This window comes from Phascolarctos cinereus, unplaced genomic scaffold (genome assembly GCF_003287225.1).
Source record: "Phascolarctos cinereus isolate Bilbo 61053 unplaced genomic scaffold, phaCin_HiC Scaffold_9;HRSCAF=440, whole genome shotgun sequence".
Lineage (NCBI taxonomy): Eukaryota > Metazoa > Chordata > Mammalia > Diprotodontia > Phascolarctidae > Phascolarctos > Phascolarctos cinereus.
This window is the reverse complement of record NW_027556402.1, coordinates 100438186-100582364: the sequence shown is the minus strand read 5'-3', so window position 1 is coordinate 100582364 and position 144179 is coordinate 100438186. Positions and strand designations below refer to the sequence as shown.

Here is a 144179-nt window from a genome sequence, read left to right as displayed (position 1 = left end):
ATTTGCATTTCTCTCATCAATAGTGATTTAAAGTATTTTTATATGACTATAGTTAACTTTGATTACTTTTTCTGAAAGCTGCCTGTTCATATCCTTTGATCTTTTATCAATTGAGGAATGTCTCTTATTTCTATAAATTTAACTCAGTTTTCTATATGTTTGAGAAATGAAGTCTTTATCAGCAAAACTCATTGTAAAACATTTTTTTCACAGTAATTGTCATCAACCATATATTTCCTTCCATCCTATTTTTCCCATTTATACTACTTTCTCTCTCTCTCTCTCTCTCTCTCTCTCTCTCTCTCTCTCTCTCTCTCTCTCTCTCTCTCTCTCTCTCTCTCTCTCAATACTCCTTCCCCCCTTCTCTTATCCCCTCCCCTTCCTACTTTCCTGTATGGTAGGAAAAATTCCTACACCCAACTGTGTGTATATTATTCCTTCTTTGAGCCAATTCTGATGATATTAAAATTCTTATGCTCCCCACCCAACTTCTTCCATTTTCCCCTCAACTATAAATTTCTTTAAGGCCTCTCTTATGTCAGATAATTTAATCTCATTCTACCTCTCCCTTTCTTCTTTTCCCAGTGCATTCTTCTTTCTCATCCCTTAATTTAATTTATTTTAGATAATCATGCCATCCCATTCTACTCACATCCCTGCTTTCTGTCTATATATACTACTTCTAACTGCCCTAATAATGAAAATGTTTTATAAATAAAAATGAGTTATAAATATCATTTTCCTATATAGGAATATAAACAGCTTAACCTTATTTAAACCCTTATGATTTCTCTTTCCTGTTTACCTTTTAATGTTTCTTTCACATCTTGTATTTGAAAGTCAAATTTTCTATTCAGCTCTGATCTTTTCATCAGGAATGCTTGAAAATCCTCTATTTCATTGAATATCCAGTTTTTCCCAAGAAGGATTATACTCAATTTTTCTGGGTAGGAGATTCTAGTTGTAATCCTAGGTCTTTTGACTTTATTCCAAGCCCTCCAATCCTTTAAGGTAGAAGCTGCTAAATCTTGTGTCATTCTGACTGTGACTCCATGATATTTGAATTGTTTTGTGGTTTGGTTTTTTTTTTTTGGATGCTTGCAGCATTTTCTCCTTGATTTGGGAGATCTGGAATTTGGCTATAATATTCCTGAGAGTTTTCATTCTGGGATCTCTTTCAGGAACTAGTCAGTGGATTTTTTCAATTTCTATTTTACCTCTGGTTTTAGAATATCAAGGCAGTTTTACTTTATGATTTCTTGAAAAATGATATCTCACATCTTTTTTGATCATGATATTCAGGTAGTCCAATAATTCTTAAATTATCTCTCCTTGATCTATTTTTCAGATCAGTTGTTTTTTCAGTGAGATATTTTACATTTTCTTCTATTTTTCATTCTTTTGATTTTGTTTGTTTGTTTCTTGATGTCTCATAAAGCCATTAGCTTCCATTTGCCTGAATTCTACTTTTTAAAGAGTTCTTCTCTTCAGTGAATTTTTTGTATATCTTTTTCAATTTGGCCAATTCTGCATTTTAAGACATTCTTCTCTTCGTTGGATTTTTGTGCCTGTTTTACCTTTTGATGTATTCTGGTTTTTTAAGTATTATTTTCTTCAGTATTTTGTGCTTCTTTTACAGAACTGTTGACTTTTTTTCATGATTTTCTTGCATCACTTTCATTTCTCTTCCCCATTTTTCCTCTACCTCTCTTACTTGATTTTTAAAATCCTTTTTGAATTCTTCCATGGCTTGAGACCAATTCATATTTTTCTTGGAGGCTTTGGATACAGGAATTTTGACTTTGCTGTCTTCTTCTGACTATGTGTTTTGATCTTTCTTGTCACCATAGTAACTTTCAATAATCAGAATTTTTTCTGTTGTTTGCTCGTTTTCCAGCCTATCTCTTAAATTTTAACTCTATGCTAAAGTAGGGCTCTGCTTTCCAAGTGGAGGGGGCACTGTTAACATGATGTGACTTGGGAATTAAGGAACCATATGATTGCAATAATTCAAGAGTGGGGGCTTTTCAGGGCAAAGTTGGCAATCTTTTAAGGGAGCACGGGACTTGAGGATCTGTGAAAATTCAAAACATTCCTTCTTCATTCTCCACCAACCATTTTTACAGACATATCAATATAACCCCTCAGGAATAGGCACCATGTTTCAGTTACATGAGGTTTCATTTTAAGAAGAGTAGAATGTCTTAAAGTGAAACTCATTGAAATTTTAATTTTATTACATCAATTTCAGCTGCTTATTTTTTCTCCATTTATTCTCATTGTTTGTAAATCCCTAAGAAAATGTTCCTTCTAACATACATTGATATGGACTCATTCTTTTGGGTTCTTTGCCTCTTAATGAAATGTATTTTCTTCCTTTTTTCCCTTCTGGATGCTTCAAAAATATACTAATTGCATTGGCAAACTACACCATTTATCCCTTAAGAACATTCAGATGCGTATTGATCCATTCTGTATTTCCAACCTTGTACCTTGACTTGGAAAAATGTTTTAATGTCTGGGAATGTATATTTGTTAAGAAAAATTAGTTAACAATTAATAGGTGTTCTTTTTTAAATATTCCATATGTTAGACAAAATTTTGTCTTTTTTTTTTTTTTTTGCAAATCAAGTCTCCAAATCTTAGTCCATTTCTTAGCATGTGTCTAGTCCAGTACACTTTCATCAGAGTATTATGCAGTTCTTCAGGTGTATGAAAAATCAGTCCTTACTATAGTGGCACCATGGAAGCCAGGGAAAGCTGCTAAGGTGCTGGGTCTTAGGAGGATGATATTGGCAGCTGTGATTAATAAGTAATAATCATGAATAATATGTTTAGTACTTAGTTTTGCAAATCACTTTACACATATTAACTCATTCAATGTGAAGGACAGAGTACCTCAGTTTCCTTATCTGTAAATGAGAGGGATAGACTGGATGACCTCTGAGGTCTCTTACAGCCCTAAACCTATGATCCCATAATCCTATGATTTTAAGATAACCAAGAAAAATTCCCTCAACATACAGATTTGATGGAAATAGAAATGCTACTTTTAGGAAGGGCCTAAAGATCCTTTGATATTTGTGGCACAACTATTACAAAACCACCAGTTTGCTCTGGGCAAATTACTTAATCTCTCAGTGCACTAGAAAATTCTCTAAACTTGTAAATTGAAGAACAAGTGCTACTATCCATTGGTGGCACAAGTCTTTGTTTCCTTTATATAAAATATTGGTATCTATATATGAATATGTCTCCCTTGATAAGATGTAAGTTTTGCACAAAAAAAATTCTATTACCCCAACTGCCTCTTTGCAAAAAAAAAAATTCAATAAAATGTAAGTTTCTTGAGGCAAAAGTCTGTTTCATTTTTGTCTTGTATCTCTAGCACCAAGTATACTACTAGGTATGGTCTACACTTAAAAAAACTTGTTGATTGATTTTATGACACTTCCTCTCAAGAAATAGCAATATCTAACCAGCTCCTCTACTCCCATATTACTCTGACTTAAGAGATATATCACACAAAGTTGGAGGAAGCTAATTCAAATACATTGACACATGTATTGTTCTATTCTGATATCTCATTTTCATTCCAGCAAAAGGAAGAGGGCCAGGGTAGGGAAATTCTGACTTATTCTTTCTGTTGTCATAATCCCCTGTCCCTTCAAGTCAGTTGCCTACCACTGATAATGGATTTGTTGTGACAGTTTTATAAAGGAGAAAATTGGATTTCAGATTTACATACGCATAACCGAATTTCATTTTTATAATCAAAAGGTCAACATTGCAGAAATATTTTCCTAATACTTATGTGCTATGGAGATCCACTCCCCACTTCTTGACCTGTTTTTAGTCTAGACTTTATATTATAAAGAAAAATGTATGTGTAAAATTGATTTTGAAAAGGTTATCTTTGGCAGAGTCCTTATATGTCTACTTCACTAATCTCTCCCATATCTCAGCTTCAAAATGGAGCATTCAAACTAGATTTTCTATTCATCGGGCATCCTGCCTACACTCTCAGGAATCCAAGGAAAAATATTGGGTTTTTTTTAAGAATAAAAGCTACAGTAAAATCTTTAGTACATTCTTTTTTTCTTCTTCACTGTTCTATACATAGATTACTTTTGGCAGTAAAAGACATGAACAAAAATGTTATCATAAAAACAGAAGAGAACAAAAGGCTCATAAGTCCCAAGTAATTTTTAATGAATTTTCTGAGACTTGGGAAATTTATCTTACAACAAAGGAAGTAAGGTGTTTCCTTTCTTCTAATTCCCAAGCAAGTTATTATTGTTGGTATATACTGCTTATAAAAGGAATACAGGCGCTTAAATTCAAAGTTAAGAAAATGTGCACCTCCTTATGATCTGATCCTGCTTTGCAAGACAGAAGGGTATGTTAACCATCTTCCTCCCAATGATGGTAGCCTGGCTACAGCGAAGGTATCTTGGTGACATTCGAGTCAGGAGAAATCTGGCTTCTAACTCTGTTCTCTGACACTAACTGTGTGATTATAGAGAAGTCCCATCACTCTTTAAGACTCAGCTTTGTCATCTCTAAAAGGAAGATGACACCTGCAGTACCTATGCTAAAAAGTTATTGTGAAGTTAGTGTTAAATAGCGTGAATCTGAAGTTGGCACACTTGTAAAGAATAAAACAACACAGCCTAACTTTGATGGAACCTTAGTCAGAGGAATATTATGACAGCCTGGCTGAATGAGGGAAGGGGAAAGATTCCATCAAGAAAACAATTTTGCAGATCCATTTCATTTTCTCTGATTTAACCCACTTCAATCTTATCCAAGCATCTTTAAAAATTCAAGGCCACTTCCTTCCTTACCTTCTCTCCCTCCTTTCTCTCTTTTCCCTTTCCTCCCTCCTTTCTACCATGCAATCTATTAATTTACTTATATTAAAAAATGAGGAACAACTATTGGGTAACTTTCTCATAAGTAAGACTTGATGTATGAAATAGCAAAGTCAGTGCAGTAAAAGTCATGATGGAGATAAATTCATTCCAGCTCCACCATCTTCTCCTCTCAGAAAACAAGAATTAGAAAACTTAAGGTGCTCTGTCCTCTCCTATAGTACTTATGTTGCTCTAGCCTTGAGTGACAACCTCATGGCTCTGAATCATGCAGACAAACTACTTTAACAGCCTAAGTTCTCAGGATCCTTAAGTTTTGGGGCCATTTATATGCAGCAGAAGCCCTGATCGTTCTTGACAGAATCTCTGATGCCATTGTGCATTTGAACTCTAAAAAGTCACTGATGTGTCTTTGGGGATCTTCAGTGCTACCCAAGCTCTGTCACTTCTGTCCAAGCAATGATGCTGTTTAATTTCAGCAGTGCCTACTGTTTGAGCAGTGAATATGAAAAGGCTTGCAAGTGTCTCCACCAGGACGCTTCCACAATACATCCTAAGGAAAAGCTACACAAGGCCATCCTGTTGGCTGCCTACCTCAAACTACAGAATGGTAACACTCAGCTGGCCTGGCAGATCATCAAAAGAAACCAGCTTCTGTCTTCACTGAAGACACTGTCTGAAATTTGGAAGAAGCTGGCATTCCCATCTGCCCCACCCATCCAGCCCATCCAGATGCCAGCTTTCCCCCCAAGACAGAGAGAAAGTGACCCAGGGCCCACAGTGTTGTGTAATGGCCAATAAAAGACATTGGTTTGTGGGAAAAAAATTCAAGGCCAATCCCATTCTTAGAAATGCATAGGGGGGCAGCTAGGTGACACAGTGCATAGAGCACTGGCCCTGGATTTGGGAGGACCTGAGTTCAAATCCAGCCTCAGACACATAACATTTACTAGCTGTGTGATCTTGGGCAAGTCACTTAACCCCATTGCCTAGCCAAAAAAGAAATGCATAGGGGGGACACGCCATGTGACCTACCCACCTCACAAATAGATATTGGATCACCACACATTATATGTTCTCAAATGACAAATGGTGTAGCTTTCCAATGCAATTGGTTATTGCTGTTAGGAAAACATTTTATATACAACTAGTAAAGATTTTATGAATATGAATGGTGATGAATAAGAATGTGGATGAGGATAATGTTATGTAAACCTTTGGTTTTGAAGAAATTAAGAAATTGGGCTGTACATCTCTCACAATATCTTCATTTCATCTCTGGAATCCAAGGTAAAATTTGTTCAGAGAGAGGGAAAGAAATGATAAATGTAATAGAGGAAGATGGAACAGAGGAAGGAGGGAAGAAAGGAAGTGAGTTAAGAAGGGAAGGAAAAGAGACAAGATGCACTTTGGGTACACAATGAACAGTTTTTGCCTCCAGGTCTGTTACAGTACTTGCAAGTCTACTTGCTCTTGGAGATCTCTAGAATACCTCTCTGTACTTTCTGTCACCCAGTACCCCAGTTTAACCTAGTTTAATCTCCTCTTTACCTTATTCACTCATATCCAGGTCATTTAGGGGAATTGCCCCTGTGCTAAACCCATACAAATCTGACCCATTTTACACAGATAGTATTGATATCATCTAAACTCTATTTTGGCCCAGGTCCCTAACTGAGGTCTCTGAAGATAATAGGCATCTAATAATTGTTCAAGTAGATAGATGATATATAAATTAATGCAGGAGAAAAAAGGGAGAATAGAGGAACAGATGAATAAAGATTAGAGAGAGGTACAGCTGAACATATAGATGGAAAATTCAGAAAACTCATTACGTGTGCCCTGCCTGGCAAATATGTTGAAGGCACGAAAAGCAAAAATGGAGGAACAGCACGTACACACTGCTGCAGTAAGGGCCTGATGTCTGAATAGAGAGTGATTTATTCATTGCTAAAAAGAATGTCAGATACTGTACCATTAGTCTAGGATTTTCAGCATTGTGAAACTTTTTCATGGTGACATACATTATAAAAATCTCTAGGGGAACCAAACCACAGGTAAAATGTTACCTGAAGTTTTGTGGAACGCCAATCCAAGGAGTACATTCTACTTCCCTTTGGGGATATTTGTATATAATTCCTATTAGCTACAGTGAGAGCTGAATATGTTCCATTTACTAGTAGTGTTAGTAAAAACTACCCACGATGATTTGCCAGCATTGTTATGAAATAGTATCTGTGCTTTCCTAAGCATGGACAGGTGCGTGATTAGAACAAGGGCTGCTGCTGCCACTCTCAGGTGCTTGAAATGTTCATTACTTGCTCCTGACAAAACCGCATTATTACAATTTCAACAGGGTCTCTTTGACATGGCAAAATACACTTTCAGATAGCAAACAAAAACTTTGCCCCAAGATCTCTCCAAGGTACTATCCAATTAGTACATTAAAATGCCTATTGCACCAAGTAATCAATTTCCCATAAAAGATCACAATGGCACAGAAAGAAGTCATTAAGCTTGGTTTATTTATCAAGTTAAAGGTAAAGAGAATGACTCTCTCTCTCTCTCTCTCTCTCTCTCTCTCTCTATATATATATATATATATATATATATATATGTATATATATATATATACATATATATATACATATATATATGTATATATATATACATGTATCCATATATATGTACACATACATACATACATACATATTTGCTTATCATTAATTCCAGACTAGAATAATTTTCTCCTCTGAGCTGACAGTTAATTTCATATTCATGATTCAAAACTTTGCTTTATGTTGAAAGGTTCTTATAAGAGCCCTTCCTGTAAAATGCTCAGAGAGCTTTTTTTCTCCATATCCATAATTATTTTTTGTGTCTTCGTGAGTGATTTTTTCAAAACTAGTCCACCTCTGACACAATCCTGTGTCCTTTTCTACCCATGTGACCTTGGGCAATGAGAGTGTTAGATCTTATTTTTTCCTGTTTGCTGCTTAATTAGCTTCACTTCTTTCCTTGTTACCCAGCATCAGCTGACCTTCCTGAGCTTCATTTTTCTCATGAATGAATGAAAGGGATGGGCTAGATGGTCTCTTAGAGATCTTCCAGTTCTTGATCCACGATGACATGATCCTATGAAATTCAATGCCATTCATTGCATTCACAAACCAGCAGGGTTTCCAAGGTATTTTTTGAAAATCAGCTAATGCTCTAAATTCATTGCCTCTTTAAGGAGAAGATCTATTTTACAGCAAAATTGTCCTTTTGTCAAAATTCTTCTTTTGGTTGATCTTAGCTTGCCTACTTCTCCTATGTCAGGTAGACTCAATTTCACCCTAATACCAATGTGCTCACATTATTTTCTATGTCTCATTTCCAATAGACAAGGGGAAAAGGAAGATAGCAAGCATTTATTAATGTGCTCTGTGCTTTACAAATATTATCTCTTTTGATCTTCACAACAACCTTGGGAGGTTGATGCTTATTATTATTATTACCATTTTATAGTTGAGGAAAATGTGGTACACAGAGGTTAAATTATTTGCGCAGAATCACACAATAAGTAAGTGTCTAAGGCCAGATTTAAACTCAAATCCAAATCAAAACTTTAAACTCTAGACCCAATGCTCTAACCATTGCACTACCTACCTCCAAAAATGTGAAAATTGCCTTGTCTCACTCTTCTCACTGCCTCCCTTGACATAATATCTAGACTTACTGGGTCCCTGACCCTGACACCAGGCTGATCCCGTACTTTGCTTCACTCAGCTATTAAACTACTGCTCTTTTGGCTTTCTATGGTGCTATCATCTCTTGTTCTCTTGTGCTTTTGGAATGTGACAATGAAATAACATTTAGCAAGTGTCTATGGAGGCACACAAAAGAGAAAAGACAAGAAATATTTTGAAAGAGCAAATTTTTTATGGTAAGAAAAATGCATTCTTCCTAGACAGTTTCCAAGAATCTATTTTATGTTTAATTTAATTCTTACTTGTTTACATGTCACCTAATATGTGTTTCAAATAATCCCACAGCAATCAATAACTGTATACTAAACACTTGCTGTGTGCCAGGTACTTTGCCTGCATACAAAAACAAAAGGAAAAAAAGCAGTCCTTATGCTCAGCAGCTCATATTTTTAATGCTCATGTATAGAGATATTAAAAGCCATACAAAGATAATGTATATATAGATATGTAATATAATAGGTTTATATAATCTGTAAGCAGGCTAGAATGACAAGCCTGGATTCAGGAAAACCTGAGTCCATATCTGGCATCAGATGCTAACTGTATGACCCTGGGCAAGTCACTTAACTCCATTTGCCTCAGTTTCTTCATTTGTAAAATGAGCTGGAGAAAGAAGTGGTATACCATTCCAGTATCTTTGTCAAGGTAACCCCAAATGGGGTCACAAAGAGTTGGACACAACTGAGAGTGACTAAACAACAACAATGTAGCCTTTAACATTTGCAAAGTGTTGTACAAATATTATCTCATTTTATCCTCACAATAACCAAGGAGGTAGGTGCTATTATTATACCCATTTTAGAAATGAGGAAACTGAGGCAGGCAAAAGTTAAGTGATTTGCCTGGGTCACACAGCTAGGAAACGTCTGAGGCTGGATTTGAACTCAAATTTTCCCAATTCCATTTCCAGTGGCACATAGCCATCTACAAGGTCACCTAGAGGAAGACGAAACAAGCAGCTGTGGGAAGCCCAGAAAAGATTTCATGTAGAAGATAGCTTATAAAATGAATCTTCAAGGAAATCAAGTATTCCAACGAGCTGGTATGAACACTTGAAAATATGTCCTATTATTATAAACACGTCTACTATTTCTAGTTGTCCCTCACCCCATTACTCAGAAACTAAAATAGTGTTATGCACAAACTGACTTCAAATGATCTTTCTCAAACTATTCTTTTTTGTGTTACCTACTTTGGTGCTTTCCAGACAAACTGGACCACTTTTCCCTCTTCATGGTAGTTCATCTCCCACCTCTGTGCCTTTACATAGTCTGCCCCCACATGCACACAAACACACAAACATACACACTCATGCCTTCATTGCTCTCCTTTTTCATTTCCGTCCCTTGGAATCTCTATACTGCTTCAGGACTCCGTTCAAGTACCAATTCCTATATGAGACTTTACCTGATGACCCCATTTGCCAGTGCTTCCCTCCAAAAACTTCCTTAATTTGCATATGCTCTGTATTTATTTATCTGTGTGCATGTTCTAACCCTCCAATAGGATACCAGCACCTTGAGTTCAGGGTCTGTTTTCATTCATTCCCTTGCATTGTTAGCCTAGTTATTGAGTTACACTGTTGTATTGGACTGAATGGCATTGAATTGCCCAGCACAAAATCTAAGTAAATTATGTTTGCTGACTGATTTGTTTTACTGGCTCCCAATAATAATCTAAATCATTAATTATAAGGAGTTTATGGCCATAAAATATCCTTTTTAAATAGTCTATATGTTGCAATTTCATGATGTGTTGTGGCAGGACCATCTCAAAGAATTTAGAGTCAGACCACCTCTAATCCAAATATAGGCATTTATTGAGGATTGATGCCTCTCATGAAGAGAGCTGAGTTCCAAGAGGAACCAGCAACTTAGTAAGACAACACAGGGAAATTTGTAGTGTAATAATGCTGATTACACAACAGAAATTATGAATATTAAAAAAGCAGAAGGGGTTTATTAAAGGATTAGGTAATAGAGGAGGGGTCTCTTCTATGGCTCAGTGGTCAAATACCCTTGTCCTGCTGCTTTCTGATTGTAGTCCTGTCTGGTCATGATGGGTAGTTAGGGATTGAGACTTCATCTTGGGCTAATTGGATGATGTGATTGTGGTTGAGTACAAGGATATACCTGTTCAGATATGTGAACTGGATCTGGGGGCAGAGGCTGTGTTGAGTCTAGGAGCCTGAGGTGTGGTTAAAGCTGGATTGCATGATTAAATCGAGATATGCCTGCTGTTCAGTGGGGCCCATAAGGAAGTTACAATGTTGGAGCTGGGGGCAGCTTTATTAGGATTCCATCACATACATCTGGTTAGTTGAGCCTACATATCAAGTCACGAAGTGACCTAAACAATAGTGTAGCCAAAAGATGGAAGCCCAAGCTCGGACCTTCCATGATAGTGCTCTTTCCTGGTTTTTCTTGTTGTCTTACTTTTGCTTCATCTCAGAATCTGTCCTGTGCTGTTTCTTCCTCTTTCTTACTACATTTTCTATCCTGATGATCACATCTGCTCCTATAGGTCTAATTATCACCTCTGAGCAGATGGCTTCCAAATATGACCAGACATGACTCCTTGATCTCTCTCTTAAATTCTAATCTCATATGATTAACTGTGTGCTGGGTGTCAGATATCTTGTCATTATTTCACATTCAACATGTCCAAGATCTTCCTCCCTAAACATACTCTTCCCCCAGACTTCTGTTGAGAGTGTACTGCCCATCATCTTCCTGGTCAGTCAGGTTTATGACACCAAAATCATGTTTCACTCTTCCTTGTCCTTCAACCCTCTATGATTAATCAGTTGCCAAAAAATTCTACTTGCAAAACACATCTGAAATCTGTCCTCCTCTCCAAGCATATAATCACCCACCATGATTCAAGCCCCCATAATCTCTCCTCTGGATTATGTAATAGCCTGCAAGAAGATTCGCTTGCTTCTAACCACTCCTCTAACCAATTCCTTTTCTGAAAAGCTTCCAAAGTAATCTTCCCAAGCCACGTGACTGACCATGATCTATTTAAAAAAACTTTAATGGTTCCTTATTGCTATAGGATTAATTGCAAACTTTCCATTGACATACAAACCCCTCTACAACCTGGCTTCAGTTATCTTTGCCTCTGTATTACAGATTATTTCCATCAGAAATTTTGTCTTCCTGCTCCACTGAAATTCAGTTTTTCTCTGAACTTCAAGTGTCGTCTCTTGTGACTGTGTGTGTAGATGGGCTGTCCTTCTTTCCTTGAATTCACTCCCTCCTCATCTTCCCTGCTTAGAAGCATCTTCCTTCAGAGTCTAGATTATGGGATCATAGATTCAGAGATGCTAGAGACTTTTGAAGTCATCTAGTCCATCCCTTTACTTTACAGTTGAGGATATGGAAGCTCGGAGAGGTTAAGTCACTTTTCCAAGGTCACACAAGTGGCAAGTGGCCGAAGCAGGATTTGAACCTGCTGACTCCAAATCCAGCACTCTTTATATGGACATGCTACCTCTGTAAAGTCTTATCAGAAGTCCCAGGTTTTAGTTCTGTGTCTCTCTCTGTCTTTCTCTGTCTCCCTGTCTCTGTCTGTCTGTCTCTCTCTCAGCATAGATTTACTTACCTATGAACCTGTTACACATCCTTCTCCCCCAGCATAATACAAACCTTGAGGACAGAGATTGTTTAGCTTTCCTTTGTTTTCTTGTCTTTGAATCCCCTGACTTCTAGTAGAGTATCTTAGACATAACAAGTGCTTAATAAATGTTTGAGGAATTGAATTAAATGGATCCTTAAAATACATTGGCTTTTTCCCCCTTCAGCATCACTCTGTTGGGTCATATTGAACCTGTGGCCACCTCAATCCCCCAGATATGTTTTGCATACTGCCAAGCAGTTCTTTCTTATCCTGTGGCTGTATAATTAATCTTTTGAACCTGAATGCAAGACTGAACATTTATCATTGTCAAATTTCATCTTGGACCAGATCCAGCATTCCAGTACATTAAAGGCTTTTCAAAAACTTCTAGATTGTTTCACCCATGGCATTATATCTCCCTACCCCTAGCTTTGTGTCATTTGCCAATTTGATAAGCTCTTCCTTTTAACTTGAACATTAATAAGAGCACTGAACAGACAATAGCTAGGGACAGAGACTTGTGGAAATGATGAGTTCAGGGTGCACCCCTAGAACGTTGGGGTGACACCTGAAATGATAAGGAATAGACATGTGGATTCTATTGTCCTGAAAGAATACACTCCAAGTTAAAGAAAGGCATTTAGTGGGGTAATACACCCAAGCGGGCCTGCTCCTCATGAGACAGAGCCCCAATGGTCTGTATTCAATGTGGGAGGCAGAGCATTGGTGGCTGGCTTGCAGCCCTGCCTCCTACAGGAGGCAAAGGCAGTTATTGGAGTTAGGTATCTGGTTCAAATACAATTTTATGGAATGGGGCAAAGGAGATAAGAGAATAGGAGGAGCGAGAATAACTCCAAAATGCCTGAAATATTCAGGTAGTCTGGAGATGCCTTTATCATATAGATAAGCAAAGAGAATAGGAGAGAAGTGAAGAGTTGTTCTGGAATTGGAGATGTATTGTGAAAGCACACAGGTAATTCCACAGTGGGGGGCTTCAATGCTGTAGGCTTCTCTGATCACTTTTCTTACCAGTCATACTCTGCATCTTATCTCATATCTCACATCCTGCATCCTGCTTGCTCCATCTGCCTAGAGAACTCTTTTCTACCTCATCAGTACTTTGAGAAAACAGAACATTTTGGTAGTTCTGCTTGTTCTCTGCCTATTCCTTTCTTGTTCTTGCTCTGAACATAGATTGTGTAGCACTAGACTGCCCACAGTTTCTCCACAGAACTTTAGAACATATTACTACTGCCCTGGTTCAGTTCTGGGTCTTCATCTCTTCAAAACCATGACCTAAGTCCCAACGAATGCCTTTCATAGTCACATGATACAGAAGATACCAAATAGAGTGTAAACTATTGATGTCTTTGTAGCCCCATTGCCTAGCACAATCCTTGATACATGTTAGGTTCTCAACAAATCCCTGTTGATCATTTTATTGAATCTTAGAATGCAAGACAATTAGTTAAAGAAGAATAGGAAAGTAAATAAGAAATTGAATCATTCTTTGTACCCAATCACAAAAATTTTGTCATTTCTTTTACCTCCAGGGGAATGAAATTCCAATTTCCAATCAATCCCTCTATTTTCCACCATTATTACTCTCCCTTCTGCCTTATTATAGGAAGAACTCATAATTATTTCAGACTAAGAACATTGACTGTGAAATTTAGTGTCCAAAATTATCTGGCTTTTGAGGTTTGTTTTTAGCCCCTTCCAATCTCTGCAGGGAAAGTTTTTAAAAATCTGAGTTGGAGAAATGCTGAAGCTTTTACATTACATGGCCAAAGCACACTTCAACACTACTGTGTTTCCTGCTACACTTCTGGTTTCTCCTGTCCATTCACATGCATTACTCTCAGCTTCTCTGTTTTGGTTCTTTAGCATCCATGCCTGTGACTGTTGCTCTGCACAGCTGCTCTGTCCTGCTTCCAAATTCACACAACCTGTTCTCTCCCTATGTGGCTGTGGACAAATAGAATTTGTTTTAGAAAGTTGGAACAGAGTCATTCTTCACCCATATCATGCTTCTCAAAGCCTTGTTATTGTCTCCATTTTTTTAAAACTCTCTGTTCTTACAGGTTTATGCTATTCTTTTGCATTTGTCCTTGGTTATTATTGGTCCCTAATACCTGGGAAGCATTTGTATATTGCATTCAAAAGCTTTGACTTCCAACACAGTATAAATTGATTAATGCAATCCATTTTATTTGTAATTTAGCTCATAAAATGCCAATAGAAAACTTTTGAACCAATTAATTTAGTTGAAAGGAAGTATGGTATAGTAAGGAGAAAATTAGAGTTATAGGCAAGGAACTTTGGTTGTAGTCCCAGATCTTCAACTAAATCTCCATTGACTTTGGACAAGCCAATTAACCTTACTCTTTGGGGTCAGTTTCCTTATTGTTAAAATAGTAGTGGTAAGAGAGGAAATGAATTGAACTAAATGATTTCTAAGGTCCCTTCTAGCTCTACAACTCCTATGATTCTAGTAATGAAGCAGTGGTGAAATGATGTGATGACCAAAGTTATGCAACAATTCTTGTTTTATGTCTTTCATTCTCCTACTTACTTATTGTCCAGATGGGTTTCCTAGTATAAATACTCCTCCTCTACTTTGGTAAATTATGTAAAAAAAAAATTTGTAATTCTTTATTTTTTTAATCTCTGAATGCCAAGCTATAGACAGGACTATGGCAAAACGTCTGTATTTCTCTCTGCTTCCACCCCTACCACAATTAATTTTTATTACCAGTAGGTACCAAGACCAACAAAGGACAATAGTTAAACACTATTTAAGAGGACAGAGTAAATATGCAAAACAGAGAAATGTAAACAGATTTTCCCAAGCCCAGGAAGAAAGGCTTCAGGCTTCCACAAGCACTTTACCAATGTTACTCCATTTTACTCTCACAACCACCCTGAATATTAGGTGCTTTTATTATTCTTATTTTATAAATGAGAAAAGTAAGATGGACAAAGATTTCATCCTCCTATTTTCCTTCTAGTATCAGCAGGGCATTTAAAAAAATTCTGAAACAAATGTTGAAGGTCAGGTCTTCCTGACTCCAGGTCTTACACTTTATCAGCTGCACCACCTGCCTGATTCTAGGGGTCTTAAGGTCTGTAGTTGGAAAAGCTGAGTTCCAAAACACAGCTTCTGTCCTGATTCCTGACTCTCTTCACACTTGATCTTGCTCCTAGAATCTTGCATCCTTTCTTAGTGGCAGCTTTGTCTATTTGTATGTCTGCTCTCTCAGCTCTACACAATTTCTCATAGTCTCCCGTTCTGGATCATCATCTCATCAAGATGCTGTATCTGGTTCTTGTCTTCGACTGCTTAGATCTTATATCTAACAACTCAGATTTTCAAAAATCCTCAGAGGAATGGCTAATTTTCTGCCTTGTCCAGTAACCAGACTTCCTTTAATTCTATCAAAGGAGAGTGTTCACATTTCATAAAGGGTCCACCTTTAATAATAGTCAGTACCTAATGGTGCCCATGTTTTTAATTGCCTCTTTGTTCTCTATTTTTCTATGAATAGGTACGAGGTCTTCAATACCACTCACTCCCTTAGAAGTTGGATCCATGTAAATCTAGAGAATTTTGCTTTAGAAGAGGGGTTCTTAACCTGGGGCTTGTGGACTTTGTAAAAAAAAAAAGGATAACACTATTTCAACATAGTTTCCTATGTAATCGCATGTATTTTTTTTTATTTTAAAACAGTCTTCTGAGAAGGAGCTTTTAGGTTTCACCAGACTGCCAGAGGTCCATGATGCACAAAAGGCTAAGAAATGCTGTACTAGTTTGTTTAGGTTACTAGTGTAACATTTGGGGACTTTCAAAAGGATCATATGATGAACTGTGTCTGTACTCTGACGCTTTCAGGCTTCAGGTGCCTTCTCCCCCCTAGAAGTTACATTCCAGAAGTTTTAAACTAAGACATTAAGACTGATATACAATTATGTATTCACTAAACTTCGCCATGACCCATGATGATAACTGGTCTATATTAAAATTCTATGTAGCAGCATGCCAAACAGCTTGTTTGGCTTACCCTTATTGGAAGAGTAATGACATTGGTGTACCTTTGATGTCTTCCCCACTAACCCTTCTGTTTGAAAATGGACACTGGGAAATTAACCCTTATTTCTATTTTGAGAAACAATATGTATTGTTGATTTTCTCTCCTACTGAGTATCAATTCTCTGTTCTTTGAGAAGGAAAGTAAACTGAGTTGGTCCTTCTAATTCCAAAATTTCCACTACTGACTGCATTTTCCTTCTCTTTGTAGTAATAATTTATTTTGTATTATCAGCCAGGAGGTACTGTTTTTACTTATATAGACACATTTCAGTAGGAGAATTGTGACATTTTTTCTAATAGCAAATTTTTGAGCCCTATTTTACCTTAGTTCTTCACAAGAGTTTACAAAGAAAAATAGATTAGTCAAAGTTCAATCAAAAGGTTTTAAAAGTCTGTCTGGACAAACTGGAAAGGGTTTCCCATAACTTGAACACTAAGACCAATATAATCATTCCATCATAGCTATATATCCAAGGTGTGTTAAAGAATCTGGGATGCTAAGATGAAAGTTATAACAGGTGAATTTCATCCTAAGAAAAGAAACAAATTATCTGTCTGAATAACATGCCAAGGTATGGGGAACATTTTAAAATTCATATTCTCAGGAAAAACTCAGAATTCACTGATGAAATTAGTCAATTATTGCAGCTAGTTTGGGTGTGTTGTAGCAAAGTAAAAGAAGCCCTGACTCCTTATTTTAGGAAATAAGATTCCAATCCCAGTCCTGCTACTTTTGCAAAACATTTTTCTGGGCCTTAGTTTCCTTATCCATTAAATGGTGGGACTGAGCCAGATTATCTATATGATCTCTTTTAGTTCTAAGTCAATAATCATAATGGCTACATGCTTGTAACATATGCTTTTGGATGACCAAGACAAATATTTGTCATAGTAAAATTAATAAAGGAGAGTGAAGGATGGGGAAGATACCCTTGAAACAGAAACCCACGTTTGTGAGATTTTCTCATCCTTTTTACAATAGAAATTTTTATCAAAATAGCAATGTAAGAAGCTGCTGATAAAATTTGAAATGTTAGTCTCCTATAAGTGCCAAAGAGCAACTAAGCACCCTTGAAAAGATTACCATTTAGATTGGAACAATATTCTTTGTAGTTAGTTTTTCTTTGATAAATTCAAAGATAATAACCTTATTATTTAATCCCTGCTCTGAGACATACCTTTTTTCCCTACAAAAAAACGGCAAAAATGCATTGCTATGTAGAGATCCCACTGGTTGGATAAGGGAGTTTGCCAGTCATCTAAATTTAGTCATGCTTTTTAAAGTTAAAAGATTCTTAGAGTACGTCTTCTACTTTTCCTGAAATGCATACCTAAGGAAATTGCTTATTTTGAGAACATATAAAAATGAACTCTTCTTGCAGAATGTAATTCCAACCTAAGACTGGAAATCACACAAAATAATATTACTTTAATGATTACTTTAATTAATTAGTTACATTAATTACTTTAATTAATGAAACATCATTTTGTGCCTTACTCTGTGTATTCAGTGACTGCTTTCTCCTTTGAAAGGGGAAAGGAATTTTCTTTTCAACATACTTCTTGTTGAAGCAGCTTTTTGACTCACATTTTCTATTCAAGTGTTGTTAACCCATTTCATTACCCCCCACCCCCCAGTTTGCTTAAGGCTCATTAATTCCTTTAAAATGCTTATATTCAAACTGTGAGGCCAGGCTCCCTATGAAGGCATTGACCTTTTCTAGGAAGTATAAATGGAATCTCAGGGAAATTAGAAAAAAAAGATGTTTATTAATTTATGTTGTCTCTATCCAGCACAAACCAAAGAGTTTTGGTTGTTATTTAATGTACTCAGTAGATACAGAAAACTATACTTAAAAAGTTCATCAATACTTTGATGTATTCAAATCACTATTTTATTTCAAAATCATGTAACACTCTCTTAACATTCATTCATAATTTGATGTTCAGGAAAGGAGAGTAATCCCTCTAAAGGATCAGAAGTAGGCTTATAAAAGATATGAAAACTTGCAATAGTCATTACCAAGAAAATCAGCAGGGCAGTGTTTAATTAATAAATTTTAATATAATTTGGAAATAATAGATCTCTTATTTCAAGGGGCAAGTTATACAGAATAAAAAGAGGTAGGCAGGTGAGAAAAAGCCTTCTTCTCCCTGAGGAAAAGTCAATCAGTGGCAGTCACTTTGATAAACACAGAGACTATGTGGTCAGTTGACAGAGCACAAGATTTGAAAACAAGATTATGGTTCAAGTCCCACCTCTAGCAGTTACTACCTGATTGCTCAGGGCAAATCACTTCTCTAAGGCTGTTTCCTCCTTTGAAAAGGGGGTTATAGGTATCTGTTGTACCTTTCTCACAGGATCTTGTGAATTTGAAAATATTATATAATTGTCAACTGTTGTTATTTTGCTTTCCATTCTCTTTATGAAGGGGTAGGGAGAAAAGTGCAAGAGCCCCAGATTTTCAAGGTGCTCATGTCAGTGAAGAGAAAGATGATAAGAAGCATTTCTTGGAATGAAGAGATAGCAAGCACAGATAGTATTCTTTCTTTAGGGCAGGTACACAGAAAAGGATTGCAGGAATTTTAACACTGGTTGAAATTACTGAAAGTCCCTCAGCATTATACAAGTCCAAGTAGGATCCATCTCCAAGAAAGAGTGAGTTAGAAAATTATGTTCTACTTAAGCCAGAGGCAAAACAAGATTAGAGCTGGTGATTAACAATAGTGAACAGTTTATCAGTATGGTAGCTATCTATGCTTACATATTTCTATTTCTTTAAATCTTGTCCTAAATTGCATTTCATGTGGCATAGAATTTTTTTTAATTTCTAAATTTAAAAATTATGAAAACCATCAATTACTTAAGCACTTGAAAAAAACATGGTTTAATCATTTTAAGTGTTTACTCCATTGAAACTGAACATAAGTTTAACAGTTCTTTATAGAGCAAGAATTTTTTACCTTTTTTGTCCTGGACCCCTTTGGCATTCTAGTAAAATCTGTGAATCTCTCTCAGAATATTTTGGTGTATAAAATAAACTATATAGATTTACCAAGAAAACCAATTCTATTGAAATATAGTTATTCAAATATTTTTAAAAGTTTATGTATAGAGCTCTGGGAGCCAAGATGGTGGAGTAAACAATAAATTGGTGTAACTCTGTCACATTCACCTCCAAACAACCATAAAATAGCAGAACCACCAAAAGGTAGGGTGAAACAATCTTTTAGGCCAAGAAACTTGGAAGATCAAGAATAAAGGTCTGTCTCACTCAGGTAAAAGGGGAGTGCAGTCCAGGACAGGAAGCTTTGCAGGAAGTCAGTAGCAAGCCCCACCTCAGCAAACCAGTAGGAGATCCTGAACCCTAGTGTGGTGGACCAGGCAAACACCAACATCAGGATGCCCCATGTACCTCAGCATAGCCAGGGAAACCAGCAGACACCAGCTCAGAGAACCACCATGTGCTTCAATGTAGCCCCAGGCAAACAAGCATCCTTCAGAGGCCAGACTGTCACATGCTTTAGTGTAGGCCCAGGGAAATGCAGAAACACCCCACCAGGCTCAGCACACACCAGACACCACCACTAGGACCCCAGGTCAACACCAGGTAAGCTGCCAGACCTTTACAACCTCCAGCAGTGCTGGCCACCCCCCCATACCACCCTCTCAGCATAGCACCAGACATGAAGGTCCCCCATGGGCCTCAGGGCAATATCAGTGTAGCAGAAGGTAAGCACCCAGGGCCTGCAGCCCTGGGCACAAGAAGCCTGAGACAGGGCCCCTTCCACCCTGGGAGAAAAGCTCAAATTTAAAAGAAAGGGAAAAAGCCAGGAAAAAAAAAAAAAGATGATCAAAAAGCAACAACAACAGCAAAAAGAATCTGACCATAGAAAGTTATTATGGTGGCAGGGAAGGCCAAGACACAAACTAAGAAGAGGGCAACAATGTCAAAACATCTATGGGTGAAACCTCAAAGAAAAATGGGAAATGGTCTCAAGCCCAGAAAGAACTCATGGAAGAGCTCAAAAAGAAGCTTAAAAATCATATTAAGAGAGGTAAAAGAAAAATTGGGAAAATGAATGAGAGTGGTACAAGAGAATTATGAAAAACTTTCTTTTGACTCTTTTAGTCAACAGCTTGAAAAAGAAAGCAACTACTTAAAAAATAGAATTGGCCAAATGGAAAAGGTAGTACAAAAGCTAACTGAGGAAAACAAATCCTTAAAAGTTAGAATTGGGCAAGTGGAAGCTAATGACTCTATAAGACATCAGGAATCAATTAAACAAATTCAAAAGAATGAAAAAATAGAATAAAATGCAAAATACCTCATTGAAAAAACAACTGACTTAGAAAATAGATCCAGGAGAAACAATGTCGGAATCAATGGACTACCTGGAAACCATATTCAAAAAGAGGGCCTGGAGACCATCTTTCAAATTATTAAGGGAAACTGAACTGATATCCTGGTGCCAGAGGGAAAAATAGGCATTGAAAGAATCCACTGATCATCTTAGGAAAGAGATCCCAAAATAAAAACTTCAAGGAACATTGTAAGTCAAGTTACAGAACTATGAGATCAAGGAAAAAAATACTGCAAGTGGCCAGAAAGAAACAATTCAAGTATTAGGGTTCCACAATCAGGATTACACGGGATTTGACAGCTGCAACATTAAAGGATCAGAGGTCATGGAACATGATATTCTGGAAGGCAAATGAGACAAACTACAACCAAGAATCACTTACTTTGTGAAATTAAACATAATACTTCAAAGGGAAAAAAATGGTCATTCAATGAAATACGATTTCAAGCTTTCATAAGGAGAAGACCAGAATTAAGCAAAAAAAAAAAAAAGATCCCCAATATCCAGACCTAACAGAAGCCTAAAAAGGGAAAAAGGGAAAAGAAAAGAATAAGGGATTCAATGGAGCTGAACTGTTTATATCCCCACATGGGAAGATGATAGTTGTAATTCTTCAAAATTGTATCACTAATAGTACAGCTAGAAGAAATATACATATACAAAGGGTTTGAGCATAAGGTGAATCTGAGGGAATGACAAAAAATATTTAAGGGATGAGAAACAGGAATACACTGGGTACAGAAGGTAGAATGGGGTAAATTATTTCACATGAAGAGGCAAAAAGGCCTATCACAGTGAAGTAGAAGATGGAAGGGTGGGTCATCACTTGAACCCTACTCTTGCCAGTATTAGCTCAAAATGGGAATGATATACATAATCAGTTGAATACAGAAATCTATTTTACCTGACAGGAAAGTAGGAAGGAAGGAGATTAAGTAAAGGTGGCAGGGGGAGGAACTGACAGAAGAGACGGCAGACCAGCTAAGGTGGTAGACAGAGGCAAAACACTAGTGAGGAAGGAAAGGGTAAAAGGGGAGAGGAAAAATAGGATAGAGGGAAATGACAGTTAGTAATCATAACTTTTAGTGTGAATGGGATGAAATCTCCCTTAAAAAGAATTGGATAATGGAATGGATCAAAAACCAAAGTCCTACAACATGTTGTTTACAAGAAGAACATTTGTCAAAAACAAAATAAAAAAAAAAGCAAAACAAACCAAAAAAGGGAGCACATTTGAAGCAGAGAGACACACACAGAGTAAAGGTAAGGGGCTGGAGCAGAAAAAAAAAACAGGAGTAACAATTCTGATCTCAGACAAAGCAAAAGCAAAAATATACCTAATTAAAAGAGATAAGAAAGGAAATCCCATCTTGCTAAAAAGTACCATAGATAATGAAGTAATGTCAACACTAAACATATATGCACCAAGTGGTAGCATCCAAATTCTTAAAGGAGAAGTTAAGGGAGTTGCAAGTTCATGACCAAACAAGAGATAGAGAGCATTGTGAAATGTAAAATAGTTAATTTTGATTATATTAAATTAAAAAGCTTTTGCATGAACAAAAGCAATGCAACCAAGATTAGAAGAAAAATAAAGATGGGAAATAATCTTTATAGCAAGTATCTCTGATAAGGCCCTCATTTCTCAAATATTTAGAGAACTGAGCTAAATTTATGAGAATACAAGCCATTTCTCAATTGATAAATGATCAAAGAAAATGAACAGGCAGTTTTCAAATGAAGAAATTTTTTTTTAAAAGTTTGTACATACCCTGAAATCTATCCATATCAATCCTTGGGGTTTCATAGATTCCAGGTTAAGAATCTATTTCCATGACTAAAAACTTTATCACCTTGTGTGCAATCTCAAGAAGATTTAATGGACTTAGTTAAATTGATCCTTCAGTGACATACATACCCATTCATCATTTGGTCCTGTACTCAAAACCTTTCTAGTTGACAGGAGCAATCAGAGCTTGCATTTCATCAGTAGAGCCTTTGAGAGCCCCAGGTCATCTCCATAACACAATAAGGCAGTGGAATTATTGATTAATAGTTATGTTTTGCTGTTGTTTAAAAAAAGAGAGACAGCTTTATTTTACTAGAATAAGCAAATTTGAGTGGAAAAGTATGCTCATCTTTTGAATTAACCATGCTCATGGGAATCCTAGTTGACCCTGAGGCCATAGATCAGGCACAACCTGGTGGCAGATAACTAAAATATCATGTGTAGTATCTAGATTTCCTATTTTCTTTCTAACACATGGACTGCTTAGCAAAACTAACCATACTATAGGATAGCAAACTGCCCAGAAATTCATGTTGTTTCATGGTTTTCTTCTATCCTCCTTCAAATGCAGAAACTTCAAAGACCATCTTTTCCCACCACCTTCAGTTAAATTGTTAAATGTTAAAACTTCACCATCAATTTAACAGATACTTAAGTGCCTTCTATATTCAGAATACTTTTTTAAGTTCTGGAAGAAATTTTAGAAAGGAATAAGAGTTAGCTTCTGCCTTCATAGAATTTACACTTCATTTGTTAATTCCTTTTTACAAATATTCATTTGTGCTTCTCACTACCTGATCCATTGAACACATAAAAAAAAAAAAGGAAAAGAAAACCCTCATGACAGATATGACTAGCCCAGAAAAACAAATTATCTAATTGCTTTTGTCTAAACATGTAAGTTTCATTTTTCATTTTACTTCCATCACATCCCTGGAAGGTCTTTGGTGAGGTGTTCATCTCCAATCTTTTGTACTAATGATTTATTATTGAATTTATGAGACATCTGAAGTCTTTCAAAGTCATTTTTCTTTATAATGTTGCTATCATACACATTATTTTCTAGTTTTGTTCACTTGTATCAGTTTACAAAGGTCTTACCAATTTCCTCTGAAACTATCCATTTTATCATTTGTTATAGACTTAGGGTAACATAGATAATATTCCACCCTATTAATACACCACAATCTGTTTAGCCATAATAGGTGGATACCACCTTTAATTTCCAGTTTAGGGGCTACTACAAGAGAACTGCTATAAAACTTTTTTATACATATTGGTCCTTTTCCTCTTTCTTTGGTCTCTTCTGAGGAAAGGTATGGCATATCTGGTCAAGGGGCATACTGAGTTTAGTTGCTTTGGAGGCATAATTCCAAATCACTTTCCAGAATGACTGGATCAACTCACATCTCCATTAACAGAGCATCAGTGTTCCTGTGTTCCCACAAGCCCTCAAAGTTCATGTTTTAGGGTGTAACAATATATATCTACAGATAAATGGCAGTGGGATATAGTGGAAAGAATATATGACTTGGATTCAAAGGATCTGTGTTCAAAATCTGGCTCTATAACTCACTACTTGCATGGTCTTCACCATTATTTCACCTCCTTGACCTTCAGTTACTTCATATAAATGAGGTCATCTAAAAGGTTTATTTCACCTCAAGAACCTATGGTTTACTCCAGTATATAAATAAAGGAGGCATATGCTATTTCTGTAAGGTACATATTCTCTATGGTATCTCAAAAAGCATAAATAAGAGACTGAAGGGAGGCATTCATAGATATCTCTGGAATCTTCCCAACCCCTCTGCTAGAGTAACTGAGATTCATACCTTGCAGGAAGCAGAAGAAAAGGCTCGACATATGGCTACAAAATTAGAATATATCTACCTTCCTTTCTAATACAGCTAGTCTAAGGCATGGTTTGTTTAGAACAAAAACAAGCTTCCCTGATCACTATCCCTTAAGGCGAGGGGTGGAATAGCCCTTAGTTTTCACAGTCCAAATTGATTTTTTCTCATCAAATGCTATTAACACAAAAGACTATCACCAATAATGAACAGTAAATAAAACCTTTTATCCAAGTAAATAGCAACCAGCAATTAGAGAGTTTACAGATCAGAATTTATCAGAACATACACAAGAGTGAATAACTTTTTGAAGTCAAGTCGGCTAGCATTTATTAAGTGCCTCCTCCTATGTGCTTGGTGCTATGCTTAGTAATGAAGGTAAAAAGAAAAGCAAAAAACTGCCTCTGATCTCCAGGAGCTCATAATTTTATGGGGGAGACAATATATAAATAACTACATACAAATAAGATACATACTGGATAACCTAGGGATAATCTCATAGGGAATGCATTAAGATTAAAAACTAGGAAAAGCTTTGAGCTAAAACTGAAAGAAACCCAGGAGGACAGGAGGCAGATATGTAAGTTTCTCCAAGGGGAAAGTCCCTGAAGCATCTAGGGAAGCTAGTTGGAAATCAGAGGTATGTTGAAGACCTGGATTCCCCTACATTGCTGTAAGAGAGTCTTTCTCTTTCTCCTCCCTGAAGCCAGTCCTCAAAAGAGTCTGGAACCATACATGTCTCCCATGAAAGAATGAATAAAGATTGTCTTTCCTCTCCTAAAATATTGTTCCAATTCTTCCCTTTATGTAAGCCCATAGTATTGCATCAGTATGTTCTCCACCAATTAGGACAGTTTCATGAAAAATTCTCCAGTCTTGGCTGAAAATTCAGGTTGTGTGTGTGTGTATGTGTGTGTGTGTGTGTGTGTGTGTGTGCATGCATGTATATGCATGTATGTATGTATGCATACATACACATATGTATGTATGTGTATAAATATACTTATAGGGGAATGAAATGTTCTGGTTATTCAAATGTTCTTCTAATAGAGCCCTACACTTAGGACTCCTAAATGAAGATATCTAAAAAATCGGAATACTCCAGGTAGCAGAGAGTTTCCTATCTAATACACAAGATACAACTGTGGTGAACCGAAGATCTTCAAAAGAGAGCTTCATTGTTGTTTTTCTATTTAGTTAAAGCATGCAATTCCACAATGAATTGTACTCATCTAATTATTAATTGAGGAGCACCTGGGTGGTGCAGTGGATAGAGTGCCCAGCCTGAAGTCAGGAAGACTCATCTTCTGAAGTTCAAGTCTGGCCTTAGACTCTTACTAGTTGTGTGACCCTGGGCAAGTACATAGTAAATAATAAGCTGCTTAACTGTTTACCTCAGGCCCTCATCTGTAAAATGAGCTGGAAAAAGAAAGGCAAACCAGTATGGTATATTTGCCCAGAAAATCCCAAATGGGGTCACGAAGAGTCAGACAGGACTGGAAAAACAATCCAAAAACAAGAAAATCAATGATTAATGTTATCGATCCCTTGGCCTACATTTGTAAGGTATTAAAGGAAAAAATCTGTCATTAAGCAACACTAGATTAATAGAATATTCACCCCAGTCCCCTGGAAAAAAAAATGATCTTCACTGGTTCCTCATTGTTTACAGGATAAAATATAAACACGAGTTTTTTTTTTAATTACTAAAGATCCTCTCCCTCCAATAATATCTAAGTTAAATTTCCAGCCTTATTTCACAATTACTCCCCTTCATGCCCTCTATATTTCAACCAAATTCATACAGGTTCATAGGCAATCCTTTAATGCCTGGAATTCAGTCTCTTTCCATCCTGCCTGTTGAAATCCTTACTTCCCTTTAAAATCCAATTCTAGTGTGATTTCCTCTATGAAGTCTCTGATTTTTCCCAACTAGAAGTGATTACTCCCTCCACAATCTCATCTCTTTTCTGTTTGACTTCATCTATGATTTTATTACCTTTTAATTTGTATCACTGATAGTTTTATGTATATCCTTCTCACCCTGAAGAGGTCTAGAGCTTTTGGGGTGCTGCTGGAACCCCAAGATCATGGTACCAGGCCCTGTCTGAAAGAATTCAACTCAAATCTTCTTCAGCCAGAGGAAAAGTTTATTAGTGATAAAACACTTAGGCCAGGTGATGCCCGTAAGGACAGGCGGGCATGAGAAAGCCTCAGCCTTTTGAGCCTGAGATTCTCAGCCCCGAATGGGGGCCAGAGTAGATCTTATATACTTTGGGTGACCAGGGAAGGGTCTGGGAAAATGGTCTGGGAAAAGGGTGTGGGTGAGAATTCCCAGAGATTGGAATGTCTAAGAGATTGAATAGACAATGGGAATAGATAATGAAGGAACTGAAAGGCATTTGAATGAGATTAAAAGGTAAGCTAAGGCTTTCAAAGGGAGATGAGGGGCTGGTGCCTGTAGACAAAGGGGAGCCAGATTCCCTTTGGGGCAAGGGGCAAAGACCTTGGCTTGGGCCATACCCTATCAACCCCATCCCCTCACCCTTCCACCCAAGGTTACAAAATCTTTGAGGTCAGATATTGTTTTTTCTAAATTTTAACATTCATCTCCAACACCCATCCCAGTGCTCTGAATGAAAAAGGTTTGCTGAAACCGAATTTACTTAATTTAACACACCTTTATAAAGTCTGCCCATAAATTCAAGAGGAAAACTGTTTTCTATTTATGCAAAATTATTAATCATGATGTTCTAGTCTAGTCGCTGAATAAAACACAGTGAGAAATACAAGAAATGGGGTATAATTCAAATTAGAATTTAAAATAGATTGAAGCTACAAATAAAGCACAGAACCCATAGAAAAAAGATCAATATTCACATATTCTTCCTCAATATGCATCCACTGAATAAGGGGCTTTGAGTACTGTCCCTCTTAGTATCATAGTGACATTTTCAATAAAGCAGGCTTTACAGAATCCATGAACTTAAAGTAGAGATATGATGGCGAGGAAAGGGAGACAAAGATTTATGTGTGGATTAACATAAATACCTTTCCAGGTAGAGGAAATAACATGAAATATGGAAATAAAAGGGAAGAGAAATAGAGAATGTAATGCAATAATGGAAAAACTAAAGGAGAAAGGCTAACAGGAGGAGTCCATATGAAAGACATACATTCTATAAATTGAAATGACCTCAAATGTGTTCCCATTTCTTCAAGTATAAGTGATTGAATTTCATACAGTTGGATTAACAAGATCACTATTCCAAGAAGACCAGTAGCTAGCATTCTGGCATCTAGGACAAACAGCAGGAAATAGCTGTCAAATTAACTTTATAACTTGTGATAGGAAAATACTACAAGGAATAAAAGCATAATTCAGTTGAGCAATATAGGTTATTAGTTACCACTGGACCTTTCATATGCATGTTATTAAAAATTTGGGCCATTTAATGGCTCCTATTCTAACTAACTATTCTACATACAAGTAATAATTCAACTAGGTTCTTTCTTCTAGGACTCAGGGGTGGGGAACCTGCTGCCTCAAGGCCACATATGGCCTTGAATCCAAAACATAACAGTTTTAGATTCACAAAACTCCTGAATCCAAACTTCACAGAACAAACCCCCTTAATAAAAGGATTTGTCCTGTAAAACTTGGACTCAGTCAAAAGACCACACCCAAGGACCTAGAAGGCTACATGTGGCCTTGAGGCCACAGGTTTCCCACCCTTGTCTAGGTTAATTTTTGCACGCTTTAAACTTCAGTGTCCGGGGAAGAGCCTCTGTAGTCCCAAACTATCCATAATTCTGATAACAGTTTTTACTATAATACACAAGTGAAGGAAGTACTATTGTTTGCCTCTTCCAGAGTTCTACTAGAGACATTTCTTTTCAGATCTAAAAGTGAATTAGTGTCTCTGATTTTACAGCTAGATTAGGCTCTGACACTTCTGTGGACAACTTTGGGAGGAGAGAATTAGAGTATTGGGCAAGAGGCACCCCTATATCATAAGAGAATATCTTTACAAGTCAGGTCAAAAAGAATTTGTTAAGTCATTAAGCATTTATTAAGTACTGACTGTATGCCAGGAACTAGCTAATCATTGTGGATACAAAGAAAGACAAAAACCAGTTCCAGTTCTTAAGAAGTTCACAATCTAATGGAGGAGGTAGAATATGCAAAGAATAGTGTACAAATAAAATACATACATGATAACTTGAAAGTGATGTCAAAGGGAAGGCATTAGCATTTAGGAGGACCAGGAAAGGTTGCTAGTATAAGGTAGGATTTTCAGAGACTTGAAGGAAGCCAGGCAAGCAGGAAGCAGAGATAAGAAGAGAAAGAATCCCAAGCATGAAGGATAGCAACTGAAATCATGGAGTCAGGAGATGCAGTATATTGTACAGGAAACAAAATGCCATTGTCACTGGATTGCAGAGTACAAGGAAGGAAGGAAGTTTTAGAAGACAGGAAAAGTAAGAAAGGACCAAGTTATAGAGACTTTAGAAGCCAGAGGATTTTGTACTTGATCCTGGATGTAATAGGAAGTCACTGGAGTTTATGAGGGGTGTGTGTGTGTGTGTGTGTGTGTGTGTGTGTGTGTGTGAGAGAGAGAGAGAGAGAGAGAAAAAGAGAGAGAGAGAGAGAGAGAGAGAGAGAATCAGATGTCAGACTTGCACTTTAGAAAGATCTATGTGATAGTTGAATGGAAGATGGATCATAGTGAGGAGAAGGCTCTTGCAATTGTCTAGCTTTGAGGTCATAAGGCACTACACTACTAAGATAGTGGCAGTGTCAGAAGACAGAAGGGGATGTGTATGAAAAACATTGAGAAGATAAATTCAATATGACTCGGAAACAGATTGCTTATGGGGGAGGGATGGTGAAAGTGTGAGGAATTGAGGATAAAATCTAGATTTTGAGCTTTATTTCTGGGAAGATGATGATAACCTTCGCAATAACGGGGAATTAGTAAGATTGGGAGGGTTTTGAGTGGAAGATCATAAGTTTTGTTTTGGACATGCGGAGTTTAAGATTTTTATGGTATATCCAATTTAAAATGTTCAATAGGCAGTGTGACTGGAGATCAGGATAGAGATTAAAACTGGATAAGTTGATCTAAGAATCACCTCCAAATAGATGATCATTTAATGTTTGGGAACTCAAGAGATAACCAAGGGAAACAGTACAGAAGGAGAAGAAATAGGACCCAGGACAATACCTTGGAGAACACATGTTATTGTTAACAGGCAAGACCTGGATGAAGATTCCATAAAAGAGTCTGAGATGGAGCAGTCAAAAAGATAGGGGGAAAATCAAGAGAGAATAGTATTATGAAACTCTGTAGAGAAGATAGTATCAAGAAAAGGATGAAGAGGAGAAAGTATCATCAGATTTGGTGATTAAGAGATCATTGATGGTTTTGGTTTGTATGATGAGGTCAAAAGACAAACTGCAAAGTGTTAAGAAGAGAGTGAGTAGAAAGGAATTGGAGGGACTAAATGTAGAAGGCTTTCTCAAAGAGTTTAGCTATGAAAGGAAGAAGAGATGTAGGATGAAAGCTATTGGGGTGGATAGAACCATGAAGGGTTTTTGAGGAATAGAAGACATTTATATGTTTATAGTCAGTACACAAAGAAAGATCAAAAGATTAGTGAGGTAGTGGAAATGGTAGAGGGGGCAATCCACTGGAGATGACAGGATGTAATGGGATCATTTGTTCATACAAAGGGATTTACTTTGGTAAGGAGAACTGCCATCTCTTCAAGTGAGACATGAATGAAGGGAGAGATCATGAAAGAAGGCATCTGAGCGATGTAAGATGAAGAGGAGGAGAGAAGAGGGAGATCTCAGTAAACGTTCTCACTAGCTGAGAGGATGGGGGGAGGAGGAGCAATAGGAGGCTTGAGGAGGAATAAAGATGTTTGTATAAGCTGCAGTGGTAAGTGGGATAATGAATTGATAGGTATAAATGGAAGGCCTTGCTGCAGTGAGGGCCCAGTTAATATTAGGCAACATAAATTTGTAGTGTACTTGGTTAGCATGGGTTAATAATTTTCTATAGTTTCATTCTGAAGCAATTAAAAGAAGCAAAAGCAGTGGCTGATGGCAATAATCCAAGGCTATAGTTTAGCAAGGTTATATTGGTGATAGGATAAGCAAGGGGTCCAAGAGAGGAGGATAGTGTAGAGTTTAACTGTGTCACCAAGGTGTCAAGATAGTGAAAGGAGAAGAATATAGACAGGGTTATGCACTAGGAAAGAGCTGAGGGGTAGAAGGTTTGGAGGTCACATTGAAGACAAAGAATACAGTTAGGGGTTCTAAGGCAGAAGGAAAAATGAAATGACAAAAGCTTATAATGAGATAAATGAATTTTAGAGCTAATCCACATGGAAGTGAAATACTATCCCTGTGAACTGAGGAACTGGCAGAACTATAAATATGTATGTTAGAGTCCCCCTCCCCCTAGTATGAGCACAGGGTTTGAGGATGACAGAAAGACCATGAGCTAGTTACTGAACTAACTGAGGAAAGAATATTATTTTTGAAGTTCTTAGAACATTGCTACCAGAATCTTGGTTGGATGATAAATAACAATTGAAAGAACATCTAAGGAAAAGAGATTACTCAGTTATGGTGATAGAGTCTGGAAGTGGCAATGAGAAGCAAGGAGTATTCTGACTCCCCTGCCATGACCAGTCAGTGTGGGTGAGATGGTACGAAGGAATATGCAACCAGTGTTGGAAGGGTGACCCTAGGTCTAGTCATCAAGTGAGAGCCATTGCAAGGCTTTGCTGGAGCCAGCTTGACTTGGTTCAAGAGAACCGATTCTTAAAATTTTGGTGCGATCATTCATACCTCAGAAATCCTCAAACGCTACAAATCAGGGATTGATTTGTTATTTATTGATTTATAGACTTAAGAATAGAGAAAATACTCATAATGCAGATTAGACACAAAGTCTATCATGTGTACATTTTTGGAGAGTAGGTTGTTAAGAATTTACCAGCACAATACTGCAACTATGTCTCAGTGAAAATAAGGTGGGAGTAGTAATAAAGGAAGCATTTTAAGGTGAAAGCAAATTTGCTGCCTATAAAACAGCTGACTGAGAGAGAACAGCAGAAAGGATGAACAGATCTGACGCTGGAGAATTTGGATAGAGGGACATGTAAATACAGGAATGTCAATGGGGAATGGGATGAACATGAGGCCAACCAGGCTTTAGTCCAATAGCACACACAGCTGCCGGTACCTTGGATAAAACAAATGTCAAGTGCAACACTACCTTGCGCTGGCCCAGATAAACATTCTCCAGCTCGTGAAGCATTGCTCTGCACCCATCTTCCTCATCCTGCTTTCACATCCTATATACCCGCAAACAACTATCCTCCTCAAGCTTATGTAAGTCTGTTGTCCAAACACAGAATAAGTCAAAATAAACTTCCACTGGCCATGAGATCCATAAAAAAAAATCTTCCCAAGTCATCTATATGATCGAACTAAAAAAGTTGGAAGGAATCTGAGAAATAATCTAGTACATCTCCCTCACGTTGCAAATGAAGAATCTGTAGACTAGAGAAGTTCAGTGATTTGCAATAGGTCACACAAATAGGAGGCAGGCAGGTGACTCAGTGGATAAAATTCTGGGCTTGAAATCAGGAAGACCTGAGTTCAAATCTGGCCTCAGACATTGACTAGCTTTGTGACCTTGGGCAAGTCATTTAACTTCTGTTTGCCTAAAATCCACTGAAGGAGGAAAAGACAAACAAGTCCAGTATCTTTGCCAAGAACACCCTATGGACAGATATTGATCTGCTATGGTCTAGAGGATCAGAAAGAGTCAGACACAACTCAACAACAACATAAAAATATGTAACAAAGCTAGTACTAGAGCTCTAGTCATCTTACCCCTAGTTTAGTTTTCTTTCTACCATACTGTCGGACTCCATAAAATTGTGTGGTCTTCCTAATGGCTAACAGAAGGGATTATATTTGGAATAAAATAATAACAATGATAATAATAGATTTTTATGTAGCACTTTAAGGTCTTCAAACATTTTAGCTACATTATCTTATTTGATCATGTGAGACAGATGGCATCTGCTAAAAATAATGAGTATTTAAGACAATTGAATGGCCAGTGTTCCAAATTAGGGCAATTAGCAATATTCTTTTTCATATTTTTGGAAATGTGATTCAAAGTGGAGAGAGCAGAACCAAAAGAATAGTATTTATATTAGCTACAACTGTTTAGTTAAAGATGACAATAACAGCAAAAGACTGGTATTATACACAGGAAAAGGTCACAAAGGCTGTCAGAAATATGAATGGCTTATCTCCAAGAGATCACACAAATGGGGAAAAGACCCACATATACAAAAAAAAATATCTATAGCAGCTCTTTTTGTGGTGGCAGAGAATTGGAAATTGAGAGGATGCCCATCAATTGGGGAATGGTATATGAATGTAATGGAATACTATTGTGCTATAGGAAACGATAAACAGGCTGGCTTCAGAAAAACCTGGAAAGACTTGTATGGTCTGATGCTGAGTGAAGTGAGCAGAACCAGGATAATGTTGTATACAATAACAGCCATGTTGTTTGATGACTAATGTTGGTAAACTTAGCCCTTCCCAGCAATACAAGGATCTAAGACATCTCCAAAGGCCTCATGATGGAAAATGCTATCCACATCCAAGAAAGAACTACGGAGTTTGAATGCAGATAGAAGCGTACGATTTGTAATTTTTTTCTTCTGTTGAATTTTGTTTCCTCTTTCTGGTGGTTCCTCCTATTGGTTCTAATTCTTACTTACAACATCACTAATGTGAAAATATGTTCAATAGGAATATATAGGTATAGCCTATATCAGATTGGGGAGGGTGGTGGGGTGGAAGGGGGAGAAAAATTTTAAACTCAAAAGCATATGGAAGTGATTGTTGACAAATCAAAATAAGTTAATTAAAAAAAAAAAGAAATATGGATGGCTTGAGTACTGCTCTCCTAAAGACATTACATACATCTTTTGATGTGGGGTTCCTTTCAGAGTGGTTCATAGATATAAAGCTAAAAGGGACCCTAAGAGGTCATCTAGTCCAACACCCTCATTTTACAATTGAGAAAAGTAAAATGTATTCTGCCTTGTTAGATGACTTGTCCAAAGTCATGCAGATAGTAAGTTGTAGGGTCTGGATTTGAATTCAATTCTTACTTCTAGTGCAAGAATAATCTTCTCACTATACCCCAGTGTGCCCTGTAGATTATTTAGGAATTCCACTCTTTTTGAGTGATCTGGACAGATAAAAAGTGAAGCATGCTGCCCCTGGTCATACAGCTTACATACATCAAAGTCAGGATTTGAACCTAGGTCTCCCTGACTCCATGTCAATCTGTCTTTCATTGGGATGGGTTTAAAAATCGTTATATAATGGAGGTCTTTAGAACCATGAACAACCATTCACAAGGTCTTACGGGCAGGGGGAGGGAATTTCACATCCTATTTAACTGCAACTCCTCCTCAAGCTTATGTAAGTCTGTTGCACAAACACAAAGTAAGTCAAAATAAACTTCCATTGGTATATATTTGAATACCTCTACTTATTAATGGAGGTTAAAATAAAAGTTATCTTGAAATATTGAATAGACATAAGTGAATGAATATATGATCATCTCAAGGTGAAATCAATGAAAATATAAAATCTGACACACACTAATGACATACATTATAGTTACTTTGCCTCATGGTCCATTAAAGTGAGAGGCAATAAGGTACTTTTCGGACATTTAACTAATTGTGGGACTACAAGAAAGTGACAACTTCTCTGTCTTAATTTTTCCATTTATAAAATGGACATAATATTTACAGCATCTTTCTCCCAGAGTTATTGTGAGGAACATCCTTTGTATACTTTAAAAAGATACATTATCATTATTAGTGATAGTAATGTGCAAAAGATAAGCCTTTCCTATACATGACTCTGATAAGTATAACTCATAAAGCCAGAATTATTTCTTACTTTCTGTTTTGTCAGTTTTGTTGGTATCTACAAACTTTGAGTAGAGTACACAAGGTGAGAATAGGAACAACACACATGGCTTGACGAACAGAGAATTAGGACACCTTACAAAATTATCTTAGTACAGCATAATGTCAGTGCCCTGACATAAACAACAGGCAGCTGGGTGGCTCAGTGGATAGAGTGCTGGGACTGGAATCAGGAAGACCTGAGCTAAAATTCAGACTCAGATGCTTACTAGTTGTGTGACCCTGGGCAAGTCCTTTAACTTCTGTCTGCTTCTGTTTCCTTATCTATAAAATGGATAATAGTAGCATTTGCCTCCCAGGATTGCTATGGGACCAAATGAGATAATAATTGTAAAGCAGAGTGCCTGGCTATAGTAAGCTATGTAAATGCTGGTTGTTGCTGTTGGTATTATTGTTAATGTTAGAAGTTTTTCTTCATACTGGAAATTTAAGAACTCTTGTGCAAACTCATGGAACTTGTTATCTGTTTTTCTTAAGAATCACCATTAACTGCTCCCAAAGGCAAAGGAAAAAGCAAACAAAGAAACAAACAAAACCCACCTTTTTTCTATTTCTGCTCTCATGATAATAAGAGAAGTAACACAAAAAGAAGTCTCAAAGAGAGAACAACCATGTGTTGGTCTCACAACTCACTTGATGTAGACAGTGATGGGTGATGTGGCTCTTCCAACAATGGTCTGTCTCTCTAACTCTCAGACAATATTGGAGACAGCCCTAGTTCCTAAAGTCCAATCAGAGGGGTTCCTGGTAGTTTCTCCACAAGGTTCTATTTCCTGAGTCTATACTCCAAGGGAAGGTGGCCTGCCAGTTGCTCCAAATATAGGACCACAGTTAGTAATCTCATCAAATTAATGGTGGAATTTATTAAATTGACCAGGATTTGCCCTGTTTAAGCCCCTTATTATTTACAATAAGTGCATTAGTAAACTACTCTCTCTTACACACATACCCGCCCAGCAACAAAAGTTCTCTGTGTCATCTGATCTGGAATGTTGGTGGCAACAGCAAATATTAAGAAAGATTTCTTGGAGGAATAATTATTTGAGATGGGCTTTAAAAATGGATAAAAGTTTATGGATAAAATTGGATAATGGATAAAAATGGATAAAAAATAATGGATAAAAAAAGCAACAGAGGCTACACTCTGCATAGGAAACAATTTAGGTCACTCTGAGGGCAATCAGATGTTCAAAGAGTAGAACATTTTGGCTGGAGAATAGAATTTCTAGAGGAGAATGATATGAAATAATATTGAAAGGATAAAGAGGCAACAGATTGTTGACAGCCTTGAATTCCAGGCAAAGGAGTATGAAATGTCCTTGGGAAACAAATCTTGGAGGCCTAGATAAGGATTATAAGTGATGTATTCATTATAACAGAATTGCAAAGAATTTGGAGACTATGAATACGCTGGATTTCATCTCTAAATCTCCTGTGTTTCTTAGCAGACACATTTTTAAGAAAGATAGGTGTCAAATGCTGGAGGTTGCTCATTAGCATTTGATGAATTATTCTAAGATAGGGATGGGGACGAACCTTGAAATTTCATCAGTTTAAGTAACACCTGGATGAGGAAATCCCCTCTAACAAGGTAGGTTGGAACTCTGTCTCCAACTTACTCTCTTGGAATTGCCTTAAGCACAGAAATGTTAAATTACTTGTCCAGGGTCACATAGCTAGTTAGTATTATAGGTAAAATTTGTGACCAGGTCTTCCTAGTTCTAAGACTAAATCTCTAGCCACTACTTCTACTACTTCTCTTACTTATTGTACTTACAAGACACAATTATATCACAACATTACTTTATGCATATGGTTGTGATTTTTTTGTACACATGTTCTTTTTCTACTTGTTCATGGAACTTAAATGACATGTCTTTCTATAATGTTTCTCTTCTGTCATTGCTGGTATTGTGACTGGTGACTATTTCTGTAAGAGTTTTGCTGTTTCTACCGTTTAAGTGTTCCTTACTCAATTAAAAGGTAATTGAAACAAAATATTCTTAACAGCATCAATTGTGGTAACATAAAATAAACTTGATGCCCACTGATTAAAGAATGGCTAGACAAATTGCAGCACGTGGTTGTAATGAAATTATTGAATGGTAAAAAATGATTGAAATGAGGAATTAAAGAAACATGAGGACAACTGGCAGCTGTGATTTCTGAGCAAATATCAGAGCTATCTGAATGATCATGGACTACCTTATATCTATCAGATATGCAAAGATGACAAAAGAAGAAAATGATAAATTTCAGAGTAGCTTCTGGACGACAGACATCCGAGTACCCTTCTTGAGGAAATATCTGGGCTCATCCTGCTTCTCCTTTCTTGGGGTACTAATTATTGTGTTATTCAAATATCAAGGCCAGCTCAGACTGAGGACCTACAAGCTTCCAGTGGTCTCAGAGTGGTATGATCCAGGGCAAAGTCTGATTGCTACACCCCTGGTCTGAGCTCTGAAAGTTCCTGACCTGGGTATGGGTCTAAGCCAAAGGCCTGTGATCTTGCCCTGTTTAGTTTCTGTGGACTGTTATTGGACTCAATTACTATTGACCACTTAGAAAGCTCTGTTGGTTCAGAGGGACAGAAATGCAGGCATCTTTCTGCTCTGGGATTCTGCTTTGGTTATTCTTCTTCAAGCTTCAAACTGGATTAGAACCTAGAACTGCGACCATGCTCTATTCCTGGGGTCTGAGCCAGACTGGTGCTATTTGCTTCTGGACTTGCTTCTTGCTCACAACTTAGGGCTTATTATTGCCCCTCATTCTGGGACATGATACCTAGATAGAGGTGTCCTCAGTCCACTCCATATCTATCTCCTAGAAGTGGGCAGTGGGCAGTGAGCAGCAGTGAGCTTCTAGTTAGCATCTGTTCCTGCACTGTACACAAATTTGGCCCCTCAGTGCTATATCAAGGGCCCCTTCTTGTCCCGGGGCACAGCCTCTCCTTGTACTGGAATGTTACTACCTAGATGTTCATGGTCAGATCCATCCCCAGTGCCTGCAGATTTCTCTGTCTATATCCCTGTGCCAACTTGGACTGAATTTTTTTTCTTTCCAATCAGTATTTCCCTAGTGCACTTTCTATATCTGTTTGGAGGACTGTTTGAAGGTAGGGGAATGGGAATAGAGATATTTGCTTCTTTCTGCTCCTCCACCTTCTTAGCTCCCTCTCAAGCTTAATTAAATATTGATGCCAGTCCCTGGGACACAGAATAGAATGTTTGGCAAGGCCTATATATGAGCACTGTAAAGGAAGTCATCTGGGATTATCTGTGATTTTATCATATATGAGGAAAGATGACATATTGGTCCTTGGAGAAAGCCCATATAGGGATTTGATCATGAATTTTTTAGGCTGAAAAAAATCTTAGAAAATGGAAAAGGTACCACAAGATTAGAGGAGAGCAAGTGTCCCATTTTTTTAAAAAGGAAAGAGGACAGAGTCTGCAAACTATAGGTTAGTAAGCTTCACTTTAATCTCTGGGGAAAGAATCAAATAAATCCTTAAACAGATCATTAAACTATAAAATAGATCAACATAAAGAAAAAAGAAATTACAAAGCGCCAATATGGCTTCATCAAGAGTGGGTTATGTTAGGCTAACATCATTTCCTTTTTTATGCAGGATTACAAAGCTAGGAATAGGAATGTTGTACATATAATTTACCTAGATCTTAGCCAAAATTTTAATAAATTATCTCAAATATATAAATTAAATTATCTCCATAGAAGATAGCTATGAGTTAGATGATAATACAATCGGTGGATATAGAACCAATTGGATGACAAGATTCAAAGAGCAGTTGTTAATGGTTCAATGTCAACATGGCAGGAAGTCTTCAACCACATTACTTGGCCTTGTGATAAATACCATCTTTATCAAGATAAAACCATGCAGATGACACAAAACAGGAAGGGTTAGCTAACATAATGGATGACAGTCAGAATCTAAAAGTATCTCAGCAGAGTTAACATTGGGATGGATCAAATAAGATGAAATTCCATACAGATAAATGTAAAGTCTTGCACTTGGGTATAAAAATCCAACTGCACAAGCATAAGATGATGGAGGCATGGCTGCATGCTATGAAGTTGCTCTGAAAAATATTTCTAGGTTTTAATGGATTAAAGGCTCAACATGAGTCAGCAGTATGATGTGTAAGCAAGCAAACAAACAAAAAAAGCCTCATGTTATCTTGGGCTACCCTAAGAAGAGACAAAACTTCCAGAAATAGGGAATTGGGAGTCCCGCTGTACTCTGCCCTTGTCAGTCTTCATCTGGAAGATTGTGTTCAGTTCTGGGTACCATAGTTTAAGAATGATTTTGTTCCGCTGAAGAATTCCAAAGCAGGATAACCACAATAGTGAAGAGTCTTGAGTGCATGTCATATGAGAATTGTGTGAAGAAATTGGGCATGCTTAGCCTGGAGGAAAGAAGACTCAGAGTGAGACATGACAGTTTTTTTAAGTATCTGAAAGACTGCTAGGGCAGGCATGGATTAGAGTCATTTAGTTGAACCCCAGAGGCTAGGACCAGGTGAAATGGATGGAAATGGATGGATGTTTCTAACCACTGGCAAAGTTCCATGGCAGTTGTGCTAGATATCAGGAAACACTTCCTAATATTCAGACTTTCCTAGACTTGGTACAAAAGTGGATTGGATTGTCTCGTGAGGTGGTTGGTTATTCCCTCTTAGAGGGCTTCAAGTATAAAGTGAAGCACCACTTGATGGGTAGGGTACCTTATAACAAGTATTCTTTTTCATTTCTGTGTTAAACTAGATGGCCAGTTAAGTCCCTTGCAATTCTCAAATTCTACGATTCTGTGACTTGTAGGAACTGACGCAAAGTTAAAAGAACCAAAGGAATGATAAACAAAATGACTCCAATAATGTAAATTAAATTCCCAAAACTCAGACTAATTGCAGTAACTGATCTTGTCCCATAGAACAGATGAGGAACTAGTTCTCTTCTCTCAATTTTGCATTACTGTTAGATGTTCTGCTTTATTCTTTGGGTTTTGCTTAACTTTTTCTTTTCCATAAGGGAAGAAGATTTCAGTGTGGAAGTGGACATATTAAGAAAGTAGTGTAGTATCAAAACAAAAGGCATTAAAATTTTTTTAAAGTAATATTAAAAGCTATTTAGCAGATAATTTCTAACATTTTAAGATAGAGATACTGGAAGTTGTAAAATAGAAAGAGTGGTTTGAAGACAGAGGACTTGGGGACAAGTTAATTTAGCCTGCCTGGGTCTGTTTTCTCATCTATAGAATGAGGGGTTTAGAGTACATATCTTTTGAGACTTCTTTCAGGTCTATGATCTTATAAGTAAAAATAAATTATCTGCTCTTAGTAAGAAACAACACATTCATCCTTTGACAAGTCAGTAGGACTGTCAACATGGGCAAAATGAAGTATCAACTTTTTCAATGACTTTGATGAATGTGAGGAACCCAGTGGGATCATTGGAGCCCAGCAAATTGTCAAAATGTTCATATAATTTCTTTAATTATAATGTCATCCATCAATTATCCGTATTTTCTTCATGACTTTTTTCTTGGCAGATACAATCCTCATCTCTATAAACAATGCAATTCCATTCACTTGTGCCCTCAGTTTTATTATATTCCATATATGATATATAGTATACATACATATATATGTGACATATATATGTATACACATGGAATATTATAGCATTTTATATGTGGCATTTGATATATTACATGTGGTATATATGGTATGATATATTATGGTAGATATGGTATACACATATATACAAAATATACTATTTATGTATATGTACATGTGTGCATTTATGTGTACAAATACTTATCTCAGTATGTATGCACATATATATAGACATACACATATTTAAAACATCCTTTGCATTTTACATATGTACATATGTATACATATGCATATATGCATGTATATACATGTGTTATGCAAGTATGCATGTGCATGCAAAGGGTGTTTTCAAGCAAAGAATTTTCCAGGCAAGACTCCTACTGATATTGCAACAAAATGTAAAGCTGGTGGCTGTGTCCAAGCATTCTTCACATCCTGATTTCAGTTTACTTCTTATGTTTATATGATTCTTCTCTGCCAGCAGGGAGAAAGAATCTCAAGACTACAGGAATAAGATATAAATAACTTAATATGATATCCTTTGGAACCACTTGTCCTCAAAATTCAGGTAACTTTTTTCTCCCTGTACATGTTTTGGAAAAAATGTAACCCTATACATTATATTAAGCATTGTGTTTAAAGTGAATATTCTAGGTCACAAAGTACCTTGGGGAATCTCTACACAGAAACTGGTTCCCATCAGGCATTTTCCCTTTATGAACTTGAATCACAAATCGTAGCAAAATGTCATCAACTTAGATATATTCACTTTCCCTTTAAAGGGGAATGAGTAAAGGAATCTAAGGGCAAGTGGAGCCTTTCTGTCAGATACACAGTGCCCGTGGCACAAAGGACTCAGATTAGTTAGAGAGTGTGGATGCGTGGGTGGGTAGGGGAGTAATGTGCTATTCTTTTTGACTTGAGCTCCCAACCTGAAGACTAGGGAAAATCTCTTCAATGACCCAACCTATCATACTGACACCCAGGACTTTATTTCCCACAATTCTTGGACCTATGAGAGCTTTATTCATTAGGAGAAAACTGCTAGTCTGTATTTCTCAGAGGGCTATGCGTAAACCCATAGCAAGAGGATGTTACCAGGGAAAGACTCTGATTAGGGAAATGTGTGCTACAAGGCGGGAAATTCAAAAAGCAGGGGTAAATGGAAAGGAAGCAAAGACATGGAGTTGCAATACAGGCAACAGAGGCAACATGACCATAACAGAAGCATGGTCAAAGCATCCTGAAATCCTAGTATTGTTTTTTTCGTGATGACTACAGAATTGAAGAGAAAACTATCAGCTGTTTTACATTCTGACTAAAGGATTCTTTGGGAAGATTCCAACAGGCAAATTAAAACATACTGCCCGAATCCACCTTTGGGACTATATGTTTCAAAGTGACCATATTCTTCCACGCAGCAGTGGATCAGTGAGATTTGGGGTATCCCCTCATGGGGTAAGAGATTGTACTCCTTTCTCTATGGGGAGAAAAAGATGTTTTCCCACTAATGTAGATGGACTCTCAGGTCCCTTCCAGATCTCAATCTATGATTCTATAATCAACAACATTTCATGTCTTAATGCTTTTCACTATTGGATTTGTGTGTCTCTAATTCAGTCCAATAATTTAGTAATAGATCAGATAGAAGCTCAAGCCATGAGTTACTGAAATGATTGCCCCCAAGCAGGTCTATTGAGCCTGGAAGTAGCAGGAGGTGCTTTATACACGTGAAAGCATGCTGTTCACAAAATTACAGACGCGTTTTTACAATAACAGAAAAAGTAGAAAATTTCAAATGAATAACTCACAAAGATCCCACAGAGAAAACCCTTCCTCATGTATCACAGTTCCAAGTACAAAGCTTCATCTGACTAAGGCTCTCCACAGGCCTTATCTCCCTTTACAAGCTGTTTCCTTGCAGCAGACTCATTTCATACCTTTCTCATTAAAGCCCAAATTAGCATTTTGGGCACCTGATTAAAGGACAGGAGAAGCTGGAGTTTTTTTGTATTAGCCATCAGAGAGCCTATGAATATATTTTATAGGTAGACTGGGGATATTATGAATAGATAGAGGTAAAACACATCCCAGGCTATAGGAATAATTGCATTTTCCCAAGGAAAATATTTTCCCCAAGGTAATAATTTCAATTTCCAGAACAAAAGATTGAAAAAGAAATAAAGCATTGGAACAAATTTTAAATTTTTTTTGGATATGCTTATTCTCATAAAATGAGATTTGAACAAGTATATCCTTTTGCAAGAATATATCAATCTATCAGCAAGTATTTATTAAGCATCTAATATATAAAATGCTCTGGAAACAAAAATGCACAAAATTAAGACATTCTTTCTACCAAGTGACTTGCATTCAAGCAGAGAGACAACAAGAATGCATTTGAGTATATGTAGCATAAATGTAAAGTTAAAAAAAACAAATATTATCAAAGTACAGTTATCTCTTCCACATTGCAGGGGTTAAGGGCATGGTGCCCCTGTGATCTGGAAAATCTGTGTAAAATTTTTTGGCCCTCTCTTTGTACCAGAGAAGAAGTCTGATTTTTTTTTTTATTTTTATGGGGTGTTTGTAGTACATAATTGTAAAATTTGGGTTAAGTATTTTATCATAGGCTCTGTGTCATCTTCTGGCTTTCACATGTTGCCTATGGCTTCCACAAAATGCCCAAAAAATTCCCATTTAATTTCTTTTTTAGTTTTTAGTTTTCAACATTCACTTCTATAAGTTTTTGAGTTCCAAGTTTTCTCGCCATCTCTCCCTTCCTCCCACCCCAAGACAGTGTGCATTCTGATTACCCCTTCCCCCAATCTGTCCTCTCTTCTATCACTGCCACCTCCTCCCCGCCCCCCCGCTTCTGTTATCCCTTTCCCTTCTATTTTCCTGTAGGACAAGACAGATTTCTATGCCCCACTGCCTGTATATCTTATTTCCCAGTTGCATGCAAAAACATTTTTTACATTAGTTTCTAAAACTTTGAGTTCCAAATTCTCTCCCTTCCTCCCTCCCCACACACCCTTATTGAGAAGACAAGCAATACAGTATAGGTTATACATGTGTAGTCATGCAAAACACTTCTCCAATAGTCATGTTGTGAAATACTAACTATATTTCCCTCCATCCTATCCTACCCTGTTTATTCTATTCTCTCCTTTGATGCTGTCCCTTCTCAAAAGTGTTTGCTTCTGATTACTCCCTCCACTAATCTGCCCTCCCTTCTAACCTCTTCCCCTCTCTTATCCCCTTCCTCCCTACTTTCCTGTAGGGTAAGAGATTTTCCTGCCCAATTGAGTGTGTATGTTATTCCCTCTTTAAACCAAATCTGATAAGAGTAAGATTCACTTAGTCTGTTTCACTTCCCCATTCTTTCCCTCCACTCCAACTACCCTAATACTAAGAAAGGTCTCAAGAGTTACAAATATCATCTTTCCATGTAGGAGTATAAAGAGTGAAACTTAATAAATCCCTTATGATTTCTCTTTCCTGTTTACCTTTTCATGCTTCTCTTGAGTCTTGCATTTGAAAGTCAAATTTTCTATTCAGCTCTGGTTTTTTAAACAAGAATCCTTGAATGTCCTCTATTTTGTTGAATTCATTTTTCCCCCTGAAGGATTATACTCAGTTTTGTTGGGTAGGTGATTCTTGTTTTTAATCCTAGCTCCTTTGACCTCTAGAATATTATATTCTAAGAACTCCAGTCCCTTAATGTAGAAGCTGCTAAATCTTGTGTTATCCTGATTGTGTTTCCACAATATTCTAATTGGCTGCTTGCAATATTTTCTCCTTGACTTGGGAACTCTGGAATTTAGCTATAATATTCCTAGGGGTTTTCCTTTTGGGATCTCTTTCAGGAGGTGATTGGTGGATTCTTTCAATTTCTATTTTACTCTCTGGTTCTAGAATATCAAGGCAGTTTTCCTTGATAATTTCTTGAAAGATGATGTCTAGGTCTCTTTTTGATCATGGCTTTCAGGTAGTCCAATAGTTTTTAAATTATCTCTCCTGGATCTATTTTATAGGTCAGTTGTTTTTCTACTGAGATATTTCACATTGTCTTTTTTTTTCATTCTTTTGGTTTTGTTTTATTGTTTCTTGATTTCTCATAAAATCACTATTTGCTCCATTCTAATTTTCAAGGAATTATTTTCTGCAGCGAGCTTTTAGACATCTTTTTCCATTTGGCCAATTCTGCTTTTTAAGGCATTCTTTTCCTCATTGGCTTTTTGGACCTCTTTTGCCACTTGGTCTAGTCTATTTTTTAAGGTGGTATTTTCTTCAGTATTTTTTTGGGTCTCCTTTAGAAGCCGTTGACTTGTTTTTCATGATTTTCTTACATCACTCTCATTTCTCTTCCCAGTTTTTCCTCTACTTCTCTTACTTGCTTTTCAAAATTCTTTTTGAGCTCTTCCATGGCCTGAGGCCAATTCATATTTTTCTTGGAGGCTTTGGATGTAGGAGCTTTGACTTTGTTATCTTCTCTTGGTTGTATATTTTGATCTTCTTTGTTACCAAAGAAAGATTCTATAGTCTGAATTTTTCCACTGTTTGCTCATATTCCCAGCCAATTACTTGACTTTTAAACTCTTTTTAAGGTAGATCTCTGCTTCCAGTGTGGAAGACATACTGTCCCAAGCTTCAGGGTTTTTGCATCTGTTTTCAGAGATACTTCTAGGGACCTGTAAATTTTCAGTTCTTCCAAGGTAGTATGATCAAAGGTGAGGTGTTTACTCCTCTCCTGGCCTGTACTCTAGTCTGTGAGTGACCACAAGCACTTTTTTCTGCCCTGGAATTATGAGGATTCTCTCTCTACTGCCACCATAAGCTCCACCATACCAATACTCCTCCTCAACCCAGGACTGCTACCCAGGACTGCAACCTAGATCCAAGCACGGGCAAAGCAAGAGATTCTTGCCTCAGTGCAAGCAAAAAGATCCCTGCAATCACCCCTCTGATCAACCACTGGATCTCCCCACCATCTGTGGGCCAAGAGCTCTGGAAGCAGCCTCTGCCACAGCTGCCACTCCAGGGCTGGGGCCAGACCATGCTCCTCTCTCACCCAGGTCCAATAGACCTTTGCTATTGACCTTCTAAGTTGTCTTTGCATTTGTGGGTTGAGAAGTCTGGAAATTGCTACAGTTGCCAGTGATTCAGGCCCCTGAGGCCTGTTTCAGGTTTGTTGGGGCCCAGTCTATGCTGACATGTATTGCATTTGACTGAAAGAGGAGCAACAGATCTTTCCCGTCAATCTTCCAGGTTATCTTGGGCTGGAAATTTGTTTCACTCTGTCATTTTGTGGGTTCTGCTTCTGTAGAATTTGTTTAGAGTCATTTTTACAGGTATTTGGAGGGGTTTGGAGGAGAGCTCAAGGAAGTCCCTGATTTTATTCAGCCATCTTGGCTCTTCCTCCTCTCATTTAATTTCTTATGCCTCCCTCCCTCCCCAGATATTGAAACCAAGATGGAGAAAGTCAAGATGTGGAAGAGATAACTGTAGTTTGAGAGGGAGAGCACAAGTATTTGGGAGAGAAAGTCTTCTTTTGGAAGATGGCGCTTGAGGCTTAGACTTAAAGGAACAGAGAAACTCTGAGGGAAAGTTAAGGAAAGAGGGCATTGCAGTCATTCAGCATGGCCAGAGCAAAGACACAGAGATGGAGGGCATTGTGGGAGAAGCAGCAAGAAGGCCAGTTTGGCAAGGTGATAAAGTATGGGAGAGGGATTAATGTCCAATGTAATTGGAAAGACAGATTGGAGTCAGCTTGTGATTGGCTTCAAAAGGTAAATAGAAGGGCTTATAATTTATCATTGAGGCAATAAGAAACCATTGAATATGTTGAATAGGGTTAGATCTGCACATAAGGAAAATTATTTTGGCAGCAGCACACAGGCTAGAGTGGAGTGGTGAGAGACTTGACCAGTATTTTCCCAATTTCCAAGCAGGAAAACTTTAAAAGTTTCTTAGGACAAGAGCTGAAGATCACATTGTCTCTACTGGAAGGCTAGGATTGGAGGCCTTGCACTCTAACCTCCTCCACTATCTTCAGATCTAGATTCCAGGACTTAATCCACTATATTTTGGTTTTGTTGAAGACAGTTCCGGAAGCTTTGGTGAGTCAGACTGGCTGGCAGGCAAAGCAGCTTCATTAGCCTTCCTCTGGGTCAGTGTCTAATATCGACAAACAAGCATTTATTAAGCTCTATGTTCCAGGCATTGGTCTAGATGCTGGGGATATAAAGATAAACGTAAAATAAATCTTGCCCTCGAGGAGCTTATATTCTAAGGGGAAGGAATGGTACAGTATTCACATATATAGGTGCATGTATGAAACATACACAAGGTAACTGGAGGGATGGAAATTGCAGCTGGTGTGTGAGGGGAGGGAGGGCCAGAAAAGACTTTATGCAGAAGATAGCATTTGATCTAACTCTTGAAGGAAACTAGGGATTCCAAGAATAACATTACTATGAATTGTTAGCCTTTGATTTTCTTTCTTTTGTGTGTGTGTCTGCTTTGGTGTAAGCCTCTTTGTTTTGGAAACCTTTAAAGTGTTATATAAATGATATGGTTACTATTATTAATTATTACTGTAAATTTGGTGAAGATCTGTTTGAAGATTGACCAGAATCATTGCAATACAAGTTTGAACAATGGGCTACTAGTATTCTTCCTAGTGCATATTCAAACACTAACGTGGTCCTGTTTTGAATGTCTGTGAGGTCGCCAGAGCCAGGGTGCATTTTGCCTTAATTTAATTGTAAGTGGGGCTCTGATGTTCCTGTCCAATCTGTAGAAATTGTCTTTCTAGTCCTATAATGCCCTGCAAACCTTGGAACAGTCACAAATATCTTACAAAACAAAGCAAAAAACCTATCACTTTTTTAAATTTAATAGCATTTAGGGAGGAGTGGTTTAGGGTTGGAATGAAGCTGTAAATACTTCTTCCATTTGTCCAATTAAAACCCACTCCTTTAAAGCATAGTTTCAAGATAATCACTTTTTTTTTGCAAAGGAAGATGGGACAACATTCCCATCATCATCAGAATCTCAATTCCAAACTTCTCTATGAAGTGCCTGAATAAAAAGAGAATGTTTAGCAGATCTAGAGATAGATTTTCATGCAGAAACCTTAAATTATTCTTGTTTGTCTCAAATGAAGCTTTAAGTTCCAGAAGGAGCATTTCAGAGTGCCAGGCTAGCCATAATTATTTTAAGTGACCAGTCCAAAAATTCTCCAATAAAACTTATTTAAATTAAGCTAAAAATAAAGAAGATTCTCTTAAAAGGGAAAAAGAAAAACAAAGGAGTTGAAATGGCATGAAATGAGAAAAGAAAGGCATCAAAAAGGAAAAAAATACATAAAACACCAGCTTACAAATAGTTTGTTTGGAATTTCCTGTTATTAACATAACATTTTTTTCTTGTTCCTCCACCTAACATACTAGTGCAAACAAACAAAATATATATATGGAAATAATACCATATATATTACAAAAACAGTGCTCAAGTACTGGTCCAAGGTGGTAGAACTCTCTAGTACTATGCTTCTGTCCCTCATCCCCTAGAGTTTTAGAGCCCAAAGAGACCTTACATGTTATTTATTCAACTTCTTATTTTACAGAGAAGAAAAAAAAAGGGTAGTATCATTGAAGTGATTTGTCCAAAGGCACACAGCTTGGATCATAGATCAAATGATCTATGAATACACTCAAACCAATCTTAGGAGTCATTTAGTCGAACTCTCATTTTACAGATGGAGAAACTAAGGCCGTTCATGTTTAAGTCAGCAGTTCTAAATCACACAAGAGGTAGAATAGGTAGCAGAACATAGGTTCTGTCACACTATCTCCAATACTGCTTCCATTGTGCCCTGCTGCCTATAGTTATTTAGATGAACAGCTAGAAATTGGATTTGTAACCATTGGGAACTTTTCCACACAATAACAGACCAAAACATCAAAGGTTTAGAGCTAGAGTCATCCTATATAGTGAGTTCATTTCACAAATGAGAAAATTGAGGACAGCAAAGTGGCATGACTCAAACAAGCTTATATAGTCAGTGGAAATAAAAATTCAAGCTCACATTCTCTAATTCTCAATCTTGAGTTCTTTTTACTCTTTTTGCACACTTGAACCTAGTAGATCAATAGCCTGAGAGCTTCCCTTTTATCCACAAATACTAAGAATTCATGGTATGAGTATGGAAATAACAGACCTAGACTTAAATCTTGGCCCTGCTGCTTTACTGTGCACTCTTGGGCAAGTCACAACCTCTGTAGACCTCTGTTTCCCAATATATAAAATGAGGAGATTGAACTACATACTATGAAAACAGATGAGACAGACATTCCGTTCAGCTTGGGACATTTAGGAACAACTTCATGAAGGAAAAGGTGTTTGAGCTAGAGCTTAAAGGATAGATAAGATGTCAACAGGCAAAGAGAAAGGTAACCTGGTACAAGTGCAGATTTGAAGAGAGAAAATTGGGGTGCAAATTCCCATTCTTCCATTTGCCTGTGAGACCTTGGATAAATATTTTAACCCCTCTAGGCTTGCTTCTTGAGGGGAGAAAGGAATAGACAACCTCTTAAAATTTTCCATCTTTAAATCCTATGATGGGGGTAAAAGGAGAGAGGGAACTATGTAAGGAAAGACCTTCAGATAGAGAATTATTGGAAATATTAGTCTAGCCTCAGGAGAGGAAAATGTAAGGAAATACAGTGTGAAATGAAACTTTAAAAAATTGATTGGAAGAAGATTGTGGAGGGCTTTGAATGACAATTTTGAATTGGTATTCAAATCTCCAATGAGATTTCTCTTTACTTGGCAGGGAACCACTGAAGTTTTTAAACAGTGGAGTGATAAGAACATCCTTTTACATCAGAAAAATGTATCTGGCAGAAGTGTGAAAGATGAATAGGGATCTGTTAAGACTAGAGACAGAGAGATGTACTAGGAGATAACTAAAGCTTTCTGAAAAAGATGACTACCAGGTCGGTGCTCTTCCCATCATAACATACAACCTGTCCATTATATCTCAATGCTCAAATTAAAAGGCAGGTAATGTTTTAGAGCACTCAGGAAGCATAGTGGGTATAGAAGGCAGCCAAAGGAATAGAGGAGGCCTGCAATTATATACTTTTAATGCTCTCATATTTTTTTCAGGCATTAATAATCTGGGCCTGCAATGATTTGACTTAATTTCATATTTTGCTTCTCTATGATCTCTAACTCTGTTTTTTTAGAGCAACATTAAGCAATTTAGAAACCCAAAGAATTCCATGCACTTTGGAAATTCAAACTCTGAACTCAGACAGAGCACTAACAAAGAGATAGGTGACAATACACTTTCCAGGAAGAGGTTGGTGACCACATTTAGCAAGTCAAATGATACAATCAACGTTTTCCTCAGTGGTAACAAGAATGGTGACAAAATGGTTTTACAGAAGCGAAACTTGAAGATTTTTAAAAATTAATTTATTTTTAGTTGTCAATAATCACTTCTATAAACTTTTGAGTTTTAAATTTTCTCTCTCTCCCTCCTGCCTTCCTCCCAAGATGGCTCTACCTATATATTCCTATTAAACGTTTTCGTGTTAATCATTTTGTAAAGAAGAATTAGAACCAATAGGAGGAACCACAAGAAAAAAGAAACAAAACAAAACAGAAGAAAAAAAAGAGCAAATAGCATGCTTCAATCTGCATTCAAACTCCATAGTTCTTTCTCTGGACGTGTATTAAACATTTGACATCATGAGACTTTTGGAGATGTGTTAGATCCTTCTATTGCTGAGATTAGATAAGTTTATCAAAGTTGGTCTTTGCACAAATGGCTGATATTGTGTACAACGTTCTCCTGGTTCTGCTCACTTGAAGACTCTTAAGACTGAAAGCTGTCACATAAGCAATGGGAAGTGACAACCTAGTTTTGGATATTCCACCTAATGCACCTTTCAAATAGTGGTATGATGCATTATCAAGAGAAGCATCACAGAATCAAAATGAGTGGAAAAGGAGGACCAAAGCTTTCATATCAGTATGTCTTCTGTTGTTTGTAGGGGGAAATTTTTGTATTTTTAATTAGAAAAAAATACAATGGCCTGCTCATGGTGTACACATTGTATCGAATTGCAAATAAAGGTGGGCCTGCTGAGGGGAGAGATGACAGCATTAAGAAGCAAAGGTAAGTTTTTCAGTGACTCCACATGTCCTCTGAGAGAGGAAAATCTTAGATTGAACCTGGAATTCCTGGCCAAATTAAAGTCAGACAGAGTAACTAATCAAATTCGTAACGCAGGTGCCATAGTTGCTTTTCCATTTAAGTCAGTTAACTACAGCTTTTCAAAACCACTACAAGGTAAAGGAGGAAAACATATTGAAGTATATTGGCGTTGGCTTCTGATTTCCCCCCACTCTCTTCCCTGCCTTTTTGGGTTTTTTTGGTCCCTTCGGTTTCCCCCTTTTTAGAGTGGTCCCTGGGATGGTTGATCTGGCAGCCCAGGAGAGCTCGGTTTGCTTTTCCTAGCAGAGGCTGGTGGGTGGAGCATAGAGCCGGTAGCCCAAAATACAAGTTTCTAAGTGAGTTAGGAGACGGGGACAGAGGGAGTGAGAGCCCAGGGGAGGCAAAACAGCAAGGGAAAACTCTTCTCTCCAAGGGAACAGCCTCGGCAGAGGGAAAGCTGTGGTGGGCGACCAGAAACGGAGCCAGGCAAATAGATACAGTTAACCAAAAGGCCAGGAAGAAGGACTGCGGTGAGTGCAGTATGGTTGAGTGGCATTCCCCTGGTCCACGTCTAAGCCTGAAGCATTACTTTCATTTTTCTGTGCTTGGAGAAAAGAGATGGTTCAAAGCTTATAGAGTGCAATAGGACAAAGAGAAGACTGTGAAGTGCGTTCGTGTGTGTGTGTGTGTGTGTGTGTGTGTGTGTGTGTGTGTGTGTGTGTGTCACTTACACACACGCGCACAGACACACAGTGAAATAGAAGCTGAGAAGGCAGGCTTCGAAAGAGCTGGCAATCTGGTTGCTAAAGGGTTCTCTGTTCCCCGCCCGCCCATGAGCAGGTAGGGTGGGAGACTAGTGCAAAGCCCCAGGAGGGCCATACACACGAGTGCACGGAGCACCAGAGGCCAGAGCAAGTATCCTAGAGTCCTCACTCTCCCTCCTCTCCCCCTCCCGCCCCTGACACCCCTCTCCCGTCCAATGCTTGCAGTCAGGTTTAGTGGATCGCGTCCTAGAGCCGCCAGTGATCCGGCATTCCGGCTCGAGGTCTGGGAAGATAAAAAGTAAGTAATCGCTGCTCAGCCCACTCTTCTGGCCTCCTGAGCTTGGGGTTCTCGGGTTCCGGGGAGTGCGCCTTCTCCCTGTCCCTTCTTCACTCCTGGCTCGGCTCGAGCTCGGATTTCAGCGCCTGCCTCCTCCTCAGGGAAGCCTCCTGCCCGGCTCCCCGCAGCAGCCCAGCTCGGCCCCTGCGCGGCCCTGACTAGGGTCTGGTTCCCACGCTTGGGAGGAAGGATGAGGGAAAGAAGGCAGTGCCCAAGCACCATGGGTCAAGGCTGAGAGGAGGATGAGAGAGGAAGGGGAGGCTTGGGCCCTAGGGAGATGAGGAAGGGGGCTTGGGAGGTTCTCAGCGTCCTTACCATCCCCGCTGACCCACGCTGGGTAACTGCGCTCAGGGCTTGGCCGTGGGAAAGTGCTGCCCACCCCCGGGCTACAGCTCGAGAGCCGCTCCAGACTCTCCACTCCCACATCCTAATATGAGGGCAGACCCACGGTCGCTTTCCTGGGCTTGAGCCCTGCTTTCCTCCCTGAGGAAGCTTATGAAAAGAAGCCCCTTAAAAGGCGTCGCGAGGTCCTTTGCACCTATGAGTGGGAGATGCATGCCTTGTGTCTGAAGCCTTCTCCTGCGTTTAGTTAGCCTGCCAAGGAATGAACTGCTAGCAACTTCAGATTTTCGACTATCTGCAGCTTTGTGTAAGCGAACCAGCCTTCTTTCTCAAAAACGTCAAGGTTAATCTGAGCTCTCAGCTGCCCAACTTCTTCCAACTGCAAGAAGGGCAGGGGTCAAAGAAATTAAATAGCTTTTAAGTGGTGGCCTGTCAAAAGCTGTATTTTGGTTTGGGGTCTAATTTAAGTACTTTGGAGATAAGCAGGGTGGACCCTTGCATCAGCAGGTTACAGTTTAGTGGTGACACTGAAAAACGGTCTTATTTGAATGTTTGTACATCTAGAGCCTGCAGACCCCGATACCTAATTGTAATTCTGCTAACTTCATGCACTTTTCCGTTGCCTTTTCTTTTTTTATCCCAAATTTTTTGACATTTTTATTTAAAGTTTTGAGTTCCAAATTCGCCCCTCTCTAAGACCGTAAGGAATCAGATATAGGTTATACAAGTGCAATTATGTAAAGCAGTTTCATATTAGTTATTTTGTACAAGAAGACCCGAGTAAAAGAAAAAAAGGGAAAGAAAGTGAAAAATAGCATACTTCAGTATGCATTCAATCAATGCCAGTTCATTGTTTTTCATTATTGCATTTTTTTAAAAGTGGCCGTTGCAACATCTTGATATATTAGAGGCATCTTGTCATTTTCCAACTCTTTGAAATTCTTGACGTTTTGAATGGCACAAGCTCTTTTAGAATTTGATGTTTCAGGGATGAGACTTCTGCCTAGTTGTGCCAGGGACTACCTGTTTCTGTCTTTGAAAAAAAAAAGTTTCTGAAAACTCCACCTGTGTTACTGGCGTCAGTGATCAACATTTATTGATAGAAATAGCTTTTGTAGTTTCTTCACACATAGAGCTAATCTGTTGCTATTTCATAGTTATTTATTTATTAAAATTACTGCTTAGAGTGAAACTGAATTCCACTGTTCCCTGGAGTTATAAATGAAAACACCCACAGCCCCCCTCCTCCAATCTCTAATTCAAAATCAGCAGCTACGGAGTTATATACTTCTGAAGGCCAAGAAAACTTAATGTGTCTTGAAGGGTACTGGAGTTCTCTTGTCATGTAGGACTTTTCTGAACAGGGAATTTGCACATACTTTTTTTTTTCAAGGTTTTCAAAAACTAAGGCCACGCGTATAATTCTTAGAATAATGAATTATCATTGTGTTATTACTAAGGAAAAGCATTTTACATGAAAATTATTCAGTTTGTGAGAATTTTTTTCAGGCATTAAAATTGGTTTACTTACAGAGTGAAAAGTTTGTGTTGCACTTTAGATACAGAAGGGCAGGAAAAAAAACATTCCAAGAAAATTTTTGTCCTTGTGTCAGAGAACTTTAAAAAATCTGAAATCAGTGAAAGAGTTACAGCCCTTATACTTGATTAGAGTGTTACATAATTAAGGCAAAATCTCAATTGCCTCTGGTTTCTTAGGTGCTGGAATTCCCACTACCTTGGGAGAGCCAACTATAACTGAGTGTCTTAATGAATTGCTGGAGGGTCAGGAAAGTTAAATCCATGCCCATGCTCCAACACACACACACACACACACACACACACACACACACACACACACACACACAGAAGGAGAGAGAGAGAGAGAGAGAGAGAGAGAGAGAGAGAGAGAGAGAGAGAGAGAGAGATGCCATGCTTCCTTTTAATTGTAATAGTAATGTGGGGGGAAGGGTGGGAGAATGAGATCTGATTTAATTTAGTCACATTAATTTTAATTAAACATACACTGTACATAAAACATTTTTCTGGGTTGTTGGGAGGATTAAAAATGTAATAGAAGTTTCTCTGTAATTCTCTGAGAAATGGATGCACACACACAAAAAAACTGAAACATAAGATAATATATAAGTGTATTATAGAGATGTAATTAAAAAGCTCTGTGAACTTTGGAGAGCCACTCATTACTTCCTGAATCAATTTGTGAAGCCTAGCTCAAGGAGGTAGCATTTTTAATGGGTTTTAAAGGAGGAGCCTGTCCATTTAATACATGGAGATAAAAGACAAGCTTTGTGATGTCTGAGTGTGAGTTGTCACTGCTTTAAATATTTTTTCATCCCTTGTTTTTGGCATAACATTAATATGAATTTAATGGAAGTACTTATTTGATTTTGGTATTTAAAACTCATATTCATATAGTGCTGTGAGTCTTAGATCACAACATTTAGAGCTGGAAGAGACCTTAATGTCACTGAGTACAAGCCCTCATTTTACAAGAAGAGAAAACTGAGATCCAGAGAAAGGAAATGACTTTACAAAGTATTTTCCCCATACAAGCTTGTGATAAAAGAAGTACAAGAATTATCTTCATTTTACAGGTGAAGAAACTGAGGATCGGAGAAGTCACCTAGTACCTCTCATATATACACTTAGAAAATCATCTGGGATTTGAACTCAAATCTCCTGAAATCTCCTAAATCAGTAGTCTTTCTATTGTTACTCTGCCAATAATGATAGGAAAAAAAGATAGAAATTATTTCATGGGTTCTTATTTCTGTTCTATTACTTCAGGGCTGGTTTTGAAAGCCTGTTTCAAAACTAATGTCACAGTAGACTCTAAACTTGAGTAACAGTAGTAAAATATTAATGTGAGCAGTTTAAGTTACTAACAACAATTGGATAACAAAGTACAACATGATTTGTCACAATCGCTTGACTTGGTGTTTTAGTTTTGTCACAAGTATTTCCAAAGCAAACAAACAAAAAAAATCTCAAGAATCTGAAAACAAACAAAATAGTATGGTGGCAAGAATATGAGATCTGGAGGTCAGAAGACACTGGTCCAATTTCCAACTGTACTATTTAACTACTTACATTAAATACAGCAAGTAATTTAGTTTCTTTATCAGCTTCAGTTTTGTCCTCTGCAAAATGAAGGGAATAATCTCTAAAGTCCCTTCCAGCACTAAATTTTCAATTTTGTTGATAATATGTGCTCTCCTATGACAGTGAAATATACACAGATTATCTAATGAAATAAAATCCTTCACTTTTCTTTGTCAATGGCAATTGAAAATTATTTGCATAAATATGGAAAGAATTCTGATTTTTTCAAATGCTAGTTAATTTGAAATAATATAATTGAAATACTTTAGATGACTTCTACCAAAAAAAAAAATCGTAGAATTTAAAGCTGGAAGGACCCTTAGAGACCACCTAGTCCAGCTGCCATAAACAATCGTCCAGACTAAGTGTGCACTATAGCCAGCTCCAAAAACATTAATCCCAATTGCCTCACAAAACAAACAAACAAAAAACCCTTGAAAAATTGTCCTTATATGTAATTGGGAAAAATAAAATGTTGTTTCAAATAAAACAAAAACAAAACAAAAAGGCAATTGGAGTTAAGTGACTTGCCCAGGGTCACACAAGTATCTGAAGCTGGATTTGAACTCAGGTCCTCTTGACTCCAAGGCTGGAGCTCTATCTACTGTGCCACCTAGCTGCCCATGAATCTGTTATTTTTTAATGTTTTTGGAACTGACTATAGTGCCATCTCTCCAAGCCTGTTTCCTTGCCTATAATACAAGAGGGCTGGACTAGATTAGCCCCAATATCTCTTTCCCAATCTAAATACTATGAACTCTCCTAGTTTTACATATGAGGAAACTCAGGGTCAGGGAGGTTAAATGATGTGGACACTGATTAAGGTAAAATAGAATTCTTACTACATGACCCTGTTTCTCTAATTAACCCATTTATACAGACTTTATAAAATTGGATAAGTAGTTATGTATTCCCCTAGAACTGGGGTTACATAGAATCATATAATCCAAAACGTAATTTCTTTGTGATTATTTCTTTCTTTGTATTTGGATCACCAGAGTATAGTACAGTGCCTGGCAAGCAGTATTTAAGAAATGTTTGTTGATTGATTGGTTGTTTGATATGTTGAAGAGTCCTTCAAATTCATTCAAATCGAAGAATCCAGATTCATTTGTCCAAAATTTTACCACTGGCTAGCCATAATCATTCATCAGTGATGTTTAATTATTAAATATCTACTGCATGTAAAGTGTTGTATTGTGTACTAGAGATCCAAAGATAAAAAATAACATAATTTCTTCACTCGAGAACAAACAGTTTAATGGAGAAGGAGAGTAATTGCACATGTAACCAAATAAAAGGAGGGACAAAATTAAGCCAGGCAAAGTACCTGGAATGGTGGAATTTTAGGAGAGAGCATTTTCACCTGTGAGGAAGTAGTGCTGTTATGCCTCTATGGTCTTGGGTCTATGGTCTAAATTTGGTATTGCCAAAAAAGAGAGACTTCTATGGCATGAGATGATAGAGAATTCTATTCTAAGCAGCCTGCTGAACTGAATATCAGATGATATTAGCATGCTTCTTATCATACTTAACTCTAATAATAATATTTAAAATAGCTAGCATGCTTATAGTGCTTTAAGGTTTGTAAATGTTTTTATAAATATTACCTCACTTGATCCTCATAAAACCCTGGGAGATTGGTGTTACTAAATTAAATTAAATCACTTTGCAGATGGGGAAATCAAGGCAGGCAGAGGTTAAGTGACTTGCCAGGGATCATATAGCTAGCAAGTGTCTGAGGTCACATTTGAACTGAATTCTTTCTGACTCCAGGCCCAGTATTCTCTGTGCCATCTAGCACCTATTCCTTAAAATTCTTTGGGGGGGTTCTATTTTTTAATAGCTTGTTTCCTATTGGAAATGATTGTTATAAGCCATGCTGTAGCAACCAGCATTAGAAATAACATATTAGAAATATTATATTAGATATACATTAGAAATATTATATATTAGATAATATATAATATTAGAAATAGGAACACTGCTGCTTTAATCAGGGGATTGAGTTTAAATCTTCGCTTTCCTACTTTCTACTTGTATGACCTTTTTTAAGTCATTTTACCTCTATTGGCTTCCATATCTAACTGAAAACTTGAACTCAGAGGATAAGCTTTAAGGTCCCTATTTATGTTCAGTTGTATCAGACTCCTTGTGACCCTTTTTGGAGTTTTCTTGGCCAAGATACTGGAGTAATTTGTCATTTCCTTCTCTAGATCACTTTACAGATGAGGAAACTGTGGCAAAAAGTGTTAAGTGACTTGCCCAGAGTCAAATAGCTAGTAAATGTCTGAGGCCAGATTTGAACTCAGGTCTTCCTGCCTCCAGATCTGGCATTCTATCCGCCGTACCACCTAGTTGCCCCTGATCACACACGTAGTAAGTGTCTGAGGCCAGCTTTGAACTCCCTGACTCCAGGTCTGGTGCTCTATCTGCTGTGCCACCTAGCTGCACTTCTGAGGTCCCTATTATCTCTATATCCCTTTTGTTTTTCTCAGGTTACATATCAAGTCTTTTTTTTTCCCCTTTCATTTTGTCAAGTTCAGGGAAAGAGGGCAAATATTGTTATTAGTAGTTTTCTCCTTGAGGGGGAAAAGCAAGGAGAAGATGTAGGAGGCTGTAGACATATAAGTACATAGAGCCTAAGCAGCCTGAAAGCCCCAACAGATCGATTAGGTAAAGGCAAGGCTGAGAACAAGATGAAACAAACACTTCTCTAAATCTCAAACTTTTAGCATTTCAAGTCACTGAAGGTACTAGGATAGAATAATGATTGAGAGGAGAAGCTATCTCCAAGCTCCAAAGAGAGAGCACCACCATCTTGTTATTTGAAGGTGTACCTTATGAATTGAAAGGTTACCATGTAGATTACCAAACCCAAAATTATCCAACTGCTTGTATATAACATTGATACACAAAAATTAAAGAGTAATCTTTTTAATAGATGTTACCATGCCAAACACGCATAATCTCTCAACTGTGTGGAATGAAAATCATTCAAAATAGAGAGATCAAATGGATGAAGTCAATGAGTTATCAGCATGATAACATGCTGAAACAAGATATATATCCCAACTGTCCTCTCCGCTGTTGAAGTTGTCAGGAAGATGTTTTAGTCAATCTATAGAAGATAAGCTTACATATCACTACATTTATATCCCCATTCACTTACAAAAAGTCAGGTAATCAATTAATATTTATTAAGTACTTAATATGTGCCAGCCAATAAACTAAGCCCTAGGGATACAGAGAAAGACAAATGTATTCTCTGTATCAAGGAGCTCACATTTAAATAAGGAAGACAATAGGCAAATTGCTAGGTATATGCCAGATATATATAAAATAGATGGAAGGTAGTCTTAGGGGGAAGGTACTAGCAGCTAAGAGAATCTGCAGAGGGCTCCTGTAGAAGGTTGCATTAGATCTGAGCCCTAAATGAATCCAGGGAAGCCAAGACAGAGAGGTGAAGAGGGAGAGAATTTTAGGCATGGGGGATGCAGAGGTGGGAAGTAGAATGTGTGAAGAATAGCAAGTAGGCCAATGTAGCTGGATTACAGACTTTGTGAAGGAAAATAAAGTGTAAGAAGACTAGAAAGGCAGAAAGGGACCAGATTATGGAGATCTTTAATGCCTAACAGAGAGGAATTTTTGGTTCAAGAGGTAATAGAGAATCACTGAAGTTTATTGAGAAAAGGAATGACCACAGTCAGATCGACACTTCATAAAAATAACTGGCAGCTGATTGGATTGGAAAGAGGACAGGCAGGTCGCCCAAGTAGAGGACTATAGCAATAGTACAGGTGAGAGGTGATGAGGGCTAAAACTAAGATAGTGGCTGTGTGAGTAGAAAGAATGGGATGTAAATGACACATTTTGTGAAGGGAGAAATGACAAGATTTGACAAGAAATTAAATATGAGGAGTGAATGAGAGTGAGATATTGAAGTTGACACCAAAGTTGTGAGCCTAGAAGACTGGGAAAATGATGATGTCCTCAACAGCAATAAGGAATTTGGGAAGAGGGGAGAGTTTGTGGAGAAAAATAATGAATTCTGCTTTGGACATGTTGAGTTTGAGATGCTTATGGGACAGCCAGTTTGAAATGTCTAAAAGGCAGCTGATATTGTGCGACTATAGCTCAAGAGAGAGACAATGGCTGGATATATAGTCTACAAATTATCTACATAGTTATGATAATTGAACATATGGGAGCTGAGATCAGCAAATGAGATAGTTTAAGGTAAAAAGAGGAGAGCTCAGGACAGAACCTTGGGGCAAACCCTCAATGTGTGAGTGTGCATGTGTGTGTGGTGTGTGTGTGTGTGTGTGTGTGTGTGTCTGAGTGAGTGAGAGACACACAGAGAGAGAGAGAGAGAGAGAGAGAGAGAGAGAGAGAGAGAGAGAGAGAATACTATGCAGAACATTAAATTTTTTAAAAGATGAGACTAGGATAGCAAATTGTGCTAGGGCTATTTCCAGCTGAACTCCACCAAAAAAAAAATGAGAAAAAATGTTGATAACACATATAGAACTTTAAGACTCACTAAGCGTATTATCTCATTTGTGCATCATAATAACTCTGGGAGGTAGTTACTATGAGAAATACCATAAATTCATAGGTAGGGAAACAGTCTCAGAGGAGTAAAGTGATTGCACCATGGTCACGCTGCTAGGAACTGTTCATACAATTCACAAAGTTCACCAACTTCACAGTTTTGCTGAGGACTAGACTCTCCCTCAACCATCACCACTGTGCCACTTTTCATCCCAGATGCCATATTCCATGCTACTTCATGTGAGAGCAATGTTTAAAACATAATGTGAAAATTCATAATCCTCCTTACCATTTCAGAATTTATTTTAAAAAAATGGTTGCTGTGTATAGAATCCAACAACATAACCTCTATTGGATACTACTTTTTGGCAATTTTATTTGCCTCATTGCTGATGCCATAGCACCAGAGATTTTTTTGTTATCTGTTTTCAGTTAAGATGTTCCATTGAGTCCTCATAAAATTTCTTTGGCTTATTTGTATCTTTATTTTTCTCAGAAAAGTTATTTGAAGACACGTAAGGATACTTAAATATTTAACGAGGTTTATTTTTTCCACTGGGTCGTTAAAGGATGTGTAAACTACAAACCAATCTCATATAACATATTCAGAGACCAAAAGGAATTTTTTAAAAGAAAGGTTTAGGGCATGATTATGTTTAGTGCAAGGCCAGACATCTATTTTATAAGGACAGTCCTGTTTTGTTCTCTTGTAGAATGCTAATGCTATTTTTTTTTTGCTAATACTATTTTGGAAATGTCCCCCATTTTTGGCTTTGATTTTCAATGAGGGAAAATCTTTTGGACTCATTTTAGGACTAAATAGCAACTACAGAGAACTAGACCTATTCTTCAGTAGCTTCCTCACTTTTCTGGTACAAGTTCCTGCTAAGTCTTATACTTGTTATTAGCATAGTTCTGGCTCCTTAGTTGTGGATTTGGCCAACAATGCTATTGACAGCTTAACCTTCTTACAGGGGTGAGGAGCCTGCGGCCTCGAGGCCACATGTGGCCCTCTAGGTCCTCAAGTGTGACCCTTTGACTGAATCTAAACTTCACAGAATAAATCCCCTTAATAAAAGGATTTGTTCTATAAAACCTGGATTCAATCAAAAGGCCGCATCTGAGGACCTAGAAGGCCATGTGTGATCTTGAAGCCACATGTGGCCTTAAGGCCACCTGCCCAGCAACACTACAAGTGTAGAATCCTGAGACCTAGGGATGATAATTTCTTCCCTTAATCATTTGCCCTTAGTTTAGTCATACTCATGAGATTCCTCACCCTATTCCTCACTAGTGACCATGAAGCTGGGGGAGGTCTCCTTTCTCTTTTTTCTCCATGTTTCCAAACATGAAAAACTTTACTACCTGAATATCATGATAATTTCAGCTTTAGGCTTCAAGCTTTTCATCTCCTTATGTTCCAAAGATCTGCTCCCTCCAAACTTGCTTTCTGGTGTTGACTAATCCTTTCTATTCCTGATTGGTGCATCTGAAGCAAATTATTCTAGTTGGATTATCTTGACTAGCTCTACCCTTGGTGCTGAAATTACCTCTTCCACAAATTGCCTACCTAGTCTATCCATGTACCTTTTGGCAACAAAACATAATTCAACAAGCATTTAAAAAAAAGCCTTAATATATTCCAGGCACTGTACTGGGAGCTGGGAATATAAAGATAAAATGAAACAGCCTTTGTCCTTAAGGAATTTCTTACGTTTTGGAAGGCAATTAGATTAAAACTCTATTGCTAATCTCTTTCAGCCTTAGTTCCCTTTACTTACATGTGGTGCTAACATGCATTTTTATCTGAGACTAACCATTCTTCTAGACCTGGGGCGTGCTGGTGGCTATCAACTAACTCTCCATTGGAAGATGGGAATTCATAGACATACCTTATGGGCCATGAACCTTGGAAATTTCTTCTCCAATGTCAGATATGGACTCTAACCTCTTACTTTTTTTCAAGGCGTCAAATCATGGCACAATGCTGTGCTTTAATATGTTGGGGAGTAGTAGAAATAAGGTTAGAGAAGTCAATTTGGGCCAAATAATGAACATATTAGGGAGTTTGGATTTGATACAATAGGGTGTCAGGCATTCCATATAAAAGGTGTTTAATAAATGTTTGTTAAATTGTAATTTCTTGAGAGAGTGAGTAGCATGATTAAAGTAGTGTATTAGAAAGATTAGTCAGACAGTGTATGCGGTCAGGTTTTGGAGAGATTAAAGAAAGGAAAATCATTTAGGGGGTGATTGTGATAATCTAGATGTGTGTCAAAGAGGAATTGAACTATGGTTATCATAGTGGAAATTGCAAGCAAAATTCAAATTCAAGAGATTTTTATATGCTTCTTATACTAAAATTTTATACAATATTTTTATGCCTATGATAATTTCCAAAAGTTTCTACAAATTATATTTAGTTATTGGAGTAAGGTCAGATTTCCTAAAAGGTCAGCAGGTTATTAACTGCAGTGGTGTAGTTTTCTTTATACTCTTCAAGAGATATTTTATGGGGGGCAGCTAGGTGGTGCAGTGGATAGAGCACCGGCCCTGGATTCAGGAGGACCTGAGTTCAAATTCGGCCTCAGACACATAACCCTTACTAGCTGTGTGACCCTGGGCAAGTCACTTAACCCCATTGCCTAACCCCCCCCAAAAAAAATAACACATCGACACATTTTGCTTTCATAATGTAAGAATATCTCTAAATATTTCCTTAGACAATCATTCAACTTTATGTACAGAAACTGTGGGTGAAAATCCTCACATTCTTTGTACCTAGGGATAAGAAATTCTTCATTGGCGTACATCTTAGAGTGGTTTTCTTTTAATTTCCTGCAAGTGTAGACCATTATTTTAAAAAAAAATTAAGTAGCTCTGAGATCTTTAGGAAGGGTTGGCAGGAGGCAGTGGGGCATGGGAGAAAAGTGGTTTTATTTGAGACAAGATGCAGTGAAGAGAAGTTTGAAGAATTTGGGCATTATTATTTTCCCCATTCCACTCTATGTCAGTCTCTTAGAATTGTTTGTTCCCTCAAGACTGAGCTCATGTTCTATCCCCTATGGTACATCCATTCCTGATTCCTAGGATTGTTAGTGCTCCCTCCCTTTGTAAATTATCTTGTAATTAATTACTTTTGTTTATTAGTTTTGTCTTCTATTGAAATACAAGCTTCGAAATGCCAGGGACTATTTGTCCTTTTTTGTATTTGTATGCACAAGACTTAATTTAGAGTCTTGATCTGTTAGAATTGCTTTAGATGTCCTTGTATATTCCTATTAATATTCCAGGAATGCCACATTTCCATTTTTCTTCTTATCAGTCAGCATTCATTGAACATGTACAAGGTGCATTGTGGCATAAAATCCATTTTATTCCAGTATCTGCTAATTCCATTAAAATCCATTTGTCCTTGAAGGCCATGGCAAAGTTTTCTGCTGCCCTTGTTTAAACTGGTCATTACCTTGCCTCACCATTACAGATCATCTCCCTAGTGCTGAAAGAACATGATTGCAGGCTATACAGTGTTTTTTTATAGAATTCTAAGGGGAAAGAAAGATAAACTTGGAACAGTTGTGTTTTCTGATATGGTTTCCAGGAGTCTATTGCAAGGAAACGTAATTACCTATAAATGGCATCTATATCACCATTAATTATGAGTGAATTTAAGTTGTGCATTCCCAAAGCTTAACTGTAGCACTTGGCATATGTAGATAATACTTATCTTCATCTACAGAATTAAACAGTGTCACAGATTACTTTAAAATAGTAATAAGAAATAATTTCTACTATACTTCACTTGGAAATGCATATTACTTTCCTACATTAGATTTCCTTCCTCCCTATTATTGATTTGGGCTCACAATAGAGACCTTGATTTTTTTCTTACTTGTTAAACTGAGGTGTCACAACTCAAATCTTGACAGTCTTGCATAAAATTGGGAAAGTTATTAACATTCTTGGGGCCTCAGTTTTTTTCATGTATAAAGTAATAGCATTGTGATTAGGTGACCTCTAAGATTCCTTATAAATCTGAAAGTTGATTATGATTCCTTTATAGATTTATTCAGAAATGGAAGATTTGGACTCTTCCCAATAAAAATAATAGTTTATTAAAGATTGTTTTGGCAATGTGTCTTTGAAAAGTATGTTGTTTTGTCCTGTGTACTGTAGCCATAGTGGGCAAAGAAGAGGCATGAATATGAATTCGCTGTTCATACACTGTCTTTGCTCTAGGCAACAGGGCATACTCTCCCTGGAGCATGAGTCATGCTAGGGAGAAATTTACACAAGCTGAAAAATTAACTTCATATAAATTGTAGTAAAAATAAGAGGCATGTAGATAATGGAGAATTGAATGTCATCCATTTCCCAATGTATTTTGTTACTGGTTTGACAAAATTCAGTTTTGCTAATGAAATGAATTGTAAACTTAATATTAATGACCCCTTTAGGAGGACTCTCATAATTAATGTACTCAGGGCTGCCACATTGCCCAAAGGAATGCCAACCTAACCAGGTCAGAAATGGAGGGGTCAAAACTTCTCTGCTAATCAATAATAGGATTGGATTTATGAGTAGCCCCTGCACTTCCAACCTATGTAAGATAGGAAGACCCAGGCTTAAAAACAAAACTAATAAATTAACATTTTAAAAACAAGAAAGTTGATTTTTACAAACATTTCTCACCATCTTTTGTAGTTTTTTTTAAGTTAAAGTTTTATTAGCTTGATAGTTCTAGATTGTGTTGGCTTTTGATGAGATGAACAAATTAATTTTGTGTTTTAAAAAAAGGTTTATTGATTAATCTATTGGATACCATAGTTTAAAGAAGGCAAGAGATCAAATCCAAAGAAGTCATCCAAAGGAAGATTTTTTTTAGATTAGTCCTTTAGATTTGGAATAGAATTACATAATGTTAGAGGTAGAGATAATCTAGTCCAGCCCATTCATTCTCTGGATGTGAAAACTGAGTCCCGAAAGGTTCTGTGAATTGCCTAATGTCACTCAGCTGATTAATGGCATTACCAGGTCAAGAACTTGTAGCTCATGTAGTCAACCAATAGCAAGGATACACATTCCATGAGATCAGAGTCAGAGAAAAAAATCAATAAATGAAGTATGCTTATTCTCTGTTCTGTTTTACATTATATACCTTAGAGTTATATTTGCTCATTTCAATCAGGCTACCAAAAACATCTATTACTGTACCTGTGATAGGGGTAGAGACAGAAATTTACACTTAACCCCATAATTAAAGTACCATTTTTCAAATAGGCCAATTTCTCTACATAGGTCTTATTGTACACATCTAGTTACTTTGAAATGTAGAAAGAACTAGTGGATGAGTAAAGTAAGATTAAAATACAGGTATTTGACATCCAAATTCATTGCCTTTTCCACAAAACCTGATAACTTCCATAACACTAAATAGTTACCAACACAAAAATACATAAATTTAAAAAATGTTTAAAAAAATCAAATAATTTGGTGTTTTGATGAGTCTGTGATCTTATCAATATAGACATTCTCCTTTCTGTGGTAGAAATCATAACCTATCCATACCTTCTCCTCTCGAGTGACTCATGTCCTCCTATAAATCCTTTATAGGCATTTTACCCAATAAATTGCAAATTTTCCTAAAGGTCTCTTGACATTGCATAGACACCAAAAGAGCATGCAGGGTGTCCAAACATTACCTTTGACTCTCACTTACCTGCTCAACTGACCTACTTTTCAAGTAATATACACTCTGATAATATCCTTTACACTGATTTTCCTGCGCAGTTCATTGCTGATGATATGTTGCAGCCTACTCCTGTTTACCATGTGTCCTATCTTTGCCCTTTGAATGACTCTCGATTTGAATTCTTTGGAGACTCTGATATTCAGTGACTTATGGCATTCAATTAAATACTCATGACCAGAAGAATATTCTTGAAAATGACAAGCCTTTGTTTCAGGGAGAAGCTGGGGTTCATTAAAAGGGCTTTGCAATTTTCCAAAGACAATGCAGCCTGTTCTATTTCTGTTCAATTCTGGGCCCAGCTCATTGTCCAGTTTGAGTGTCTGTCCATGATGTACATATTGATTGTTGGACCAGTTCTATTAAATACTATTTCTAAAAATTAAATATTTTCCTAGATTTATGCAGCCATGCTACATATATGTGTGTTTGCATATATGTGTTGTCTACATTCAACTATAAACAAAGCAGAAAGGGAAAATTATAAGAACTTTTATAGAAAGCAATTTTTGGATACATGCATATACATTATTTTTTTAAATGTTCTTGAACATTCTTCTAAAATTATGATAATATTCATATTTTGCCACTTTTAAGATTATCTGATTTTATAATAGTTCCATTGAGTTTAAATGATTAAATTTGCTTTGAAATGCAGTTGTCTGGACCATGGAAAGTATAGTTGTAAGAGGAAGAGTGTGAGTAATTATATAGTTAGAGATCTACAAATATTACAATTTCACCATGAAAAAAACAAAGTAGAACTTCTGGGGGCAGCCCAGATGGCAGGGTAGAGAAAACACCCAGCTGAGCTCTCATAGAATTTCCCTCCAAACAACTTTAAAATGACACCTCAAATAGAATTCTGGAGTAGCAGAGACAACAGAAAGTCAGAGTGAGACATTCTTCTAGCCCAGGGCAAGTTAGGAGGTCTGAAAGAGAGATCTGTGATATGCAGGTGGAGGTTAGGCAGGAGCCTATGTGGATGAAACCAGTGGTGGGACTAGGTGATAGTGACAGAAGCAGCAGCAGCTTCAGAAGCTCTCAAGCCAGAAATAGTTAAGGAAACCTGGCAAGTGGTCAAAAAAAATGACCCCTGTGCTAGCACTGGAATCAGGACCAGGTGCTGTTTGGCAAATCAATCACCTATCTCATCTTCTGGTCATAGTTCAAGGGCAGAGAGGAGCAACTTCAGTTAAGAGGGAATGGGAACCATGTGAAGCAGTATAGCTTTTGGTCAAAATGGATCAGAGACCCTGAGAAACAGCATTGTTTCCAGTCCCAAGGGAGCAGGGATCCTGTGGAGCAGTATCAGTTGCAATCCCAAGGGAACAAGGGCCTTTCCTAGGTAAGGACCAGAACACAGATCAGGACAGCAATGACTACACTTCTCCCCAGATCATACCACCTTGGAAGCATCAAAAGCTTTAAAAACCCCCAGGATTGTCTCTGAAAACAGCAGTATGAAAAAAGCCTGAAGCTTGAGACAGTATTCCTCATCTTCCTCACCAGGCCGAGAACAGTCCAACTTTAAAATAAAGTTCAAAATCAAGAAATAGAGTTGGAAAATGAGCCAACAAGAGAAAACGAACCTGACTATAAAAAACTACTATGGTGACAGAGAAGACCAAGACTCAAACTGATAAGAAGACAATGAAGGCAAAACATCTACAAGTAAAGACTCAAAGGAAAAAAGAAAATCTGAATTGGATACCAGCCCAATAAGAATTCCTGAAAAAGCTGAAAAATTATTTTCAAAATCAAATAAGATATTTTTTGAATTTTTTTATTTTTAGTTTTCAACATTCACTTCCACAAGATTCTGAGTTCTAAATTTTCTCCTCATCTCATCCCTCCCCCTACCCCATGATGACATGCATTCTGTATACCCCTTTCCCTAATCTGCCCTCCCTTCTATCTCACCCCCCCCTTCTCTTATCCCCTTCCCCTTCTATTTTCCTGTAGGGCAGGATAGATTTCTATACCCCATTTCCTGTATTTCTAATTTCCCCGTTGTGTGTGAAAACAATTTTTTTAAACATGTGTTTTTAAAACTTTGAGTTCCAAATTTTCTCCCTTTCTCTCTCCCCAGCCACCATCATTGAAAAGTCAAGCAACTCGATACAGGTTATACATGTGTAATCATGCAAAACACTTCCATAGTAGTCATGTTGTGAAAAACTAACTATATTTCCTTTCATCCTATCCTGTCCCCCATTTATTCTATTCTCTCTTTTGACCCTGTCCCTCCTCAGAAGTGTTTGCTTCTGATCACCTCCTCCCCAAATCTGCCCTCCCCTCTATCATCTCCCTGCTTTCTTGTCCCCTCCCACCCCCATTTTCCTGTAGAGTAAGATAGATTTCCATACCCAATTGAGTGTGTGTATGTTATTCCCTCCTTAAGCCAAATCCAATGACAATAAAAATCAAATAAGATTTTTAAAAGAAAACTTAGGTGAAGAAATGAGAGCAAAGAAAGAAAATTAGGAAAAGAAAGTTGATAACTTGGTAAAAGAGGCACAAAAAATACAAGCTAATAACACCTTAAAAACAGAATTGGGTAAATGGAAGAAGAGGTACAAAACTTCAGTGATGAAAATAATACCTCAAAAAGGAGAATGGGCCAAATAAAAAAAAAGAGGCACAAATGCTCACTAAAGAAAATCATTCCTTAAAAATTAGAATTGAGCAAGTGGAAGCTAATGACTCTACAAGACACCAAGAAATAATCAAACAAAGTCAAAGGAAGGACAAAAATAGAAAAAATGTGAAATATTTCATCAGAAAAACAACTGACCCAGAATATAGCTCAAGGAAAATAATTTAAGAATTACTGGGCTATCTGAAAGCCATAATCAAAGAAAGAGTTTAAATATCATATTTCAAGAAATTACCAAGGAAAGCTGCCCCAACATCTTAGAACTGGAGGGTAAAGTAAAAATTGAAAGAATCCACTAATGATCACCTATGGGAGATCCCAAAATGAAAACTTCCAGGAATATGATAGCTAAATTTCAGAGTGCCCAGGTCAAAGAAGAAATATATTAAGGAACCAGAAAAAAAAAACCCATTCAGATACAGTGAAGTCACACTCAGGATGATAAAAAATTTAGTAGCTATCAAGTTAAAGGAGCAAAGAGAGTGGAATATGATATTCTGAAAGGTAAAAGAGCTGGGATTACAATCAAGAATAACCTACCCAGCAAAACTGAGTGTAATCCTTTAAGGGGAAATATATATTTAATGAAATAGAGGACTTCCAAGTTTTCCTGATGAAAATACAGAGTTGAATATGAAATCTGACTTTCAAATACAAGACTCAGGAGAAGAATAAAAAGATAAATATTAAAGATAAATCATAAGAAACTCAATAAAGTTAAATTATTAACCTTTCTATATGGGAAGATGATGCTTGTAACTACTAAGTACTTTATCATTATCAGGGCAATTAGAAGGTTTCTATACAGAAAGAGGGATGCCTTAGGAGAAGAGGGAAAGAAGAGGAAGAATGGGGAAAATTATCTCACATAAAGGAGGCATTTGAGGAAAAGCTTTTACGGTAGAGGGTAAATGCTGTGGAGTGGGTTGAGCAATGCTTGAAACATATCTAAATTGGTTCAAAGAGGGAAAATATGTATGTATGTGTATATATATCTATATATGAAAATATATGCATACATATAGGGATATATGTGTGCACTGGATTTGTGATGGAAATCTATCTTACCCTATAAGAAAATAGGAAGGGAAAGAAATAAAAGAAAGGGGGTTGTTAAAAGGGATGGTAGATAAAAGAAAGCAGTGGTTGGAAGTAAAACATACTTTTGAGGAGAGACAAGGTAGAAAGAGAAAAAGAGAAGGATAAAGAAAAGAAAAAATGACCATATACTAGGGTATAAAAACCTCACAACCAAATAAAGACAAGCCAAAATATTAAATGTACCTTTTTCCCATTTTATTGCAATAAAAAATGCATTCAATAAAGGGCCATGAAAGCACAGACTAAAAATTGATTGGAAACAAATAATCTAATCCTAAAGGATTAGTGGATCAATGAAAAAAAATCATAGAAAGAATACATAATTTCATTAAATATAATGATAATATTGAGACAACATTCCAAAATTTGTGGGATGCAGTAAAAGCAGAACTTAGGGGAAAATTTATATTTCTAAATGCTTATGTAAATAAGAGCGGATCAACAGATTGTGTATAGAAGTAAAAAAGCTAGCAGAAAAAAAAACAAATTAAAAATCCCCAAACACCAAAATGAAAATCCTGAAAACCAAAGATGAAATTAATAAAGTTAAAAGTTTAAAAAAGCATTGAACTAATAAATAAAACTAGAAATTGTTTTTTAAAAGAGCTCATAAAATAAATGATTGATTATTTTGATTTTTAAAAAGAAAGAAGAAAACCAAATTACCAGTATCAAAAATGAAGAGGGTGAACGCACTGTCAATGAAGAGGGAATTAAAGCAATTATTAGGAGTTATTTTGTCTAATTATACAACAGTAAAACCGACAGTTGAAGTGAAACAGATGAATATTTACAAAAATATAAACTGCCCAGATTCATAGAAGAGGAAATGGAATACTTAAATAACCCTATCTTAGAAAAAGAAATTGAATAAGCCATAAATGAACTCCTCCACCAAAAAATATCCCTAGGACCAGATGTATTTACAAGTGAATTCTACCAAACATTTAAGGAATCTCAATACTCTGTAAATTTTTTTTTTAAATAGGTAAAGAAAGAATCCCACCAAATTCCTTTTTAGACACAAATGAGGTTTTCCCCAGGTAGGGCAAAAACAGAGAAACAAAACTATTGATCAGTATTCTTAATGAATACTGATGCAAAAATTTTAAGGAAAATATTGGCAAGGAGATTACATCAATATATCACAAAATTCATACACTATGACTTCAAGGGATTTATACTAGAAATGCAAGGACAGTTCAATATTGGAAAACTCTAAGCATAATTGACCACATCAATAACAAAAAAAAAATCTTATGATTACATGTTGATAGATGCAGGAAAAGTCTTTGACAAAATACAATACCCACTCCTATTAAAAACACTAGAAAGCACAGGAATCAATAGAGCCTTTCTTAAAATAATAAGTAGTGTCTATCTAAAACCAAGAGCAAGTCTTATCTGTAATGGGGATAAACTTAAAGTCTTCTCAGTAAGATCAGAGGTGAAGCAAGGATATCCATTATCCCACTATTATTCAATATTGTAGCAGGAATGCTAGCTAAAGCAATAAGGCAAGAAAAATGAACTGAAAGAATACAAATAGGCAATGAGGAAACAAAACTATCAATCTTTGAGACAATGTTGATGGTATACTTAGAACCCTAGATAATTAACTAAAAAACTAGTTGAAACAATTAACAACCTTAGCAAAGTTGCAGGATATAAGCATTTCTATATATTGCTAATAAAACATATCAGTAAAAGAAAGAAAAAAAATTCCTTTTAATTTCAGACAATATAAAAAATACTTAGGAGTCTACCTAAAAAGACAAACCCAGGGACTATGTGAACAGAATTACAAAACATTTTTCACAAAAAATAAAGATATATCTAACAATTAGAGAAATATTAATTGCTCATGCATAGCCTGTATAATAAAAATGACAATTCTACCTAAGTTAATCTATTTGTTCAATGGCATATCAACCAAACTACTAAAAAATTATTTTTATAGGGTTAAAAAAAATAAAATTCACCTGGAAGAATAAAAGCTCAAGAATATCAAAGGAATAAATGAAAAAAAAAGTTAAGGAAAGTGTCCTAGCAGAATGAGATTTTAAAGTATATCATAAAGTGATAATATCAAAACAATCTGATAATGGCTTATAAATAGAATGGTCATTCAATGGAATAAATTAGATACACAATACATAGTATTAAGTAACTATTGTAATCTAGTGTTTGATAAACTCCAAAATCTAAGTTTTGGGGATAAAACTTCAACATTTGACAAAAATTGCTGGAAAAAGTGCAAAGTAGTTTGAAAAAAAAACTAGGGATAGACCAAAATCTTAGTCTACCAAGATAAGGCCAAAATGAATAAATTATTTAAACATAAGAAGTGATGTCATGAGCAAATTAGGGGAGTATAGGAAAATGTACCTGTCAGATCTATGGCTAAGGGAAGAATATATGATGAAACAAGAGATAGAGAGGATAACAGGGAGTAAAATGGGTAGTTTTGATTACATGAAATTAAAAATCTTTTGCACAAACAAATCTAATGCAGACAAAATTAGAAGGAAAACAGGTAACTAGGAAAAATTTTTGCAGTAAGTCTTTCTGATAAAGGCCTCATTTCTCAAATATATAGTGCTTTAAGCCAAATTTATAAAAATAAGATCCATTCCTCAGTTGATAAAAGGTCAAAGATTATGAACACGTAGTTTTTAGAAGAAAAAATCAAAGCTATCAATAGTCACATGAAAAATGCTCTATACCACTCCTGATTAGAGAAATGCAAATTAAAACAACTCTGAGGTACGACCTCACGTCTACCAGATTGGCTAACATGACAGAAAAAGAAAATTACAAATGCTGGAGGGGATATATAAAAATTAGGACACTAATACATTATTGATAGAGTTGTGAACTAATCCAACCATTCTGGAGAACAATTTAGAACTACTCCCAAAGGGCTATAAAACTGCATACCCTCTGACCCAGTAATATCACTACTGGGTATGTATCCCAAAAAGATCAAAGAAAAGGGAAAAGGACCTATTTGTACAAAAATGTTTACAGCAGTTCCTTTTGTGGTGGCAAAGATTTAAAGATCAAGAGAATGCCCATAAATTGGGAAATGACTACACAAGTTGTGGTATGATTGTAATGGAATTCTATTGTGCTATAAGAAATGATGAGCAGGATGGTCTCAGAAAACCTAGGAAGACTTATATGAACTCATGCAAAGTGAAGTGGGCAGAACCAGGAGAACATTGCACACAGTAAAAACAGTGTTGTCCACCATGAAAGATTTAACTACTTTAAGACAAATCCAAAGGATCCATGATGAAAAATGCTATCCGCATCCAGCGACAGAACTGATGAACTATGAATGCAGATTGAAGTATGTTTTTAAAAAAAACTTTCTTTTTTATGTTAACTTATTTTTGTCTGCATTTTCTTTTGCAACATGGCCAATATTGAAATAGGTTTCGTATGACTTGACATATATAATCAATATCAGTGTGTATGCCTTCTTGAGTCGGGCAGTGATGAAAGGGAGAAAGATTTTGGTACTCAAAATCTTAGAAAATAATTGTTAAATATTTTTACATGTAGTGTCAAATACTACTTTAGTAGAGGGGAGTGTCAGAGTTGTCTCTTTCTGAAAGAATATAAATAAAAAAGAGGCACATAAATTATTGGAAAGAAATGTACACTTAGGTTATTATCTGTTTCCAAGTTTCAAGTGGGAAATTTAGTCATTTTTGGTAAATGAAAAGAAGGATCGTTCATCTGTTGTCTTCTCTCACTTAACCCTTGAAATCTCCCCAGAGGGTCAGAGATGCTATAGACTTGTAACATATCTGAACCCTCCAACTAAGTAAGGCATAAGGCAGAAAGGGATTGGAAAAAAAAAAGATGAGAGAAAATTGGGGTAATGGAGAAGAGCAAGAAAAATTAGGAGTAAGACAGAAGAGGAGTTTGAGCAATCTTATCTCTTTTCTTCCCTTCTCATTCTCCCACACTCCAGCCAATGGCAAGCAATTGATTACATCATTAATTCATCTATTAATAGAAAGATAGTGGCCCTCCAAGTGAGGAAGATCTAGGTTCAAGTCTCACCTCTGACACATACTGGCTATGTGCATGATAACAAGCAAGTCAATTAACCTTTTAGCACCCAAAACAGCTCTAAGTTTCAGAGCATTGATAAGAGTTTTTTTTTTTATGGGAGTTCCCCACACCAATGAAATCACAAGTCTAGATACTGATGATGATGATGATGATAATGATGGCAATGTAAATTTCTATATCACCTTTAGTTGCATATTCCTAGCAATAGTATTGTGAAGTGGCACTCATTTCATAAATGACAAAACTGTAGCTCATAGGAAATGAAATTACTTGCCCAAGATGACTCAACTATTAAATGGCACTATCCATAAGTGAATGTATCCCATCAAATTGCAAATCTCCTATTCTTTCCACCACAGATTTAGTTCTTTGTATGGACTGGCCAAAATAAAGCATTAGCTCTTTAAAGAAATCTTTTTGTAAAGTAAAACCACTATTATAAAAGAGAAAATAAAGCAGCAGAGGAAAAGACACTCAGAAAACTTTCACTTTCAAAAAAATCTATGTGTTAATGAGGAAAAAAGAAGAAAGGAACAAAATGCAAGTGATCATCAAATACTTTAAATGTTGATGTTGAATATTAAACTTACCTAAACAATTTATAATCTCTGTACTAACTATACTATATTATTTGTTAAGAGACTTAGAGAATGTAACTCCTCCATTTTTACCTTTTAATATAAATCATTGGACAGATTAGTGCTTAAGACATGCTGAAAACATGCTAAGGAAGAATCTAAGGAGAAAAAAAAGGTGATAAGACATGAAGAGGCATAGGATGAAAAAATTAGCAATAGATATTGCAGTCAAGGCAATTGGGTAACATGTACTGGCGTTAATAAAGTTGAAGACAATAAGCTGACAACCAAAGACGATAAGGATGGAACACCCTAGTGAAAATAATGAATCCCATAAGTGGTTGCATTATTCATTTCTTACTATATATTTCCACTGGTCTGGAACGATATCATATTTTACATAATTATACATTTTAATAGTACATATTCAAATACATGTAACCACTTCACAGGATGGATTATTTGTACTCATATGTACCTACGTACAGTCACAAATATTGCAGACAGACAAGACGGTGGGGTAGCATGCATTACTATTAATAGAGCTGAAGGTTGTTCAAGGAGAATGGAATGGAGTAAACTGCATCAAGAGTAAGTACTGTTGTTTAAGCAGTCCCTGTAGCATTGCTAGACCACCAAGGAAAATTTTTTCATGTGGTAAGGGCATTTATGGAAAAGTAAGTCAAAGAGAAAGCCCCTTGCCATATTTTGTTTTGAGGGTCAATTTAAATGTGCAGAACTGATAGGAGGAATTAAAGAGATATTTGGCAATATAGGATAAAAAGCTTGGGGCTGTGTGATCATGTGTGCATTTGCATGCATTAGTATATAGGGAGAAAGAGAGAGAGAGAGAGAGAGAGAGAGAGAGAGAGAGAGAGAGAGAGAGAGAGAGAGAGAGAGAGGAATTTTAGAATCTTTATATTATGAGGAAAATTTTTTAGAAACGTGTATTTCTTCAAAGGAAGCTTTCTCTTAAAATTCCAGGTAATAAATAGTACATTAATCAATTGAAGAAAAACAGCTAGATGAAAGAAAAAAATGAGACAAAAAAATCTGAACTTGAGGTATTGTCTCCATCCTGCAAGTTTTCACAATAAGAATAGCTTAGTCTCAAATGATTTCCATTCCCTAGGATAACCAAGTAATTTTGGAGGCATTTCTGGACTTAGTAGGGCTCTGGCTTAGTTTAGGACTGCCTTGAGTCTATAGAACCCACCACCTCCTCTCCACCACTTTCCATATACTTTGTTTTGGAAATATCCAGGTCCCATTGCCAACGGGTATACAACCCAAAGAATTTCCCCAATACTAGAAAACTATCAAGAATTCAGTGAATTTACAAGTAATTCCATTTTTAATGCAACTGTCAGGTTAAATTATAGTCATCATAAATGTTGGTTTATCTTATGAAAGTATAATTTAAGAAAAACCACGGTTTCTTTAACATAAATTCCCAATTCAGAATCATATTTCTCACATCGTTAATCAGGATCTTGCATGGCCTTTTTTCCTCTCTAGTTGATTTAAGTGAAGTAAAAATAAACTTTCTTCTTCAAGTATTCACAAAAGGAAAGCCAATATAAAATCATAAAGAAGAAAAATTAAGAAACATAAAATTTTAAAACTCTAAGAGGACTTAGGTATCCTAACACAATGTCAGCAGCCTTTTAAAACTGGAGAACTATTTTTGTACATTATTTTAAAATAACATCATACTCATTTTCTTCCACTAAAGTATGTTTCTGATGCCCCATGGTTATATGAAACTGAATCTGGGTTCTTGAAGATTGTTCCAACACAACATAAGCTTTATTGAGTCCTCCATAAAGCTAGAAATGTTTTGAGTACAAGTCAGGAGATGGTATATCTGTTGTCTGAGGAAAAGCCTTGCTAAATGTGAAGGATTAATTATTAGAATGACTATGGGGGGACACATTACTTGGTCATAGCAACTCTCATGGACCAACCATAGAGTTATAGAGGGGCTGCAATCTACTTTGGCTGAGGGTGTACCTCCATTAATAAAATTTCAGGTGCTTGAAGTAATGGAATGGAATATTCCTTAAGATATACATATGTATGTGATATAATATAACATAGCATGATATATAATACACCATAATATAATATATACTATATAATGTATGATGATAAAATATAGTGGTATAATATATTTTTGAAGATTCATAATATATTTATCATCTATATTTTTTTCAATTGATGCCAAAAATTTTTTACTAAAATCATTTACGTTGGCTCATGCATTTTTGTTATACTTTAATGTCACATGAGGTTGTAGGTGCATTTTATATGTTTATACATTACAATGAAAATAACAATTTATTTTCTCCACAAAACTCTTGTTATAATAACATACATGTGTGGCCTAAGATCTGGGGAAGAGAGACTTGAGAAGCTCATATAACCATTTATCATTAGCACATTCTTATAATGAATTTTTAAGCTTAGTTTTCTGTCACCTTGGAACACAGGAAAAACATTGTTATGAGGTATTCAACAGGTGAAAACAAGGGTAGAAGAATTAGAGAAACATGGAAACAGCAAGCCTTGAGGAAAGGAGGGGTTGCTGTATAGGGTAATGACAAGGAAGAGTAGGTATCCACACTAGAGACTAAGTGATAAATGGTAAAGGAGGGGGAAGGAAAAAGGGAACACAAGAGCTATAGATGTAAGCTTCTTTGAACTTTAAGACTGGCTATTAATCATCTTTAATTGGTGTGCTCTGGCCCCCAACACACAGATATGAACTCATTCATCTGTTCTGACAAAGCAACAATCAGCTTTTTAATTTCATATTTGGTCATATTTGATTTCAAATATTGTGGGTGAGGAAACTGAAGCCCGAAAAACGCTAAGTCATTTGCCCATGATGAGAAACTAAGAACTAGACCATAATATTTATGAATGCTTTTTCCAATATCCAGTGCTACCTCCTTAAATGATATGCCAAATATTTTTACCCTATTTGCGATGTTCTTTACATTAACAAAGAAATAAAGTAATAGAAAATAGTTAAAACTGATGAGCAGTTACCTTCATTTGGTTATTTATTAATAGCAGTACTATTCCCTTTTTGCTTAGATGTGAGATGCTTCACATTATAAACAGTGAACACTAACGTGGCATATTGGGTATCGTTTACATCATTTTAGGAGTGGAAGGGACTTCAGTGGCCAACTAGTTTAAGCTATTCCCAAGAGGAATTCCCAATAAGTGGCTATCCAGCCTCTGCTTGCTAATCTCCAAGAAGGGGAAACACACCCACCTGCCTGGGCAATCCATTCCACTTTTGTACAGCTCTAATTATTTTTAAAAGACTTTTTCCCCTGAAATTAAGGCTAAATGCCCTTTTGCATTTTTTTTTACCTAGCATGCCTGATTCTGCTGCTGGAAATATAATAGCTATAGCTTAAGATAATTGGCATATAGGAAAATTAAATTAAACTGAATACATTAAATCCCTTTTCTATAAGAGAGCCCTTCAGATACCTGAAAAAGATCTCATGTTCTCCATTAATCTTCTTTTCTCCAGGCTAACCATCCCCAATTCCTTTAAATAATCTCATGTAACAGAGACTCAAAGCTTTTCACTATTCTTAGTTGTCCTTCTTTGGATGATCTCCAGGTCATGAATGGATATGTGCGGTCTAAAAAGGTGGTGGGGCAGTTACATAATAAGAGAACAAGTTAAGTGATGGGTTTCTGTTATGTGGCATTGGTACCTGAAAAAGTTATGGAGACATGGAAGAAGATCCAGAGCACATTGAGTAGATCTTTGGAGGATTGATGGAAGAACATGGAGTAGAATTGCAGAGAATGAGAAAATATTGCCTCATTGGAGAAAATATCCACAAAGACAAGATGATAGATCTATAACAGTGCCATCCCTCAGTATTCAGAATGTTTGCCCTTCCAGTCTTATCCTCTAAGTTTATAATTCTGAGCTATCTTGTTATTATACCCTTTTGAAATTATCTACCAATTTCAAATATGGATTTGTAGAAAGTGTTAGGCACATAAGCAGTATAAGACTTTCTTACTTTATCTAAACATGGATTTTATTTTGTGAATAGCAAAGGGGCTTAAGTGTCAGCTTAGTATAAGTAACTAAGCTTTCTGGATATTATTTTAGTAATGGCATTTGTTTGGCCCAATATTGTATTAATGGATAGAATTAAACAAGATGAAATAAAAAATGAGTATCTGCTCTGTGCTGTATGATAATTCTATTTTTATAGTGCAAAAAGTGCTATCTATTGACATAGGTATAATTTCCTTAATAAGCAGTTTTTTCACAAATTAGCCTTCATTTTTTTTTCCTATGTGCCAATTATCTTAAGCTATAGCAAAAGCATTTTAATGTGAGAAGCTGGGGGGAGGCCATAGAACTTTGGAGAATATTATACAAACACACACACACAGTCTCACACACACTTATACATATCATATATATACATATATATATATGCATATATATATGTATATATATGTATGCATATATATGTATGTATGTATGTATGTATGTATGTATGTACAGAGACAGAGGAAGGGAGACAGCAACAGAGAGAGAGAGGCAGAGAGACAGACACAAAGAGAGACAGAGAGAAAGAAAGAGAGAGTCAGAGTAGCTCCTCCAGTGGGGCAGATTGTGACCCTTCATGCCTGTCTGGCCTATATGACTCTCCTCAACATTTTCCCATGATTTTACCACATGGGGTCTACCCAATATATGTGAAAGATGGCCTCCTATTCTCTTTGTATTACATGAATAATGATGGAATATGTGATCAATTCATGCTTCTGAAGGAGGAGGGAGGACCTGTGGATGGAGCCATCTATAGTGATTTATAAATATCCATGAGCACATTTTCTGAAAATTAAGGAATTCTATCAACCTCTGTGTTTAGTTTTATTGACTTATTGGATAATTACATTTAAAGGTGCATGAACTCTGCATCTGCTAGGGTTGATACCTTTGTATCATGATCTAAGTACCTTTTTCTACTGCTGTATTAAACCAAATAGCCCCAACAGTCAAAAGCCATTTGGAAGTTAGGCTATTTTTAGGGAGAGTAGTATTGCTACTAGTGTTTTTCTTCATTTCCTCTGTATTACACAAAGACAAGGACCTAGCAATTGGCACTGAGACAGATTGCTTGTGTACTCCTCCTGAATGGATAGATATGCTGACTAGAGAGCAGTTTACATGCTTTTAGTAAATACTCAGTAGTTAGATCAACTCAGTTTGGATCTTTGTATTTGTTACCCAAAACTCTGCATCTAACTAGGATAATAATCACATTACTTGATAGTGAATAGTAAAAGAATAAATCAGTTATGTTTTATTTAAAGAGTTTTGCATGAGGGCTATTTAGTGTTTGCTTCTTCAATTAGCTTTATACTGCAACGCTCCTTGGATAGCTTAAAATGTCCTGTCATTTGTTAATTTCTCTGTGGCTACTTTATGATAAAAATAATTGCTATGAAGGTCTGATGGAAGTGTTGATTGATTTTGACAACAATGTTAAAATTGATTCCTAGTTTGCATTAAGAAGTTTTTAGATAAGAAACCTACAGGGGTAGTTTCCTGAAAAAAAGGAAGTAGTAGGAGAGGCTATTTATTAATCAACTTTTGATCCTTGAATGTCCCCTTGAAACTTTTCCTAATATTTATTTTGTTATTTACCTCCTAACATGTTATGTTTCATATTTAAAATTTCACTTAGTTGCTTTCACTGTCTCATAATTTCCATAATTTGATATAATCAAACTCTGAATCCCCCACTTACATTAAATATAACTTTTATTTTTGATGTTGAATTTTTAATTAGTCTAGTATAAAGAGTTTAATTAGTGCACAATCCAGACCAACAGTAAGCACAAAACAAATATACTGGTTTGGGGGATCCAAGAATATTATGCATCTCCTTTGTGGTATCAACTCATTTGCTGAGCTAACTTTTTCAGGAAATAGGCAAATCTTACCACATGCTATATTGTTTCCTTTTGGAGCCATGTCTGTTATTCACATACACCTAGTACTGTGTAATTCATGTTCAAGTCTTTGTATTCAAAATACCTTATTTTTTCAGCTTGTAAAGAGTAACTCAGGTTTGAAGCCAGTAAATAGATCAAGATATGGCATAATGAACTAAATGTAGATACATGCTTATTGAATGTAAATGAATGACAATTAGACCTGTCCACCTTGAGAAAGATCATAATTGAAGGGAACATTGGAGATTAGGAGAGCAGATAATGTAGTGAGCATAAAAGGGTTCTTAGACATGGCTCTCTAAGAGTGAGAGCTTTCTCTCTGCAGGATGAAATGAGAGAAGTCATTTTTACACGCTACTCTTTTTCTGCCTGTAAATGCTTTGGGGTCATTCCAGTAGCCTACTTGGATGATTCTTTTTCTTTGTTCCAAGTATTTCCTTATCTGTGAAATGGGCAAAATAATGCTTGTACATGCTTAATGGGTTATTGTGAGGAAAAGTCTTTATAAACTTTACAGCACCATAGAAATATGTATAATAATGCAGAGTTACAAATTATGTGACTGTCATTCTTTCCTTTCCTAAATATGCAGTCTTCCTCACTTCTATTATTTTACTGTCTGTCTCATTGTATCTTATATCATATGCTAAGGCTCTGGAAGGACATGCAATATCCACAATTTTAGGTTAAACTTATATTTCGAGAAAAAAATCAGCTCATTGGTGTTCAGTTATGGGAGCTAGAATATTAAGGAGATCTATTTTGAGAGAATTTTAAGACCATTTCAGTTGGAAGATTGGTAATGGAATTAACACATATTTGAACTGTCATATTATGTGTAAAGTTAGGTATGACAGGAAGGGGTTTTCAACTGAGATGAATAAATTTTTATTTCAATGCATATATCATTCTTCAACAAGATCATAGAGCATTACATGCAAGGTATTTCTTTAATTTGGTCACATAGCAATATCTAAGCATCACAAATAATGCTTGTTGCACTGACTGTGATAAATAGCAATTTGGCTTTTTTCCCAAAGAGTGATGACAGAAGTCATTGCTGTGCACCAAAGAGTAATTCCATTTTGCTTCATTATCTTCTCCTACAAGGGAATATACATCTTTATCCTCATCTCACTTTCTTTTTTTCCAAGAAAGTAGCCTATATAGTGGAAAGCATGATAGATTAGGAGCCAAGATACATGGATTTTAGTTCTAACATAACTCTTGACTAGCCTATGTGATCTAGAACAAGTCATTTTGATTTTTAAGCCTCATTTGTAAAAATATGAATAATAGCAATATCTATACTGCCTCTTTCACTGTATTGTTATGATGAGGAACAAATGCATAAGTAAAATGGAAGACAGTGTAACACTTTATAGTAAAAATTTCAATTCAGATAAAAAACAGCAGGAGCCCAAAGTGGGAAACATGATAGCAGGCTCAGTAGAGCAGTTAATGGATGTGCTATTGTTTTAGAACCATACTACAAACCACCTACACAGAAGGATGAAGTAGATGAGAGTTTTGAGTTTTAGAGAGGTATCACGAATGTGATGTGGAGATATGATATAGTATTGGTAGGGGACTTCATTTATGTGCTGGAACATTCTCAGTCTCTGTGTCTCTATGTCTTTTTCTTGGTAAACATCTTTAAAAGACCTTTTAAAAAGACTAAGACCAAAGAAATTTCATAAAAATGGTGGGAAATAATGTGTGACTAAAATTTTACTATTAGAAATATCTTATTCTGTTTTAATAATTATGAGAAATAAAACATGCAACTATCAGAACATTTTTCTCTGCTGGAATATTATTAGATTATGCAAACAACAAAATAACCCCCAAAATTAAATTTAAAAACTCATAAAAATTCTTTGGTTCTTCATCAAATCAAGCCCTTTCGTTTCATAAAATGTACATTGAAATTGTGCAACTGAAAGTGTCATTTTTTCTCTTTATGACAAGCTTCTCTCATACTTGCCCTCCCTCCTATAAAGATATAAGGAAATATTTGTCTCTGTTCCTACTTTCTCTTGCAAATAGACATCGAAGCCACTGGATTCATCAATCTGTTGGTCTCTCCAAGTTTCCAGTTAATGAGTTAGAAGACCACAGCACAGCTGAGGAGGAGGGTGCTCTGTAGCCTCAAAACTTGCCCAGACGATGTTCTGCACCAAGCTGAAAGACCTTAAGATTACTGGAGAGTGCCCTTTCTCTTTACTGACTCAACGCCATGTCTCAGAAGAACATGAAGAGGAATGTGCAGAGCGACCTGATAGTTCTAAGGCAGCTCTGCCCGTGTGCCAGGAAGTTACTGAAAAACATGTAGGTACAAATCTTCCTCAAAGAAAGACCAGCCGAAACCGAGTGTATCTGCACACTTTAGCTGAGAGCATTTGCAAACTGATCTTTCCTGAGGTAAATAGTGACACTTTGACAATATTTATCCCTTTAATTTCTGCCTGTTGAAGTTTCCTGGGGAGATTGGGAATTCATTTAAAACCAATCCATAACCATCATTTCAAAAAATGAAACTACTAATTCTTTTTTCTCTTTCAGCTAAAATATTTCTTTTTTTTTTTTAAGCTTCCTTCTTCCAGCAGCTCCAAGGAGCAGAACATGGGCCCTGCAGGGCTGAGGAGTTTCAAAAACGGCTTCTCTACCCTCTCTGATTTGGTTTGATTGGAGACTGTCTGAGCTAGAGTCAGTTACCCTAGTAGTCACTAATCCATAACAGCTGCTGGCTCTTGTCACTTCCTTGATTATATATAGGAGATGCTCTGCATAGTGACATATTGAGGTCTTAGTAACTGTCACATTTCCACTTTTGTGGAATGCCTGGAGATACAAAATTCTGCTGAGATCCTTAAGTATCTCAATAGCCAAGTGGAAATGCAGAGAGTATTTCTGCTTCCTCCAGGGTATGTAGTGCATGGGGGATGGGATGGGGATGGCCCCAAAGATTATAGCATTATACATCTATAACTCGAAAGGACTTGTAGGTTTCATAGACCATTTAGGCCAACTTTCTCATGTTAAAGATTAAGAAACTGAAGCCTAGACAGGTTAAATAAAGTGCCTAAATTCATACAAATAATGTCAGAAGTGTGGTTTGAAATCGGACCTGTTGACTCTAGAGCCAATGCTTTTACAACACTCATTATTTTCTCTTTATGGAAATTTACATGGCATTTCCCTTCACAGGTTTATACAAGTTGCTGACGAAGCCCAATCTCTAACCAATGGGACAAGAAATCAAGTTCATACATTCACATTGATTGATAATCATTCTTTTATTCACCCACTTTTTGTGACCAGATTCAAAACTCAAATGGATCTGTGATCTCATCAATCTGAATGTCCCTCCAATGATGCCTCTCTCATCTCACCTCTATCTGCTCATCTTGTAATAATGATGATGATAATGATGTGTTAAATTCTTTACAAATATTATCTCATTTGATCCTCACAACAACCCTGGGAAGTAGGTGCTGTTATTATCCCCATTTTGCAGTTGGAGAGACTGAGGCAAACAGAGGTTATGTGACTTGCCCAGAGTCACAAAGCTAGTGTCTGAGGCTGGATTAGAAATCAAGTCTTACTGACTCCAGGCCCACTACTCTATCCACAATGCAACCTAGTTGCCTTGTCCTATATGGCTCTTCTCCCTGTTCTCCTATAAGTTCACCCCAGGAGATCTACCAAACTTGTGGGGAACTTTGTCACTTTCTTTTGACATTGTGAGGGGACCAGAGGATCATACGGGCTGCCTATTGGTTATTCCTCAGTCTTTCAGTGTGGCCTGCCCACTTTATTTGTCAATCACACATTTCTTTGACGATGATGTCCTTTACTTTGATTCTCCTTCATGCTACTTTCTGATTCTTCTTCATAGCTCCCTTTTGTTATGGATTGTATCCTGTTTGTGTCCATGATACATTAGTATAGTACTTCAAGGGAAAAAAATAGCACTGGCAGGTATGTCAGAGATCATCCAATCCAAATTCTTTGTTTGACATCAAAGGAAACTGAATTTCAGAAGAGTCCGAAATCACACATCTTGTTCCTACAAGGATGTGACCAGCCTAAGCACTGTGGTAAATATACAAAAAAGAAAATATTTAATGTAGCCCTGCCTCTAAAGCTCTTACTTACAGAAATAAGTGCATGAAATATTTACATAATAACATAATACCTAGCATTTATAGAGTACATAAAGTTTGGAGAGTACCTCATGTATATTACCTCTTTTGAGCATCACCATGACTGTTAAGTAGATACTATGTTTATCCTAATTTTACAGTTCAAGAAACTGAAGATGAAAGAGGTTAAGGAAATTGACAAGGGGCACACAGCCAGTAAGTTCCTGAGGCAGGGTTTGAATTCAAGTTTTCCTGATTTCAAATCTAGTTCCCTAACCACTATACCACTAATATACTTTATGACTTGGTGCCAAAATGAGTGATCAGACAACAAATATTATGGGAACTCAAGGAGGTCCATAAAAGGCATGTGGAATGATGATAATGATGATGATGATGATGATGGTGGTAGTGGTGGTGGTGGTGGTGGTGGTGGCAGTGGCTGTGGTGATGGTGGTGGCACAACTGGAATTTATGTAGCACTTAAAAATTCATAAATTGCTTTGCCTTCATTATCTCATTTGAACCTCACAACAACCCCAAGAAGTAGGTAGTAAAAGTATTAGCATATTTATAGGTGAGGAGAGTATGGCTTTCTAACTTGCCTAAGGTAACACAACTGATAAGTATCAGAGGCTTGACTTGAATCTAATTCTTCCTGACTTGCAAGTCTGTGCTCAGCTACATGTTGCCTCTCATAAGAAAGTGCCTGGAGCTGGGAGGGGAAAGATTCAAATATCAACAACTCACATTCGGCTCATGCTTTAAGCTTTGTAGTGTGTTTTCCTCAAACCGACTTGTAAGTGTGTTAGATAATTTAAGTATCATTATCTCCATTTTAGATGTGAAGAGAACTAAGGTACAGAGAATTTAAATGACTCACTCACAGTCATACAGTTGATAAAACCCTGTATCTAGGATTAGAAAATGGTTCACTATGAATTCCAAGTTCATTGCTTTTTGTGCCACACCATGCTGGAGAGATACGGCTCCTCTAATTCTCCCAGGGAGAGAATGAGAGAAGGCACAGGGAGATTGTATGAATATGAAGAACTCTTCATTATACAAGCTAAGGACAGAGACAGTGTTAGTATTCAGATGTTGCTTAGTCCTTATCCTTTAGTGCTTACTCATCAATGATTTCATTGGTCTCTAAATCATAATCCGTCTAGCCCTTAGTAGACAGTCTTCTTGAGTTTTGTGCCTGGCTAGCCACTTCAAATTTCCTTGGTAGATTAATCCTTAAACAACAAACATACCATGCGGTTGGACCCTTACTCAATGCCTTTTCCCTTGGATAGGATCAAAGGGAGCTTATACTCTGCCAGCATGTCATTGGAGGTCCCAGGGTCATCTCCATGCCATGAGGAGATATGGGAGTAGGACTTTGGTAAAAATATTTCTTATCAAGTATGACCAAAAAAATACATTGTAGCAGATTGTTTTTATTCTGTTTTGTTTTCTAGATAGTCAGAATTTGTTCCATAGTGGGAGTTTATGTGTCTCAAAGTTTCTTGCTGGCACTTGTATTTTCTTAGAACAAATTGACAGTTTCTTTTTCTTCAGATTCCCCTCTTCTTTAAAGGGGAAGTCATTATTGCCTCATCTATGACAGAAAAGACTGTCCTATTCTGTCCTTCTTAGTTCTAAGGTAGGACTTTATAGGATTTTGCGTCCTGCCTCAGCTGTGTAATCCTTCCTGGACAAGTCACTTAACCCCTTGGAGCCTATGTCCTCATCTGTAAAAATGGAGGTAGTAATAACTATTGCACTCACCTCATAGGGTTGCTGTGAAGACTAAACAATATAAGGTATGTAAAGTGCTTTATATAAATGTTGCTATTATTATTATTACTAATCTATTCAATCAGTTGGAACTTTAAGGGGCAACATAGGAAAATGAAATCTTCCAAGGCATAAATAACCAGAAAGCAATCTTCTCTTTTCTCAGTGCAAGTGGAAAAGAAATATTAGCTATGAGGAATCTGTGTAACAATTTGGTTGGAAATCATCTACACTTACCTTAATCCCTCCATTTGCTATTAGTTTAATCAGCCATTGAATTCTTAAGCCCTTACTAGATGGATAGCATTTTCCTAGGCATTATCAGGAATATAAAGGAATTATCTGGTTATTTCCATAAGGAACTCACAGTCCAGATGGGGGGAGAAAAGCCCAACATATGTGAAACGTTTATATAGCAGTACATAATTATGAAGAGCTAAATGTTGCCAACCATAAATTCAATAGTATCTCATAGATTCTAAGAATTGAAGGAGACTTCAAGAACCATGTTTTTCAACTATATTTAACTAGGTATATTTTTACAAATACCTCTGCTTGAAGAATTCTCACCACTCACTACTTCCCCAGGGCTGCCAATTTGACTTTGGGATAAATGTAATTGTTAAAAACTCTTCCATATATTAGCAATGAGAGAGAGAGAGAGAGAGAGAGAGAGAGAGAGAGAGAGAGAGAGAGAGAGAGAGAGAGAGAGAGAGAAATCCAAGAGTGATTTTTAAGGAAGAACTTGACAGAATTTGGTGGCAGAGTTGATCAAGAAGATAAAGGATATGGAAGAACCAAAGAGGATTCCCAGTGTTTTTATCATGGCAGACTGGAATAATGTAGGCAATTTTTATAGGTTTGTAGAAGGTGGGAAGTGGAACCAATTTAGTATAGCTTTTTGGGGGGTGATTCAAGATGAAGAGTTTGATTTGGGTCATGTTGATGTGGATGGGATATCAAAGTGAAGCTACTGACTCAGGGAAATAACAAATGATACCTCAGGACCAGACTTAAAATGACTATAACAGAGACTTTTATTTTGGACCTGAACCAGTCTCACTTTGGGGCTGGGTACAGAAGGAGAAGGATAATGCATTCATCCATAAGAACAAAGTCTGTAGGACCCAATATATATCCATGTCTTGCTGCTCTTTCATGAGGTTAAACACACACACACACACACACACAAAGTACCAACTTCTGTAGTATAAATTGATTCCATTTCTCATTAAAATAGTACCATTTGTGTTTCATCTTATGAGAAAGGCATGGTTCATTTATTTTTATTTATATCTTCATTGAATTGACATTTTGAAAGGATTTTTTAAACTTTTTTCTGTTCATAGTATGAAAGACTGCATCTTGCACTTCAGAGAACATTGGCAAAGCATAAAATACAAGAGAAGAGGTAAGTTTAAAACATTTTTAACACAAAGAAACAAAAACGAATAACTAGTATTTGAGTTAGTGGAAACCAAAACTTGTAAAACATGGGAAAGAATTCCAATAACATTGTTAGAACTGTTACTAAGACATTGTGTTCTATGCATAAAAAAAGCAGATGAAGATGAGAGAATAGTAAAATAAACTGAAAAAATTCTGGTAATACCTTGATTGTCAGACAGTCTTGAGAATAGTTATTCTAGATATTCAGACATTCTGGATAGCAGGAGATTAAAATTTTAAGGGTTGTGTCTTTTTTCTTCATTTTATGGAAATCTTTCAAAAAGATAATATCCTTGCCCTCCTGCCTTTAAGAGTATATTAAGCATAATCATTTATTGAAATATTCTGTAGTTATAGCTATATAGCTATTATTTATAATATTATAATTATCACATAGGTAGCTGTTTTGCTACCTCATTCCCACCCCCCAGAATAAATATACCCTAATCATAATAACTGAGTGGTATAAAACATTTGATTTAATGCAATTTGGTGAGTTAGGAAGAATGCAACTATTACTATCCCCATTTTCAAAGGAGGAAACCAAAATTAGGGGACTTGCTTCTTTTTATGTGGCTAATAGTGACACGGCCAGGATTCAAGTTCAGTTTTCTGACTCCAGGTACAGTGCTTGCTGCACTAGACCATATTGATTCACAATGACCATGCCATCGACTCGCCTTCCTGTGAAGATTGTGTTTATTTGTTTTCTATCCACTCCTAATTTTCTCTGTGTTGTCAGTGTCTACATCTTCTCATACCCATTGCTACTTGTAACTACCACTCCTGTGAATGATCTCTATCACTCTTTTCTCTTTCAGATTTTTTTTAATACAGAAAAAAAAGGTGTATGGATATCTTCTGGTTTTAGATGACAATCATTTTTCCAATACATCCAATTAGTTCTTTTTTTCCCTATATTTTGCTGTGTCTTCCAGATTTTTCAGCCTTTGTGGGTAAAATTGTCAATGCTAGAGCAAACCAAAACTAGAACCAGAACCAGAACCAGCACCAGAACCAGCACCAAAAATGTAGGAACCAATGAGGATATATTGAGTTTACCAGGAAGGAAGCCTTACCTGCACTAGTGGAGACTCCCCAAAGGAACAAAAGGACAAAGCCTATATGTTTTAATTAGATGGGAGGTAAATTGGGTAAGGGCACCTCTTGACTGGACAAGCCTTGTTACTGGGGCTTTGAGAATAAGTTTGGGGGCGTGTAACCAGAAAGTTTCTTATTTGAGTTAGCTGATTCTCATAACCCTGCCCTAATAGATAGGATTATTCTGTATACTTGCTGTTTCAGCAGTAAGGAAGGTCTCAAGCAAGGGGCAGGGACTTCAGTACAAACAGGGTCAGAGAGAAAATAAAGGAACTACAGACAAAATGGAGTTGCTTCAGTTTTCTCAGCTACATACACCCATATAAGAAAAAGTGGTCATTTCTAGGCATTGCTAGTTCATCAAATACTTTCTACATGATTAATGACCCATCTTTGTTTGGTATTTTGGTTCATAACATCTTTGTTATTAAACAGGTTCCCTATCACTATTTTTCTAATTATGAATCTAGAATTATCCGGAAAACCTAAGACTCTAAGAGGGCTCAATTTTGGAAACTGGAGGTTTTACTCTAAACGCAGTCAACTTTCCACTAGCCATGAGTGGAGTATGTTTTGTGAATTATCCATGACCACTTTTCTTCCATTAACAAGTTGTTGGTCAGTAATAGGACCAAATCGTGGGTGAGAATCAGAATTTGGGCCATCCAAAGACAATGAAAAGAAACATGGAAGCATGTTTCTTGGAGGATCAATGAAAATTTGCAGAGAAGTACCTTTAAAGTGCCTTTAAAGAGATGGCTACAAAAGGGATGGTTTTACAAAAGTCCAAAACTTGTATGAACTGATACAAAGTAAAGTAAGCAGAACCAGAGAACAATGTAGACAGTAAAAACAATTTTGCAACAATAATCAACTGTGAAGGACTCAGCAACTCTGATAAATACAATGATACGTGATAATTCCAAAGGACTCACAATGAAAAATTCCATCCTCCTCTAGATAGAAAACTGATGGACTCTGATTACAGAGCGAAGCAAATTTTTTGTCTTGCTTTTTTTTTCTGGATTTTTTTTTGCAACAAAATTAATGTGGAAATAGGTTTTGCATGACTTCATATGTATAATAGGTATCGTATTTCTTTCCTTCTCAGTGGGTGAGGGAGGGGATAAAGGGAAGGAAATAATTTGGAACTAAAAGTAAAGAGAAAGAAAAAAATGAATAGTATGAACTGGACACGCCAGTCTTGCTATTGCTTAAAGTCATCATTATGAAAATCAATTATTACATTGTGCTGTATATCTCACCATCTCTAAGAGGTTAATAAGGATATATATATATCTATATATGTAGATATATATATATGTATATTTTTACTGATGCTAAATAACACCAAGCTATTGTGCTATTTTTGAGTTTTCATGACTACATTTTATGATCTTTCTCTTTACTATAAGTCAAGTCAAAAAGCACTTATTGAGCACCTACTACATGCCAGATATTGTGCTAAGTGCTAGGGATACAGAGAAATGAGAGGGGAAACTTTGCTACTTTCAAGGAGATAACTATGTACAAACAAGATATACACAAGTTAAGTTGGAGGTAATCTCAGAAAATACACTGAGAATAAAGATGACTAGGAAATGCCTCTTGCAGAAGGTGAGGCTTTGGCTGAGACTTGAAGGAAACCAGGAAATCAGGAGGCAGAGATGAGCAGAGAGCTTTAGGCATGAGGGACAGCCAGTGAAAATTCCTGGAGTATAATAATAGTAGCATTTATATAGCAGTTTAAGATTTATTAGCTCCTTGAAAGTGATCCAGCAAGCTCCTTGAGAGCAGAGATTGTTTTTTGCCTTTCTCTGTGTCTACAGGACTTAGTTCATTACCGGACATATAACTGGCATAGAGGGCAATAAATGCTGATTATCTGACTAGTTTTATAAATATTATCTCATTTGATCCTCAGAGGTAGGTACTTGTTATATCCCCATTTTACAGATCAGAAAACGGAGGCAGAAAGAGACAAGGCAACTTTCCCATGGTTCCATAGACTGCAGGTCTAGAGCTTTATCCATTGCACCATTTAGATGTGCTCCATTTGGCTATTTATGGATGCAAAGTTACATGGAAAACTGGAAAATTCAAGAAAAATGGATTCTGAAAATACAAGATGTTATTATAAATGTAATCAATGCTCACTAGCCATAAGTAAGATAAGTGTTCTGTGAATAGTCCATGACTGGATCCCAGGCTGCCTGTAATAGGATTAAATAATTTCTAGCTATTGTCAAAGCTTCTGCTTTTAGAAACTACCTTAGTCCTGTCTTCTAATCAGTTGTGGGCTGAGAAAAAAACAAGGTATGATATAAGGCCTGATAATCTCTGGTGTGAGAAAAGTTCATATTATTCTTACTGCATGGATTTTATGACATCTGTTTGCACTGCCTAAAGACCTGTTTGACTTACTTTCCTTGTGATCTCGGATGTGTCCTGAATTGAGTTTGCCAGATAAATGGTCCCTCAACAGAGAGGGTGTTACTGAGCATATAGCAATAATACAAATAAAACATGTGTGAAAGAAGAAAAACTAGAGGGACTATTTTGTTTTCTGTTATGTTATGTTTGCAATTATCTATGACTCTAATATCATGGGTATTGAAAGTTTAATGAGACACATTTTTTCCCCACACATATGCTTTCCTTCTATAAAAGAAACAGATTCTGCTTGAATGACAGAGGAAGCAAATATAAGAACACAGCAACATAGAGAAATACAACCTATGGTATTGTGGTACATGGACATAATTCAGAGATAAAACTACCCATACATGTCATTATGGGTAAAGGCATATGCCCATGACATCTCAACATAACGTGTCAAGGAATTTTTCTCATGAGACATTTATGTCTATAGTCTCTACTCACATACTAATTGTCATTGAAATTGGTTCAAAGTTACTAAAAATATACCTATTTTAAAATTTGTAGCAATCTGCTCAATTGCAATGAGGATTCGGGATACCATTTAAAATTCTTTAGAATTACACCACCTTTGGCCAAAATTAGTCAACTCATTAGCTAACCCTGAAAAACAGAGTGTCAAACATGAAATGCCAAGAAGGTAAGTGCAAACAGAGCAGTACTTCTACCCATATATAAGAAAGTGTGAGACTAGAACTTGGTTGAGTCACTAAATAGCTTTGCACCTAAGTTTCTTCACCTGTAAAATGACAATGATACTAATACTTGTACTACCTACCTTTCAGACTTATTTTGGGAAAATCTTTGTGCAAATTTTAAAGTGATATTAATTTCCATAACAATTATCAGTAGTCATTAATATTTAATAAAATTCAAAACTTCAGACCTTAGCAGAAACAGAGATCAGAAAACATCCCATTGAGTCTCTCAAACCTAAAAAAAAGGAAAATAACAAAATTAGCAAAGTCCAAATAATCTAGAGAATGATGCAGCAAAAAGATTTCCAAATTTGGAGTCAAAGGACATGAATTCCAGACAGCACTATTGCATACTATTTGTGTGACCTTGAGGCAGTCAATCCCTCTGGGATTCATATTCCTTATCTCTAAAATGAGGAGTTAAACTGAAATTTGAAGTACCTTTATACCTACAAGTCTATGATTCTATAATCAGATTTTATCTCTTCATTTAGTTGAATTTTTAAATCCTTGATATGTGCTTTCTTGTCATCTGCCACTGTTTGGGAACACCATTCTTCTAAGTGTTCAGGGTATACAAAACTGATTTTAATATTAGCTTAAGAAAAAAACACACTTAAAGTAAATATGTTTCATTAAAACAATACAAAGCATGCTATGGACAAGCCTTTCTTGTTATTGTTATCTGTTGCTCTGGATTATCCATGCTACTATAATATTTCTTTCCACTAATCTGCATAATCATTAAATGACCCTATACAAAAAGTAACTTTATACTTTACCCTTTTTCTTCTCCTTGGTCATTCCTTTGTAAAATAATCAAAGATGTTTTATCATTCTTATTAGCTAGTTTCTAATTTATGTTATAATGATCTTTTTCAGGAAATCTTTGGAAAAAGAGGATTTTGAAAAATTCATTATAGATCAAGCAAATGCAGCAGGTAATACAATTACATATAAACTGATATTAAGTGACTGGGAAGTACAATTATTGAATCATCAAATCTTAGAGTTAGAAAGTACCCAAAGGTCATCTAGTTCAAATATTGTAACCATCAAGAGCTAGTATATTCTAATAAAAATAAACTAAATCTGTATAAAGCAAGGGTTTCCACACTCTATGTATTGTTAGACCCAAAATATTTTTCCCATTTATGTTATTTATCTGCCAGGAACTAGAAAAAATAATGTCTGGTTAGCAGAGTCATTGAAAGACTTTGATCTGGGAAGCTCACCAGGGGCTACTTAATTTGCAAATAACCAATTAAAGTTTGAACAAAGAAAACTCTTGCCATTAGGAAGGGGGGGGAAAGGAAGTTTGCTATAGAAGCAAAATTGAGATTTAAAGTAAAATGAAAATAGTGCAAAACTATCTATCTCTATACAAATTGATAGGTACATGTAATACATATACATGTGCATGTGCATATATGTGCACATATATGTGCTCTGTGGTATGTGTGTATTCTCTACGTGTGTATATACATATATATGTGTGCATATGTACACATTCTATATAATCTGTGATTTCACTGGCATAGGGAAATTTTCATGAAGAAATTATCTTTGCCAATGGAGGTCAGCAAGCATTCTGAAATGTAGTCTTAGTTGCCTAGGACGCTAAAAGTCATCTTTGTATGTTAACAGTCATAAAATATGGTTGTCTATGGAGATGAGATATGAGATGATGATACAACTTTCTATAAGCTTTTATAAATATATAAAATTCAAGAATATAAATTATTGGTGGGTTAAATTGACGATTGCCAGGAGGATCAACCCAAATATTGGAGCAAGAAGTGAAGGCCATTAGAAAAGGAAGAAAAACCTTTTTGAACTGTAATATTTTTGACAGAACATGCCCTAGTTGAGGGATCTTCACCCCAAAGCCATTGTGCTTGGTGTAGCTTCCTAGGTCATTCTATGTTACTATTGATCCCAAAGCAATATTAACAAGTACCTGTGAGTTGGAGCAAAGACTGAGATTTTAGTTATGCAAATAGCTTAGCATATAAACTGAAAATGACATGCAGTTTTGAGTCTTTTACCACTGCTATAATAGAGGTGACTGAAAAAAAAATCCCATCCCATTCCAGGTGTTCCAGGGGATATTATCAAAGAATCTCTAGGTGAAGAACTCTTCAAAATATGCTATGAGGAAGATGAGCATATCCTAGGCGCGGTTGGAGGAACCCTCAAAGATTTCTTGAACAGTTTCAGCACCCTTCTGAAGCAGAGTAGCCATTGCCATGGAGCCGAAAAGAAGGGCCGACTTGAGGAGGTGTCCATACTCTGCTTGGAGAAAGACCCCAATGTCTTAAATGTTTACTATTTTTTCCCTAAGAAGACAACTACCCTCATTCTTCCAGGCATCATTAAGGCTGCTGCTCATGTACTATATGAAACCGAAGTGGATGTGACCCTGGTTCCTCCCTGCTTCCGTAATGACTGTAATGAGTTTGTAAATCAGCCCTACTTGTTGTACTCTGTTCAGGTGAAAAGCACAAAACCTTCCCTATCTCCTTGCAAACCTCAGTCTTCTTTGGTGATTCCAGCCTCTCTCTTCTGTAAGACCTTTCCTTTTCATTTCATGTTTGACAAAGACATGGCCATTCTACAGTTTGGCAATGGCATCCGGAGGCTGCTGAACAGAAGGGACTTTCAAGGAAAACCTAACTTTGAAGAATATTTTGAAATCCTCACCCCCAAAATCAACTACACATTTAGTGGGATCATGACCATGTTGAACATGCAATTTGTCGTAAGAGTGAGAAGAGGGGACAACTCTATCAAGAAATCTTCAGGGGTAAGGATGCATACATATGAAGGAAGGAAGTAGGGAAAGAAGGAAGGAAAAGGGAAGGAAGGAAAGAAGGAAGGAAGGAAGGGAAGAAAGAAGGAGGGGAAAGGAAAGAAGGAAGGAAGGGAGGGAGGGAAGAAAGGGACGGAGGGAGGAAGAGAGGAAGGAGGGAAGAAAGAGAGGAAGAAAGGAAGGAAATGCATTCATATTTGCTCTTTGCCAAACACTGAGATAAATGCTGGGAATTCATACATGAAAATGAGATAATCCTTGCCCCAGAGGAGCTTACATTTTAATATGATGAAATAACATATATTAGGAAGTGGTAAACAAAGAAGAATGTTGAAGTCTGAAAAGTCTCAGAAATAACAGATTTTTCAACAGGGCAGTCAGTTTACCTGCCCTTTCAAAAAGCAATGCTAGCATTGATTTGATTGTTACACTCAGAGAAAGAGGTATAAAGGGGGTATATGTGGGGAGGGGCATGTTATATGATGTCAGGGATGATGGACTATGTAGATGGCTGACTGGAGTATGAAGTATGGCCTATGGCCAGCTAAATATAAGAAGAAGAAAGAAGCATCTAACTGACAACAATATGCCAGGGAAGGTAGTAAATGCTCTACAAATCTTATGTTATTTGATACTAACAGAAATTCTGGGAAGTAGATGTTATTGTTACAGTTGAGGAAACTAAGGCAGACAGAGGTTCAGTGATTTGTCCAGGCTCACATAACTATTAGTTATCTGAGGCTCAATTTGAACTCAGGTATTCTTGACTCCAGGCCCCATATTCTATTCACTGCACAACCAATATGCCTGCAATGGGCTATGTGAGTTTGTGCTTACTCACTCAACAGTGAGAACAAACAGGGCAAGAGTTCTAATGTTGAGTGATTTAAGTCCCTCAGGGCACGATCTCTGTCTGTCCAGTGGTCCAAAGGGTACATCAACAAGGGGACCAGATTGCAGCATCAGTGGGTGGCAAGGCTGGGATGGGTAAATGGATGGGATGTGAAGCCTGGCCTGGTCTGGGGCTATAAAGTATGCATAATGATATTATCTGGGTTGATCGTTTAAAATATGAAAAGGAAATATGAACAAGGAAATCTAAAGCATGCACCAGTTTAGTCATTTTGGCAAAACCTGTGGGGGAATAATTTGATTTGATTCAACTCATCATTATTTATTAAGTACCTACCATGTTCCAGAAACTGGTATAGGTGCTGGAAATGCAAAGACCAAAACAAATGAGTCTCTGTCCCCAAGGAGTTTATGTCCTCTTGCTAGCTGTGAAAAACGTTTTTAAGAATTGGGTTTTTTTAATCTCTACAACTTGTCCAAAATCCCAGTTGAAGGCTTCTGTTAGAAAATGGGTAGAATGCCTACTTAAGTATTTTACAAATTTTATAGGTATTGACAAAAAGATGAATTTGAAACATTAAGAAGTTAGTATTAAGGAAAAAATGATTTTACAAAAGACAGAAAAATGGATTTTCCCATGTACATTCATTTGTACAACAGTCCCTTATTAATAATAATTGACATTTATGTAAGACTTTAAAGTTCATTGCAATGGATAGAGCACCAGCCCTGGATTCAGGAGGACCTGAGTTCAAATCTGGCCTCAGACATGTAACACTTACTAGCTGTGTGACCCTGGGCAAGTCACTTAACCCCATTGTCTAGCCAAAAAAAAAAAAGACTTTAAAGTTCAGGAAATGTTTTACTTGTATTATCCCTTTTAAGCCACCCAACAACCTTGTAAGATAGGCTTTTATTATTTGTATCTTATCAATAAGGAAGCTGAGTCTTAGAGAAATGAAATGTCTTATCTGTGGTCAGATGGCTAGTCAGGATCAGTGGTGAAATTTGAACCAGAGTTTGTTGACACCATATCCAACACTAGATCCATTATGGCGAACCTGCCCCTGGCATCTGCCTCTAGAGCACTGAATCAGGTGCTAGAGAAGAAGAAAACAAAGCCCCAAAAAATGTAGTCTTTGCCCTCATTAACAATGACAGGCAACACATTGGCTTTGAAAATGTCACTATTACACAATGTGAAAATCAGCAAAGATGATCGGTGTCCTCACGACAGAGAACTTTGGGTGACTTTGTGTCCTGAGGAAGGCATGCTTGTGAAACCAAGCTTGCTTGTATTGCTGCAGGCCTGCATTCAGCTGATAATAGATGTCTGTGCCGTATCACACAAAACTATGTAATGGTTTCTTGCAGAATCACGGCTAAGCTCTTTTCTCAATAACCTTGTAAAAGACTTTTTTTAGAAGGGAGAAGAATTTAGTGCTGCTCTGTGTTGTTAAAATGACTGAACCTCCCTGGTGGTTTTTTGTTTTGCTTTTTGGTGAGGCAATAGGGACTAAGTGATTTACCCAGGGTCACACAGCTAGAAAGTATCAAGTGTCTGAGCCCGCATTTGAACTCAGGTCCTTCTGACTCCAAGGCCAGAGCTCTATCCACTGTACCATTTAGCTGCCCTGCCATGGTGGTTCTTAATGCTGTCTAATCCCATTAGTCTATTAATCCATAGACAATGCTTCCTGTCTCGCTTGAGTTCTATAGATCAGTTCTGTACTTCTGTCCTCACATTAGATGTATCTTAGATCTAAATCCAGAAGGACCCTCAAAGGTCCAAACCCCATCTTCCTAGAGATGAGCGACAAAGCCAAAGCCAAGACAGTTTTGCACCCTAGTGAAAGTTAAAATCTCATCCCCCACCCAATATTTGTCAATGTCCACCAGCTTATCTTTGAGCCTTCATTGAAACACATGCAACTAATCACAAAATGAATAGCTATAGGCCATGAAGAACAGGTTTTTCTGGAGTTAAAAATATCTGCCTACAAAATGTCATTTAAAAAAAAGATATCTGTATCACTTCATCACTGATTCACCCTTCAGTTGTTGTCTTAATCTGGTGATACTCCCCAAATGTCATCTACGACGTGGTTGCCTGTTCACTGCCGATTACTCTCAACAGTGAGGCAGCGTGGTAAGTGTAATAGTGCCACATCTATAGCCAGGGATGTCATTTCTAGTCATGTCTCTGCCATTTGCTACCTTTGTGACCTTGGGAAAGTCATATTAAGTCTTTAGGTATTAGTTTCCTCATTTAAAAAAAAATTCAGCATTTTTGGGGTTTTTTTTTTAGTATTTATTGTTAACTTATAAATTGCTGCCTGCTTATTTTCTCTTCCCTGAAAAGAGTTTTTTGAGGATGGATATGGGAAGAGCACAACAAGTTGTCCTGTATTTGGTCATTACTTCTCCTAAATAATGTGTAATATAGTATAGTATATATGTATAATGTGTAATATAGTATAGTAGTATAAATAGTTGTGTAATAACAGCATTTTAAAAATACTAAATAACATTGATTTTTTTAAACACGGAAACTGATGCCAAAAGCCTCCATGTGACTTTCCTAAGGTCACAAAGGTAGAAAATGTCAGAGCTAAGATAAGATTTGATGTTCTCTGACTACAGATGTAGTACCCATTAACAGATACCACACTGAGTAAAGATTGATTGCAGTTTAGTAGATGGGTGTTCTGATGGCGTTAGAAACTAAGCTGAAACAACTCCATTTGGTTATCTGAGAGGAGCAGGGTAACACAGCAGATAGAGTACTAGAACTGGAGTCAAGAAAATCTGGGTGTGAATCCAACTGGTGACACTAGTGGTGTGACCATGAACATGGAACTTCTCTGAGATTCTGGAAACTCTGTAAGACTTTGAGTTATAAAGGGGTTGAGGTCTACATTACTGGAGGCTATTTTATAAGTATATTTAATTCACTTTATTCAAAACCTAAACCAGGGCACCTTGACTTTTATTGTGTTATGACCTCCTATGGCTGTTCGGTGACATCTAGACCTCTTCTCAGAACAATGTTTTTAAATAAAGTAAAACACATAGGATTACAAAAGAAACCAATTAAACTGAATACTGTGACTTAATTTTTAAAAAGTCATGGGCTCCAGGTTTAAAAACTTGTGACTTAAATAAATGGTTAGAAATGGACTCATTTCCCAAATGCTAAAGGTGAGTTCACTAATATTTAACAAAAATCCTAAAAGCAGTGAACATAAACATTGTAATATTGCTTTTTTTAAAAAAATTAAGTACCTTATAGTGTATTACATGTGCTTAGCACAGATAATCTAGAAACAGATGTTATTAAGATTTCCAGACAAATCTCATATGCACCTTTCCCTCTTTTCCATATTTTTCATTTTGATATTTATTTTCCCCAATTAAATGTAAAAAATAATTTTAACATTTTTTTAATTTTTGAGCTCCAAATTTCCTCCCTACCTCTCCTCCTCACCCCCTCCCCCATTGAGAAGATAGGGAATTTTATATAGGTTATGCAAAACATATTTCCATCTCATATGCATTATTAAAAAGCAACAACAACAAAAAATAAAAGGGAAATGTGACCAAAATGAAGGGGAAAATATCATACAACCTGAAGAGAAAATGTAGGAATAGAATTATTGTTGATATAGATACCATTAGCAGAAGTATCTTAAATCCAAAACTCTTGGGTTGCTTGCCCATTTAAAAGCTTAATGTGGCATTCACGTCCTGTGTTTAACAATTTTTTGTGATTCATTCAATAATCTTTTGTAAAATGTTTACCGTATGTTGGGTCTATTAGGCACCGGGGAAGATAGAAAAGTTTCTTCCTTCAAGGAGCTTACTCTCAAATGATGCCTATACGCATTCTTATTTACACAGTAACAGAATCTCAGAGTTGGAAGAGACCTCACATGCTATCTAGTCCAACTCATAGCAAAAAAAAAAAAATCCCTTCTACACATATCTGATGAGTGGCCATCCAGCCCCTGCTAGAAGACCTCCAGTAAGGGGCACCCACCACCTCCCAAAGTAGTCTATGCTACTTTGCAATAGCTCGTTTGGTAAGAATTGTTTTTAACCTCAAGTCCAAATTTGCCTCTTTGAAGCTCATTATTGCTCTTAATTTCACTGTGGGGGCCCAAACAGAACAAGTCTAATACCTTTCTACAAATACTTGAAGAGAGCTATTATGTCACCCTTGAGTCTTTGTTTCATCAGGCTAAATTAATTTTAAGATTAATTTGAAAGTAAAATATAAACCCCCTTATTCCCTTCGACTACAGGAAAAGAGACAAACAGCTTTGTAAGTAAACATAACAGAAATAATCATTCCTTGTTGTCATAGCCTTGGGTTCTCTGATTATTATTCAAGAAAAGCAGACAAAACAGATAACTCTGACTGAATTGTTGCCTTGCTGTGACTCTCTCTTTCTGCACAGTAGCATGCTAATCACTGATCAGGTTTGGTCTTCTCAACATTTTTTAAATAAATGTATTCAGTTCAAATTTTGAAATTCTCACTTGCAGCTTTTTGGCCTCATGACACCCTACAGCATGAACGTGATTGGAATGGAGCCATGGTACTTGTCAGTTGAATGAAGCACCTACAAGCAAAAGAATAAAAAACAGAGTCAATATTTCCTTTTATATCAGCTCTTTAGTGTTAACTTGGGAAGGCATTGGTATAGATCCATAGGGTTGAAAAGAACTATTCCCTGAGCTCATATAGAAGGGACTTTGCAACAAAGAACCAGGCATTCTTTCTATTATAGCCTCTGTAAAGTGATTCAAAATCCTGAGTCTTTCAAGATTTATTAGGATACTAGGTGCTTAGATAATAGGGCCAAATACCTGTTCATATTAGGCTCTCAAAAGATATTTGTCAAACTGAATTGAACTGAATTGAATTGGGATTACTGGGCAGTTAAAACTTAGCTTTGCTTCTCTTACAATCCCTCCTGCTCCTCCCCTTGTCTTCAACACAAGGTGCTCTTTGTGCTTTCAGGGGAATATGCACTTGGTGTTCATTAGAATATATGTGTCCTTTCATATTGTGCCCATAGTAAAGACTCCCAAAGGCCCTTAAGATGAGGCTTGGCAAGAACTGAAAGTTTTTAGCTTAGGCAAGGCTAACTATAAAGAATTAACTTTTACACTGGGAAAAAGCTTCTAATGTCTGTAATGAAGCCAGCATGTCACAGTGGTCATGATAACAGTGAAAGGATTCTGTCTCCATTTCTTTCTGTTTTCTGAGAAGGGTTCAGAATAGATTAAACACCAGGAAAAGCAAGGGAGCTTCAGTGGGATTAGTCAGTTATTAAAGAAGAAAAGATTAGATTTTGTTGCCTGCAGAAGCTGATTCTAGGGGTGGGTTTATTAAAGAGTGAATCATATTTCTGTGATCCAGAGACACAAAATAGATGAAAAAAAAATCTTACTCATAGGTATTTTCATTTATTATGTCTAAACAGAAATTGATGAAAACTGGTTCCTCAATGAGAGGGGAGAGCAGAGGAAGGAAGGAGAAAGCTGAAACTTCAGGGCACTATACCAAACTTATTTTCTTTCTGGGCTGGGGACTGGACCTATAATGTCATTAGTTTAGGGCATGCTTTCTACCCATTCATGTCAGAACATCATTGTAACTTTCAGTCTTAGAGTGCTACCCAGGGCATTGAGACATTGAGTATTGCTCAGGGTGATAGACACTTGAATCCAGATATTTCTCATTTTAATATTAGTTTTCTATTGTCTATACCACCCTGCCTCCATTTTTGTAGAGAGAATAATACTATAATATGAGAGGCAGCCTGGACAGAGGATCCTCAGGACCAGGAGGACCTGAGTTGAGGTACCACCTCTCACACAGACTGTGTGACCCTATACAGATCACTTAACCTCTCTGCACCTTGGTCAAATCAAAGATTAGAAGCTCTTGAATAGCTGCTGATCAGTATTGATAGAGAAAGCTTGAGGGCTTTTTTTTCCTTTAATCACTTGAACATTCTTTATAACAACGGTCTCCAAGATCAGGGATAGATTCTTGAGGGTAAGCACACAGATTGATTCCAAGGGGTGTGTGGTTAGCCAATCAGAAGGTGGAAAGATGGATTCCCCAGATATCTAATCATGGCCTTGTTTCCAACACATCTACTTTTTAACCAATATGGCACCATACTGTCCTACTTCCCTCCCCCACAAAACAATATATAAGATCTCAACTTTCTTCTTCCAAGCTAGATGTTGGACTATAAGGATGCAAACACCAGCAGCCACAGCTGTGTCATTGAAGCACCCACCACCACCACCACCACCACCACCAATCTCCAACCCAACATACCCTCTAAGAAAATTCTTTTTTTCTCCTGATGAGATCACAGAAATTTGAAGACTATTCAATCCACTACTCTATACCAATCAAATAAGGCAGATAGGTGGCTGCAGCATGAGGCCTGGAGTTGAGAAGAACTGAGTTCAAATATAGCCTCAGACTTACTAGCAATATGACCCTGGGCAAGTCACTTAACCTCTGTTTGCTTCAGTTTTTTCATCTGTCAAATAGATAGATGTCCTCTGTTGTTGTGTGGATCAAATAAGATAATAATTGTAATATGTTTAGCATAGTGCCTGGCACACAGTACGTGCTATAAAAATGTAAGTTATTGTTATTATAAATCACAAATCCAGTAAAAAAAATGTTGGTTTCAGAGTGATAAATTGAAGGAGAAATAATCATCTGAGGGATGGGGGGAAGTAGAACTCACATTCATAAAGACCACAGATCTTAGAAGGGTTGAAAGATAGAAGACAATGTCATTTAATATTGTTGCAGTCTTGTTCCAAGTATCAACAAAACGTGAGCTCATGCCAAGAAAGCATAATGCTGATACTTAGGGAAGAGGTCCTCAATCAGAATTTATTGGAATTTGCCCCAACTTCAATGGTGAATCCTAAGAGGTTCTAGTGCTACTTTCTGATTATCACCCTCATTTTTTTCTTCAAATAGCTTCATCCATTTCAGAGGCCACAGTGACCTGATGGTAGAGCTAAGTTTATTGCTATTCATTTTCATACAGAAAAAGAAAAGAAAACCCAATTAAAGAACAAAAGAATTATCATAATATCTTTAGTTATTGTTTCTTCTCTAGTTTGAAAATCAATTTAGAAGGAAACTGAACTCTGAATAATTGTAATAGCCAGTTTTGGTCATGGACAACAAATAATGAAACGTATATGCCACTTTAGGCAAATAACTTCACTTCCCTGGGCCTTGGTTTCTTCATCTGTAAAAAAAAAAAAGGGAGAGAGAGAGGTTGAGTTGGACTAAATGGTCTTTGAGGTCTCATCTTACTTTAGATCTATGATTCTCTCAGCAGAGAAATGGTATTTTGATGGTAAAGTGGGGGAGAGGAGGGAAGAATATTGCAGCTGGTCATTTTATGAATTGTTTTTGTTGAACTGCTTTTTTTCTTTATTTTAAGAAACAGTTCAGTTCTGACATGGTGGTAATATGTATGGTTGTGGGGAGGCACAGTGCCAGTAACGCCTGTGATATGAAATGAACAGAACACTGGCTTTTTTATGTAAAAGGAGGAAAAGAGAAAATGAAGGTTGATAGGACCCTCTCCTTTGCTTCCCAGGTCATGGATCTGAAAGGTCAAATGATCTACATCATTGAATCTAGTGCCATCTTGTTCTTGGGGTCACCCTGTGTGGATCGGTTAGAGGATTTTACAGGCCGTGGGCTCTACCTCTCAGATATTCCAATCCATAATGCCCTGAGGGATGTGGTCCTGATAGGTGAACAAGCTAGAGCCCAAGATGGGCTGAAGAAGAGATTAGGAAAACTCAAAGCCACCTTGGAGCAAGCACACCAAGCCCTTGAGGAGGAGAAGAAGAAGACAGTCGATCTCTTGTGTTCCATCTTTCCAGGCGAGGTTGCTCAGCAGCTGTGGCAGGGACAGGCTGTACAAGCCAAGAAATTCACTCATGTCACCATGCTTTTCTCTGACATTGTGGGATTCACAGCCATCTGTTCCCAGTGCTCGCCAATGCAGGTCATTACCATGCTCAATGAACTCTACACTCGCTTTGACTACCAGTGTGGGGAGCTGGATGTCTATAAGGTAGGAGCGGGGACTTTGGAAGGAAATTCTAGGGGCAGCAGGTGTTTCTTTGGGACAGGGAAGTACCTTTAAAAAAAACAGGTTTTGCTATTCACCTGAATTAGATTCATTTGTCTTAATCATGAAATGAAAATCGCCTAGGGAGCTGTGCAATGAACAAACTGGAAGCAGGCACCCCCAAGTGATCAGTATGAATGTTCACTGTGCCAGAAATAGTACTGCCTTACAAAAAGAAAAGAAAAAAGAGAAATCAGAGAAGGAAGACATTGTTCTGTTTAAAGGACTGCCATACTTCTGTACCAGAATGTAAATAAAGGCATGGCAGCCTAAGAGGAAGAGGGCAGTTGGGGTGGGGTAAAGGTGGGTTTGGCTGGAGATGACTGAATAAAACCCTGATTCCCAGTAAGCATCACTTTAGTAGATGCAGATACGATAGTTATCATCTTTTGTCTTACTTTTAATGGGTTGGTCATTCCCTTCTGTGAACCCAACAGAGCAAGGTTTGGGCTTCAGAAACAGGACTTCTTGTTTCCAATAATAAGAAACTGATACACACACACACACACACACACACACACACACACACGTATGTATGTGTGTATGCATGTATGTATATGTGTATATATATATGTATGTATGTGTAAGTATATATATGGCCATTTTTTTTAAGTTGTAACAATGTATAGTGCTTTAGTATGTGACTTTCATTTCAGATTTTCATCTGAGACTTATGTGTCTAAACCTCCATACACTCTGCTAAATGTTTGCAACTCACTGAGACACTCAGGAAGATGAAGTAGTCTGAGATTTCTATATGGTCTGAAAAGAAATATATAGAATTAAATAACTTATTCTTGTGGATAATGGAATAGAGGCAGCAGGTATGGTGGATAGAATGCTAGTCCCGGAGTCAGAAAGATTTGGACTTAAATCCTACCTCAGACACTTACTAGCTATATGGCCTTGAACAAGACCACTAACTTCTTTGGGCCTCAGTTTCTTCATTTGTAAAGTGAAGGGGATGGATTTGATGGCCTCTCAAGGTGATTCAGTGGATAGAGTGCTAGGCCTGGAGTCTGGAAGACTCCCCTGTGAGTTCAAAGCTGGCCTCAGATATTTACTAGCTCTGTTATCCTGGGCAAGTCACTTAACCCTGTTTGCCTCAATTCCTTAATCTGTAAAATGAGGTGAAGAAGGAAATGGAAAACCAATCCAGTATCTTTGCCAAGAATACCCCAGATGGGGTCATGAAGAGTCAGACATGACTAACAACTACAAAATAACGATGGATCCCTTCTAGCCCCGGATCTGTAGTGTCATAATCCTTTAAGGGAAGACATATTATGGTGATATGTTTTGCATAATTGAACATGTATAACCCATATCAAATTGCTTACTGTCTCAGGGAGGGGGAGGTGAGGGAAGGAGAGAGAAAATTTGGAACTCACTTTTTTTTAATGAAAGTTAAAAATTGTCTTTACGGGTAACCGGGGAAAATGAAATGTCATTCAAGTGAAGACATAAATATCTCAAGGCTATTCATTAGTTTTCAGTGCAGTTGACTGATTCACACTTTAGTTCTAAAGCGGAAATAAAAGAAAACAAAGTCCCAGGTAATGTGTTTAGGTTTAAGTATGCAAGAAAAAAAAATCTAGTGCCCTGTCCTTTTCCTTGAGCTTTAAATACAAATTGGTACCAATGGAAAAACCAGACTCTGGAGTCCATGACCTAGGTCCAGACTCGCCTGTGACACAAGCAGTATGACCTTGGGCTAGTCACTATAAAAAATAAAATAAGGGAAGGTTAGGGTAAATGGGCTTTGAGATCTCTTCCAGCTCTACAGTCAGAAATCCTATGATCCTGGAGTCCTATATACAGTACATATGTTTGAATTGCTGAGAGACTGTGGCATTCATTAGTGGAGTTCTATCAGCCTTGTAATCAGAAAAACTGAACCTGAGTTCTAACCCCTAGTTTCTGTGTGACCCTGGATAAGTCACTTACCTTATCTCAGTGCCCCTAGCAACTCTATAATGTTTTAAATCACAGTCCAGGTACTCATTTGTATCAACTGAAGGAATTCCCATTCCTGTGAAATCACAGCTGCAATTTGAATCACTATCCATTGTTAAACTATAGGTGGTGTTTTTCAGATGTTGGTATTAAAATTAATCAATCAGTAAATAGTTCCAGTTTGTACATTCCTCTACCTCTCCTCAAAAAGCTCTCCTCCATCATGAATTTCCTTATTGCCAGTGCCCTTTTGCTCTCCTCATCCTTCTTGACTTCTTAATGGCATTGTAGACTGGAGGCTCCTCCATTTTTCTTACTTCTTTATTTTCCTTTTGCTTCTAGTTCTAGTACTAGCTCTACTCTGCTCCTCTTCTTTCTGCCTTGTAAGATTATGCACAGAACACTGTGCTATGTTCTGATGGGGATACACAATTAAGACAAAACAACATCCCCATCCTTGTGGAGTTCAGAGTCAAATAGAGACGACCACAGATGTGTATCTAGTCTATACATATCTGTTGCTTCTCCACCCAGTCTTACCAACATCTTAGATTCATGTAACACCCTGAGTGTGCAACACTTGAAAATAGCTTCAGATAGGGGCAGCTAGGTGGCAAAGTGGATAGAGTGGAGTCAAGAGGACCTGAGTTCTAATCCAGCCTCAGACTTGACACTAGTTGTGTGACCCTGGGCAAGTCACTTAATCCCATTGCCTAATAAAAAACCAAACCAAAACAAATATGATAGGGGGAGCTAGGTGGCACAGTGGATAGAGCACTGAAGTCAGGAGGACCTGAGTTCAAATCTGGCCTCAGATCAAACACTTGACACTTATTATCTGTGTGATCCTGGACAAGTCACTTAACCTCAGTTGCCTTAAAAAAATAGCTTCAGATTGCTTCATTTAGTTTATCAAAACTCATTTTACAGAAGGAGAAATGAAGCATAAAAAATATTGAGTGACTTGCCATTGGTCTCCCTGTGCACAGTTAACAGCAAGACTTAGAGGAGAGTTCAGATTCCTCAAGTCCATTTTACTCTATATTGCTCCTCTTTTATAAGAATAGTCTTGCTCTAGCATAATAAGCTTACCTTGTACTGGTCATGATTTCTGTCCTAAAAGAATTATTTTACCTTTGTTGGTTCATAATCCCTCTCTTTCTACATATTAGCTCTGTGACTTAGGTGAACTCAAGTCATTGGAGAAGAATTCATTGTACCATATTTTCTGCATCTGAAAATGAACTCAGATTTCATGGTTTCTAAGGTCCTTTGTAAAGCAAAAATCACATCAAAGATCTTATACATCTATAATCATATAACATCATTTTCAGTAGTATTTCATATGGTTTGGGTCATCATAGGACATGGGCCATTGTATTCCTCCTATCTGATTTTAAGTGTGTGTTGCCTTCTGCTACATTTGCCTTAACGTTTGTTTATTCTGAGAAACCAATTTGTATACTTAGGTGGAGACAATCGGAGATGCATACTGTGTAGCCGGAGGCTTACACAAAGAAAGTGAGACACATGCTGTTCAAATTGCCCTCATGGCCTTGAAGATGATGGAGCTGTCAGATGAAGTGATGTCTCCACATGGAGAACCCATCAAGGTCAGGTGGATGTGTCTGATGTCTGTGGGATATATTTGATTCCTGTCGGGGACTGAGGGGAAAATGCTCATTAAGGGATATCTGAGGCAGACATAAAAAGAATTCATTGGGCAAGCTGAATCCAAGAGTTAGGTTTGGCTGGAGATGATTGAATAAAACCTTGATTCTCAGTAAGCAACAGATTAGTAGATGCAGATATGATAGTTATAATTTTTTGTGCTACTTTTAATAGGTAGTCATTCCCTTCTGTGAACCCAACAGAGCAAGATTTGGCTTCAGAAATAGGACTTCCTGTTTGCAATAATAAAAAATTCCCTATACTTTGCCAATGCCATATAAACCAAAAAAGATATATGGTTGTTAAAAAAAAATAGTTGTAACAATGTACAGCGATTTAGCCTGTGACTTCCATTCGTTCTAATAAGACTCATGTGTCTAAACCTCCATATACTCTGCTAAATATTTACTACTCACTGAGTAATTTTAGCAATGATAAGAATATTTTAGAGTCATTTTAACAACTGATTACCAAACTAAAACCATTTTTGAGTGGCAAAGATTACATAAAGAACTCAGAAGGAATAGTTGGATTGTACCACATGAAAGCTACTAAATTAGACAGAAGTAGAAACTGAAGAATTTATAAGTTGCTTGTGGCTGGCAGCAACCAAGAATCAAAAATAAATAAATATAGGTTGTGGACCAAACAAAATTGAGTTCAGGGAGAAAGGAAGACCGTAGGAAGACTGTAGGAAAAATATTCCTTTTTCCTGAGGCCCTGTGTATTTTTTTTTCCTCCTAAACTTCCACAATACTTACTTATTCTCATTTGCTTACCCACAAACATAGAGAGGAAGTCTTGAATAAGAATAGATAGAAGAGATAGATAGAAGAATGGTAGGTAGAGGTTGAACCAGGGAACACAGTTGTGGAACTAGCTTTTCCCAGTCCCACATGAATCATGAGATTAGCCTCTCCAAGGAGATTCCCTAAACAGAAGCTGGATTTCCCCTGCTTTTCTTAGGTGAATTACTGCTGCTGCTGCTACCATGCTATATGTAGACTTCTTTTCCAAGTACTGTGTGTCCCTCTGAAGCTCAGTTAGATCCTCCTCTTTCCTTCAACATTGTTCCTCTCCATAGGTCTCCAGGGCAGGACATTGTTCTCTTATCCTGCTCAAGTGTATAACTGTGTGGTTTCTTTCTTTCTTTGTTTTTGCTAAAATGTGAATGAACTCTGAGTATAATCTATATAGATTTGAGCTAAGTTACATGTATATAAGCCTGTGTTTCTCACAGAACTTGGCACAGTTTTAAAGCATTAAGCAATCTTTTCTAGGTACTGCCAGTTTTTACCATCCAATTTTTCTCATTGACCCTATTTGAACCCTCAGTCCCAGCCTGAATAATCTCTCAGCACTTATGGTGAATTAAAGTCATTTTTTTTCCCTCTCTTGGTTCTTACTTTGCCTCAGGTCAAAATGACTCTCTGTATAGCCACCTAAACCATTGACTCAATTGATGTCCCTTGGGTTCTGTCAACAGATGATTCCCAGTTTGTTTCATTGGATTTGAGTCTCCCATCTCAATGAACACTTACTGAAGGTCTCCTCAGTTCACTCTCCCAGGTTATTCCAGCTCAAATGAAATGACAGTTGTAAAGCACCTAGCACAGTGCCTGGAACATAGTGGTGCTTAATAAATGCTTATGCTCTTTTCCTGGATTTCTCTTCTATTCATGTCCCTTCTCTGTAAAGCTGAAGGATCTGGACCAGATGATTTTGGAGGTCACTTCCAGCTCTGAATGCTGGGATCTTGAGGCTGTGGTCTCTTTGTCTCAGGCCATTTCTGTTGAGATTAGGCTTTTTTTCCCCTCTTCACATACTTGACTATGAAGACAGAAAAGCTGGTTTTCAGCTTCCACTTCCAAGATCTTTTCTTAAGGCTGAGAGGATGGATATGTTTAGGAAATGATGATTAGGAAAATCTTCAAATTGTATTTGTGTGACTGATCTATCCAACATTATTACTTTGCTTTTTAAACTTTCAGTTATGACTTGGAAGAGGGTCATGATAAGTTGACAGATCCTTGGAGTCTTGCATATGTATCTGTTATGCATATTTCAAATGGCATACCATTCAAAAGAAAAAAACCCTTTTAAGATAGACACTGCTATATGCTGTATTTTGGGATTTTTTTTCTACTTATAACTATAAATGAGTCATAGATGTAGAAAAGTACTTAGAGATCATCTTAGTCAAGGATTTTTAACCTTTTTTGTGTTGCAGATCCATTTGGCAGTCTGGTGATGACTATGCAATCTCTCTTAGATTAAAGTTTTTTAATGCATTAAAGAAAACACAGAGTTACAAAGGAAAGTAATCATATTGAAATATAATTATTAAAATATTAGCAAAACAAATTTTGATATGTTCAAATATGCAGTGGAGGACTAATAATATTGTTGATATGATGGCCATGAACATTTCCAGATATCTGCAATAACAGCAATTTGATACAAAAGTATCCATAATTTCTATTGATGAAAAAGTCACAGGTACTGCCAATACATGGATGGTTTGTTACCTACATTGATAAAGGAAATGCTAAGTTTTAGTTAGAGCTTAGTGAAAGAAAGGATGCAGTTTTTTTCCTATTCAAGTTCATAGACCTCCTGAAATCTATCCATGGGCCCTTTGAAGGGTCTGTGTAACCCAGGTTAAGAATCCCTGATCTAGTCTACCTTCTCCTCTTACAAGTAATAAAGAGGAGGCATAAAGGATTTAAGTGACTTGCCTAAGGTCAAATAGTGTGGCAAAGCTAAAGCTAGAACCTGACTTTTAGTCTAAGGACCTTTCTCCTATAATAGGATAAATGATTGGTTTACTGTGATGAACTAGATTACTTGATTTACTTGTAATCTTCCAGTATCCTTGTATAATCATTAGCAGAATTAAATAGCAGTTATTTCCTGGGCTGTAATTTTCATCTGAATTACTGAAAACTTGGACTTTGTTTAAAGTATATTCTGACGATAAAACAGTACAAAAATGTCTGCTAAATATGGACAATGATAAGGAGCAGGAAGTTTGTATCACAGTGAGTTTAATGGAACTTTAAATTGCCTGTTTAAACCTAAACAAGCTGTTAAAACCATGCCCTGGGTCCATTAGGTGACACAATGGATAGAGTACTAGGCCTGGAGTCAGGAAGACTCATCTTCATGAGTTCAAATCTGGCTTCAGACACTGTGTAATCCTGGGCAAGTAACTTAAGAGAAGAAAGAAAGGAAAAAAGGGAAGGAGGAGACAGAAGGGAAAGAGAAAGGAAGGAAGGAAAAATCATTTATTAATAGCTTTCTATGTGCTAGGCATTGTGCTAAACATAGGGATAGAAATATTTTTGAAAGAGAAATAGTCCCTATCTTCAAGAAAATTATATTATAATAGGGAAAGGCAACATATATAGGGTAGTGGTAACCAGGGAAGGGTGTTTTATTTTGGCAAACGTGGAGAATAGGACAGGTGGGAAAGAAAAAGCAAGCTGCTTGTTTCAGGCAGATGGTAAAATGGCTTGGGTGGGTCAATGGCTGGACAAGAAGTGAAGCAGAACCAAGGACTTGTGTTTAGGACCAGCTAGTTGATAACTGAAGCCTAAGTGGGCTAGTTTGCTCCAAAGATGAAAGGATTAATTTTCTGAGAAAGTGGGATTTAGATTCTGAAAGTGCTAGTGATTAGATCCTTCAGAATAGAGAGTGCTGGTCCATTTGGAGAGGAGCATGTTGGCAAATGCAGGTGGATAATATGACAGCTTAGCTAGGTGGCTGGATAGGATACAAAATATGGGAGGGTGAAAAAACCAGGGCCATAATTCTAGTATACTTGGAGGTTTAAAAATCACTTTCCCAACAACCAAGCAAATTGTGATGTCCAAATATTATTATCCCTGTTTCACAGGGGAGGACACTAAAGCCTGGAAACTTGCTAATGGTCATATAGCTAATAAATATTAGCATCTCCTGATTCCAAGTGAAGTTGTCTTTCTAGGGCACCACACTTTTAATTTTGTGTAAAAGTCAGTGGGGAGCTAGATGGAAAGTAATAATCATAGCTAACATTTATATACCACTTTAAGGTTTGCAAAGCACTTTACAGATTGTGATCCTCCCTACAACCGTATGAAGTAGGTGTTACTATTATCCACTTTTTAAAAATCAAGAAAATGAGAAACAGTGTTTAAGCAACACAACTGATTAAGAAAAGGGTTATGATTAGAGTAGGTGATAAGAAATATGTAGGTGGTGGTGGCACATAAGTATCCAGTCAGAAACACTAGAATGATGCAAAATATTTTTCAGCGACAGGAGTGAGATCTTTTTAATTCATTTAATTCAACAAACATGTACTAAAAGGGCCAACTATGTGTTAGACACATGATAGGTGCTGGTGACACAAAATTACCCCTCAAATGCCTTCCATTCTACTGGAATGATAAACATATACACATATAGGCAAAAATAAATCATGCATAAAATTACACAGATAATTTAACTACAGAGATTATCCTAACATCTTTCTGTGCCAGGATAGAGCATCAAAAAAAAGGCCTCTCATAGGAGCTAGGACCTAAGCTATGCTTTAAAGGAATTCATCTTGCCATTTTCTTTCAGATGCGTATTGGCTTGCATTCTGGATCTGTCTTTGCTGGAGTAGTTGGAGTTAAAATGCCCCGTTACTGTCTCTTTGGAAACAATGTCACTCTGGCAAACAAATTTGAGTCCTGCAGCGTTCCTCGAAAAATCAATGTCAGTCCAACAACTTACAGGTACTGATTGTCTTAGATGACTAAAATCTGTTTCTTTTATTTTGTGTGAATTTATGGGTTTTTTTTTATTAAATGTGCTTTTACTTAAGTAGTAAGGCAATCAATAGCCTTTCATTCTCACGATTTTATATTTATTTGTTTTAATCTCAATTACATTCTGTCCCTTTAAATTACCTATTGCCTGTTCCTTGGCATATTTGCTCCCAAGTTGCATTTTTTTTTACATACAACATCTCCTATGGAATTCTTGAAAACTTTTTATTCATTTACTTGAAAAGCTTAGTCTTCTTAGGGGAAAACTTTTTTTGGGGGGGAGTGGGGGAGATACATAGCTGTCTATCCATTATTTTGTGAAGTTGGTAGACTGCTATGGGCAGATCCTAAAAGAGAGACCACGTGTAACTAAGAAGGAGCAAAGCAAAGACAGATACTCTGGAAACCCTTCACAGGCAATGAGAGAAACACTAAATTCTGCCTCTTAACAGCATGCCAACAAATTATTCTTAATTAAATAAGGAAAATAATAATCAAAATCCAAAAAAGAGACTACCATGTAGCATAGGTTAAGCTGCATGGGGAAAAAAATCTTAATGATAAAAATCTTTATGCAACAAAAAGTTTTCCAACTCTAGCTTGTAGTTTTGTTTGTTTGTTTCAGTTATGTGACATGATCATGGGAGCAGCTCAATCTGCTCCCATGCCTTCTTGTGGCACGAAGGTGATTCTGAGATCTTAAAGACAAAGGGAGTGGTCAGAAGCCTCATCCCAGAAAGATGAGTATTGTCTTGGAATAGACAAAAACTGTTTTCTGAGGACCTTTCCCCCTAACTACAGAAAGCCTTATCACTATTAGATAAACCACCTGGTGATGAATTCTTTGGTACGAAACAAAAGTAGTTGGATAATAGCCTTTATTTTTCTGCAGTATTGGTGGAAGAATAATAGAAAAGAAGATAGAGGGTGCTAAGATTTATGTCATCTCTATACAAAATTAGCTGTTGACATTCTAAATGTGAGATCTTAACAAATGGAGGAAAGAATCTTGGATTGATTGTATATACTACCCCCCAAAAAGCCACGAAGAGGATATCAATAACTCCTGATCTGTAGTTTCACTTTCATAGTTCTATGAAAAAAAATTATATTTCAAACAGTGATAATGAGAATGAGTAAGCTTTCCTGAATGACATTCTGCAATAAAATTCGCATTTACAGTCGCACAATGAAAGATGCATAGAATACAAGATTCCGCTGAGTTATTATTTGATTTAAAAAAGAATTTTAATAGTGTGAAAATGCAGCCTTAAGAGTCCTCTATACAAAGTATCACTCACTCATATGTTAAAATCAGTCTAGATTCTTTAAACAATGTAATCATAGACATAATTTTATTCATGTGAGGCATAAAATGGAAAATATGCTTGCCAAAGGGGGTTACCCCTATCACAGAGGATGTCCAGCACAGAACCCAAATGGAAGGACTATTCCCCATGGATGAGATCTTTCAGATGATACTATTTGTGGGTAACATTGTGATGGTTGCATTAAGACTTAGAACAATTTAGAGCCTCCAAAATACTATACATAGTTATTCAAAAGAGCGTATCTAAATATTGACTCGAGAAAAAAAATTAGTAGATGAAGTTATGTTGTATTCTTTTTGTCACTGCTCAGCAAAAGTTTGATTTTCATTTTCTCATCAACAGCATTAACTTTTAATCAATTTATTCCAACAGTGTGCAGTGCATTCAGTACTGCCATATATTTGAAAGCATTTTTATAGTCTGTGCACAGCACATGAAGATGCAATATTCTCAATGTTGTCCTTGAAGTTTCCAGAACGCATATATGCAATGTGTAGTTGAAATACCAAATTGCGGGCATGAATGATCTTATACACCATATCCAAAAAGTCTCATTGCAGTTTTGAGCTTATTAAGGCTTTATTTGATTTATTTATTTATTGTTTAATTTAATTTAATTTAATAAGCTTATTTAAGGTTCTTAAAGTTTAAAACTGCACTAAGGTTTTTGGGACAACACATTAGGTAGGGGCAGCTAGGTTGTTTAGTGGGTAGAGCACTGAACCTGGAGTCAGAAAGACCTGAATTCAAATCCAGCCTCAGACATAGCTTGTGTGACCCTGGGCCGGTTACTTAACCTCTGTTTGCTTTAATACCCTGGAGAAGGAAATGGCAAACCACTCCAGCATGTTTGCCAAGAAAACCCCATGGACAGTATGATCCACAGGGTCACAAAGAGTCAGACACGACTAGATAACTGAACAGCAATATATAGGGTGTTGCAAAAGTCTTAGTGCAGTTTTAAGCTTTAATAAGTTTAAATAAGTTTGTTAGAATAAATTAAATAATAATTACATCTAACAAACCAAGGTAGATTAAGCAAAGCTTTAATAAATTTTAAAATGTGCTAAGACTTTTGGGACATGCTGTACATTTCCACTTTTAGAAAGAGTTTTGACATGCCAGCGGGGGGGTGAGCCTCGAATTTATTTCCCTGTTTCTTCTGTTTTGATTTGCTACAACCAGTCAATTACCAGGATTTTAAATATAATCTTCCTTCTTCTTCCTCACATGTTAGAGAAATCTCAAGATGTTTCAGCTACATCAGAGTTCTTAATCCGGAGTCTATGATCTTGTTTTTAAAAATACTTTCATAACTATGTTTCAGTATGATTGGTTTCCTTTGTTATCCTTTTTTTCATATTTTATGCATTTGAAAGCATTATTCTAAAAAAGGGATCCACCGTTTTCACCAGGTTGTCAAAAGGATTTATTATGTGCGCGCGTGCGCACACACACACACACACACACAGAGTTAGTACTTAGGTTAGATCAAGGATAGGGAACCTGCAGCCTGCAAGCCACATGTGGTCTTCTAAGTCCTTGGGTGCTGCCTTTTGAGTGAGTCCAAGTTTTACGGAACAAATCCTTTTATTAAGGGAGTTTGTTCTGTGAAGCTTGGATTCAATCAAAGGGCAGCACTTGAGGACCTAGAGGACCACATGTGGCCTCAAAGCCACAGGTTCCCCACTCTGGGTAAGATAATACCAGTTGTGTGGGTTTCATGTCCCTAAGTCTTATAAACCAATTAATCAACAACAAACATTTATTTAGAACTTACTACATGTCAGACACTATGCTAGGGGTACTAGACTACAAAGGCAACAGTAAAACATTCCCTGCCCTCAAGAAGCTTACATTCTATCAGCATATACAGAATATATGCAAAGTGATTTTGGCACACTAGGATCTGGAAGGATCAGGAGAGGCTTCATTTAGAAGATATTGTTTGAATTGAATCTTGAATGAAACAAGGAATTCTAAGGGGCAGAGGTGAGCAGGGAGAGGGCATCCCAGGACATGGAATAAGCAGTGCAGTAGTGTGGAGATGGGAGATGTCGTGCCATTGTGTAAGAAACAACAAGAAGTCCAGTTTGATTAGATCAACAATAATAAGGTAGGTTGAGGCAGGGTTGTGAAGAATGGGAGATAGACAGTCATGTGTTGTTGTTGTTGTTATCGTTCAGTAGTTTCAGCCAAGTTTGACTCTTCATGACCCCATTTGATGTTTTCATGGCAAAGATATTGGAGTAGTTTCCTTCTCCAGCTCATTTTATGGAAGAAGAAACTGAGGCAAATTGGGTTAAGTGACTTGCCCAGGGTCACACAGCTAGGAAGTGTCTGAGGCCAGATTTGAACTCAAGCTTTCCTGACTTCAGGCTGGGCATTCTATCCACTGCACCACCTAGCTGCCCATGGGTGTAGAACCAGGAAAAAAAAAAAAGGCCAATTTAATTGGCTCATAGATGTGATGCATGATAAGGCTAGAAAGGTAGAGTGATACCAGGTTGTGAAGGACTTTAGATTCAAAATAGAGGGGTTTATATTTGAACCTAGAGATAATAGAGAATCATGGGCATTTATTGGGTGTGTGGAGGGGGTAGGAGTGAGAGTGTGACCTAATCAGACCTGCACTTTGGGAAAATCACTTTTGCAAGTGTGGGATGATGGATTGGAGAAATGAGAAACTTGAGGCAGGGAGATTAATTAGAGAGATCCACTGAAATAGTCCAGGGGCCAAGACACTGAAAGTAGTGGGCTTTGTGGTATTCATAGAATCACAGAATTTCAGATTTTGAAGAGATACCAGATATCAGAAAGAAATATAAGGCAGTACGTTTATTTGGACATGGGAATAAATGATAGCTTTTGGGAGAAGGGAGAGGGGTCTAGACCTGTGATTTAATGAGCCTGGAGGAACTCCTGGTATGAAAATTAATTCCATTCATACAGATCAGCAAACTGATCTATAATGTATAATCACCATTATCTGGAGAACTGAAAGATGAAGCCCTTTTCCAAGAACCCTATAGTTACTTACTTGAGTACTAAGAATACTTAACTCCTGGGTCTTCTCAACTTTGAGGTCAGCTCTCTCTATTAGGCCAAGCTGCCTCTTTAGAAGAAGTCAGTAGTGTTACTTTAAATGATTTCCTCTAGAAGAGTTTTATTTTCCATGTTATAATAAGCTTCAGGAGGAAAGAGACAGTTTGAAATTTCCATTGGACGTCTGCGCTTTGTAAATATATAATTAACAATTGACTTTAAAACACAGGCAGACAGTTTGGGTTTAAATCTAGTTGCAGTCTAAGTGGTCGGCACAAATGGACTTTTGTGTAGAATAACCAAGAAACACTATTTGTCATGAAGTGTAAATATTTCTCTTGACAGGCCCTTTGGTAGCATGTTTGTTGAAAGCTGAACTCTGGAAGAAGGTTCCTGAGAATAAAATTCATTGTCTAATGTCAAGGATCCTTTTGATATATTTATGGCAAACATGATGTGAATTCGGGACATGGAATACATACCACCTAAAAAATACCTTTTGTGGATAACAAATAAAAGAATGGTGTCATGCTGAAATACTCATTATTTCCGGATTTTGACCAATAAACCAAGATATGTTAGTCCTAATGGCAATTTTATGACCATCTTTCCTAAAGTCTCTTAAAGATTTTATGTCACCATTTTAAATGCTGCTGATTTTCCATTGAAGGCCAGTTTCACTTTATCATAGCAGCACATTCAATCTTAGTTTTACTGATAAATAGGAGTGGGGTAGCTTAAATATCACAAAGAATCTGAATATTTTAAGCTGTGGGGTATGTGATGCTACTGAGGTTACAAGATGTTTGCCATGAATATATTAAAGGTGATAGAGGAGCGGTATTGATAGTAAGGAGTTCAACAAGGGCCAAAACAAGTCAGGACCATTTTGTACTGAAAAGCCCTTGGGTTCAAGATTATATGTGGGAGTAGATGGTACAATGGATACTTCACTGGACTTGGAGTCAAGAGGACTTGAATTCAAATCCTGTCTCTGAAATTTACTAACCTTGGAACCATAGGTAAATCATTGAACCTCTCTCAATCTCAGTCTCCTCATCTGCAAAAGGATGATAATAGTAGAGCCTGCCTCCCAGGTTCATTCTGAGAAGTAAAGTAGTTTGAGAATCCTAAAGTGCTATATAAATATTAGATACTATTTTTATTGATAGCAATAATAATAATATTTTATTAAATTATACCAGACATTAAGAGGAAGACCTAGTAGTATAGTAGTAAGAAAAAGATGTGCATTATAAAAGTAAAAAGTTCCAAAATCAGGCAAAGTAAAAACACACACACAAAAAGGAATGTAAAAAAGTAATAGGGGAAAATTTCTCCAGTAGAGAGGAGGGGGAGAAATACGAAGAAATAAAGAGAAATACTGGTATTAGGTGGGGAAAGAGCATAAGCATTAATATAGCACCTACTATGTGGCAAGCACTGTGCTAAGTTCTTTACAAATATTCTCATTTGATCCTCACAATAACCCTGTGATTTAGGAACTATTATGCTCATTTCACAGTTGAAGAAATTGAGGCAAAGGATCACACAGCTAGTAGTGTCTGAGGCAAGATTTGAACTTAGGTCTTCCTGACTGCAGACTTAGCACTCTTTCCATTGTGCCACCTAATTGCCCTAGGTATATAAAGAAACACATACATCCCAAACAGATTTTCTTTTCTGTTCTAAATTATTTGTCTTGTGAATTCTGACTCATTTCTAAAATACAGCAAAATAGCATTCTTAATTGCATGATATTTGAGATGAAATCATTTTGGCCATCTTTACCTTCTCCATGGGTAAGATTAGTGATTCACAGGAAAAGGCTGTTGAGGCAGTTCTAGAAAATATCTAAGGGTTTGAGTGGGTTTTCTATTTGTATCCCCAGTGATTGGCATAGTGCTTGGCACACAATATAAACACTTATTAAATGCCATTTCATTCATAATGTCCAGAATGTCTGAAGTATCGCATTTGGTTCTGGGCACCACAATGTAGGAAGACTGTTGAAAAGCCACAAAGTGTTCAGAAGAGGAACAACCAGAAAGGTTCAGGGTCTTGAATTCAAGGTCGTTGAAGGCGGACAACACACTATGCTAAGTGTTGGGTGTATAAATAGAAACAAAAAGAAAGATGGCGCCTGCCCTGAAGAAGCTTACATTCTAATAAGGAAAAACAACACGTAAAAAAGAGTTGAAGAGCAGGAGCAAGAGAGGGAGATGGGAGATGGTACCCAAGCAAGGGCATGGTGGCAAAACCTGGAGACTCAGAATCATGACTCAGAGGAGAATGAAACAAAGCTGGCCTGTGCCATTCATAAAATGTAGCCATCTAGAAGAAATTCCATGAGGTTCTGTTGAAGGAACCAGAGTATTGTGGAAGACTCACTGGGAGACATAACTGTTATTTTGAAGTAGTTGAAGGGCTATCACAGGGAAGAGTGAAAAAGTCCCAGAGAGCAAAACTAGGAGTTGCAGGTGTGAGTTACCAAGGAAAATTTAGGATTGAGGGAAGGAAAAATTCCTCATCAATTAAAGTGATCTAAAAGTGTAATAAGCTGATTCAGGAGATAAAAGGCTTCCCCTCACTGGAAGTCATCAGGAAAAAAAGACAGATGTCCACTCAGGGATGTAGTGGGGGTGATACTTGTCCAAATGCAGGTTGGATGGTTTCTGATGTTCCTTTCAACTCTGGGATTCTGTCTCTTTAAACAATTAAAGGATTATTATGCAAAAGAGGCCTCAGAATTGTGTGTTTAACATTGAACTAGAATAAATTCAGCAACAAAAAATTGAACATTAACACCTACTACAAGGAAGTCACTGTTCCAGGTACTGTGGACGTAAAGGCTTTTTGGTGGGCATACTTCTTTCCCTGATAAGGCTTCCATTAGGTAGACTGGTAGGACTGTGGTATGAATAGAACCATCTTAGTCCTTCTTCAATGATTGCTTGCCTCATACTCACCTCTAAATTGTTAGGGCCCACTTAGGCTAGATATTAAATATGTCCTAGCACTTAGAGTCCTATTCAGGTTGTGCCCACATAGAGCAGTGGGAACATATCGCAGAACCAAAAGTTCTCACTCAAGCACTTCACCTCTTCTGTGTGAACACAGCATCATAACACTGATTATTAATGGGTCATTGTTTACTTGGGAGACAGAAAGAGTTGTTTTTCACAGAGGCTGGTCCAGAGCCCAGAGCTATTCAACATTTTCATTAGTGACCTGGATAACAGAATAGAGAGAATATTCATCAAGTTTGAAGAAGACATAAATATGGAAAAGGGGAAAGGAAGAGCAGCCAAACAATTTGGAAGGATAGAATGAAAATTCAAAATGGCCTTTGAAATTTGGAAAAGTGGTTCAAAAGAAACAATGAAACCTGTGGTAAACAGCAGGTAGTATGTTTAGGGAGAAAAACAATTGCAAAAACTAAAAGAAGGAAAAGATTGGTTATATACAAATGCAGTTTTTTAAAAAGAAACTATGTTAAGTTTTAATAATTTGAGATTCATTATCATTTTGAAGAGATAGCCAAGTAGAAGAATTTTATAGTAGAAAGAATATTGGATTTGAAGCAAGAGGCCCTGGATTCTGATCCTGGTTCTTGGACCACCTTCTACCATTATGAACTTAGGCCATTCACTTTTCCTCTCTGGGCCTAAGTTCTACCATCTCTAAAGAAATAGGGTTGATCACACAGATCCTTATTAGCTAAAAAAAACCTATCATCATAAGTTTATATTTTTATTGTTTATTTTCAAAAGGGTAAACTAAGCAAATAAAGGTTTTTTAAAAAGACTTTTAGGAAAGAATATTTACTTGACTTAAGACTATTTTTACCAATATTTAAACCAATTCTATAATAGGAATAGGAACTCAAGCTACAATATCATTGGTATAGGGTCTCAGGTAAGGGAACTCCCTCTATCAATGAAGGTTAGCGCCTTCTCTGTAATATATAATCCTGAAGAGCTACCAACAACTCTGAGAGGTTGTGACTTGTACAGGTTCACACAACGAGTCTAGAAGTCATACTTGAACCCAGGTCTTCCAGACTTCAGGGTCACCTCTCTATCCACTATGCCATCAATAAGTTGATCAATTAATCAACAGATATTTAAATGCCTACCATGTGTCTACCCCTGTAATAGGCCCTGGAATACAAGTATAAATAATTAAATAATTCGTATTTGCCTTGAGCTTATATTCTAATTGGAGAGGGCAAAATATATAGGGGTGATATACAAAATATGCAAAATATGTAAGTATATAAAGTGAATACAAATGAATATATTCAAAATTGTTCAATGCAAGGTGGTATGAAAGGGACAGCATTATCATTTGGGGGAATCAGGAAAGGCTTCATGTAGAAGATGGTGTTCAGCTACATCTTTATGAGGCTAAGGTGAGGTAGGGCATTCTAAGCACAGAAAACAGACAGTACAAAGGCATGGAAATGGGAAATAGAGTATCATATATGAGGAACTGAGAGACAACCAGTGTGGCTAGATTGTGAATGAAGAAAGAAGAATAATGTCCAAAGGGTTTGAATAGATATGTTAAGATCAGATTGTATAGAACTTTACACTAGATGAAGGAGTTTGTATTTTTTTTCCTATGTAATTGTAAACCATTGGTTGAATAAGAAAATCACATGAACAGACCTGCCCTTAATGAAAATAGCTTTGGTAGTAGCATATGGGATGGACTAGAGAGGGGATGAACTTGAGGCAGACAGACCAATTAGGAGATTGTTACAATCACTTATGCTGGCTATTATCCAAACCACTAATGTTAAAGTTCTCGTCTGTTAATTGAATCATCAGGATCAATGGATTCCACCCCAAGAGATCCAATTCCATGGCTCATGACGACATATTAGTACCTGTGGATTCTTAGAGGCTATGCCAGCAGCTCTCAAAAACCATACTGGGCTAATAAAGTTTTGTGCAGGGACCCAGAGGGTTACATTATGTTTCTTTTGAGGACCAGGTTGACCATGTATATATGTGCTCACCTTCAGGAGGCCGGCTATTGGATGATTAATTCTTTGGCCATGAGACCAAGAAAAAACATATGGAAACTTCTGCACTGATAATGCCCAAATTGGAAAAAAAGAAAACATGGAATGCTAAGAGTCGTGCAATTTTAGACAATCTACAAACATTAATTTAGTCACTGGTATTCTAAATGTGAAATTCTTGTTCAGTGACCAATGAATTGACATAATATTGGAGGAATTGAGTCATACCAATTTTGATTTTCTCACTATAAACATAATGAGCAGATATGAGGAAGCTATAGTGAAGTGGAAGGGTGAGTGATAGGTTCTCCATGGAGAGGCAGATTAAGAAATTGATGAGATTAGCTTCATCACATACCCTAAGGCCTCCAAGATTAGCTATGAAGTCATATGTTTGATATTCATAGCCCTTGATAATCTGGCCCCTTCCTACCTTTTCAGTCTTCTAACACCTTATTCTCCTTCATGAACTCTGTGATCCTGTGCCTCTAGACTCCTTGCTCCATCTCCCAACTCTATGTATATGCACTGGCTGACCCTCCCCCGACCCATGCCTGTGACTCTGTCCCTCCTCATTTCTGCCTCTGCTTCCTGGCTTCCCTGGTTTTCTTCAAGTCTTAGCTAAAATCCCTCCTTCTTCGAGCAGCTTTTTCCAACCTCCCTTCATGATAGTACCTTCCTCTGAGATTATCTCCAGTTTATCCTATGCAGATCCATTTTATACAGAGCTATTTTCTCTCCCCGCCCACATTAGTTTGCAGGTGCTTTGAGGGCAGAATCTGTTCTGAAAATCTTTTTTTATACCCAGCATTTAGTATACTGCCTGGAAGATAATAGGTGCATACTAAATGCTTGTTGACTTGACTAAAGTAATGCGAAACATCATTCCATGAAAGTGCTTGGGATGAGCATGAGCATAAAGATAAGTATAACGATAATTACAATGTTTGAGGATTTCCCAAACTAATTTGAACTTGGTTACTACTTTGCAGAATTGGGCACTGGAAAAGAAAAAAAAAGTATATTGGAAAATATCTTCCAGGTATAAGAAATGAAAGATTCCAAAGGCTTATTGACAAAATTGAATATTCACATCATTATAACATTATAATGTGAATATTTTCTTCAATAAGACTCATAAGATTCCAGGCATTGCAAGAACCAAGCATCATTACTTAAAAAATGAAATTGATTATATCTTAAGGGACATGAAATAACTAATTATGGATGTGGAAATCATTTCTAAAATAGCTCATTGACTTGCTATGGCAGAGGTCAAAATTAACACTAAATTAGGAGAAAAGATAAAGATGAGAAGATGTATCCTGTAATTATAACAGCTCCAACCATTCCTATTCAAAGAAGCAATGATGCTCAAAAGAGTCTAGAAATCATTTCAGCCAGCCCAAAGTAATATTTTAACTCCTAACCAGCCAAAATGAAAAAGTGGCCAAGAGCAGCACTGCTTATAATTCAGTCATTAGCAAAATCTTATGGAGGTGACTGGAACAAATGTGAGAAGTTTCATTTCCTAAAGCATTAAAAAACTGGAAAGAAAAGCATAAATTTTCAAGAAGCATAGCTTGAGAGTCAATTAAACCAGGCTATCCCTAAAATATGTGAAGCTTAAACTGGAAAGGGATAAAAAGCAGAGAGAAAACAGAACAGATACAATAGCATTTATTTAAAAATATTTCCTATCTGTTTTACATAGTTGCACATATATAACCTAATATCAAATTGCTTACCATCTTAGGGAAGGGGAAGGGGATAAAGGGGGGAGAGAAAATTTGGAGCTCAAAAAATTTTTTAAATGAATGTTAAAAATTGTCTTTGCGTGTAATTGGAAAAAAATAAAATATTATTTTAAAGTGAATAAATAGTATTTCCTTATCAGTGGTAGTAGAATTATAACATATGGACTCTAAATGTCATTCCCTGGTGGGCTATATGAGGAAGTAGAGAAAAAGCATTCACAATGAAGGTGAAAATAGGAGGCTAGTCTAGGAAAAAAACCCAACAAAGTCTGAAAGCTGATTTGAACTCAGGTCTCCCTGACTCCCGGCTCAGCACTCTATCCACTTCTGCCACCTACATTCTCCCCTAGTCAGATTAAACAGTTGATCAATCCATAAACATTTACTAAGTACGTACTATTATGTAGCCATGTGCTAGCTATTAGCGAGGCACTGGGCTAACCTCAAAATCACACTTGGATGCATATGTTCAATTCCTCAAAAATGTGAGGAAGGATGCTAATAAAATGGAGAGTAACCAGAGGACAACCATTAGGGTGATCAAGTGTTTCAAGATCCTGCCCTAAGGAGAACAGTTGACAGAACCAGCAATATTTCATCAGAAAAAAAAAAAAGAGCTAACAGTGGGAGGTATGATAGCTATTTCCAAGTCTCTGAAGGATTCTGATGTGGAAGAGAGATCAGATCTGTTCTGCTTCACCCCAGAGATCACAATTAGTGCCTGTGAAAAGAAATCAGAGGCAAGTTTCAGTTTGATGGAAAGAAAAACTTCCTAATGATTACAGCTGCCCAAAATTTCAATGAACTGACTCAGGAGCTTAGGAACGCTGTACAGGCAGATTCTTGATCAGATGCGGATTGGATTAGGTGCCATCTGAGATCTCTTCCAATCCTGAGATACTATGCTTCCGTGATTTTTAAGGAAGCTTTAAGGTCAGTGCCTTTAAGAGGTATTGGCTGAGACTCTCTCTGAAAGCTTTTTAAGAACCTATACCATCATACAAAAGCACACACACACACACACACACACACAACACATACACACACACAAAACACACAAAACTCTTTTAAATTTGAAGAAGAGAAAGTAAGTTATTGTCAATTCATTGTTTAATGTTTATTATATAGCTGGCATGTCATATTTAGGTCAAATTTACTTATATACTGTGAGTATACTAATTTTATTGGACCTAGAGAAAATCTTGAAATTTTGTTTTTGATCATCTTTTCATTATCTCTATTTATGCCATATTATTATACATAACTATAATTGATTTGATATTGTTTATTTGGTCAGAAGTAATCATTAGATTTTGACTGCTCTCTCTTGGTTCTCTTCCTACTCACTAGACCATGACTAGTATGTCAGATGGATTGTCAGGATTGTCCTACAAACTGCAAATAAATGTCAGAAGTCTATTGTGATGAGTAAGACCAAACAATGTCAGAGGGTGGTACTGGCAAAGGTGTAAGGTCAGATAAATCTACTAAAAAATAGATTATATAATTCTTATTGGTTTCATTCTCTAATTCTCACTCTCAGTCACTTCACAAATCTGATCAATTGTAAAATCATGTCAATTCTTTCTGTACATCTCTCACATATATTGTCTTCTCTCTGCTCACAAGACCACTCCCCTCCTTTTAGACCCTCATGACCCTTTGTCTGAACCATTACAATAGCCCTTTCATTGTTCTCCCTCATCAAGTCACACCCCAGTCCAATACATTCTTCCACATAGTTGCCAAAGTGATTTTCCAATTTCAGCAGAAGACTGACTCTTCTTTTCACAAAAATACACTCTTTGCCCAGGGATAGCCTATGCGAAGGCCCCAGAGTGAAAGACGGAATGGTAAGTATGGGAAACAACAAGTAGACCTGTTTAGCCAGAACCCTAGAATGCCCAAAGGAGAAAAAAAGCCATCAAGTTCTTTCTTCTGGCCAAGGTTAAAGTTTCTACCTTACTCAATAATCTCAAAATATCTTGAATATCTTTGATCTACTCAAATTGCTCCCTTTCTCTTGAGTCTTCTTCCCTGAACATTTGCTTATTTATTTAAATAATTTTATTTAAATTTAATAAATAAATAAATAAATTTAAATAATTTTAATAACTCCCTCTTAACTGTCTTTCAGACTACTGAAAGGATGCCCTGGGTTCGTGTTTACTCCTCGTTCAAGAGAAGAACTGCCTCCCAACTTCCCCAAGGAAATTCCTGGAATTTGTCATTTCTTAGATGCTTACATACAAGGAGCAAATCCAAAGGCATGCTTCCCAAAAGAGATATTGAAGACGGCAATGCTAACTTTCTGGGCAAAGCATCAGGCATTGATTAAGTTGTATCTTCACCAGTTTTATCAATATTTGGGGGTTTGAATCCAGTGAGGATATATGAAGCCTTGGAAAGCACTTTAGGATTGCAGATGCCTGAAAGCCAGTATTACTAATTCAGGAGCAAGGTCCCCTAAGACTTGTTATTTCTCTTTTAAATGACAGACTGCATTTACTGAAATAATATTTCAACTCCTCTATTTTAATGTTATGCCCCTTGAGGTATCTTTTCTTTTCTGTGACAAATGATGTTATATAAGTCACTTCAAATCAACCTGTACTAAGAATTCTAGACCCACTGTACATAACATCAGAAAAGTTGAATGTATCATACCAAGAGACAGAGTTGCCTGCAGTACTGCTCCTTGCTTGAGTGCCAGCTGTACTTAAAATGCAGGAGTCACAGTGTTGCTAAGAACAAAGTCACAAGAAGTTGTTGTTCCTATTATAAATTTTTAAAACTCACTGCATGTTGTTATCTAGCCTCTGACACTCATAAGCTGTGTAACTCTGGGCAAATCACTTGATCTCCTAAGGTTGCTGTGAGGTTAAAATGTGATATTTGTAAAGCACTTTGGAAAGCTTAGCATAGTATATAAATGCTAGCTATTGTTATTATTATGTGTTTTTGTTGTGGCTGCCAATATATAGCAAAACAGACCAAGTATTTTTTTCTGTCAAGTCCTCTTAAGAAAATAAGAAAGTATGGGTCACATATTATATAATCACAAGCTAGATTCAAAGTAACACTGAAGTATTATTTTAGTTCATGAAGTTTATTTAAAAAAACATAATTTTTGATAGTAGCGTGTATCATAGCAATAAATATTATTTCCTTTTCATGTATTCTTCATGTTTAAGCATGATAAAAGCTTTCTATAACATACAGACAGATAAGCAAAGTGTCCAGGTGAACATAGAAGATATAAATTTCCATTACTAGGGATTGTATTACTTATTCTAATGTAATACTCTTGATTTGATCACCACAGTTTAAGCAGAAATGAAATAAGGTTGAAGGGTGATAGATACTGGACCTGTGATTTCACTAATATAGGGAATGATCAGATGGGAAGCTCCTTACTAGTAAAGATTGGTATCTTGTGTCCAACTTACATTCTTAGAGAGTTTCCCAGAATGCTAGGTTAAGCAAATGATCCAGAGTTACATAGCTAGTACATGTCAGAGACCTAACTTGAACCCAGGTCTTTCTGAGTCTAATACCAGCTCTATCTACTATACCATCTATTATACCATACTGCCTCTTGGGGTTAAAGAGAGAACCCCAAAAAAAAGGGAACTCACTATGCAGTTGTACATGAGAGCACTGCAACTTGGTCCTGAATCAGTAGAAACTGTCTATTGGCTTTTTAAACCAATAGGAGTACTTCTAGGGAAAGGCTAAGCTACATGAGTAAGAGATGTAAGATTTGTATCTTTTAATTGTTTTTTTTTAATTAAAGAGAACACATAGACCATTTTATGGATATGTACATGTATTCCAAAAAGGATTATAAACCTGCTATACTCTTCAGTGCTTGGTAGATAGTAGCAAAGAAAGTGATCTGTTGTGTAAATGTCTTAGCTTTTTAGGGGTAGCAGGGTTCTTTGAGTCCAATTTCTTCATTCTACTAAATTCTTAACAAAAGGAAGTTTTTCCAAAATTACTTAGGCCACAAGAAGCAGAGCTAAGACTTGGACGTAGGTCTACTTGACTCCTCATCCATCGTGTTGTGTGCTGACATCTGGATTCCACACTTTGATTTTTGCTTTCAGTATTGGTGCTTCAAGTACTCATCCTTATAACTACTTGGAAAATGTGGTTGTATGAGCATCATTTTTAAAAGAACAATGCCCAAGCAAGAGCATGATGCAAAGAAAAAGTTTTAAGTTACATATATATATATATATATATATATATATAATATATATATATATATATATATATGTATGTATGTATGTATGTATGTATATATACACAAGTGGCAAATGTTTAACAGAAGATCCTAAACTGTATTGGATCCAGGCAAAATGGTTCCATGTGCAAGTTTTTAAATACTTTCATTGTTTGTCACCTGTTCCATGCTAACAGTGTGATGAAAAATTTACTCTTGGTTGGCCTGGTTTATCCTCAGTGTACCATTAAGTACTTTACTACAACTTACTCTTCTAGGTCATAAACAGTACCTCCTAGGTATCTAGCCTCTTACCAGGAAGTCATTTTGGCACTAGAGGGGACATGGGCTTCATTCTGTTACAGTCTTAAAATAATATTAATATTCTATATAGACTGTAGTTTAAGTGAAGGATTGAAGATCCTTTTCTTTCTAGAGCTGAGCCCTTATTATAAAGGAGGAAAGAGAAACAGAAAAGAAATACATAAAAAAAAATGTTCTCATTCCCACAAAAATATCTTACTTCCAATCCACACTTAAATCCCATGTACTTATATTCTTCATTATTCTGGAAAGATTGAAGTCTTTTCTGGAGTGAGAAGAGTGCTAAGTAGAATTCTAAATAAGGAAGGCTGAAAAAAAAAAAAAAACAGCCCATGATCTTGAGGAGCTCACAGCCTAATGAGGAAGACGATATGCAAGCAACCATGTACAAACAAGACAAAGACAGGACTAAATTGAGCATGATCTCAGAAGGAAGCCAATAAGATTCAGGAGGCATGGCTAAAAGCTTCTTGCAGAAGATGAGACTTGTAGGAAGCCAGGGAAGCTAGCACTTTAAAATTAGCTATATGCTGTCCTCACAATCACGTAATGAAGCTAGTTATTCCAAGATTGTTATTCCCCTTTAACAGCTGAGCAAGCTGAGGCTAGGAGAGGTTGTGAGTTGTCCAGGTTCACACAGTAAATGTTGAAGCCAGGATTCAAATCTAAGTCCCAAATCTATATCCAGGGCACACCACACTACATCTCTAACATTAATGTTAGAGGGACTATCTCCCTGGTGTGCTCATCAGCATTTGTTGATGGGATCCTGAGTTTTCCATTAAAGACATGGTATTAGAAGTGTGCTTTCTTGGTATTTTTCCATCCTTGCAGAAGTATTCTTTCAAAAATCAGGAAAAAAAGCAAAATTTTACTCAGGTTTAAAATAGAAAGAAATCTGACATAAACATGACCAGAGAAGACTCCTTTCTGTAGAGAAAACTCTTATGTTCCAGAGAAAGAGTTCCCAAATAGAAACCAAGATGTACAATTTCTTTATTACACAATAAAGAATTCTGAATAAAGGGGCATTGATTTCATTAAGAATAGCTATGGAAACCAAAGTATGTAATTCCCATTCTATTTGGAGATAATTTTTACTCAAGAAAAATAATATTGCACTTTGTGACTTCTAGCTAGCAAGAAAGGAAAGTTCATGTCCCCAAAAGCTATGAGAAATATGGCATCTGGCATAAAACCTATTAGTGTGTCTTTGTTCAAATCAACTTCATTTTAAACACATTATAATTTTTATGTAAGTGCATGTTTTTTTCTCTTCATACTTCATCAGTTAGTGAGTTAAATTCAGAGTTTCTGGCTGAGGGTTGGGACTAAGGCTCTGCTGTCATTAGACATTTTAAGTTGTATTTGATATATATGCAACATAACTAAGTGACAAAAATAGATATTCCATGCAATCTGATATTTATTTAGAAGGAAATGGCTTTAAACCTACCTGTTTTGAGGAGAATCTTGACAATAGCTATCTGAAGAAATGAACTGAGATAGATCCAATTTATTAGTTGTTTTGTTTGGGTTGGGTTTTGATCTAGACCTGTGATTTCATTGTCATTATACACTCTTTAAATCTGTAGTTTCCTAGTTTTTATTTTTTTGTTTGTTTGTTTATATTTTGGGCTAGGCAATGAGACTTGCCCAGGGTCACACATCTAGTAAGTGTCAAGTATCTGAAGCTGGATTTGAGCTGAGGTCCTCCTGACTCCAGGGTCCATGCTCTATCCACTGTGCCACCTAGCTGCCCCCCTTAGTTTTGATTTTTGAGGCAGAAAGCCTTTTTTTGTAAAGTAATTCATGGAGATTCATATGCCAAGACTAGGGTTTTTATTTACAGCAAATACTTCCCTCTTCCCTATCCTATCTGGTTGATGTTTGTTACTGCAGATGGTATATTTCTTTTGATTTAATAGCTTTTCTAAACTTCAATTAGTTGAAAAAGGAAAACAAATGTTAGACTTTATGTTGAAAAATTGCATGATGTTTATCATAATGATACATCAATAGGTAAAAAGGATTTACTTTCACTATTACCTTTAGCAAATTGTTTATACCTGATTTTTGCTTCTGGCAAGCTACAAAGTCTAACAAAATGCTACCCAAGATTTTTGGGAGCTTCCTTGGTATGCTGCCATATAAACATTGTAATGGAACTATTTAAAACATAATTAAAAAATATATATATATATATATATAAAAGAAAATGAGTCTTTTTGTTGCAAAAGGAACATCTGATTCATATAAAAAGAATATTATTCCAAATTATGCAATTGTGTCAGTCCTTCCCTCTTCTGGACCATTTCTTTAAGATAGTAATGGAGAAGATTGTCATTTAGAAGAGCACTCAGCACAGATCTGGTACATTTAATAAATACTTGTTGACTTGGCTTTGGACCATGGGTAATTTTACCCATGCCTGGCATATCTAATTGCATATAATGTAACTAATATTATTGTCTCCTTTGTGTTATGTAATAGAGGGAACATTTTCCCTCTCTACCCCCCAACTTAAAAAAGGTATAGGTATCTTCTGATTGCATCTTATTGTCCAGGAGGACTCTTTTAATTGACCATTGAGCTGGAATTCCATGGATATACCAAATCCCTGCAGAGCTCAGAGTCATTTTTCTACTTCAGGGCCAGCAGGAAAAAAGAGGACTGAGGGAGAGATTGCCTCTTTAGTATAGTCACAGATCAGCCAACTAAAAGAGTTCTCATAGGTAGTAAGAAGCAGTCAAAGGATATTTGTGCCTGCTCTGATGTGTGTGTGTGTGTGTGTGTGTGTGTGTGTGTGTGTGTGTGTGTTGGGAGGAATCCATCCTCAAGGGAGTGCTATACTACAAAGGGGGTACTAAAGAAGTAACAGCTTCTCTTCAGACAAGTCATACAGCTTTCAAGAATCCAGGGTCACATCTACTGCATATTACAATATCAGGATGATACTTTGTGAAAGGGTTATTCTTACCTGTCTTACAAATATAAAATAAGAATACCTCCATTAAGCAATTATCCTATAGAAAATGTACTTATGCTAAAGATAAGTGAATTTCATTGAATTCCACAAATAATTATGAAAGACAAAAATAAATGTCCCTTTGCTTATGAAGCTTAATGATTCATTTTATACAAAGAATCCTTTACTTTGTAGAATGATCTCAATAGGATTCTTTAGATAGTGATTTTGCTATCACATCTAAAATATGATTTACTGGCCAGTGAATGTTTCTTGAGTAGTAGTGTGATATAATGGAAAACAAAATTGGTTCATACTCAGGAAACCCAGATTCTAACCATACCCCTGTACATAATTTATAAAGTGGTTTCTGGGCAAGTCACAACTTCTCTGTGTCTCATTTTCTGAATAGGCAAGTATTATAAGATTGGGCTAAATGATCTCTATTGTCTTTTCCATCTATAACATGCTATGGCTTTGTAGTTGGATTATGGCTTTAAATACATTGTGAGTGTTGTCTCTCCCCCTCACTTGTAGCATGGCGGTTTCATTTTATGACTTGAAGGGAGGCAGAATAGACATTGCTAAATGTCTTCTACCCCATCTTTCTCCAAGAGAGACGTTGATGCCGGCCAGGGAAGAAGCAGGAAGTTGGAACCAGGAGCTTGGCCACTCTGCTCTCCTGGGCATAGAGGGCTTCTGGGCTTGAATTACGTCTATCTGCTTCCTTAAATATTATTTGGCTAAGGCATGTGATTTTTCAGTTTTAATCTAACTTCTAATTACAGTTTCACTAATTGAGGGGAAGAGAGTTCTTAAACTTTATATCCAAGGCTTGATCCTTTTCTCACCACATACCAATTCCACAATGAACACACATAGGAAGTAGCAAATAAAAGGCATTTATCTAGTTGGTAGTAAAAACAGAAATCAGAGAAAATGTACATATGAGAACATATACCAGACAATACTGAGTGAAGGAACTCTCCCAATGGGAGTGATGTCACTCAGCTAAACCAAGAGAAAGGGTTCTAGATCTCATCCAAGTGAAAGTATCACAAAATCTTTAGAGCCTGCTACCTCCTCTTATGTTGGCTACTTTCCAGAATCTTTTCCTCCAATAACCTGAAATGGAGTTGGCTTTGTCCATCTTCTCTCTCAAAGCTGGAAGTTAGAAGTCCAAAGACACTCAGCAATACACACACACACACACACACACACACACACACACACACACACACACAAACCAACCCTGAAGAACTATCTTCTCTCTGGCTCTCATCAATTCCATCCTGCCTATCATGCAAGCATGGGGCCTTGGTCTCCACTACTAAAGAGAGAGTGCCATAATGATGGGCTTTGGCAGTACGGTTACAAAGATGTTTAACCTGCATGTTATTCACTTTCAGCATAAAAAGTAGATATGTAGCTATATAGTTGCTGATGGCAAAATTTAGTGCAACTTTTTTATCCTCCTTTGAAAAACCTATTTATTCAGTCATCTAGTAAATAAACTTATTAAGCACCTACTATGTACCAGGCACTGTGTTAAACACTAAGAATACAAAGAAAGGCAAAACACAGTCCTTGCCCTCAAAGAACTCTCAGACTAATCAGGAAGATGACATATAAAAAGAAGCTGAAAGGGAGAAGGGGAAGAAAGAGGAAAAAGTAGAGTGAGAGACATGATAAAATCCAGGAGTACAACCAGATGGGAAATGATGGGGTGGAAAATTATGAGATGGTTGTCTGGCCCCCCTCTAAGATGGAGGATCCAGGGGCAGCTAGGTAGCACAGAGAATAGAGCATCGGCCCTGGAATCAGGAGGACCTAAGTTCAAATCCGGCTTCAGACACATAATATTCACTAGCTGTGTAACCCCATTGCCTAGCAAAAATAAAATAAAATAAAATGGAGGATCTGGGAGGAGCTCTCCACTGGCCACACTCCACCTTCTCCAACCAGAGGGAGGGAGGGGCCTGAGGGGCAAGGGGTACCAAGGAGGTATGAGGTTCAGGGTTGCAGAATGATGAGAGGGCATGCTGATGAAGTCCAGTAGCATAGTGGGTTGGAAAAACATCATGTTAAAAATAAGAAAAGCTCTGATGTGAGCCAGGGTTCATTGACTCGTAGTTGCAGAGCTAGAAGGAACATCAAAGGTCTACTAGTCCAATCCTGTCATCTTTAGGGGAGTTATTGCAATTGTAATAGGACTGGAATTCATGCAGTATGTGCCACCAAAGCATGCTGAGCACCACTACCTATTACACATTTTTACGTTTTACAGATCAAGAAACCATGGCCCCAAAAGACTAAGTGTGTGCTCCCATTATGTGTGCATATTGTCACAAATAATAAGTAAATGACAGTATACTACTTATTATTACAGAGGAAATATTGCTGTGCTTAAGACCTTCCCCTTCAGAATCTCACTCTTAGGACAGCACTTCTTTGTTAATGCTTTCAATGTTAACCCTCTTTCTCCAAACCATACCACTGCCTTAGAGAACACAATATATTTAACAAATGCCCCCGAGATCTTTTGTAAGCAGTATGTATAATACAAATTCATTGCCTTGTTATGTAATGGAAAGAATATTGGATTCCATTCACTACATACAGCTTTGAATTTCAGCTCTATTCTTACCAATTGTGTGATCCTGGGCAAGTAATTCATCTTCCATGAATCCCAGCTTCTTTCTCTGTAAAATAGAGGTAATGCTTGCCTTATCTTAGAAAATCGTGTGAGGATAAAATGAGATAATGAAAGTACTTTGAAAATTGGAACGTGTCTTTTTTTTAAATATGGAGAGGCAAGTAGCATGGGGGTTAGCTGGCTCATTTCTGGATCAAGAAAAGCCAGGTTCAAGTCTTACCTCAGACACATACTAGCTGTGGGAGCATGAGTACCTCCCTTAGCCTTTTGGAGCCTCCAAGCTACTGGTTAAAGCTATAAGCTACAGATGAGTCACTCAGCATATGATTATAATATTATAAACATATTATTATAATTTTACAGCTAAAGACACCTGGTCACAGAGGGGAGAAAGTTACGACAAAAACCACAGATTTGACAGGTTGCAGAAAAGTATTTTGAATAGGTAGTGAAGTACAGTGGTATAAAATTTAGAATTAGATTTACTTAGATTCAAAACCTGACCATGCCACTTACTGCCTGAATGGCTTTGGGTAAGTCATTTAAACTTCTCTGATCCTCATTTGTAAAACAGACAGACAGACAGACAGACAGACAGATAAATAGATAGATAGATAGATAGATAGATAGATAGATAGATAGATAGATAGATAGATAGATAGATAGATAGATACATAGACAGATACACAGATTAAACAGGGGAGAGAGAGGAGGGGAGAAAGAGGAGGGAGGAGGAGAAGGAGTGGGGAAGTGGGGGGAGGAGGAGGGGGAAGGGGGAGGTAGAAAGGGAGGGAGGGAGAGTAGGAGTTTTGAATCTAGCGAGTAGAGGGGGAGAGAAGGAAGAGGAGTGGAGAAGAGACAGTAGGGGAGTGGGGGAGGCAGGAGGGGGAGGAAGAGAGGGGAAGGAGAAGTGGGAAAGGTGGGGGAGGGGAAACAGGGAGAGGGGAGTAGGAATGAAGGAGAAGGGAAGAGGAAGGAGGACAGGGGGAGGAGGAGGAGGAGAGTGGGGAGAGGGGAAGAGGAATGGGAGAGGGACTTGGGAGAAGGAGGAGGAGGAGGAGTGGGGGAAGATTCCAAGTTTGAAATGGGAGGAGAGAGATGAGGATGATGTGGAGTACCAGCCAGAGGCAAGTGAGTGGACTGATTGGACTAGGTGACTTCTAAAGTCCCTTCCAATTCTAAGTCTATGATGTTATCCCTTTAGACCTCTTCCCAGCAGAGGAATGGAAGCTGCGTGGCTTCGCTGTTGACAGAGGCATTGAAGGACATGATTTTACTGAAATGAGCTGTATTCTTTCATATATAGTTACTGATTGCAAACAATGATATAACAACACATATTAGAAAAGGTCAGACACAAGGCTTGAGTGAAGCCATGCTGTAGCCCACAAAAAAAAAAGGAAGGAAGGAAGGAAGGAAGGAAGGAAGGAAGGAAGGAAGGGAGGGAGGGAGGGAGGGAGGGAGGAAGGAAGGAAGGAAGGAAGGAAGGAAGGAAGGAAGGAAGGAAGGAAGGAAGGAAGGAAGGAAGGAAAGAAGGAAGGAAAGAAGGAAGGAAGGAAAAGAAAGAAAGAAAGAAAGAAAGAAAGAAAGAAGAAGAAAGAGAGAAAGAGAGAAAGAGAAAGAGAGAAAGAGAGAGAGAGAAAGAGAGAAAGAAAGAAAGAAAGAAAGAAAGAAAGAAAGAAAGAAAGAAAGAAAGAAAGAAAGAAAGAAAGAAAGAAAGAAAGAAAGAGAGAGAGAGAAAGAGAGAAAGGCAACGAGTGCTTATAACACTTGAGAGACAATGTGGAATTGAGGAAAGAGCAGTGATGTGCTGGTAAAGGCTCTCTTGGGGGGAATGTGCACATGACATACTTTTAAGTTTAATCTCCATATTAACATTTTCTCCATCACTTACTTAAGTCTAGACAATCAACAAAGAGAAAAGTTAAGCCCTGATTTGTAGCATTTGCTGATTTCCAACGTGTAATGCCCACACTGGAAATTTTACAATCAATTGTACAGGTTTGAGCTAGCTCCAGCACAGCCCAGGAGAGAGTGCTGTAGGCAACAGATAAGTGTAAATGCTGACTTAGACTCACTGGCCATGTGACCATGAAAAAGTCCTTTAACTTCTCAGAGTTTCAGTTTTCTTATCTATAAAATGGGCACAATAATACTTCCGAGGGCTTAACTCACAGAGATATTATGAGTTAAGTGCTTTGTGAAATATAACAAAGTATTACATAAATGAGAATTTATAATTAGTACTTTTCTAGTCCAATTTCTTTTCAGTTTATAGACTTTAGGGATTCTTAACATGGATATATAAACTTGTGTGTGTATGTAAACACACACACATATGTATATTTATATATGTATATGTATATATTAATTATTAATTATATATTAATCATTGTATTTCACATAATTGGTTTCCTTTGTGATTCTATGTATTTTATTTCAAGCATTTCAAAACATTATTCTGAGAAAGGGTCCACAAGCTTCATTAGACTGCCAAAGGGGTTCATCACAAACACACACACACATACACACACACACAGTTAAGAACCCCTACTATGTGCAATCAAATTCTAAGGGGCCCCAATCCATGGGCTTATTGAGAAAGACTACCTCAAATAATGTTATCTTCAGAGCCAATCTGATGCTAAATGATTACCAAACTGCTTTTTTTAGTAAAAAAAAAATGTTTGTGAATAGGCTTTCATATTTCTTCCCTTCCTTAAAGAGCTTAGAAAGACAAGTCTCAACTCAAATATAGATATTTAGTTTCTAAATATGCGCTCCCATATTTCCAAGGAAACATATGGAGATTTGGCTGTTAGGTAACTAATCCTTTCTCAAAAAAACCTCAAAGCTGGATTTTCCATAACCATGAAAATACCAGCTCACCTCTACTTCTTGGAGTCTCTGGCTTTTTTTAATACTCACTTCAGATGTCATCTCCTACCTAAAGCCTTTCCACATATCCCTGGTTGTGAGTACTCTATTTTTCCTCCAAAATCCTTTTTTGCACTCCCAACTACAGTAAAATGTAAAGTCTTTGAAGGCAGAGACTGTTTAATTTTTGTCTTTCTATTCTTAGTTCCTGGGTCACTCATTTATTTAGCAAGTATTTATTAAATACCAACTATGTACCAGGCATAACAAGAAGCATAACAAGAGAAAAATGAAACAATTCCCGCTCCTAAGGAGTTTGCATTGTATTTGGAGGATGGAATTGGGACTGAGGGAGTTTATAACAAATGTTATATATATATATATATATGTAGTATTATATGCAGTATATATGTAGTATTATATGCAGTATATATGTAGTATTATAACATATGTATGTATGTATGTATATAACTAATATATTTGCATAGTAGATATAATATATGCATGTGTGTATATGTGCATATCTCCATATAGATATACATACATATACACATTATATATCATATATACATGTATCGTGTGTTTATACACACACACACACACACACACACACACACATATATATATATATATATATATATATATATATATATATATATATATATATACATATTAAAACAGTGATATGTAAGAACTGAGATATGAGCTCAATCCCTAAAACTACCCCAGAGACTAAAGTCATCTAGGAAAGGTGTTGTTTTCAAGGTGTTGGGGAAAATGTTTGTATGTTTGTTCTTATATATTTCCAAATAGCAGTGGGTATGTAGGTGTTTTATTTCACTTGTGCAAGTGATATCTTTGTACCTTCCATGATTTTCCAAAGCATTTTCTTTATGGGCTTATTGCTTGGTTATATTCTTTTCCCTAGAATTTGATTCTTGCTGACTCTTTCCTGTCAGGTCACCAGCTTCTTTGTCTTCTCCCTTATAGTCTTGCTGGTTTCAATATTGGCCTCTTCCCAAACCACCTCCCCCCATACATTCCTAATCTAAGTGTTCAGTTTTGGAGAAAGAAAAGAGGAATCCATTAAAATGTCAGAATTAGGCTGTTTAGTGATGATGGTTACATGGGGGATTTCCAGTTGTGAAAAGGCAGGAAAAAATATCACTAGACAGTGTTAGGTTCCCATAACTGGAAAGGTCAAAAGAAACCTTTCTCTGTTCCTAAATTTATTTACTAACTACTTAACAATGCTCTCTCCTTGTAAAAGTCACACAGATGGACTCCACACTTGTCACATGATGAATACAAAATAATGTGGTCAGTGACTCAACATTACTGACCAAAATCAACCCCTAAGTTTCTTCACTAGTCACAAATGGAATTTTAGAAATAACTTGTGGTTTGTGTTTTGCTGTTTCTATATTTGTCTTGTTTAATAGTATGCACTTGAAGGCAAAAGGAAAAGGGGATGGCAGAGGATGAGATGGATAGATAGTGCCATGGAAACAATGAACATAAACTTGGAAAGAATTTAAGAGATAGTGGAGGACAGAAGGGCCTGGAGTGCTATGATCCATGGGGTCACAAAATGTTGGACACGACTGAACAATTGAGCAACAAAAAAGCTATGTAGGGTCAGGATCTATACCTTGTACATCTTCATCTATAATTCTGAGTTTACTTACTATTTTTACTAATTAGAGTAATTCATGTATATTATTGAAGTTTTGTTTATTGTATATATAATTAAATTAATTCATCTGAGAAATATATCTATAGATGGAGGATGGAATTGGGAGTAGGGGAGAGAATGTGAGTACAAAAAAGTGGGTATAAATATATATGTAGTTTTATAACACATGTACGTGTATATATATAACTGATATATTTGTGTATTGTACATATGTAGGTATAATATGTGTGTATGTGTAATATATGTATTATATGTGTATATATAATACATGCATATATGTGCACATGTTATATGCACATAAAATATGTGTAGATCAGTTATAGATAATGATTAAGGCACAGTTTATTTGTTCCACTGGGCTTTGTGCAATGAGGAAAGTAGGAGAGGAACCTCCTTTCCCCTCCTGCCCTGTATGTTAGGTGGACCATATATCTTGCATTTATGGAAGGATATGACTAAAAATTGCATAAGATGGGTAGTTATAGATAGGTTGAATCTGCAGACTTGAAGAGTTTACATATGGATGAAATTATAAATCTTTTGGAATTTTGAAACATTAAATAAATATATATATTAAATTGCTCTCTAAAAAAGTACGATGACAATTTTCTTGTGTATGATTAATTTCTCTGTATTATGGATATTACATACTCTTGAACTATGCTTATGCTCTGTTCTGCAAATAACCAAGGCATATTGTCACTAAAGAACTGTGATGGGTGATGCTTTGCAGAGTGCTATGTATATTCAATATACTATTAATATTCATTGTTTTCTTTCATTTTCAGTGGTACTGTTGATTGGTTGGTTACCTGAGATGGCAAGAAAATCACTCTTGTAATTTAAAGTCCTGGTGTTTGTGGTTATGCTGTATAGGTACAAGTTTTCATCTTACTCCAGCTGATTTTTACAAGGAATTGCAAAAAATGTTTCAGCCCAAGGAAGGAATGTAGCCCCATTTACATCCAGGTGAGCTCAAGACAGTTTCCTGAAGGATAGCAGTGTGCCACTTAGACAAGAGATATGTGAATCATGATTGGATGAGAGAATTCTGCGTATGATGCTGCATAGCTGTGTAAGAGACTTATCTCAGCTGGCTGTGGAGCACCTTGGGAGAGCCCTGTGGAGAAAGGGCCTCTTGGGAGGCTGATGCTATTTCTGCTACTTACAAATGACTTGGTGAAACTAGATGATCTCTAAGGTCCCTTTCAGTTTTAACTCCTATAGTCATTCTGTAACAGTGGAAAGCATTTTTTAAGATGTGAAGAACACAAAACACAAACCACATTTGATTCAGTATATATGTTTCATATGCTTCTCAAGGGATTTAGATATACCCATATTCTCACTAAAAATTGTTTCATAGGTCAAAGATATTATATCATGAATGTGATTTATTTTCAGAACATTATGGGATTGCCAAAGTACCACTCCAGGAGGGATTTGTCCTATGTGTAAATAGATTCATGAGTCATTTGCCTCTTTCTTATTATTCTTGCACGCAATTCATTTGTTAGAAACTTCATCATCTCAATTCCTCTTCTGGTTTGTCTGGAAAAGCTGTAAATCCATGTAAATGGGGATGATTTAAAAAAGCATTAAGAACAGCCAATCATTTGGTCACTATTGACCTTTTCTGGTTTTTTTTTCCTGGCATAGACATTTAAAAAGAAGAAAAACAATTTAAAGTTGAGAAACAGGAGCAGCAGGTGGCAGAAGAATTTCTAGTCAAGGCCCAATAGATAAGTTATGGGAAGATTACTTAATCATTGCAAATATAACATAAAGGACTTTAATCACAACAACATTGTAAATAGATAGTATAAGTTTTGCCATGTCCATTTTGATAAGTAATCCAAGGCTTTGAAACATTAAATCCCTTGTCTAAATTCATACTGTAAGTAAAAGAACTGAGATTTGAACTCAGATCTGCAGGCTCTAAGACCAACCTCCTTCTACATGATGTCTGCCCACAAAAGAGTTTCACTAGGAATTCTGCAAATGAACAATGATTAAGTTGACATGACTAAAAACGTAGATAGCAACAAGGAAATATCTGAATTTAAAATTACATTCGTGATGGATTTAAATGGCTATACGACCACTCCAAAGCTTCCTTTAGCATGTCCTTTCTTATTTTCAGCATCTATAAATAACATTTGCTATAATGGCTGCATCAAAAAGGTATACTTCTAGTTTAAACCCATCTTCTTTTAGACTAGTAATAGTCACAGTTGATTCAATTCAGCCCAGCTGTTTATCAAATAATTATTAAATATATAATATGTATAAGGCAAGTGTAGGCATTGGGAGGGGAAAGTACAAAGTTTGAATAAAACATGAGGATCTTTGGAAATCAATATAGTGTGCTTAGGTGGGAAAAATGAAAATAATTATACTGTGCTCTGGAATAGAAAACATCAGTCTCTCAGGGGCTATGAGAATATGCTCCAGGCCTTTATAAAAATCATTGTTCAAGTTGTGCCCAGGAACCCGTAGTTAGATAGAGTAGCTTAGAAGTTAAATACTACTCATCCTTGGACCAGATGTTTTCTTTGATATGGGCTCCCAATGACATTTTCTGGTTTTCCATTTTTAAACTTTTATATCATAATTTTCCTCATAAATAAACCTGCATAAAAAAAATGAACCCTTGTAGTCTAGAGTTTGTGGCAGAAAAAGATAAAAAATGAAAAATGAAGTAGATGGCAGCATTGGACATCTATTTATTATATTGTCAGAGGAAAGTAATTAGAAATTAATTAAGCATGGAAGAGCTCTGAACCCAGGCAGCCAAGGAGATTCAGAGATCAATGAAGCATTAGAAAGTAGTGAAGGGTAAAAGACCTATGGTAAATTTAGAATAAAAGATAGAAACATTTTCTAAAATTGTAGATTCTTTGAAAAGGAGAGATATAGGATAAGAATGTAAAAGTTCAGAAGCAGAAGGAAAAGTAATACAACTTTTTTTTAAGTTCAGAAGAACATGAAAGTTCAACAAAACTAATGTTTTGTAGCAAAACTCTCTGGTCTCACTCTCTACATTATGACTCTCATTGCCAGGTTGAGCCCTCAGGAGTGACTCAGGGTTCTCCTCTAGGGTTGCTACCCTGAGACATTTGAGATTTCTGGTACTATTGCTCTTGAACTCCCATCAAGTGCAGAACTTCGACCCTGTATTATAAACAGTTGATATCAATTAGCATTTACAAAGGCATATTTACCAAGAAAGTATAGCAGGACTGGAAATACAAAAAAATCCTCCAAACTGGGGATGCATTCTCGGCAACGCTAGACTCAATTCCCATAGGTGAGTTGGCTCCTCTTTAAAGCACAAAGTTCCATAGGTACATGTATGGGGAGTACATGGGATCCGTCTTGGTCCTGGGAATCCATTTCTCCCTTTGGCAAGTCCCCATCAAGTTTGGTTCTGGGTGTGAAGTAACCAGTGGATAAGTTACTTCAAGGCTGGGTCAAGAAGATCATCCTCAGGGTTTATTACTCACCAAAATTAACCATTGCTATACTAGCTCCAATGGTTTCTACTATCTATTCTGTTTGCTAAGGGGATTTCTGATGTGTCTTCTGACCTTGCAAAGCTCACAAGGCTATAACCTGGTCCATTCATCTCAGGATATTCATTCTCCTAAGGTCAGGAAAGAATAAATACAACAGAGCTAGCTAGTATGGATTTAGGGAGTCACGGTGGCCAGGTGGGGAGATAAAGCAGATGTCCTTCCTCCAGCTTTGTGGCTTATCACTGGTTTTGTTTTGCTTGCATCCAAGAAGGAAAAGCAGGAAAATGGCAAGGGAGGGTATGTTGATAATCTCAGTTCTGGGTCTATCATCAGTCTTTGCATCTGCAAAAGCATTAGAAAACTCATCACCACACAAGTGCAGACCTTCAGCCAGTCATGAGGGGAAGAAGGCTCTTCTCAAATCTTACCAAATCTCCATGTGTCCAGTTGACACCAGACATGGAATATTGAATATACTCTATTTAACTTACCAGAAAATGCAAATTAGCACATGTTCCAAAGTCTGGGCCATCATTGACCAGTACTTGATTATACAAAATTATTGAACTTGAAGTTGGATATAAAGAGGTACCGAAAGGATTAGAGGTTTTCTGAAAAAAGAAACAAACATTGTACTTACAAAAAAAATCAGACAGAACACTGTCTAGAAACATTAGAATTAGATAGAAAAGTACAGATTAAGAAAAGCCACAAAATAGCCTCAGAAGGGGAAAAAAAGACCCTGAGAAACATTGTGGTTGAATTCCAGAACTACATCTTTAAAGAGTAGATTCTTTTTAAGACAAGGGGGGAAACATTCTAATTCCAAGGAAAACTAATCCTAATAGCTCAGGATATTTCTATGTTTACAGAAAATCAAAGGGAAAAATGAATAAGATATACTTAAGGGAAAAGAAGATTGAATGGCATTAAAAACATAACTGCTAAGCCTAATCATCAAAGAACCTGAACAGTTCGCCAATTATTTAGGTCTATCTTACTTTGTGTAAAGAAGTGTTTTGTAGTTACATTCATAAATGTGTATTTCTTGGTAGGTAAACTACTAAGTATTTTGTACATTGTGTAGTTATTTTTAATGGAAGTTCTCTCTCTACTTCTTCCTGATGGTTTTCTTTGTAACATACAGAAATAATGGTGATTTATGTGGGTTTATTTTATATCCTTCAACTTTGTTGAAGTCATTGATTTAATTCATTTTAGTTAACTCCCTAGTTTATCATCTACAAAAAATAAAAGGCAGCAATTTTGTTTCCTCTTTGCCTAGACTTACTCTTTCAATATCTTTTTCTTATCTTATTGCTAGAGCTAGCATTTTTAGTCCAAAATCAAACAATATTTCTAATAATCAGCATCTTTGTTCTGCCCCTGATCTTATTTGCAATGCCTCTAGTTCATCCCATTATGTATAATGCTAGCTCTTGATTTTAGGTAGATGCCACTTACCACACTAAGGAAGGAAAGATCCATTTATTTCTTTGTTTTTAGTGGTGGGTTTTTTTTTCTTCAGGCAGTTGGGGTTAAGTGACATGCCCAGGGTCACACAGCTAGTGAGTATCATGTGTCTGAGACTGCATTTGAACTCAGGTCCTCCTGACTCCAGGTCTGGTGCTCTATCCACTATATCACTTACCTACCCCCCTTTTTTTTATTGTGTTTAACAAAAATTGAGAGAAGAAATTTGAGAGGATGCATATTTTCCTATTTTTCAAAATTTATCTAATATTAGAATTAATTTTTATTTGAGTATTATGTAATTTCCTTATAAATACATTTGGTCCATGGTTACCTCCTCTTCCTTTGGAAGTTTATTTATTTACTGTTCAATTTCTTTTTAAAATGAGATTTGATTACTCAATTTCTCTATTGCTCTTTTTAATCTAGACACTTTATTTTTTTATAACTACACATTGGTTTCATTCATTAGTTTTATTGGCAAATAGTTGAGGAAAATAGTTTCTAATAATTTTATTTTTTTCTTCATTTATTGTTAATTTTTGGCTAAGTTCTTTTTTTAAAATCTAGGTAAGCTATAAGACATTGATAGTAATGCAATAATAATAGGAGACTTTATTACTTCCCTGTTAAAACTGGATAAAGCTATAAGGAAGATAATATAAGCAAGAGCTAATGTAAGCAACAGGTAATATAAGCAACTCTATAGTTGAACAAACTGCTTAAAACTCTAGATTTGTCTACCCCATTTTGGCTTATAAATGAAAATGTGAAAGAATATGTATATCACCACTCCTTAATACATCCACAAAAATTTACCATATGATAGGAAATAAAGGCATTTTAAAGAAATGTTTTTAAAAATCTAATGTAATAAATACATTCTTTATAGATGGTATCATAACAAAGTCTGTAATGAATAAGGAAATGAGAGTAAAAGATGCAGATCTAAATGAAAATAAACTAATGCATCCTGATTGGTGACTGAATCAAATTCATTCACATAATAAATAATTGTTAAAATAATCAAAATTAATCATATCAAAACTTATGGGACACAACTAAAGCATTCCTCATATCTTTGAAACATCTTAGAAAAAGAGAAGATTAATGAACTAAGTACTCAATTTAAGAGATCAGATAATTTATAAATTAATAACTCTAAAATTTAAATTACAAAAGAAGAAACATTGAAAAAAGGAGGACAAATAGAATATAAAATGTATTAATCCTATAAAATTGAAAGCAAATTTTAATAATGTACTAATAAAATTGAAGAACCTGATTAAGAAAAAATAAAAGGAATATCAGATATCTAAAATAAAAATGAGATAGCTGAATTTCAAACAAATAAGAAATTTTTAAAAAATTATCAGAAACTATTTACATGTGTAATTTTCTGTCAGCAAAACTGAGAATTCAGAAGAAACAAGTACTTACAAAAGTATTAAATATTCAATTAATAACACCAGAAATAAAGATCTTAAGCAATCCAGTCTCAGAAAAAAGATATTCAGCAATCTATGAAAAAATTGCCAAAGGGGAGAAAAAAGTCCTAGGCTATGTGCTTTTACAAGTGAATTCTAACATACATCCAAATATAAATACTTATCTTACAAAAACAGTGTTAAAATAGAGATACAAGACTATCAAATTTCTTTTATAAGGCAAGTATTCTGATACTCAAACTGGGGAGAAAAAAGTATGTAAAGTATATATCAATCTCCTTAATAAATGTCAAAGCAAAAAATAAGTAGAAAATTTTTGCAAAGGAGA

The 144179-nt window shown here is 36.7% G+C and overlaps 1 protein-coding gene across 1 annotated transcript; it reads left to right on the top strand.

The window, feature by feature from the left end:
- The first annotated feature begins 50606 nt into the window (after nt 1-50606).
- On the top strand, nt 50607-126474 carry GUCY1A1 (guanylate cyclase 1 soluble subunit alpha 1). Its single transcript, XM_020994010.2, is given in 10 exon segments — nt 50607-50803; nt 81634-82008; nt 86867-86928; nt 92087-92145; nt 93301-94010; nt 102530-103015; nt 106498-106641; nt 111311-111465; nt 124801-124937; nt 124940-126474. Coding segments are annotated over 9 exon segments (2070 nt in total). The 5' UTR covers nt 50607-50803; nt 81634-81753; the 3' UTR covers nt 125002-126474.
- Nucleotides 126475-144179: the final 17705 nt, after the last annotated feature.